This window comes from Pholcus phalangioides, unplaced genomic scaffold (assembly GCF_987345545.1).
Source record: "Pholcus phalangioides strain wild (caught in Gottingen) unplaced genomic scaffold, Ppha-v1.0 ptg000042l_1, whole genome shotgun sequence".
In the NCBI taxonomy this organism is placed as follows: domain Eukaryota; kingdom Metazoa; phylum Arthropoda; class Arachnida; order Araneae; family Pholcidae; genus Pholcus; species Pholcus phalangioides.
The window spans coordinates 1,892,106-2,023,061 of NW_028301628.1; the positions used below are offsets into that span (position 1 = coordinate 1,892,106).

General features: G+C 37.6%; 4 protein-coding genes across 6 annotated transcripts; 3 read left to right on the forward strand and 1 right to left on the reverse strand.

Moving 5' to 3' along the window:
- Nucleotides 1–20,094: 20,094 nt before the first annotated feature.
- aop (ETS variant transcription factor anterior open) lies at nt 20,095–99,415 on the forward strand. 3 transcript variants are annotated; one of them, XM_089254569.1, is made up of 8 exons: nt 20,095–20,392; nt 82,878–83,204; nt 86,450–86,557; nt 87,595–87,762; nt 90,920–91,156; nt 95,064–95,138; nt 97,650–97,899; nt 98,624–99,415. In XM_089254569.1, the coding sequence occupies exons 2-8, from the start codon at nt 83,036–83,038 to the stop codon at nt 98,790–98,792; spliced, it is 1,176 nt and encodes a 391-aa protein (XP_089110695.1). In that variant the 5' UTR covers nt 20,095–20,392; nt 82,878–83,035; the 3' UTR covers nt 98,793–99,415. The 3 variants fall into 3 exon arrangements, with proteins under 3 accessions (XP_089110695.1, XP_089110693.1, XP_089110694.1); XM_089254567.1 differs by having other exon boundaries at nt 20,096–20,392; nt 87,595–87,876; XM_089254568.1 differs by lacking the exon at nt 20,095–20,392 and adding an exon at nt 41,954–42,310 and having other exon boundaries at nt 87,595–87,876.
- Nucleotides 55,098–57,284, reverse strand: LOC149063865 (uncharacterized). Its single transcript, XM_089255427.1, has 2 exons — nt 57,192–57,284; nt 55,098–56,580 (listed from the first exon to the last, which is right to left on the reverse strand). Exon 2 carries the CDS (start codon nt 56,574–56,576, stop codon nt 55,173–55,175), a length of 1,404 nt encoding a protein of 467 aa, XP_089111553.1. The 5' UTR covers nt 56,577–56,580; nt 57,192–57,284; the 3' UTR covers nt 55,098–55,172.
- LOC149063866 (uncharacterized) lies at nt 64,931–68,527 on the forward strand. The gene has a single exon (XM_089255312.1). It carries the CDS (start codon nt 64,931–64,933, stop codon nt 68,525–68,527), a length of 3,597 nt encoding a protein of 1,198 aa, XP_089111438.1.
- A 14,029-nt stretch (nt 99,416–113,444) lies between the features above and the next one.
- Nucleotides 113,445–130,336, forward strand: Ts (Thymidylate synthase). The gene is made up of 8 exons (XM_089254967.1): nt 113,445–113,583; nt 116,310–116,440; nt 120,138–120,268; nt 122,714–122,893; nt 124,564–124,734; nt 125,862–125,962; nt 127,952–128,098; nt 128,210–130,336. The coding sequence occupies exons 2-8, from the start codon at nt 116,328–116,330 to the stop codon at nt 128,345–128,347; spliced, it is 981 nt and encodes a 326-aa protein (XP_089111093.1). The 5' UTR covers nt 113,445–113,583; nt 116,310–116,327; the 3' UTR covers nt 128,348–130,336.
- The last annotated feature ends 620 nt before the right edge of the window (nt 130,337–130,956 follow it).

The following is a 130,956-nucleotide window of genomic DNA, read 5'->3' on the forward strand; positions in this document are numbered from 1 at the left end:
CAACTGAAGAGACTTTCTTTCTCTCAAACCGAGCACAACTCAGGTCTATCACCATCTATGGGCGATTTACTACCTAGTGAGTTGTGCCGGAAGTGTAACCGTGTGTGTACCTTAGAGGAGAAATAAAGTATATTATTATTTATATTTATATTATACTTATATTTCTTCTCAATGGTGTGTACCTAACAGTCTGAGTGCGTATGTAGTGTTGTGTTTGATTTCCCAGTGCTGCCATCTATATTTCAGAAGTGAAGTGAGTGATGTGTTATGATTTAATTACATTTGTATGTCTGTTGCTCTCTGCGGCGAGACTTTTTAAAGGGGAGGTCGGCTCGAATTCGCTCCTTGAAGTTGGGAACCACAGGAAACCAACTTCAGCCAACCACCACTGTGACGACGGTGGGGTTCGAACCCGGAACCTCGCGACGGGAGTTCGCCGCTATGACCACCACAGCGACTAACAATCTGAAGAGACTATAAAAAGACATTGTCACGTTAGCGAAACATGTTGGTGGAGAAGGGCTCGATGATATGGATATAGAAGTCGAATAGCTAATTAATAGCAATTCAGAGGTATTGGTTGAGGAGGAATTAATGCAGTTGACTGCTCCTGAAACTGAAGCGGTACCAGATGAAGAAGTACAAGACAAGTTCACCGTGAGTAACATAGCGGGAGGGCTTCGCAAGCTCAAATCAGCAATAGATTATTTTCATGATATAGATCCCTTTATTTTACGTTCTTCACATGTAGAAAAATTAGTACAGGAAGCCTTGTCATCATATTCCAATATATAAGCTTGTACTTGATGATATGAAGAAGAAACGGCAAACAGAAATAGCTACGTTCTTTCAGAAAACATCACCAACAATCGTTGCACCCTCTTTCACATTCCCTTATAATTCTGCGTCACCCTACTTTTTTCATGATGTTCAATAAAAGAGATATACAAGAAAAAACTATGGTTTCGGTTACTCGTGGATTTCCTGTATTCCCGATCACCCCCGGAACGTAACCCCCGCGAATGCGGGGGGGGGGGGCGACTGTAATTATTATTTCATAAGTTTACTCTTCAGTAAGGTACACGACGACAGGGCTTCAGCCCTGGGACCGAGACAATTACCATAATTTTTTTCATGCTATAAATTCACTATTGAAGAGTCTGTGAAAAAGTCTGGCTTGGGGGCTCACCAAAGATCCCAGTCTAGGTGCCAACTTAGTAACATCTCGTTTAACTCTGTTTACACCAGATGGTGGTAAATAGTAAAATACCGGCTCCATATACCTATATAGAAACTCTAACAGTTTTCCGATTGCAACAGAACTATTTTTTTTTTCAGCTTTTGTCCTCTGGTTACCTCCTCTTAACCAGATCATGGCCCGCTGCTCTGTCTCAATGAAGATATACAAGCAGGTGGTCGAAGAAAACCTGAGCCATGCTGGAAGCTCAGCGTGTATGTGTTGTGAGCCCAACGTGAAGTTTGTTTCTATGTGATGCTTGCTATGGTGCTGCCATCTGCCATCAGTTTTTAAAACTACGTGAAGTGTAATGGTTGAATAATTGTATCGTTGTGGGCTTTCTGCGGCGAGACTTTTTGACGGAAAGATCGGCTCACGTTCGTGCCTCGAAGTTAGGAACCACAGAACCCACCGTCACTTCAGCGGTGAGGTTCGGACACCCAGGTCTTCGCGATGCGAGCCCGTCACTATGACCACTCGACCACCAGTGGCTGACCTAGGGTAACCGAATTCCGAAATTTAGAAATGAGGACACGAGAGAGCGCACTCTTGCTACAACACTTGTTGACTCTTGGGAGGACACGTGAGCGCACGCACCAACCAAAACTGACACATTTAATACGCATAATACAGCTCTGTGTTATTCTTTTTTTTTTTGGGGGGGGGAGTTTTTTTAAGGAGGGTAAGTACATCCCTGGATTTTCTCAAAGAGTGAAAATACTGCATGTGTAGTAACATAGGCGGAGATAGACTTCAAAGCCTGGGGGTGGGGGTTGGGGGTGGCAGGATTATATATACTGTAGGATGCACAGCTAACAGCACGCACCGCAAATTACTGGTGAATCGTTGATCCTAGAGGCATACTTCCAACTAGAAAAAGTATCCAAATAACCAGGGCTGTAGCGTATTTTCTCGCGCCTCCTTGAAAAGGAAAAAATTATTGACAGTAAGTGCAAATTTTTTGTGAGGCCCGCATTCGACTCAGGACCCCAGGGCAGTGCGCCTGTTGCGCCAGCCTAGTGAGGGCCCTCCAAACAACGTTAGGGCCTCATCTAAGTCATTCATATTGCAAGCGGTGGTATAGTTTTATTAAAATAGAAAATTATCTTTTCTTATAGACACCCTGTGCTCAAAAACCCAATTAAAAAGTTGTTGCCCTCTCTCTCCCGAAACCAACGAAAAAAAATTTCCACGTTTCTAAGCACAATACTCACTAAGATATCTGAATTCAAGAAACAGAAAAGTTGGTAAAATACAGGATATGGGGGGGGGGGGGAGATAAACCGTGTTTCACAAGCATTCACCTGTTTTGCGGTGCGTGCTGTTAGCTATGTGCACCCTGCAGGGCCGGTCCTAGAAATTCTGTCGACTGAGGCCAATAATATTTTTCCGCCGTTAAGTTATGACTATCTGAAAAGAGTTTTATTTCTTCACCTTTATTACCTTGGTAAAGTGTTGGTCACGACTCCCTTGGGGGAAGGGAGGGAACGTTGATGATTTAAGATGTCACGAGAGAATTTTTTAAATAAAAAAAAATATGAGAGTAGATATATCAGATCAATATAAAACTCTTCGTTGAAGAGGGAGGCTGGTCCCATAACGGGCGCACCTATCTACATTTTGGAAGAATGTCAGCCCTTCGAAGGATCAATTTAGCTACGTAGCACATCCTATATCATACAACGTATTGAAATTCTGCATAAAATTTACTGAAAATAATCTTATTCTAAGTAAAATCTTATTCAATCAAGTATCACAAATGGGCTTTTGCGCACTTTTATATGAGAAAACATGGAAACTAATAAATTAATATTTATTCTTAATCCAAGGACAAAATTTATTCATTGAAAATCCAAGAATCACTCTCCCTCATTCCCTTGTTTTTGAAATCGTGATTCTCCGCGTTATGTTGCTTATATGTTGTTATGTTGCGTAACATAAAAAGATAAGTTTTTCCTACCTTTTTATTCATATGTTGCTTATATTTATGTTGTTATGTTGCGTAACGTAAAGATGTTTTTCCTACCTTTTTATTCGTATGTTGCTGCGAAATTTTCTAGCGAAGTAGCATCCCCGAGTTCATACGTTTGTGACGCCAGAGACGTACGCAGGAGAGAACATCGGGGGCCCGTGCCCTCCCTAACTACGATCAAAAATCAAAAATATTTTCAAATATGTTAGTAAAAAATTTAAATGTGTGTGTGTGTGTGCGTGTGTGTGTTATCTGTATCCATTTCTGATCATTCAAAAGGCTTTTTGAAGGTTAGTAGCTCACAATTTCTCTGGGAGAGATTCCTTGTGCTCCCCCAAACTTAATGTGCAAGCCCATCTAAAGGTCTATCTTGCGTATGCCAATGCTCGTGGCGGGGGTGCAGGGTATTGTAATGTATTAGGTCTTCTCATGGTACAACTTGGATAACGCAAATTCTACCATCAGTACCGCTTGATCATTTGCACCAATAAAAAACAGACTCCAATCTAGTCCGAAGGTGCATATGCACCCTCGAATGGTTGATGGCACATATCACAGCAAATCCACCGGAAAGATATGGTATTTGTTTTTGGTGAAATGCTGTTGTGCACACTCTAAAAACACCATCTACCACAGGGATTCTTAACCTATAGGTCATGACCCAAACTTGGGTCGCAAGGGCTTCCGAGATGGGTCCTACAAATCCACTTACGGCAGGGATTCGTGAGCTATGGCTCACGACATAAAACTTGCCGTCTTAACGGCACGGCCCGGGGGAGGGCCTCAAAAGAAGAGGTCATACAGACAAGAAAAGAGAAGAGTTCCTTACAGAAATGAAATCTGGTGAGAAATTTTCGAGAGTAAGCATATAAATTTGCCTGGTAGGGCCTCAGAGATATCACTCGCCACGGGAAGTGGGGGAGGGGGACTATGATCCTCTGGCTTCATGGCCCTGTGTACAGGGGCTTCTAAGATGATTCGTACAAATCCGCTTCCAGCCTGGGTTCCTATGGTTCACGACACAAACTTGATTCGCAGGTGCTTCCTATAGATAAGTCATATAATTCCATTTGCAGTTTATTATAAAATTAACTGCATCACTGGTGTCATTAATTTCGAAGAACAAAAAGTCCCATACGTCGCAAAAAAAAGTGATCTTGTTTATTTTGGAACGATTTGGGACTGAAAAAACGTTAATAACCCTCGAATTAGCTCATCCTAGCATATAAAAAAAGATAAAGCTCGGGTTCGAGTACTAACCATTCATCTACCGGGTGACAGCAACAATGTTATTCAACAAATGGATATCTAATTCTCCATCTTGTGTGAAATCTTACAATTCGCTTCTCTGTAGTGTTGAAACATCTGTTGAAGAGCATTCGAATTGACGATTTCACTCTGGTAAGACGCATTCGCGTCTGGCTTCCAAGGAAAGGCCTCTCTTTGAGGTTTAACCGAGACCGAAGTAAGTATAACAGTTTCTTGGGCTTGGGCTTAACATAGTTAAGTAGCTTTGGGAGGATTTCCCAATGTTTCCATTTGACGGGTGTTTTTTTTTTTTTTTTTTGTGGCTTTTTTGTCGTCCCTGTAAGGGTACGTCCATAGTGCACCGCTTCCCGCTTCTCGCTTTATTGCTTAAACCGCGGCAGTTGTAGAAGGCGAGATGATCCCGCGCGATTCTAGCCGGTGGTGGTTATAGTGCACCGCTCGCGGGAGCGTCTGCCTGCATGGGCAGTTGGCATCATGGAACTATCACGTGGGGATCTATTGTGTGTTTTTGTTGACAACAAAAAATATTTATTATAAAATTAAACATGAAAGAATGACGAATGTACATGAAATTAATAGGACTCGCCTTGAAGTTGCAATGGGTTTAGTGTAATCGCTAATTATAGTAAATTAATTAATTGATGATAAATCAGCGATTTCGCTTTTAGTGCCACAACAAATTTTCGATTAGAAAAACGAAAATTAATCGTTACAAAATTCCGTTTGATTAAGTTTTATCGTTAATTAGTTTATATTAATGATAAAACTAAATCATGATCGATAATTAACTAATCAACTAATAACGATAAAACTGAACTGGCCGATAATTAGTTAATTAACTAATTAGTTAATTAACTAATTAACGGCAAAATCCGTTGGATTTCGTTTTATCGTTAATTAGTTTATTAACGATAAAACTAAATCATGATCGATAATTAGTAACGATAAAACGAAATCCAACGGTATTTTGATTAATTAACGATATCGTTTTCATTACGTCAACTAATTAACGATTAGTATTAACAATAATTAGGCGTCATAAAAACTCCGTTGGATTTAGTATGATAATTAATGATCCTTAATTAATTAACGATTTCGCTTATTATGTCATAACTAATTAACGATTAGTATTAGCAACAATTATCCATCACAAAAACTCCGTTGGATTCAGTATAATCGTTAATTAACCTTAATTAATGATTAACCAACGATATGGCTTTTATTATGTCATCTAGTTAACGATTAGTATTAATAATTAATCGTCACAAAAACTCCAATTGGATTCACTATAATTGGTAATTTTCTTTAATTACTTAATGATTAACGATTTCGCTTTTATTATGTCATAATTAATCAACGATTAGTAATAACGATAATTGATCGTTACAAAAACTCCGTCGATTTACTATTCCATTATAAAACGAACACTTAGAGGAAAGTATCCGTTCAAAACTGCAAGCGGTGAGCCGGTCAAGCGACAAAAAGAAATAATAATTCATTCTGGTTAAAGCGGGTAAAAGCAGTTTGAGCCGGTAAAAGCAGGTAGGCGGGCGCACTATGGCCACCCCAATGAGTTTTCACGATCTTTTTTCAGCCGCGATAAAGCGAGTAGCGAGAAGCGGTTCACTATGGACGTACCCTTAGATAGGGTTCAGCTCTGCGGATCAGCGAGGTACCGAGTTTCTTGAACTCCTGGCTGGTTGAGTCGAGAACCCTTTGTGTTCTCGAATATCTCTCGCATCATCGGAGGTCAGTTGCTCAGCCACTTACACTTAACATCGTCGTGGCAATGGTAACACGGGCTATTGTCTTATAGTCACTGTGCCACTTGGTGCCGGGTTTTGAGGTGGTGGGTTTACTGATCCAGAGAGAGAGAGAGAGCTGAGCTCAAATCATTTCATACAAAACTGTACACATTTAAAATACGGGATCTCGTAGCCGATTAAACATCCGCTTGACCATTTAAGCGGTTTATAAAATTTTCCCGGTTCGCATTATAACTGCCACATTGGAAATAAAAGCTCACCTTCATTGCGCGTAATGTAAAATCAAGGCTCTATACCTCTACCACTAGCACGTTATAGTCCCATAACAAAACGCAGTGACAGTGACGTCAACCGCCCGCTGGAACAAAACAACAGTGACGCCCCCCGCAGTTAAAGTGAAAGTTCAGAGCCCGGCATACTTCGGGATCACCGAAATAAAGCAGATCAGGTTTGACGAGATGGGGATTGGATGGCAATCACCCTTACGTAAGGGTTAATGTGCCTATGATACATGGCGGCCCGATTCATTTTCTCGAGAGTGGAAAGCCCGGTCACACACATGACTGATGGGGATATAAACGGGGAAAAACACTAAAACGGTGAATCATTCACGGTCCAGTTTAACTGATGTCAGGGCCCGAAGGTTGAGAGACACTGGTTTAGACGTCCCGTAAGTCCTAATTTGGTCCTTATCTCATCAAGCTGAATGGTTCAAATAATAAAAAAAAGCTTAAAATTTATTAAAAAATCACTTTGTGCGATAATACAGTGTATCACAAAATAAAAAAACTATAAATTTTCAAATGGACACCCTATCCTCAAAAACGCAATACGAATTTTTTTGTCCTGTCTCTTCTGACGCTTTAAAAAACAAAACAAAGAAACATCACTTTTCTCAATATTCGCTGAGATATTCGAATTCAAAAATCAGGGAAAAGTCAGAAGAGAGAGCACCATAACTTACGGACAACGCTTCTTTCTCCCATTTATGCTGTTCTTCCAAACTTTTTACGATTTCCGAACTCAAATATCTCAGTGCATATTGCGCTCAGAAACGTGTTTTTTTTTCTTCTGGAGAGACAGCGACAACTTCCTAACGGATTTTTAGGAGGGGGGGGGGGGGGTGTCCATGTAAAAATTTATATTTTTTTTCTATCTTATGACACATTGTGTTTCACGAAGGTTTTTAACAGTTGGGTGATGTGAAGATGAATTTTAAGAAAGAGAGGTAATTCAACTGCTCTTGAGGGGAATCGATCCTACGTCCTCTCACTTCCCGGGTGAGTGCCCTAGAACTAAAAAATCAACAAATATCTCAATCTTTCATTAGAGCTCAGCTTGTGTGCACTAAAAGAGACCGTACATGGACCGTCGGCCTTAACTTAGGTTAAAGCCCAAAGTTGCTGACACTGCCACCAGATGACCAGTGGGCAACATTCGCCTATTGGATCTTTTTTTCATGGCCCGTCGATCGTTTTCAGAAAAGGGTTGAACACATTGAACAACGATTAATTCTGGAATTGATGAAAGCAATGAAGATTACGTCAGGGTGCTTCAATGCATTTTCCTATGTGTTAACGGTCACTCTCCGTTAGCGGACACTTTTTCCACTCAAGGCTGTTTCATAGATTCTGTTGTATATGAAAATGTGATTTGTAATAGTGACGTTGAATGGTACGATAGCAATCGTTATCTATGTAATTTACAACGAGGGATTCTTGAGCCTTGAGTTTTGAGTGACGACTCAAACTTAATTCGTGGAGGGGGAGGGGGGAGATTCGACAAGGGGCACACAAATCTTCTTACAACCAGGAATTTCTAATCTATATGGTCACAACCCAAACTTGATTCGTAGAAGCTTCCAAGACGAGTCATATAAATCCACTTCAAGTCCTGCTATGAATTCACTTGTAGCGATGCTAGTATCACTAATTTCGAAACAACAAACAGCCCATGGGTCGCGGCAGGAAAAGGTTAAGATCCCCTGCTCTACTGCCTTCGCTATTGTGATTCGACCGCACATTCTATGATCAAAAATGCTTGTTTGGGTGTCTTACACCTATAAGCCGTTTTAGAGTTCTAAGTTCCTCCTTCTTACACCATCACACACGTCATCTTTTAAAGTTTTTCCCATGAATGTAGAATCATTCTGTATTACATGTGAAAAACATCAGTGAACCGGAACCCCTTCCGCCACCTACCCAATAAAACTGTTAAAATTCTTCGATTAAAATTAATGGCCGGATTTTGATATCGGAAGATGAACAAGGAATCCGAACTTGTGCTGGGGGGATTCGACTAAAGAAAGGAAAGTCAATTGGAAAAATGTTGATAAAGAGTGAAAAAAATCCTTAATAGAAAAAAGAAGGAACCCAGTTTTTTGAGGTACCAGCTTCTCTAGAGATAGGTGGCACTTTTTAGAAATGCAAGAAATGATGTTGAGATGAGAATTAAGTATTGAATAGCATTTCAACACTGAAAACTATTGCATTTACCGGCGCTTATTTATCCACTCACACTTTGCGTTTAAAATTATTTCGATGGGCATTTAAACATTTTCGAGTGGAAAGACCGTCATATAATCTGGCATAAAAATGATGCCCCGTAATAATGCCTCTCTAGGCGGCCGCCTCCTCACCTCATGCCTGGCCCTGGCACCCTGCATATATGTTAGATCAGTCGACTCAGTCATTGTCGCTGAAGGGGGGGGGGGGTAGAAAAGGAAAACCAAATGAGAACAATAACACACGTTTCAAAGTGGTTTTTTCTCCTTTCCAGAGAAAAAAACCAATTCGGGAATCCTGAAAATGAGGACAAAAGTAAAAAATTGCATCAGAAATGAAAAAAAAAATTTCCTTATCTTTTATGTTATTTTTAAGCGTCAATGAATGAGATAATTTAGAATTAACGAATGAAATAATTTTCAGAATTAACGAATGAAATAATTTTCAGAATTAACGAATGAAATAATTTTCAGAATTAACGAATGAAATAATTTTCAGAATTAACGAATGAAATAATTTTCAGAATTAACGAATGAAATAATTTTCAGAATTAACGAATGAAATCATTTTCAGAATTAACGAATGAAATCATTTTCAGAATTAACGAATGAAATCATTTTCAGAATTAATCAAAACCATATCCAATAAGAGAAATAATTTTCAAAATTGTTGAAAATTCAAATCCAATGACAGAAATAATTTCAGAACCAATGAAAATTCAGAATTGATGTAAAATGTTTTCTGAATTTATAAAAAATACAAAATTGCTGATTTATAATTTCTGAATTTGTGAAGAATTTAGCATTGATGAAAAATAATTTCCGAATCCATGGAAGAAATGATTTCAGCTTTAATGAAAATTCAGAAATAATTCAGATATTGTGATGAAAATTCAGAAATAATTCAGATATTGTGATGAAAATTCAAAATTGATGAAGGAGATAACCGAAGACAGAAGTTCTGAAATTATTCTCCGTGGAGCCTTTAGGGCTCCGTGCTCACTTCCTGCGGGGCCACTCCAGCACAATAAAATAAATCAGTAACTTCGATGAATAAATAAAAGAGGCCTACGAGGCACCGTCATAGAAATTATAGACTGAAAAAACGAGGCAATAAAAGGTTCAGAGCAGCTGATCTAAGATGCAATGAAAATCCTGAATTAATGAAAGAAATAATTTCAGAATCAGTGGAAATTCAGAATTAAACGAGAGACTTCAATATTTTAGGTTCACTCTCTTTGACTCAGAGAGGGCCCTGATCTCATTGGCCCATACGCTACTGAATAGGACCTTTTCAAATAGGCAGTACATTATCAAGCAATTGCTATTTCAACTAGATTTAGCGGTCAGGAAAAGATCTTTACTTTTTTTATTTTTTTCATTTCTTTTTTATCTCTGCCGCAAACAGGATGCTGTTAGAGCTTCCTCTACATTTATGTGTTTGTGTGCCCATGTCTCGAGAAGTAGAGAAAAAACTACGATGATTCTGTTGTGCAGCAGCAGCAGCATGTCACAACCAAGTGATAAATTACAAAATATGACTTCGCGTTTTTCCAAACTTCAATCTGATTGAAATAAAAATTATGCGCATTCGGATTTGCTGAGAAAAACCTGTTTCCACACCGGACAGACAATAATTGATTTGTCAAAACTTCAATGAGTTATGTAACTGTTGTGAGACAATAAATCGATAATCGATTATTCCACTTCAATTAGGAATCGATTAAAGCAGGGACACCGGAAGTCAAAAATGATTGGTACAAGGATGATGTCACTCTTCCGAGTGTCGGTAACGTGAGCTTTGGCCCGAGTTTGGTCTGGTTGTCCAGTCCATGTATGGCCCCGTTCGGTGCACACGATCTCTATAAGGAAAGAAGATTCGTTGCCTTTGTAGTTAAGATGGCCATGGTTTTCAGGATATATGTATACTTGACTGTACCGTGCCCCCCCCCCCGGTGCTTTCAGGGGGGGCGGGGTTCCTTCGACAAGTCTAACATGATTTATGTCAGTTGCTATTCAAAATACAGTAAAACCTCGATAACCTCGTCACCTCAAGTTATCGGAAAATTATGACGACTTAAGCGGAGTTCCGTCAGTTTTAATGCGCAATGTTATGAAAATCTTATAAATTTAAACTTATATGACATTTATTAAAGTATGAAACAAAATAACAATATTAATAAAATTTATAGATAGCGAAAGACAAAATAATAGCAATTTTTTATCTTTTTTGTCTCTTATTACTTAAATTATTGTGGTGAAATGTACTGTACACTTTGATTTATACTAGTAATTTTTAATTTAGACTAACAGAGCAACTGTTTGAATAAGTAGCTTTTCTTCATAACAGAACTATCTATTGCACATTAATTTTACATAGACATCAAATTTAATTTTAGTGTTTGAATTCTTCATCAGTAGTTCATGATGCAACTACAAAGTAATCTCGAACACTTTTGACTTGGTGGAGGGGCCCTGGACAGGGAAAAGTAAACAAGAAGACCTCAACTTGGGAAAGAATGACTGATTTTTTTCAACAAAGATATTTTGTTTAAATTTCAAGCCCTAAATTAGGAGAGTCCATGCTTTCTATGATTATTTATTATCCGTGCCCGTTGCACTTTGACTTTAACAGCGAAGTGCTTACGTTGCTTCTTGCGACAGAGCTTGGGTGTCTCGCGGTTTGTTCAGTTTCTCCAATGGAGCCCAGGCAGAAATGAGATCTAACTTGAACAGTCCCCACCGTTCCAAAAACTTTAGTCGGCAAATGAGCTTCCCCAGCGCAACTTTCGTTACTTAAACTGTTCCGTTTGTAGTATATAGGATGGTATATAGGATTCCGTTTGGTATATAGGATTTCATGGTGACTTTTAAGCATATGGCAATGCTGTTAACAAGCTCTTTTTTTTTAATGGGAGCCATAAAAATAGTCTGTTCCTCTTTCTCAAACTTTTTCATAGTGACGACTTAACCGAAATCAGTGACGAGTAAACGAGGGTTTAATAACATTGTGGTCTATGAGAGCTGAAAGGGTCTGAAGAAAAATGACGACTTAACCGGAGTGACGACCTAACGAGGTTTTACTGTATACATAATAAGAGTCCATTCTCGGTCCGTGCATGGGCGCGCCCAGAAATCTATTTACAGGGGAGGGGGGGGGTTGCTAAGCAGGGCCACAACTATGGAAGAACAGGCGGGTCTGGTACCCCGGGCGCCGGACCAGAAAATAGGGGCACAAATTTCACCCTTTAATCTCTCCTTCAATATTTCAAGAGGGTACCAAAATGCGTGCTTGCCCTGGCTGACGAAGCACCTAGTTGCGGCCCTGGTGCTAAGCAAAGACGGGAGTACATAGTCAGCCGGGAAGAGCACGAATTTCGGCCAGGACCCGTTCCGTACAAATTTGGGTTCCTAAACAAACATGCATTTCTGGGACCTCCCTTTAACGATCTTGAGAAATTGTTAAAGAGTATTGTTATGCGTGGCTTATGCATAAATGTTAAGGCAAACGTCCAAAACCTAGTCTATTCTCGAAGTGGGCAACAACAGGGCCGTATCAAGAGCATTATGTGCCCGGGATACGTGGTTTTTCTGAGGCTTCTACCTGATTAGAAATGCCTACTAGTTTACACGCTTACTCTCAAAATTTTCAATAAGGTCGCATTTTTCTGAGGCTCTCCCCTCTGTGCACTTGATATGCCCATTCGTTAAGACGGCATTGCTTGAGGCCCCATGTTCATGCTTTGAGATAGCCCTGCATGTGGGTTCACCAAAGATACGTTCTCCATGAAGTGTGGTAGGTTTCTAGGTGAAAGAGCCTTATGATGAGTTTGAAATTTCTGTCAAAGGCTATGACAGTAACCTTCGGGACCTTGGGAACAACACGAGCTCAATGGCAACATTGTTAAAACTCCTGGAAATCGGGGATACGCATCTGTTTACTATTTATATGTACGGAATACGTACATTTAAAATATATTTTAGTATTGTTCGAGAATCTTCCGGTGTTTTAAAAGGGGGAAAAAAAACACGTATTTCCTGTTGCGAAACACTCCTCCAATAGCCATAATATACACCTTCCATGTCCGTTTGCTTGTTTTCGTCATTGAAAACGGTTAATACTTACAGTCGCATTTATATAAGAAAGAAAAAGAAGAAATATATACATAAAAAAAGGGACACCATGGCAGTGGCGTAACGAGGATTCAAAGGAAAGCATCAAGGCATTTAGCGAGTGGCAACCGGAAGCAGTTATTAGGAAGCAACAGCAGTAATGGATAAGTGCCTTCCACGAAAAACTGCACACGTTGCGCTTCTACTGCTGCTGCTGCTGCTGCACACAAGAACAAAAAAAAAGTAATAAAATGAAATAAATAATATATAAGAGGGAAAAACATCCAACAGTTCCGGTAGAATAGTCTCACGATGCGATGATGAGAGAAACACACACACTCATCGCGGACTACATTTGGAGATTATTCGCCGGCCTTGGCCGATGCTACTACAGTATAATACCGGTACCGATGATTGCCGTTATAACAGCATTCAATCATTTTTATTAACTTTTTTTTTTCTAACATGAGTAAAATAAGTTTTTTAGACTAATTTTGAGGTGCTGAATTCAAATATGATTGTAAAAAACACCTCCATCACGTACAGTTTTTCTTTATGCATGATGGTCATTTTTTTGAAATACACGTACACTATTGAAAAGCTTACACATCTTGGAAATGGAAATAATCGGCATATTCCTAACGACAAATTACAATATATTTGACGTGAATGTCGCTCTCCACTTGTTAATACAAGATATACGGAAGACTGGATGTTGTGAAGATATTTATTATTTGAGATGTTAATTTTTTAAGGAAGGAAAAAACTCATCTCTGCATCTACCGGGAGTCGAACCCGGGTCCCTCGATTGCCGGACGAGTGCTCTGACCACTAAGCTACAGAGAAGATAGAGATTTTCCTTCGCTTTCTTCTGTATATCTTGTATTAACAAGTGGAGAGCGACATTCACGTCATATATATAGCCCTCTGGTGGCTCGTCGTCCATGAGCTATTAGCTGATCGGTTTCACCGTCCATTGCACGGTTCCGTTCGGCATATATACGCTCTAGCGAAGGAAAATCTCTATCTCCTCTGTAGCTTAGTGGTCAGAGCACTCGTCCGGCAATCGAGGGACCCGGGTTCGACTCCCGGTAGATGCAGAGATGAGTTTTTTCCTTCCTTAAAAAATTAACATCTCAAATAATAAATATCTTCACAACATCCAGTCTTCTGTATATCTTGTACAATATATTTATTATGATACTTATTTTATGATATCCGTACACGGTTATACAGCAAGAAAAATTGCAGCATGTGATACAGCAAAAAAAATTTTTTTTCCTCATACATATACATGTAATATCCATAGACTGCACATGCACATACACAAAACGAAATTTACACCAATTTTTTCAGTATTTTGTAGAAAATAATTCATTTCCTCCTCTTACAAATACAATACAAATACAACGCCACAACAGGCAAATTGCCCAACGAGGTGGCTGACTTAAGAACATCATGAATCCCCGAGCCATTTTTTTTGGAGGCCCTACCTACTACACCACACATGCACCCCGCGGAACCCCCAACGAATCGGTACATGCGGGAATGTGCGTGTAGTTTAACCTGACGTGAAGTTTTTTTGTTTCTCTGTAATGCTTGTTATGTGTAGTGCTGCCATCTGCCACCAGTTTTTCTAACTATGAGTGAAGTGTTATGATTGAATGATTTATCGTTGTAGGACTGTTGCTCTCTGTGGCGAGACTTTTTAACGGGGAGATTGGCTCGCATTTGCGCCTTGAAGTTGGGAACCACAGAAAACCAACTTCAGCCGACCACCACTGTGGGGTTCGAACCCGGATCCTCGCATCGCGAGTCCGTCACTATAACCACTCGACCACCACAGCGGCAACTTCTTATATATTGCGTTGTCTTCTTTCTGCAAAAAACAACAGTAATCAACTCATCACTGAAGAGCCATACCTTCCTTGATTCAATAAAAATCCCTTCATTACAGATGGATGATTGCCATGCAGCGAACTCTATGTGAAAACAAAATCAATAGTTTTCTTATTTGAGGACTTACAAAAAGAAAGTCTCATTTATTTTCGGAAAAACTTTCTTTTAGGTGCGAAAAACCTAGGGCAGATTTGTCCATAGCCTTCATGTTTTCTATGAGCCCCAGAGCCCAGTAGCGTACGCAGGATCAATTTAGGAGGGGTCACAAAAGGTTTGGGAAGGGTTATATTCACAATGATTTTTTTCCACATAAATTATTAGTTTCAAAAACATTTAAATTAACATAAATTTATTAAAATAGCTGATAAAGTTATTTTATTAGTCTTTCGTTTTTCATTTTTTACAAAAATATTTTTAATTTTTGATCATCTTGGGAGGGGCATAAGCCCTCTTGCCTCCCTGTGTACACCTCTGATCAGCCCAAATTTAATGTGACGTGGTGGCAGCAAAATATATAGCAAATCTTATTTGGAAAATTAATGCATATGCCGCAGAGGCAGATTTAACGGCGGGCGCACCGGGCACGCGGCCGGGGCCCCTGACGTCTAAAGGGCCCCGTAAAACACATACTTTACACTTTTTTCTAATTCAGGGGGGGGGGGGTCCCAATATTTTTTTTTAGCCCGAGGCCCCGACAGACTTTGATCTGCCACTGCATCTGCGACACTGACTTTTAGCTCAATTTTTTTGACTAAAAGGTTGTATATACAGAAACATTAAGCGTGAGTTTCTGTTTCAATTGAAAAAACAGAGAATCCGGTTGCAATTAGAGATAAAATTTAACCAATAAAAACATTAACCAAGTTTTAGATGGCAAAAAATAGAAATATGATTTCTAGCATCATTTCACACATAATATAGCCCAAATATGTAAATTTTGAAAGATATTCAAAATTAAATACCATATAACAAAAAAACTCGACGTGATGGCCATTTTTTAAGGTTACATCTGGAATCAGTGCCGTCTTAACGCATGGGCTCCCCCAGTCAAGGCCCGGGGGGCCTCGAAAGAAGAAGGGCCTCACAAAAATGAGAACTTGTTGCAATTTTTGAGAATTTTCCAGGTAGGGCCTCAGAAAAATCAATAGGCCGGGGGCCCATGATGCTCTTAAGACGGCCTTGTCTAGAATCAGCACCCAAAAATTAATTAAGAACAGCTAAATCTTTCCATGTTAGGGAAACCTTAATCCTCTATTGAAGGCATCTTCAACCTGTTGCTCGCGAGCACCACGGTGCTCTCTGATGCACCTAGAATGCTCGATGCTTGTGTTAGATTCCGTGCTCACGAGCTCTTGATCAACGTTGCAATTAAAAACATAATGCCAAAATTGCTTCTAGGATTGAAATTATCCTGATTTCATGCAATCGTACGTCGAACTAGTCGAGAATGGTGCTTTTCTTTTGATGGTGGATACAGGCAGTGCTCGCGATTAGAAAAAGGTTTAAACCCGTGCTCTATTGAATAAAAGTACAACAAATATTCAACCGCTGGTGCTAAAGAGTATTTTGAAATGATGGTATATTTTTCAAAATTGCTTTCCGGGGCGTATAGAATTCTCAAAAGGTACATTTGAGTACCCCCTAGAACGGAGGTCTTCAACTTTTTTTAGTCGCAAACACTGCCTGTGCCCATCATAAGAAGAAGAGCACCCTTACGGCAAGTTTGACGTACGAATGCATGAAAATATCAGGAAGATTTTTATCCTTGATGTAATTTGTGCGAGGTTTATGCGAGAATTAATAAGAGTATTTGGGTGGGGGGGAGATTAATGAATGAAATTATTTCAGAATGTACAAAAATTCATGAAACATTTTCTGAATTATTGAAAAAAATAATTTCAGAATCAACAAAAAATTAAGGATTATGAAAGGATTTTTTTTTCAGAAATAACGGATATTCTGAATTAATAAATAAGATAACTATTTCAGAATAGATGAAGATTCGTTTTCAATGAAAGAAATAAGATATGAATTAATGAAAGTAATGAAGAAAAAATAATTTCAGATTCAATGAAAATTCAGAATTAATATAAGAAATAATTTCAGAATATGAACAGAAATCCAGAATTAATTAATGTAATTATTAATTTACTATCCATGAATATAATTATTAATTTACTATCCATGAATATAATTATTAATTCACCTTCAATGAACATAATTATTAATTCACCTTCAATGAACATAATTATTAATTCACCTTCAATGAACATAATTATTAATTCACCTTCAATGAACATAATTATTAATTCACCTTCAATGAACATAATTATTAATTCACCTTCAATGAACATAATTATTAATTCACCTTCAATGAACATAATTATTAATTCACCTTCAATGAACATAATTATTAATTCACCTTCAATGAACATAATTATTAATTCACCTTCAATGAATGTAATTATATTAGTTAGAGGAATAAATTAAAGGAATAATTTCAGAATAAATGAAAGAAATAAGTTAAAGACTTTGAAGGTTATCTTCTCATAATCAACGGGATTTCAGAAATAGTGAATGAAATTATTTCTTAATTTATGAAAGTTCAGAATGAATGAATGAAATACCGTATATACTCGTGTATAAGCCGAGTGTTGTTGTGGAAAAATTCGTTCCTCAAGTGGGGGGGGGGGGGGGGTCAGCTTATACTCGGGTCAGTTTTTGATGAGAAAATATCTACCCCCGCAATCAGTAGTCATTTTTCTAGCAGTGTTCGAAAAACCGGCATTATTGGTATGGGATACATGTTCAAACCCCCACAGAACCGATAATATCAAAGCCGAGGCAAAGAAATCAAAAATATCATTGGCGTTGATACCTGGTAGGCTAACATTGTACGGCCTTTAGATGTGAGCATCAATAAGCCTCTCAAAGACTATTTGAGGAATTTATGGATCGAATGGATGAGTTCCGATGATAGAGAAACTACAAAAAAGTGGTGCCGTGAAAAAACCTGATATTGGTCTGGTGTACCAATGGGGACATGAGGCGTGGAATTCTGTTTTCGTCGATCCTTCAAAAAGTGTTGCATCAGCAATGCGATGGACAGAACTGAAGATGATATCCTCTTTGAAAGTGACAATGCAGCCTAGATGAGGATAAAAACGAAGATGCCGCACCTCCTATGATGTAATTTGATGGATTGCGATTGGAGACTCAGAAGAAAGGGATTAAAAATTTGAATCATTTTCTATTGTAAATTTCGGCAAGCTATTCATTTTGCATGAAAATATGAGAATTTTTTTCTCTAAAATGCACGGATATTTTGGGGTCGGCTTATACAAGAGTATATACGGTATGTTTCTGAATAAGAATATATATCTTCAGAAGAACATATATCACATAACTTCATTCAGAAGTAATGAAAGAATTTCAGAATCAATGAAAATTCAGAATCAATGAAAATTCAGAATCAATGAAAATTCAGAATCAATGAAAATTCAGAATTAATTATCAATGGAAATACAAAATTGATGAATTAATTATAATTACGTATTAATTCACTATCAATGAATTTAATTTTTAATTCCCCATCAATAAATTTAACTATTACCTCACTTTCAATTAAAATTCGTCGTTAATAAAAGAAGTATTTTCTCTATAAGGGAGATAAGTTTAGATGAAACGGAAAAAAAAAAGAAATTAAGAAAAGAGGGAGAAGAAAAAAATATAATTAATTAAAAAGGAATAATTTTAGAATAAATGAAAGAAATAGGTAAAGAAATAAGTTACTTATATAGGGGGTCATCTTTTCATAATCAACCTGAATTCAGAATTAGTGAATGAGATTATTTCAGAATTCTTGAAATATATATCTTCAGAAGAACATATACATACTGAGAGGAGGAAATAATGATGGGAAACATGTACTGATGAATTGTAATGAATTGTTACAATTAATACAATTTATTATATATTTCATTTAATAAATTTTTATTCAATGAATTGTTTCATTTAATGAAATATCTCATTAATTTAAATATATTCTGAATCAATGCAAGGAGTAATGAAAGAATTTTGTAATCAATGAATATTCAGAATTAATTTATGTAATTATTAATTCATATCAATGAAAATTAATATCAATGAATGTAATTATTATCAATTAACTATCAATGCAAATTCATCGTTAATAAAAGAGATATTTCAGAATAAATGAAAAAAATTTAAATAAAATTAAAAAAATAAATTAAGAAAGAGAGGAAGAAGAAGAAAAAATTAGAATAAGTTACAGAAATAATTTGAGAATAAATGAAAAAAAAAAGTTAAAAACTTTGGGAGTTATCTTTTCCTAAAATCAACGGAAATTCAGAATTAGTGAATGTAATCGTTTCAGAAATTTACGAAAATTCAGAATTGATGGATAAAATTGTTTCAGAATTCAGGAAAATTCATAACTGATGAATGAAATTACTGTATTTCAGAATCGGTGAATAAATTATTTTAAACTTTACCAAAATTCTAAATTGTTGAATGAAAGTATTTCAGAATTTATGAAAATTCAGATTTAGTGAATGAAATCATTCCAGAATTTATGAAAATTCGGAATTGCTGAATAAAATTATCTCAGAATTTATGAATGAAACTATTTCAGACTTTAGGAAAATTCTGAATTGATGAATGAAATCATTTCAGAATTTACGAAAACTCAGAATTAGTGAATGAAATTAAAAAATAATTTAAAATTAATTAAATTAAAAAAAAATCAATCATTTCAGAATTTAGGAAAGTCAGAATTGATGAATGAAATTATTTTAGAATTTACGGAAATTCAGAATAGATCAACTAAATTATTTCAGAATTCACGAAAATTAAGAGCTGATGAATGAAATTATTTCAAATTTAAAAAAAATTCAGAATTTATGAATAAATATTCTAAATAAACGTCATGAAAGAATTTCAGAATCAACAAAAATTTATAATTAAAAACTAATGAAAATTCACTATCAATGAATGAAATTATTAATTCACTATCAATGAATGAAATTATCAATTCACTATCAATGAAAATTCATCGTTAATAAAAGGAATAATTTCAGAAACATGAAAGAAATAAGTTAAAAACTTAAGAAGAGTTCGAAATCAAGGGAAATCCAGAATTAGTGAATGAAATTATTTCAGAAATGAATTCCTGGATAGTCTCGGGAGACCCTTGTTTATACCGAATTTGAAAAAAAATCACAGATATTGGCGCGTTTGGCTTACATTGGCGATTTCAAGTGAAAGTTGTCTCTCGAAAGTCGGTGTGTTTACAGAAAGCAGATCAGCTGATCATCATTATTATTACAGTACAGCGCTCGCGGTGTGCGTGTTTGTGTGTGTCGGTGTTCGGGTGGAAAGAAATAAAGTGTGTCTGACATAAAACGGACTAACGGCACCCAATTGGCACACTTTTTTTTTTCCCCGCAAAATATACACTCCTACCTCCCTCCTGAATCATTTTTTTGTTGGCAATCTTCCCACTCGACATCATAACGATATTTTAGTGATACTGTGACAAGGAAACGAAAACAAAATAAGTGGAGTTACATACTGAGAGGAAAATAATGATGGGAAACATTTACTGACGAATTGTAAGTGTGCAATTATATTATTAATATTATGGCATAGAAATTGATTATCGACAAATTCAGATTCTTTTATGAATTTTAACCATTCAATATATAATATTTTTTGAAGAACTGAAATAGGTATATTTACGGTGTAGTTTTTTCCCCCCATTCTTCTCATTGAAGTGATCCGAAATATTTCATGAATATCCTATTTTTCTCTACCCTTTCTAATTAATATTATATTTTCTTTGAATCCTAAATACTAGGCAATTTTTTTTATATAGAACAATGTTTTTCAACCTGTGGTCCGCGGACTCCTGGAGGTCCCCGAGTGTGTTTATACGGGGTCCGTGGGGTCATTCCAATTTACTATCAATGAATGAATGAATGAATGATATACTCTCTGCTGCGAAATTGTAATTCATTCAATTATTTATGATACGCAAATTATGAAAAAAAACGATAAATTTTGGATTTTATCAGAGAGCAGCTTCGAAATGGATCTTCTGACGTTGGGGGGGGGGGCGGGAGGGTCCAAGACATCTAAATGGTTGGGAAGGACTGATATAGATAGTTATAATTATGATTGCGATAATTATTGGGAACTATTTGATAAGATCAGGGGTGGCTTAAGCGAGGGTGCAAGTGGTGCCGTGCACCAGCTCGGCAGGTTGCAAGGGGCGGCAGCTTAGGCTTTGTGATTAGACACCAAATTTTTTTAAAACTTCCAATACTAAAAATTCACGTGACAGTTTATGGTTGAGCTGGCCGTGGGCTACTAAAGTTTTTCCACTTTTCTCTCATCCTAGTCTAATTTTCTTGACCCATTTGTTTCTTAAATTTGTCGGGCTATAGTCTGCTCAGCCTGTAAACATGCCTATCTTCCTTAGCTACTTTTTTATGTCTTAACATGGTGCCTTGCTCTCTAGGTCACTCTTTTTGTCGCTCACCGAGCTGGTCCCCTTTTCTTTACCTGGTTATTTTTTTGATCACTCACGTGTTTGCACACGTTGTTTTGGTCACTAACATGCGCACTATATGTCTTTTAGAAACTCCCAGGCTTGCAAACTCTTTAGATCACTCGCCGGCTTGCAAACTCTTTAGATCACTCGCCGACTTGCAAACTCTAGCTCACTCGTTTCGTCACTCGCTAACATGTTCATCACATCTTACTGCAGGTCCTAGACTGGGATCTTTTGTGAGCTCCTAGTCAGATTTTTCACGGGCTCCTCCACAGTGAATTACGAGTGTGAAAAAACAAAAAATGAGAGAGGAAGATTCTTTCAAAAAATGATAAGAATCGTTCCGGGATCATGGGATAGAGCCCTGCCAGCCCCACTCTTGTAGGGGCCATGCTCACCAACCTATTATTTTTTTTATAGCCCTTTGCTCTCTGGGAAGAGGCGAATTTATAGTTTTGCAAATTTTGGTGCCCTTCTCCTGTGTTATACTAATTTTCATGATCACTCATTTCCTCATTTCCCAAATTTGCCACCCATAGCCTATAGCCCGCTAAGCCACACCTCCCCCCCCCCCCCCGTAAATACGCCTCTGTACGTGATATCATTCTTTTGAGGCACACCTTGCCGACACACGTTGAGAAAACTTACGGGAAAAGACAGAGCTTGGGACAGCAATACCTAGCGGAAACAAGAATATGGGGCAAGTGCTGATGCCCTCATCTAGTGATTTTTCTGCCCCTTTAAAAAAATAATTTTTTAAATAAAATTCACCTCATTATACTGTCTCTACAGGATAAGTGCCAATAATGATGACTCAATGATAAATATCAACAGCTATAATGTGAATTGAGAAATTTTGCATAATTAAGAACAGTAAACCAAAAAACCGGGCAATCTTTTCAAAAGCGGGATGTATGCAATGGACGGATCATGTAAATTCTGATTGGCTTTGCACTGCAAAAAATCTAGTTTTTTTTTAAGGGTCCCTTATGGTAAAGCCCTGTCAGCCTACTGGAAAAGTCTTCTCTAGGGGCGCTAGGTGAGGCTTTGCACCCGAGCAGCAGCTAAGCTCAAGCCGCGCATGGATAAGATTTTTAAGATTTTTGTTAGTTCGAATAAAAGACAACGATTGTGATCATTTTTTGATAAATTCCAAAAGACTGGGATTTATCAATATCCTGCTCAGGGTCACAACTGGGGGATGGGGGGGGGCGGGGAGCAGACGGGTCTGGTACCCTGGACCAGAGGGAAGGGAATGAAATTTCAACCATCCATCGAGCGTTGCTGTCAGCCACCGCTCTCCTTATATGGGGGGGGGGGGTAGGCCTTAAAAAAAATCGAATGCCGACTCTTCGCACGGAGGGAGGTGGGTGAATCACCGAGGATGTGAAAAGTGATAGGGGGGGGGGGCGAATGTCCACCCTCGCCTCTTCCGCCAATGCCAATAATACAAGTTTTTTTCACTGAACGTGGAGGGGGAGAATCTCTCCATCGCCCCTCTTCCTGTTACACCTTTAGGGGTGGAGCAGGGCAGCAATTTAAATCGAAAATTTCCTTGGTTAATTTGGAAAAACGGCATCAATTTTACTCACCTTCCCCCCCCCCCCCATCCATAATTCTGAAAACAAGCGGTCAAAGATTCGAAAAAGACGAATCCGGTACCCCCTTCCCCAGACCAAGGGCCCCCCCCGTTCTATAAAAAACAAAAATAATCGGGGGGGGGATGCTTTCAAGCATAATATTCATTTTTTATTTGTTTAATATCATTTTAATTTTTAATATAATTCATAATTAATTTTTTTTATATCATTTAGATTTTCATGAACATTTCCACAATTAAAGCTCTGCCTTTTTGTTTCATGTATGTAAGACCACAGCTGCAAAGGGGGAGGGGGCGTATTTGCAGAGGAGCTTAGCGGGCTGCAGTCCAGGGTGGGGCAAGTTCGGAGGGACGGCAAATTTCAGGAATGATTGGTGAAGAAAATTAGTAGAAAAGGTCGGCAAACTGAGAGAGGCGGTAAAATCGTAGATCCGCATCCTCTGCCTAGTTCAGGCGGAGAAGGTGGTCAGTGTGTGACCAAAATCTATAGTCACTTAGAGATAAAAACACTAGGTGAGCGAGCAACTAAAAGAGTGACCTATAGCAGTGTTTCTCAACCACCGAGCCGTGGCCCAATACCGGGGCCCCAACACTAGTCACATCGTGAGTGATCACACCTCGTGAGTGATTCGCAGTTTCATTTTTCCCATTAATTTCTCGTTAGTTGTGTGTATGACCGGGCCTTTCACCTACGCAAAAGAGATTTACCGGGCAGCGGGCTTCCGAGGGTTTAGAACCACTGACCTAGATTTGAAAGCATGAGAATGACCAAAACAATGTCGTAGAGTGTGTGTAAGCACGGGAATGATCAAAACAGTAACGTTGAGATCGAGAGACAAGCTCAGTGAGTGACCTAGAGATTGTGTGAGCATGAAATTGACCAGAACAGCATATGAGTGACCAAACGAGTATGCAAGCACGTCAGCAACCAAAAAAGTCACCTAAAGAGTAAGGCACCAGGTCAGTGAGCAACCAAAAGAGTGACCTAGAGAGCAAGGCACAAGTCAGTGAGCAACCAAAAGAATCACCTAGAGAGCAACGCACCAGGTCAGTGAGCAACCAAAAGTCACCTAGAGAGCAAGGCACCAGGTCAGTGAGCAACCAAAAGAATCACCTAGAGGATTTGCAAGCATATATGTGAGATATCAAAGAGTGACTTAGAGACAGAAGCCTATTCATAGGGACGGGGGCCAAGTGGGCTACTATTACTTTACCGCAATACCAACTCCGATCGTATATCGCTGTACGGCAATTGGCAATCGCCAGTAAAAATGGTAAATCGAGTGAAATTTAATCAAACTTTCTTTATCAAGACTATTGGTGATTATGCATAACCACCGGTGTATCATTTGTACACTAACATATATTAAAATGTAGAGGATCCTATTGCGACCGAAGCCAAACGTTGTGTAAATATGGAAGTCGTATCGACTAGGTCCCATTGTATATCGTATTTCCCCCATTACCGGACACTCTCTGTTAGCAGACAAAAATTTTGGTCCCGTGGGTGCCCGTTACCGAGAGGATCTACTGTATCATGATTTTCATTAATAAAAAGTGGAAATTGGTTGCCTAATCGGGACCATCACTTGCCAGGAAGCCCATGATGCTTAGGCCTGGTCAGGTCTAGATTACGATGCCATGAATACGTAAGCACACATGTTCAAACCATGACCCGCGGGTCAAATGCGGCTCTTGGAATCACTTGACGTGGCCCGCGACCTCAAACGTAATTTTGCAAAAATGAACCAGGCGGCGCATTCACAGGCAACTCAAGTGACCTGCGACATCCTTAAAGATCATTGAATGAGCTGTGGTACGGTTCCAGACCACTCGAGCGGCTCGCGGTGCAGTTTCGCGTCACTCAAGTTACCCGCTGTACACGTCCACATCACTCAAGTTACCCGCTGTACACGTCCACATCACTCAAGTTACCCGCTGTACACGTCCACATCACTCAAGTTACCCGCTGTACACGTCCACATCACTCAAGTTACCCGCTGTACACGTCCACATCACTCAAGTTACCCGCTGTACACGTCCACATCACTCAAGCTGCCCACGACACATTTTTACATGACTTAAGTGGCTCTCGGCACATTCCCTGATCACTCAAGTCATTCGCGGCACATAATACAAATAATTCGCGTGACCTGCGGGGTACCCACTCCAAAGCAATTAAGCGGCCCACGGTACTGCTCCACACAACTCAAGCGGCTCACTCCACGTGTCCACATGGCACGCGGTACAGTCCCAGATCCCTTGAGTGGCCCAAAACGCGTTTTCAATCCAGTGAAGTGGCCCGCACTCTCCTAAAGGTTGAGCACCCTTGGTGTAAATTAATATGCGTACACATTACTACTACTCGGAAGTGAGAAGACGTCATATTTCTTGAACATTGAAGGGACACAACACACAGCGGAGGGAAAAAAAACCTCCATCTATCAGTTTTATGCATAAAAAAAAGACGCCAACCACATTGTTTGTAGAGGAATTTGTAAAATTTACGACTAAATGTGTGTGAGTGTGTTATATGGTAGGGATAACACACGTCACGCTTCAGCTGCGTGTTTTATACGTACGTCCACGGCCGTAACGTCGTCTTAAATCTCGTCCGTTACCTGACAAATAAGCGATAAAACTATAAACATTAAGCTGTTAATGGGCACGCGTTCCACTTGGAATCTAATCCTAATATTAATGTGGAACATCTACGGCAGCAGCAAAAAGTTGCTCTTCCTGATGGACGCGGATCGTCCCAAAAGGATTTACGGAAAAATCACCGCCAGGAAAATTCGCCAATAACAGTTCTTCACCGAGTGAGCAAGTGAGTGAATGAGTTGGTGAATGTAAGCTAGTGAATGACCGTATTCTCGTGAGGGAGAGACCTCATGAGTGACTCTCTCACTCGCTCGCCAGTGAAGTCTTTACGCATGGGCCCACCCGCACGGCCCTGGGGGTCTCACAAAAATGAGATCTAGTTGGAATTTTCGAGAATTTGCCAGGTAGGGTCTCAAAAAAATTCATTATTCACTTCTCCCGGGGGCCCATGATGCTCTTAAGACGGCCTGCTACTCGTTCACTCACTTAATCACCTTCTCGCTTCACTTAATCACCTTCTCCCTCACTCAATCACCTTCTCCCTCACTCAATCACCTTCTCCCTCACTCAATCACCTTCTCCCTCACTCAATCACCTTCTCCCTCACTCACTTATTTGCTCACTTGCTCATTTACCTGCTTTGCTCAATCCCCTACTCCCTCAGTCACTCACTCACTTGCTAATTTACTCGCTCATTTGATTTGCTCTTATTCACACTCACCTATTTGCTCACTTGCTCACTCACTCGCTCATTCATTCATTCACTTGTTCAGTCACAATATAACTCCTTCATTTACTCACTCACTCACTTATTCATCATTTGATCCTTTTTGTCGGTCATTTTCTGCACACACGAAATTGTAGACATAATTGTGCACATGAAAGACCGGGACCTACAATTTATTGCCGGTTCCGAATGGCAGCCATTTGTTTATATTCACCGAGAGGTTGGTGCGCTAACTCCTCGGTGTGGGACTCCCTGTAGTAGTAATCTTTTTCCTGTAGTCATATCGCCGTTTCTGTTGTACCCCCGCGTCAGAAAAGTTTCTGACGAGGACAAACCGGGTATCGAACTCGCGATACCTCTAAACATCCTTTGGTACTTTATTTAGGCAAGTATCGTACCGACATGGGCTAGCCAACACCACCTATAGACGAACGAAGGCCTCCGCATGAAGCTTGTGATGCCACTGAAGAAGGCCATTACACCTATAGCCATTGGATATGCTGCAAAAAAAGGTAAAAAAATCGCATGCGTCGGCCTTCTATATCCAATGGAAATAAGTGAAATGGCCTTCTTCAGTGACATCACGAACTTCGTGCGGAGACGTTCTTCTATAAGTGGTGTTGAGCTATTTCTCCCTACTCGATTATTCACCCAATCACTTACTCAGTCACTAATTTCCTCACTCACTTAGTCGCTCGCCCATTCACTCACTCATTTGCTTGCCGGCTAACTCACCAACTTCTCTGACTCACTTGATCAATCACTCACTGGCTCACTCGCCTCTTCACTCACTCACTCACTATGTCACTTTTTCGATGAATTGCTTGTCGGTGAATTTCCCTTTCAATGATTTGTGTAGCGCTGAATTGTCGTCGGTGAATTTTCCGCACACGCCCTCACGGAGGACGGCACCCCCAGAAAAAGCTTCCACACTATAGTCCGTTTCAGGTTAACTTTGCAGTGGAGAGAAAGGTAGAGAGTGTGTATTCCTTCGCCGCAAAATAAAGTTCCCATAAATCGTAGTCTTATGATGATCATTTATACAGAATATTTCAATTTTTTTAATGACTTTGAAAAAATAATGAAATTGGTGGTCGGCTGAAGTTGGTTTTCTGTGGTTCCCAACTTCAAGGCGCAAATGCGAGCCGATCTCCCCGTTAAAAAGTCTCGCCACAGAGAGCAACAGTCCTACAACAATAAATCATTCAATCATAACACTTCACTCATAGTTAGAAAAACTAGTGGCAGATGGCAGCACTACACATAACAAGCATTACAGAGAAACAACAAAACTTCACGTCAGGTTTCACTACACGTACACGCACATTCCCGCATGTACCGATTCGTTGGGGGGTTCCGGGGGGGGGGTGTGGGCGGGGCGCATGTGTGGTGTAGTAGTAGTAGGTAGGGCCTCCAAAAAATGGCTCGGGGATCCATGATGTTCTTAAGTCAGCCACCTCGTTGGGCAATTTGCCTGTTGTGGCGTTGTATTTGTATTTGTATATCGTTTTGAACCGATGTTTCTTCGTTTGAAATTTTTAAATTAGAAAAAAATATTTTTTACCATTATCAGAAAATCTATAGCAAGCACGACGACATTTTGGTGCGATATCCTAGAAATCGTCCATACCTTACCGACGGAAATGATCAAAACAGTAACGTTGAAATCGAGAGACAAGCTCAGTGAGTGACCTAGAGATTCTGTGAGCATGAAATTGACCAGAACAGCATATGAGTGACCAAAAGAGTATGCAAGCACGTCAGCAACCAAAAAAGTCACCTAAAGAGCAAGGCACCAGGTCAGTGAGCAACCAAAAGAGTCACCTAGAGAGCAAGGCACAAGTCAGTGAGCAACCAAAAGAATCACCTAGAGAGCAAGGCACCAGGTCAGTGAGCAACCAAAAGTCACCTAGAGAACAAGGCACCAGGTCAGTGAGCAACCAAAAGTCACCTAGAGAGCAAGGCACCAGGTCAGTGAGCAACCAAAAGAATCACCTAGAGGATTTGCAAGCATATATGTGAGTTATCAAAGAGTGACTTAGAGATAAAAGCCTCTTCATAGGGACGGGGGCCAAGTGGGCTACTACTACTTTACCGCAATACCAACTCCGATCGTATATCGCTGTACGGCAATTGGCAATCGCCGGTAAAAATGGTAAATGTAGCGAAATTTAATCAAATTTTCATCGATACATTGGTTAAGTCTTTTGATGCCATAAGCAACGAGTGATGAGGTTCCCTCGTAGCTTCCTCTTCACTGCAAAGTTAACTTGAAACGGACTATAAATAATTCACATTAACCATCATAGCCAGTGAAATTACCAATTAAAAATAAAAATAAAAAATCACATATTTGGAGTTAATTACCTTTAAAACAGAGAAATATTTCCCAGCAGGAAAAAAAATAGAGTATTTTCTTGCCGATATTTTCTTCCTTTCCCTTCCCTTCCCACCACCACCATTTAGAAAGTTCGAAACTTAATGTTAGAGAAACATGGAAATTTTCATTTTTTTTTTCAACACAGGGAAATAAACTTAAAAAAAATGCGTATTTTCTTGGTGTTGGGGAAGAAAAACAAAGTAATTATGGCGGATCATCACGTATAGCAATAAAGATCATCATCTTCCCTTTCATAGTACAAAAAAAAACAAAAAACGTTTTAGTACAGGAAGACATTAAAAAAAAAAATTCTAGAAAATTTTTCATGGAAACAATGAGAAAAATACCGTTATATCTATGAGATAGTATCTCTCTACCAAAAAAAAAATAATAAATGCCCTATTGCATTGCTGGGACATCAGTAATCACACATATTAGGCAAAAATATGTATGGTTATTAGATGCATATTTCGATTTCAGCTTGTTATTGACCTTGGATAGCTCTAATTTCGCGTATGTTACATTATGATAAATAAAGGAAAACAACTTTAATATTTTGTGTTTGGAATAAAATTTATGCGATAGGAATTCGGTGTAAATTTTACGAATTGCTATTGGATGTATCTTAAGGTATCCGACTTCCTTTCTCGTTACTTTCCTTTAAAATGGTACTGGAGTAGACTTACGTACAATAAATAATGTATAATGTGCATGTAACAATGTACAAATCAGAGTCGCCGACATGAAGGAAACATTAGAGTGGGGGGGGGGGGGCGCTGAAAGGGTTGGTCGTCCCGTATGTACGGGACTTAAGCACGTACGCAGGATGAGGAAAGTGCATTGCATTGTTTCCTTCAGAAATTATTGGGGACGGGGCTGAGCCCCCTTTCAAAATTTAATGGGGGGTGTGCTCAAATGGCCTCAGCCCACTAAGTCCCGGTGCCTATGGTACAAATACTATTTTTTTTTGACAGGAAGCGTCTCAAAATTGTGAAAACAATAATAAATTTTCGACTACCCATTTAATTTTTTGTGAAAAAGGCATTTTCATTTCAAATTTTGAGCAAAATTCATATAACATTTGAAACACCATTGCAAAAAATTCTATGAGAGGGAAATGTTTTGTCATTTTCACAGTACATTTCACTTCTAAAATGTTTTTTTTCCCGCTAATTCTGGTGCCGACCAAGAAACGCCGCAGAGCCGACAAACAACTTCGGCTCTGGAAATATTTCGTTGATTAGCTCTGAATCTTAAATTCCGAAAATATGCCTGAAGTTAATTCTGAAATTGCTTAAACTTTAAAAATGTATCTTCTATTAAGCCTGAGAATACTTTTATCATCTATTCTGAATTTTCAACGATTCTGGAAATGCTTCTTTCATCAATTCTGGAAATGCTTCTTTCATCAATTCTGAAAATACTTCTTTCATCAATTCTGAAAATACTTCTTTCATCAATTCTGGAAATGCTTCTTTCATCAATTCTGAAAATACTTCTTTCATCAATTCTGAAAATACTTCTTTCATCAATTCTGAAAATACTTCTTTCATCAATTCTGGAAATGCTTCTTTCATCAATTCTGGAAATGCTTCTTTCATCAATTCTGAATGTTCTTCAATTCTGAAAGTATTTCTGCCATTATTTCTGAATTTTCTTCAATTATGAAAAGAGTTCTTTGATTAGATCTGAATGTTCTTCGATTCCGGAAATATCTTTTTCATTAATTCTGCATTTTCTCCAATTCAAATTTTTTTCTTTCCACTAGTTGGGATCTCTTTCAATTCCGGAAATATTTCTGTCATCAATTCTGAATCTTCTTCTATTAGGGCCGTTCAAGTATTACGTAAGCAAATTTTTTGACATTTTTGACCCCCCCCCCCTTCTCAACAAAACGCCGACCCTCCCCTACCCCCTTGTCAGCAAAATTCTGTCATCAGCTCTGCCCGGGGCCTTCGTGATGTTCGTTTCTCCCTTCTTACCTAAAATAAGAAGGGAAAAATCACGAAGGCCCAGCTCTGCCCCTCTGAATCCTAACGCATATTGGTGGGATCAGAGACGTACACAGAGGGCGGGGGCATAGGGGGGGCGTATGCCCCCCCCCCCGATCAAAAGTTTACTTTTTTAACGCAAAAAAATAATTTTTTGTAATTGAAATTTCTGAAGAAAATACGTTTATATGTTACTATAATCCATTTCTGTTCATTTCAATGCCATTTGAAGGCTATGAACTCAAAATTTATCTTTAATAAATTCATTTACCCTTTAAACCATATAATGATAAATCGCGTAAAGTCCATTGGCCCGCGAACCAAATATGGCCCCGGAGGGTTATCTGATGCGGACTGCCCTCCTAAAACCTAATTTTGTAAAAATGAACTAAGCGGCACATTTACAGATCGCTTGTGTCCCCTGCTACAATGCCAGAAAATTTAAGCTGCCGATGGCATATTTTCAGATCACTTAAATGACCCGGGGCACATTTTGAGAACACTTAAGCGATCCGTGACACATTTAGAGGTCCCATGAGTGACATGTGGCGTAGTTTTAGAGCACCCCGGTGCGGTTCTACATCACTCAAGTTACCCGCGGCACATTCTCAGATTATTTAAGTGATGCGTGGCACAGTTCCAGAGCACTTAAGCAGCCGGGACACATTTCTAGAGCACTTAAGCGGCCCAGACACATTTCCAGATCACTTGGATACGCGAAACATTTAGAGATCACTAAAGTGGCTCTGTGGGGCACTTATCAATAGGGGGGGAGGAATGTTACTTCAAGTCCCCACAAAATATCGAAAGGTTTTTTTTCATTTTTGGCGCACCGAGTAAGATGCCATTAAAAATATTTCATATTTTCATAAAGAGTGGTTGATGACGTAAGCATCATCCAACCCTCCCCCTCGTCATCAAAAGCCAGCAAATCGGAAACCCCCACCATCGATGATGACGTAATACTTGAACGGTCCCCCTTCTAAAAATATTTCTTTCATTAATTCTGATTCTTCACTAATTTTTGTTTAGTGATTTTCTTTTTTTTTGAGATGATTTGTGTGTGTAAGTACTTGTCATCATTTCTGTACATTTTTTCTGGGGCCTGAATTTATTCATGTATACATATAAAATTGATATCCTGTTCTGTGTGTGTGCATATTCTTTATACTAATCTACAATTTCAGACCGATCTTCACCAAATTTGGCATATATACCAAGCGGGATATATGCGAAGTCCGTCATTATTAAATATTAAAAGTTCGTCAGAGCTAGGTTCTTGGACGTCAACAATGACTGGAAATTAATAAATATTCACTAAATATTTTAGAATATTTACTTCAGTTACCTTGGTTCCGGAACAATGCGTTTCAAACACGATTATCCTCTCTACAATGGTTTGTAATTTCTTCAATACTCCTAGTATGTATATGGAAAAAACCAAGACAGCACCGGGTTGTTTTGTCAGTGTTATTACACGTGAACCTCAGGTTTTTTGTCTACCTTTCTTTTAACCCTCTATGGTCCTGTGTGTATTTGAATATACATGGGAAATACATGGTCCAAAAAAAACCCATTATACTATTTCTTTTCTCAGGTTTTTTGGTATTTTTAGTAAGTACATCTTTTAGCGCCATTTCAGTATCAAAATACGGCTATGTAAGTGCAATACTTTTTTTTAATCTAGAAGGAGTTGATGCTATTTTTCTTGAGAGCTACTGAAATTTTACGTGTTCAGCAATTTGTAAAATAAAATTCAAATTAAAAACTATTCAACTTTGCTAAGGCCGAGATTACACTATAAAGTTTTTATTAACGTTCTTTTATAAAACTAGACAAATGCAACCAATAAGCGTATCGATTACATTCGAGCAAATGTAACCGATAAGATTATTGGTTGCATTTTTCACACACACAAGTCTGGCAAATGAACTTTCATAAAACTTTTATAGTGTAACCCCGACCTGAACAAGATTTTGAAGGCAAAGTACATCTGAGCTTCAGAGAATAATAGCCTTAATAGCCTCAAGTAATTATTTCATATAATTAAAAACTACTCTGATTAATTAAATTGCTCTGCTTATATATTGTTTCGATTGAAAATATGCTAAAGTATGCAACCAATTAAATCCGCATTTTCTAAAAAAAAATTGGGGTAGGCTGTGTCATGGATACGGCCGCAAGTTTTAACTTGACGTCAATGTATCTTTTGTGCCTTGAATTGCGTGGCAGGTACTGACATAATGAAATTAATGTCATTATCATCGGCTTTGTGTTTGGAATAGCTAACAAATGATACCAATGTCGTCTATTTCCGTTATGAACTGCTCGAGATATAGCGGGAAACAATTTGTTAAAAATCAGGGCTGTGGGCCTGGTGCCCAGATGGGAAGAGATATTGGAACCGGAGTGATATTATTTGATTTATCTTTGCCATGTGCATCTTTGACGATACCATTGCTTTTGACTTGCGTTGCGTACTTTTTGAGATATGGCGTGAATTAAATTGTCACGAATCAGGGCAGAAGGCGTGTTGCCCAGACTGCAAGAGATATCAAAACCGGAATGATATCATTGAATGCAACTTTGCAATTTTGCATCTGACGATACGATTGCTTTTGACTCTCTTGCGTTGTGTATTTGCTGAGATATGAGTGTTTAAAGAATTTCGTCACGCTACTTCTTGCGAATATTCCCAGCATCGTAGGGCGAATTAAAAGACGCATTCACGTCAAAAATTTCTATACGTCTTCATGGGGGTTAACCATTTAGGGTTAAGTTCGTCAAAACTAGAAATTTTCATTGAATCATTGCCGTTTGCAAGATAGATATTTCTCTCAATACACGGTATACTGCACACAGATAATCTTCTAATTTTCTTCGAATCTCTTTTCCTTCCAAAGTATTGTTTTGTTTTTCAAAGTTCGAGGTCAACACCGAGAACAGTTTCAAGAAAGAAATAAGTCTCCCGTTAATAATCGTATAATATTGTTCAGAAGAAAAATGTGTGATGTAAGGAGAAAAACAGCGTCTGATAAGAGAGGAAACGAGAAAGGATACTTCTCTCAAAGAAGAATTAACACAAACCTCGTTGCGCAAGATCCACTTCCGTTTGACTTGAGTCACCTTGTTATTAGGATATATAAGAAGCATAAAAAAAAAAAAAAAGCGGAAGCAATTATCTGGTAGTCAGTCTCGTCTCTCTTCATGTAACTACAACGGACATGAGAGAATTCCAAGAGAAATGTGCGTGGAAGAGAACGAGAAAACCAGTAACTGGAAGGTCACTATAGAAAAGATCCGCTTCAGTGAAAGTGACCACTGCAATATCTTTGAAGAAATTGCGGTTTTGCTTCCATTTATTACATGTACTATCAATCTAATCAAGCTTTTCAAATCCCAATGAGGTTTATACTTGATTGTATATTTCAACAAGACATCAGTATGGATTTGTTTTTGTTTTTCCTTAACTTTTCAGTCTATACTGATTAAAGACTATAATTATTCCCCGTCTAGACTGTAATTTTTGTTGTTTCGTTGTCTAGTTGAATATGCTGTCCATCGAGAAAGACTTCGGTTATGTTTTGGTATTGATTTTTTTTTTTAAGAAAACATTTTCTACAAATGCTCGGAAATGGATTTCTTTCTGAAAGAGGCAGTAAAAATGACCGACAATTCGGTGACGATCACTCTCACTAACGACTTAATTACTTGCAATGTGTTTTGGAATATCTTTTTAATGATGTGTTTTTCTGCACGTGATTTTATTCCGTGGTAGTGTAAAGAAAATTTGCAAGTACAAAATCTGAAACCGCAACAGGCAAATTGCCCAACAAGGTGGCTGGAAAAAAAGAAAGAATAATAACTATATAAAAATAAATGATATTAGAAAAAGCTCATTAAAAATATGGTTTTCATAGCCTAAATCCTTATAATAAGGAGTCGTTCAAGTATTACGTCAGCAAATTTTTAGCCATTTTCAACTCCCCCCCCCCCTTTGTGAGCAAAACTCTGACCTTCTCCCTCCCCCGTCAGCTCTGCCCCCACCTCCTAGCGCATATTGGTGGGATCAGAGACGTACGGGGGGGGGGCATAGAGGGATCGTGCCGCCACCCCCCCCCCCCGACTATCAGAAATTAATTTTCATAAAATATATACAAAAAATTAAAAGTTTCGAAAGAAAATACTTTTATAATATGTTATTACAATTAATTTCAATGCTATTGCTTGAAGGCTAAGAACTCAAAATTTCTTCTTAAGAAATTCATTGCGACCCATCCTCTAAGCCATATATGGTAAATCTTTGGCCCGCGGATCAAATGTAGCCATGGGGGTTATCTGATAATGCCTGCCCCCAAACCTAATTTTGTAAAAATGAACTAAGCTGCACATTTACAGATCGCTTAAGTGGCGCGTGGCACATTTTAAGATCACTCAAGTAGGCCCATGACACATTCACAGATCACTTAAGTGGCCCGCGACACAGTTCTAGAACAACTAAGTGATCGGTGGCACATTTAGAGATCCTTTGAGTGACATGTGGCACAGTTTTAGAGCACTTAAGCGGCCCGGACATTTCCAGAAATCAACATAACATCATAACAATACTTCATGATCCATCGTATCGATTCCCCCTTGAAAATCTTCAATAATTCAGTTATATCTCCACGGCGCCTACGTTGTTCCAAAGAAAACATATCCAACGAATCAAGTCCCTCTTCATAGCTCAAGCCTTGCATAACCGCAAGTGGTCTCTCAAGTGGCTCTTCTTTGTACTCCTTCAACCAAGTTTATATCTTTCTGAAGATGGTCTCCTAAACCGTATACGGTGTACTCTAAGCCGGGACGAACTAAGCCTCGGAAAAGCGAAGGGAGAACGCGAAGAGACCTTTTTAAGAATAAACCCCCCCCCCCCCCCGAGCATTCTATTCGCTTAATGTTGTGTATTTGCAATAATTGTAATGTTATGATGATTCTGGTGATTAAATCGACTGACCTTCTTGCTTGATATTTTTGGTCGGATTCCGTAATTTCTTTAATTACCCGCGTATAAAACCGGAATTACTCTATAAAAAAAGTTTTATAAAAATTCTTTTATAAAACTTTTAATTAAACTTTTATAAAATATTGGATAAGGAGGCTAACTTTGATTTTAAAAAAAAACTTGGACAAAGCTCGTCTTTTATAAAAAATTTGACCAAATTTATAAAAGACGATATTTCATTTTTATAGACCACATTTCTTTGTCAACCTTACTTTATAAAAGATTTTTGTCAGAGAACTTTTAAAGTGTAATACCGGTCTAATCCATAAATGCAAATATTACTACTTTGAGAAAAAATATACCATAGTGTATACAGGGTGATTCAAAACTCAACGTACAAACTTTTAGGGGAGATAGAAAACACAAAAACAAAACAGAATCACATAGGAATGCATGACTGGAAACCTAAACCTGATCAACTGGAGGATAAACGAAAGTGCAGAAATGACAAGCCAATACGGGAGGTAAACCCTTTATTTAGCGATACTTTACACGAGGACAGTAAATGTGCACGTTAAGTATCACAACAAGTGCTCAAATTTCTTACCATTCATGGGGGTGGAGAGTTTTTCTCCACCCATTATTGGGTTGTCATTTCTGCAACTTCGTTAATCCTCCACCTGGATTAACGACCTCCACTCCAGGTTGGAGTTTCCGGACATATTTACATATGTGATTCTGTTTTTGTGTGTTTTCTACCTTCTCTTAAAATTTGTACGTTGAGTTTTGAATCACCCTGCTTATGTAGTTCACAGCGGCGTATAAATCCGCTTATGAAAATTTCATTCATCGATAATGAAACCTTAAGGAATATAAGGGGTTGCTCGTTACGTTTTTTTTTTCTTTTTTTGGACAAAATGTCGATTTTTCTAATTATATCTGTACGTCATATATAAATTTCTGAGAAATATATATTTTTTCTTCAAATATCTATTTACATTCCAACCAGGGTTCGCCAATACGCATGAAAATTCAATTTCCATTCTTTAATGGCTCCCTCTGCAGATTTTTCATGCTTTTTCGACTGCGTTCATCGTGATTCGACCCGATATGAAAGTCAACCTGTAATAATAGGCCTACTTTTACTTAAGAAGTACTTATCTTCATCTGTTACGTTATAATACCGTGCATTATATTTTTCCCCCAACTTAAATTGGGCCGGGATTACACTATAAAAGTTCGATAAAAGTCCTTTTATAAAACTTAGGGAAAAAACAACCAATACTCTTATCAATTACATTCTCTCCAATGTAACCAATGCGCTTATTGGTGGCATTTCGCAAGTTTTATAAAAGAACCTTTATCAAACTTTTATAGTGTAATCTCAACCTTAGACAAAGGGAAGTGAAGGAAAAAATATCTAATCAGAAAGCCATTTCTTTTTCCCGTTTTCAAAATATGGCAAAAGATTTTACACTCGAAAACTTTCTGCAGTTGTTAATAAATGGAATAGCTTACCCGAAGAGGTAGTAAATTGTAACACAATTGACACGTTTAAAAAGAAATACGATAAACATGTTGGGGTAAATCGAGAAACTATCCCTTCTTAGAATAAGACAACCATAAGTATTCCTTATGGGCATTGTGCATAATATTTTACCACGTGTATATATTGTTTATAATTTGTGTTAATTGCATTTTTAATTGGGTTACTGTATTTTTGAAATATATGACAACCATATTTTTATGGGCATCTTTTTATCAGCCACCTCGTTGGGCATTTTGCCTGTTGTGGCGTTGTATTTGTCTTTGTATTTGAAGAAGGAGTTTTAAATTTCATTCACACACAGCAGATTGGATGAGATCTCATGCCCTAGCTTGCGATGTGTTAACTTGTTTTTATTTTCGCCATTTCATCAGCCGTTGTGCCATGTGTGCTCTTGAAATACCTCCTTCAACCTTCTATAGGAGGTGTTGGTGTACTGCACCCGAATTATATGAAATACTTGGGTTTGCTTTGATGGACTCGATGAGCAAGCATCACGTGAGTTAGACGTGGCCCAGTTTCTTCCCGTGTACAAATAAGTTATATGTTGAGTACGCATTTTCTTCCAACTCAATGTGATTCCAGCATTGAAAAATTGAGTAATTTCTCTCAATTTTCAGTATCGATCGTGGGTGCCATTTTTCCATCATATTTTGATAGTTCGTGTCACCTTCATTTGTTTCCCATCTTATCTACTCAATCCATCATTTATTGAAAAAATGGCCGTTTTTTTTCACTTCATTTTACCTTGTGTTTGGCCGCTGTTTTTTTCCCCTCTTTTTTCTAAATTGGATATTTCTTTCGTAATTTATTGCAGATATTCGTGTGAGCGATTTTTTTTTCGTGATAATGTTTTCCCCGTTTCAATCAGTTGAACTTCCTCCGTCTGTGAAGATGCCAAGGACAATTTCTTGAGGAATCTTCCTCGTCTTCCTCGAGAAGAAACGTCCAAATTAACGTCTTCCAAGAGTTTGGAAATAACGTCTTTCCTGTCGCTTAAACACGTTACGGACTTTGCGTTCATTTTTCCTTGAAGGAAGTTATCGAAGATCCGAATGGTTATTGCATTATCCGGAAATTTTTCCTCGAAAAATCAATTCCAGGTGTTTTGTTCATCTTCGCGTTCGTTTAAAAATATCAGAGATGAAGGTTGTTCAAGCCAATTAATTTTTTTAGATTTATTTCATTTTGTTAATTTAAACGTTTGAAATGAAGTTTGAAAAATCAATCATTTAGAAGCACTCTATAATGAATCCTTAGTTGAGAAAGTTTTGTATTGGGTAAAAAGACTATTTGAGTATTGAGTGTTTGCAATAATGAAATGTCAATCAGTTTGCTTGCCTTTTCGTGCAACCTTTTTCTCACTTTCGATATATGCAATATGTTTCCTCTCACATTTTTGTGAATATCCATTTTACTTGCTGCCATTTATTCTAGCATCTGCGTTTTTCTTCAAAGCTTGGTGTACTACTTGTGTCTCCCCCCCCCCCCACCCCACGGTACCGTAAATATGTTCTCTTCCCACTTTCCAGCTTAGCTCCAAAATGGTGGGAGGGCTATGCTGCTATATTCCCCACTGCTTATGGCCCCCACATGGGCGAGGCTGACAGGGTTCCACACTTGGTGCCCCGGGACAAAAACCAATTTTCGTTTTTTCATGATGTAAGTTCGCTATTGAAAAGCCCGGGAAAAGTTTTGCTTGTGTGGGGGTCACCAAAGGGATATGCACATTTATGTATTAATTTTTCTTAAAACCACCATGACACGTTCATGTCTCTTTCTTTTTTTTTTTGAAGAAGCCCAGAAGTCCTGGTCATGTTTTAGTGCGTACAAATGTACGAATACGTCTTCGGAGCTGGCCCTAGGATGCTCAGGCTTGTAATACTGCTCCGTGTTCCGTAAGTATGGCTGTTAGTGAACTTGGGAGTTGTGAGTAAGGCCGTGCACATAGTGTGGTGACCAAGAGGTACGACGATGTAGAATAGAGATTAGCGACGAAAACAGTTGTATTGTTTTGTTATACGTCGCACATACTCGTGTAGTGAGACAAAGGAGAGAAAGAAGAAATTCCACGAGGTGCGTGATTTGAACAAACAAGTTTGTTTTCGCTTCCAAACTCTATCTGCTGATTGGTCCTTTTTCCCCATTTTTTTCTCTGTCTCTCTTTAAAAAAAAGAAGAGCTTCTGTGGAGGGATCATCATCATCAAACCCATAGACCGATCGTCCACTGGAAGTAACTACATGCGGCAAGCTACGCGAGTGGCAATCAACGAAATTGAGTCCGCCGTCGTTCACTAAAAGCAAAGCCGCTCTTAACCGCTTTCCCCAGACGCGATTGGCGAGAAATTCGAATGATTTCTGCTTAACGAATCCGCGATAAATATGATACAAGTTTTGATAACCTTATTCCAATCTAACTTGATTTCATGTTAGAAAAAAGGAAGGGAAAAAAAGTAGAAAAGTAAGGAGAAAAAAACAGATAAAAGGAAAACAGTATATTACTATACTCTCTCTTATCTGTAATACTTACAGATAAATATATAGTAGGTATAAAGTATATTTCTCTTTTCACCCTCACCAACCTGTTTTCTTTCCCCTCGTATGTACGTGTATATACGTACATGCGAGTATATACATTTAGTACAACCTATTTAACCTTAGAATAGAAGTTTTCCCTCCTCATCACAGAAATGAAAAGAACTACTTTTTTCTATAGGGTTGCAACAAAATTCTGTGGTGCTGAGGAGAAAGGAAAGGAAACAGATAGACTTGTTTGAGTTTATTCCACTGGCGTTTGGACGCAATATTACGTCCTTGATCGCAAAGGGGTTAATGTGGCTTTAACTGAAAGTGACTTCTTCGCTACTCAGTTCACAACTGCACTCCATGCTTAAGTCCATACTTAATGAGATATCTGACACAAACTAGGAGAAAGTGGTCTTGTAGTAAGTTAAATGAATAAATAATTGTATTTAATCGATTACTATTTACCATCCCAACCCATAAACAGCAATTATCAAATTTTGAGCTTTCATGCAGACGCGGACAAGGAGAGAGGTGAGACTCGCAGATAATACAAGAAGCGTATATTCCCACTGTGAGCGGAGTCATCGCGATTCCTCGCTCGTCTGCAAATGTCGCTCGCTCAAGATCGTTTGCAGTGGATGACGTTCTCTTACTTTCTGTGCAGGGACGCCGGAAGTCGAAAATGTTTGGTATTTCTCGAGTAATGGACAGAATGTTCACTTGAGTATGTATGAAGACCATGCATCACACATTCAACAAAAATGTCCCGTTTTTGGTAAATCTCCCATCGCCCGAACTGAGGGGGGAAATGAGCTATATTTGAATGATGATTGGTGGTGCTGAGCAATACCATTCAAATGATTGGTGTTGCTTTAGCAACATGAGTATATATGTTCGGGCGTCCCTGTTTCTGTGCAATGAAATCAGTCTTGTGAATACCGACAACTGCGCGCAACTGGTTTATCGCTTGAAATCGCTGCCAGTGGACGACCGGCCTTTCATTTCAGAACCCCCCCCCCGTTTATTTTCCCTATCCCCCTCCCATATGCGGACACATCCCTTCCTCCACCTTTATGCGTTTTTTCCTTCCTAATCGCAATTGCCGCACCTCGTTCCTTTTCGTCCTAGTATGTGTGCAGTACTATTTGGTTGCTACTGCTACTAAACCATACATGCACCTCATCCATATTCCTCTGTGAAACTTGTAATGAATTAACACATGTTAGAATGTGCGTGTACGTGACACGCACACACTTGTCAACCTAACGTGAGGTTTGTTTCTATGTAATGTTCGTTACAGTATTGTCATCTGCCATCTGTTTTTCAACCTATGAGTGAAGTATAATGATTGAAGATTTGTACCGTTGCAGGCCTGTTACTCTCTGTGGCGAGACTTTTCAACTGCGACATCGGCTCGCATTCTCGCCTCGAAGATAGGAACCACAGAAAACCAATTTCAGTCGACCGTGGTGGTGCCGGCGGGCTTTGCGAACGTTTCCGACACAGAAGATATCGAAGAAAAAAGATTCCGGTAAAAAAATCATGTGATTTGCTTTTGTTCAGCGCCCTCCATAAGGGGCCGTTCAAGTATTACGTCATCATCGATGGGGGGGGGGGGGGGGGGTTCCGATTTGCTGAGTTTTGATGACAAGGGGGAGGGGGGTTTGGATAATGCTTACGTAATCAACCACCCCTTATGAAAATATGAGTTAGGATTCAGAGGAGCAGAGCTGATGACGAAATTTTGCTGACAAGGGGGGGGGGGTCAAAAATGGCTAAAAATTTGCTTACGTAATACTTGAACCGCCCTTAAACAAAAAACTTGATCCAATTTTTTTTCCTGTGTACCAAAAAAAGAAAAAAAACCCCTTCACATGAGAATAACTTTAACTGCATTAAAATGTACCAATTCAATTATTACGGAATTTTAAAGAATTTGCGAATTCATGGAACACCCTGTATATTTATTGTCAGTGAAAAAAGTTATATGTAATTTATAGCTGTGGACGTGGTGGGTAAGGTATTTCCACCATTGTTTCCATAGCACACAGATAGTTCTCTACAAACTTTTTTCTTTCTCTCATCGTTATTATTATTCCAAGAAAACAAGACCGATTCGTTCAAGAGGAAGGTCACTCATTTAAAATAATATCTTCCCAAGTTTTTTCCTTAAGGGAATTAAAATGAAAGACCGCAGCAGAAAAATAAGAAATAACGCACGGCCTTTTCCTTATCCTTCACCTTGCTGTTTAGCTCGTCCAGTTACACACTTGGATATATTACACGCTACTAGACATTCTCTTTTCCCTCTTGGTTGTTATCATTATTACGTACTTCGATTAAAAGTCTTAAAGGAAAAACAAAAGAAAAAAGAGCTGGACAATAGGGCTTATGCGTGAATCCCTTTAGGAAATCGATCTAGAAAGTTCCTTTAAGAAAGACACAAACACAAAACTGTCCGACGCGCAAGAATACTAAAATTTCCTACGCACGTTGTTTTTCCGGCAGGAAATATTCTTCCCCCCCATACTTGCCCACGCAAGAAAAACATTTTTTTTTATTATATATTGGATTCTTGAGTGTCGGCTGCGCTTTGAAGAGGATTTTTTCGGATCCCCCTGGTGAGTTTTGAAAAATTCTTGGAATTCTAATATTTTATGGGGAATCTGTTCTGATTTGAAAACTTGTTTCGGTGTCAAATCATTTAAGAGAAAAATGTTGTTGTTTTCTTTCTGCAGAAAATTGACTTTAGAAATTTTTATACCTCAATGTTTAACCCTTTAATTGACAAACAATTGAAATAGCCAGAAGAAAACATTGTTTTTGAGGAGATATATTAAGCATGCATGAGTTACCCTGAATGCTATTACATGACAAAAAAAAAATTATTGTCAGTACTTGAAAAAAATATGGGATGTTGCAACATACTGTATTTATATGATTTATATAGATTAGTAGCATGAAAATGCCATTTATTGTTTGCCAACTTGATTTTCTGTCATTGTTTAAGAATACAGAGAGGAATATCTCTCTTTCGCACATGGTGTTTCATTCCAAAAATGCTAGGGTTAACAGTCGTCATTGCTTGGCTTGTCAATAAATAGGGCGTATATGCGTGAATCGCTTTAGGAAATAGATCTAGAAAGTTCCTTTCAGCAGAACCTTCCGACGCGCAAACATACTAAAATTTTTCACGCACGTTGTTTTTACGGCAGGAAATGTTCTTGCCTATAACTTGTCCACGAAAGAAATAAAAATATTTTTTTTATGTATTAGATTCTTGAGTGTCCGCTACACTTTGGATTGTTCGGTGAGATTTTGGAAATTCTAGAATTCTACCATTTTATAAGGAGAAATCCATTCTGTTCTGATTTCAATATTTGTTTCTGTGTTAAGGGTAGTCACGACCCCCTAAAGTCGATTTTGAGTGACTGAAAAATACCCCATTGTGAAGCAAATGAAATACAAAAAATTTCGTATCAATATGTTAATTTTGCTTCTAAAACCGAAAAGAAATGAATTATAGTGTGTAAATGTACACAAGAAAAAACACTATGAACGCAATTTTCTCAGATTGCAGTTTTTGAGCTTGTCCGTAAGAGACTAAAAACAAACATCAATACAGACACATCAATATTTCTGAAATTTTGTAGCAATAATTATACGACACGTATCAGTAAAATGAACCTCAAATGTGAAAGCTTGACCATTCGTTAGGATTTTATGAATTTTAAAAATTTGAAGAAAAGAAAAATTTCATTTATATATAAATTATATATAAACATTTTAAAAAAAATAATACTTCCCATTGATGAATCGGAGGTTCTCATTTTAAACACACACCGAGTAAACATTTCTACACAATTTCAGAATTTTTTTGTGCAGTAATTTTTTTTAAATCTTATAGATGGAGACAGATGCAAAAAACATCAGAAATTAGATCTCAGAAAAATGTGTTTGAAGAGTTTCTTTTTGAATACTTTTACATTTTTACTCATTACTTCGTTCTTTTGAAAGAACCAATTAACCGATTAAGAAACGAAGTTTTTTGCATTTGATTAGCAATTTAGTGATTTCTTTTTTTCGTGAGTTCATTTTTGAAAAATTTACATTTTGAAATCTCAGAGGTCGTGGACACCCCTCAAGTCATCTGAGAGAAAAGTCTTCTCTGAAGAAATTGCTTTTAAAAATGTTTTTGGTTTTGCTCTTAATCCAGGACATGTCTTGAAATTGCGCAATGTGCCACTCTATATTTGAAGGCGTCGCTGCAGAAAAGGCTAAACGGTTTCTTTCCCCCTCTCTGACTTGTGGAGCACTTCGAACTGAAATTACAGTAATTCTTGGTGAATGGGGATAGAAAGAGCGTTTTTTAATTACCTTCATTCTTACCCAATGTGTTCAAAGAAAAAAAACGTGTTCTTTAAATTACTTAATGGGAAAAAGTAGTAGAGGACGCCTAATATGTACCCCAAACCAGGGCCGTCTTAAGAGCATCATGGGGGGCCCCCAGGCCAAGTGGTCTTTCTGAGGCCCTACCAGGCAAATTCTCGGAAATTTCAACCAGATCTCATTTTTGTGAGGCCCCTTTTCCCTTGAGGCTCCCGGGCCGTGCCAGGGTGGGCCCATGCCTTAAGACGGCACTGCCCCAAACACGTATTTAGTATGGAAGAGTAAATAATCCGTAATAATTAAGGTATTTAATATTAATTTGCATTTTTGGTTTATAAATTTTTTTTTGTTGTGTAATGAAAATTAATTTCTTTGTTTGATTACTACTAGAGCCCGGAGGTTCAGGCAAAATGCCATAAATGCCTTTTTTGCCTATTTTCAAATTTGTTTTGTATAAATGCCTTTCTTCAATTTTTCCTGCCGTAAATTCTTATTTCGATATTGTTATATGTATATTCGGCATTTTTAGTGGCCATATTGTGTAGAACTTTAGATGTTTTCAGCATTAAGATATTGTGTTTAGCATAACTTCAAAATATTTTTGTATTGATTTTTCAATCCTTAGGGGTCATTTAAGTATTACGTCAGCATCGATGGGGGGGGGGAGTGGGTTTCCGATTTGCTGACTTTTGATGACAAGTGGGGGAGGGGGTTTGGATAATGCTTACGTCATCAACCACCCTTTATGAAAATATGAAATATTTTTAATTGCATCTTACTCGGTGCGCCAAAACCGAGAAAAACTCTTTCGATAGTTTGTGGGCATTTGAAGTAACATTCCCCCTTATTGATAAGTGCCCTACAGAACCAATTTAGTGATCTCTAAATGTTTCGCGGATCCAAGTGATCTGGAAATGTGTCCGGGCAGCTTAAGTGCTCTGGAACTGTGTCACGCATCACTTTGCGTAATTATATGCCGCGGATGACTTAAATAATCTGAGAATGTGCCGCGGGTAACTTGAGTGATGTAGAACCGCACTAGGGACCACTTAACTGCTCTAAAACTACGTCACATGTCACTCAAGAGATCTCTAAATATGGCACGGATCGCTTAAGTGTTCTGGAACTGTGTCCCGGGTCATCATTTAAGTGATCTGAAAATGTGCCACGGGCCGCTTAAATGCTCTGGAATTGTACTACGGGGCACTTAAGCGATCTGTAAATGTGCCGCTTAGTTCATTTTTACAAAATTAGGTTTGAGGAGGGCAGGCCGCATCAAATAACCCCCAGGGTCATATTTGGTCCACGGGCCAAGGGCCTTTATGCGATTTATCATTATATGGCTAAGAGGGTGAGTCGCAATGAATTTATTAAAGATACATTTTGAGTTCATAGCTTTAAAATAGCATTGAAATTAACAGAAATTGATTAAAATAACATATAAAGTTGTTTTCTTCCGAAATTTCCATTAAAAAAATATTTTTTGGCATTGAAAAAAAATTTTTTTTGATCGTCGAGGGGGGGGGGGGGGGAGCACAAGTCCTCTATGGCCCCCCCCCCACCTGTATACGTCTGTGATCCCACCAATATCCGTTAGGTTTCAGAGGGGCAGAGCTGATGACGAAATTTTTCTGACAAGGGGGAGGGGGTCAGAATTTTGCTTACTTTTGCTAACAAGGGAGGGTCAAAAATGACTAAAAATTTGTTTACGTAATACTTGAACGGCCCCTTAGTATTAATGGGCTCAGTCGATTGCCCTCCAGACGGAAGTAGTTGAATTTTGAAGGTGTTCCCGCAACAAGTCGATTGCCCTCAGTCTGATTTTCGTCATTGCAGGTGATGGAATTGGAGGAATTCCGAAACTTCTAAAATTGTTAAGCAACCAGTAATCGTACGCAAAATTTATCAGCAATTTGGTTAAGAAATTAAAAAAGTGATTAAAAAAATGTGTTGATTCACCCACCTGAAGGAAACGTGTTTTTACTAGCGTCCTCTGCTGCTGACTTGAAACACTAATTTCTGAATTAATAAATATTATAAAAGAATATGTTTATCTCTTGCTTTAAAGAAATTAGTTTTTTGATTTATTATTTAAATAAAAATTTATTTCAGTTAAACTCAATTAAGAAAAATTTTATGCGGTTAAATATCGGTTAATATAAGTTTTCCTTTTTATTTTGGTCAGTGGATAAATTTTGTTTTCAGTCAGCTCACGTTTCGATTTAATTTTCGCCTAAATAAATTGGTTTAGTTTTGTAGCATGTACACACACATGAAATCGTTATTCATTGTGAATAATAAAATGGTTGAGTTCATTCTATTTGTGTTCAGTCCCTAAAATGGCAAATTTCGAGTCAACGTAGTGATATGTTGCTAAAACAGTGACATATTATATATTTAATATCTCGACAAAAATTACATTTAAAATATGAAAAAACACTTGCAAAATGAATTTTCAGCGGGTACTACACTTCAATAATTAGAACACAGGGGCTGCAAATTTTTTCAGAATTCTAGAATTGATGAAAATTCAGAATAAATGAAAGAAATTACTTCTGAATTGATGAAAGCTCAGAATTCCAGAATTATTTCTTTCTAGATGAAAATGCAGATTTTTAGAATTGGTGAAAATGCGGATTGACGGAATTGATTACAATTCAGATTTAAGGAATTGATTACAATTCAGATTTAAGGAATTGATTACAATTCAGATTTAAGGAATTGATTACAATTCAGATTTAAGGAATTGATTACAATTCAGATTTAAGGAATTGATTACAATTCAGATTTAAGGAATTGATTACAATTCAGATTTAAGGAATTGATTACAATTCAGATTTAAGGAATTGATTAAAATGCAGGTTTACAAAACTGATGAAAATACAGAGATTCATAGAATTGATGAAAATATGGATTTACAGAATTGGTGAAATGCGGGGCGTCCACACAAAACGCGGGGTCCTTTCCTCCCCAAGAACGGCTCTGTTTCAAACAAATTTTGATATCTTAAATGTCTGTATGCCATTTGAAATTTTTTGTAATTGAAATTGAATTGAATTCTTTTTTGTAATTGAAATTGAATTGAATTCTTTTTTGTAATTGAAATTGAATTGAATTCTTTTTTGTAATTGAAATTGAATTGAATTCTTTTTTGTAATTGAAATTGAATTGAATTCTTTTTTGTAATTGAAGTTATGTGTTTCTAAATTCAAGAGATATCTTGATATATATATATTCTAAGAGATATCTTCTGTGCGAACAATTTGAAACAGCTTTCATGAATTAAAATGGCCAACCATTCCGATGATGATGTTCTTTATCTAGGAATGAGGCACGGCGATTTTCACATAGAATTTATTACGTAATTATAATCGATCTCCACCAGAGAGATCTATGGATCAGTTTATTCAATAAATATCGTCCACCCCCCCTTCTTGAATGCAAATTTCGATTCATTTCGCCGTAAGCTAGGCTATAATACGGCTATGAAAAATGAAGTTGAATGTTGGTCAGTTTGTATAGTTTCATCATCTGTCCTGAAGGGGTTTTTTTGTTTCTGGTTGCATGGTAATCGTTAAACACAATAAATTATCTAAGGTTTCGAAACTTATGTTCTTGTTTTCGCTTTTGAGAGAGGATGGTTATATACTTGTTACGAAGAGATTAATCGTTTTGTTCCTGAGATTAACTGGTTGGAAATTTGGAATTGTTATTCGCCGTTACTGAAGGTACATAAATGTGACAGTTCTCTCTCTGGAATATTCGCTAAAGGAAACGGATGTATAGATAGATGTAGGTGCAGAGCCAGAGAAGAGGAGGCGGTTGTGTGTTAGGTCACCACTTCCTTTCTCGAAATGGCACTTCCTGTCAAACCATAAGATGAGATATTTCGAGTCCCGACATCAACTGCCACGTGCATACACAAAAAAAAAAAAAAGCGAAAATTCCAAATTCTGATAGTAACCATGACTATCTCCGAACGGAATCGTGCTCTCAAATGTTCGTCACACATAATTAGTGTGGCCAGACGTCCCGGTTTTCGGCTAGTTGAATGCATTCCTATCCCTTTTTTTTTTTTTTCGTTGCGTTGTCAAAGATTTAATAAATTCTAATAATAATTTTTAAAATATAGTGATACCTCGGCTAATGAATTTTTCGCGATATTTCTATGTTAGATAACGAGCATTTTAATTGACATGGATGCACGCGCTCTCACATAACAGCAGCCTTATCAGCTGAATTCTCGCGTCAGTCATCATTCGATTTCTCTCTGATGCTCTCTCATTTCTTTTCAGCTCCAATAATTTATGTGTCTGTCCTCTTCGGGATTTATTTCCAGGTGTATTCTCACTTCTCTTCCGGAACGCTTTTGAATTATTTCATGTAAAATGATTAACAGAACCGAACTAACTGGAAATGCATTTGAAGAAGTGGGGGCGGGGAGAGCATAGACATGGATATTTCCAGTGCATGGCACTCCCACCCCGGCGTCAATGATGGAGCCAACTATTCTAATGACATGCATACATATATATATATATACATGAATTCGCATCAACATCATCATCCTGCCCCCCCCCCTAGCACTTCGTGTCTATCTCCACCTATGCTTTTACATCTGCATATACGTGGTTTATTGAAAAAGTATCCGACAAAAAATTTGACGTGCGTGAACCAGTGAACTTAGGCAGAGCCGTAACCGGGGGAGGGGGACGCAGTGGAGACAACTGCCCCGGGCGGAAAAATCTAGGGGTGGCTATTTTAGGTGGGAACAAAGAGCATCGTTATAAAATTATCAAATTTTAAAGTTATGGGGCGGCAAAAATCCTAGTTACGGCCCTGACTTAGGAAAGCGTGGTGTTGTGAACGTATATAAGCAATCCTAGTCCACATGCTTGAATTTTTTCCTGCAAACAGAAGCTACCAGTCGCCGGCAGACCGCCGTTAAGTGAGGAGGTGTAAATGAGCACCGTGTGTAACATTTTCGTTTTTGACTAAATGGCAGGAAAAGCTTGAACAACCCTAATCCATTAATCGTGATGCAGCTGCTCTTGGCAAAACACCTTGGTGATGGTTGTGCCATGTGGTGCAGACTCGTAATGAACTACTCCACTGGAGTCAAAGACGGGCAGCGTTTCTGCTGTGTGCATGTGAAGACCAAATCATCAGTCGCAACAGAATGAACTGATTCCATTCCAATGCTTGCGGTGTACGCCAGGTTTACATTGGCACCCGAGAATGAATATCGAACCACAATTTCATGGTCATGGAAAAAAAAAACATTCGGCAATAAGTGTGGACGATAGTTCGCTGCCCAACGAAAAAATTGCAAATGTACCCTCAGACACTAGAAACTTGGGGGCTGTTGGGGCAAGAATCCCGATTACCTGCCCAGGGCCGCAACTAGATACTCATTCAGCCGAGCGAGCAAACATTATGCCTCATGTAATTTTGAATAATTTTTAAAGACGAATTCAGCGACCTCTACTAATCCGGGGCCCTAGATTCCTACATCCTTCTTTTGGCTTGAAGGGGCGGGGGTTCTGGAAAAGCTCTAAGCCGGAGGGAGTTCGATGTCTGGATTTGAGATGTCTGGGACAAAATTTTAAGCTATTTGCTTATAAATTCACTACATTGGGGCCCGTGAAACATCTGACAAGGAAGCCCGTCATAGATCCCAGCCTAGGGGGCCCCCTGTTGCAGGATGTGAGGGCCATGGTCAAAACATTACGTCAAACGTTACAAACATCGAAGTCAAAAAGGAATCAAAGTATTTTTATCCCGTTTTGTGGCCCCTCCCCCTAAAATTTAGCGGCCGCATCTTTCACACCTGCCTCAGTCCTGCCCTGATCATAAAAAATTCATTATGTTCATATTATAATTCTAATTACGTATCTCTTATATGAAATCCCTTAGTTCTCATTTTTTTAAAACACAGTCACACTGCAGCAAAAAAAAAAAAAAAAAAAAACCAAATTCAGGAAGGATGGATGCATCATCGTTCACCGACGCCACCATTATAGAATTTTCTAGAATTCCATTGTTTTGACGCCCTTTATAACCGCTGAAACAACCTCACGCTCATTCTCTCTCTCTCTCGGCTGGTTCTCAACTTACTCATCTCTCATTTCCTTTTCATACCCTTTTTGGCGGCCTCATACTTCCTGATTCCGGCCATCAGGACGACCAACTTCCTGCCTAAAAACACACACACACACACACACACACAAAAAGACAAACCTCCCTTCCACGTATTATAACACACAACACACATATACACTGCCCAATTCCAACGTAAGATAGATGATATAGAAAAAGATGTACTCGGAAACTCGGGCGTTAATCGGGGCTTTTACTAGTAATTTCCCCCCCCCTTTCTCTCTTATATAACATCAAACGCTATTTCCTCCTCCACCTATAACAACAAATTTTCACGAGAGAATAACAGTAATTATCATTTAAAAAAGTGATAATAATGGAAGTCAAGAAAACCGGCATGTTCTTGTTCCGTTCTCACTGTTCTTGCCCTTCTGTTTATACAATGGAACCTCGTTTATACGACGTTCAAGAGGCCGGGTCAAAACGTCGTATAAATGCATTGATCTCACAACTCTGCGACTTCTTTAGCAAAATGACCTCATCGCCCCAACAAGCACACAAAAATATTATAAAAAAATGCATTGTCTTCAATTGCATCTCTAATTCTGTTATAAAAAATCATTCCAGTCATACCTGGGGGGGAATTGAATTTTAAAATTCTGCAACCAGCACCTTGGTCTTTGATTTTTTTTTTTTTTACCTCAGGGACTTAAACCCCGACTTAAAGGATTGTTTAATTTTCGAATTAGAAAAGCAGTATGTGTTGAATATGAACTTTGGAAGCATTCATCAGAGGGCAGCACTTGAAGTTGAACTTCTAGGGGTTTTCTAAGATTGATTGCTTCCGGGAAAAATGTGATTTATTACGTAAAATATAAGAATAAAATTCTGGAAAAATTGTATGTTAAAAAGAATATACCCTGCATCATCTTGGCTGAAAAAATTTGAACGAAATGAATTATATCTTCAAAAAATAAATAAATAAGTGAAAATTTGAAAAACAAATTGAAAAAATGAAGAATTTTTCTGACATTTATGCTTTTAATCCATTTTTTTGAGTATCGAAAATTCGAAAACATTTTGAAAATTTCAAAAAATGAATGCTCGGATCTGAAAGGGTCAAGTCATATACGTTTGCTTCATATACCTGTATTATCTAATCAGAGTGAACTTTGCCACAAAAAAATGTCTGTTGTGTCTTATCAAATCCTTTAAAACCAGTTTCCTCTATTTCTTCTCCACTTAGTTGCAGAGCTCTAAGCACATAAGGGGCCATTCAAGTATTACGTAAGCAGATTTTTAGCCATTTTTGACCCCCCCCCCTTGCCAGCAAAAGTCAGCAAAACACTAACCCCCCCCCTCCACCCCCCACCCCCTTGTCAGCAAAAGTCAGCAAATCCGAAACCCCCCCCCCCTCGATGCTGACGTAATACTTGAATGACCCCTAACGTTTCTTAACAAAAATTTTTCAAACAGAAACAAGATGAAAATTTGAAGCCTATGAGAAAGCATCTTAATTAACTAGAGGTCCTGTGAAGAAATGAATATACCCATCATCTTGGCTGCAAAAATTTCAACGAAATGAATTATTTCTTTACAAAAAAAAATAAATGACGCCGAGGACCGGAGTCATTTGACGTGGCCCGTGAAAGTGGTCCATTCCAGATCATTTGAGCTGCCAACGGCACATTTCCAAATTATTTAAGCGTAATTATTGAACAAACAGCACAATTGACAAAACAGACAAAAAAAAAAAAAAAAAAATTAAACAAACACTTTTCGACCCAAAGGGATATAAGAAACCTTCCATGGGTCGTATTGATACATTACATAAAGAATTTCTGGCAACATACATAGATATATTTTACTACAATTGCTGCATTCAAGTCACACCAACTATATTACCTTAAAAGTTAAACTATAGTCTGATATGTCGAAATACAGATATATTTTCTTACACAACAAAAATATAAACAAATTTTATTCCTTATATCATTTGCAATTGCATTAACTATCGAACGAAACGAACCGCTCCATATCTGCTATTTCCAGTATACGATCCTTTATAGTCTTTTTAAACATATAAAATGATTGCTGTTGTCTAATAATATCATCAAATTCTCTACATATTCTTGGAGCAAGAAAACATATTGATTTTTTGAAAATTGTTTTTTTAGGTAATGGTATTTGATATAAATATTGTGATCTCATAGTTCTTTGTATATTCACTCTGGGATACCAATCAGGATTCTTATAGATGTATACTAAAACTTTATACAGATAAAGTTGCCGTATATTAAATTGGATCAATGATACTTTATTTTGTGCAGAACTGTTAGTTTGTATAATGTCTCCCGATACAAGAGCCGTATGACGTCACCATTCGATTCGGAACGTAGCCGCCAAACCACCCCTCCCCGAGAGTGGTCTCGTCTCGCAACTACTGCTGCCACCTGGATTTCGCTGTCGAAGTGGGCGTTTCACCGCTTGTATTTAAGTGTCGCTACCCATGGACTTTCACGATGCAGGATCGACATTTCGTCAAAAAAAATGTTATATTCAAGTCTATTTTTACAGATTTTCTTGGTGATAAACCTGCGGGAACCATCGACTCTACTCTACTGTACACTTCTGGGAGGAAAAAATACTCGTCATGCCGTCTCTGGGTTTTTCTCCGCCATCTCCTCCCGATACAAGAGCCGTATGACGTCACCATTCGATTCGGAACGTAGCCGCCAAACCACCCCTCCCCAAGAATGGTCTCGTCTCGCAGCCGTCTCTGGGTTTTTCTCCGCCATCTCCTCCCGATACAAGAGCCGTATGACGTCACCATTCGATTCGGAACGTAGCCGCCAAACCACCCCTCCCCGAGAGTGGTCTCGTCTCGCAACTACTGCTGCCACCTGGATTTCGCTGTCGAAGTGGGCGTTTCACCGCTTGTATTTAAGTGTCGCTACCCATGGACTTTCACGATGCAGGATCGACATTTCGTCAAAAAAAATGTTATATTCAAGTCTATTTTTACAGGTTAGTTCGCTTCACATTTTCATACCAACTTATTTAATCTTTATAAATTTAATATTCTTTGTGTCGATCCTGCATCCGACGTTTAAAATTATTATGTACTGTGTGTTTCTATTTTTTGCTCAACCATCAATTTTTTACTTAAAATATATGTGTGCTTTAAAGAAAAACCCTTTTCGCTCCGGTCCTTGTTACCACCATTCAAAATTGCTCCATTCAAAACCTCTTCCCTTTTTCCCTCTTGTCCTTTTTACCCACTTGGCTAGCTTGCTTCTACTGGCGGGAGATATCGAATCCAACCCTGGGCCTAGGGTCAGCCACTCCCCAACACGCTCTCAAAATAGATCAAATCCTTCATCTGAATCTTCGACTCTTTCGGATAACTCATCCATTCTCCGTAATATTCAAGACACCCAAGTAGCCATTCTTGACAAACTTACCCTCCTCACCCAAAAACAGGACTCATTCAGTCATCAGCTAAGTGATCTATCCCACCGTCTTAGTGCAGTTGAGGAAAAACTTTCCCCAGTAGAGGAACTCCAAAGCCAAGTCTACGACCTCTCCTCTAATCTCTCTGAACTCCAATCCTCCCTTACCAATAAAGTCATCGATCTTGAGGATCGTTCTCGACGGGATAACTTGATTTTCCGAAACATTCCTGAAGAATCTGACTTCGAGTCCTCCTCCACCCTCGAATCCAAAATCATCCAATGCTGTTCTGATCACCTTGACGTAAATATTACACCTAGTGAGATAGACCGCTGTCACAGATTAGGTTCCAAAAAGACCCACGGATCCAGACTTACCATAATAAAATTCAACAAATTTAAAATAAAAAGTGAGATTCTAAAAAATGCCTCAGTAGGGTGATTTTAGCGGTTTTGGTGCACAATAGGACTGCGCATTTGCTGCGCATCAAACAATAGGGCTCCCCACTTGCTGCGCATCAAACAATAGGGCTCCCCACTTGCTGCGCATCAAACAAATGGGTGCTTCGCACTTGTTGAGGCTCGCTAGATGGCGCTTCCTATGACGTCATTCCTAAATTATCGTTCTTGCCTATGACGTCATTCCCAAATTATCGTTTTTCAGGGGGGTCATTCCTAAATTAAACTTTATTTCCCAAGTGATGATTTTTTTCAGGGAACATTCCTAAATTAAACTTTTGAATTCATTTTCTGACTTAGAAAAAATTTGCTCCTAAATTAAACTTTATTTCCTGACTTGTTTTTTTTTTTTTGGAGGGATGCTCCTAAATTTTTTTTTTCCATCCCAAGTGATGAGATTATTTCAAAGAGGGGTCATTCCTAAATTAATCTTTTCTTCCACAAATTATTGTTTTTTTACTGACTTAGTTATTTTTCTAATGATTTTTTTTTTTCATTCCTAAATTAAACTTTTGAATTCATTTTCTGACTTAGAAAAAATTTGCTCCTAAATTAAACTTTATTTTCTGACTTGGTTTTTTTTTTTTTCTCAACACCCTGGGAAATTTAAAGTTCATTACCGTTCTTTCAACTCTTTCCCAAATTATCGTTTATTTTCTGACTTCCCAAGTGATGAGATTATTTCAAAGAGGGGTCATTCCTAAATTAAACTTTATTTTCTGACTTTGTTATTTTTTGGAGGGATGCATTTTCTAACTTAATTTTTTTCTATCCCAAGATTTTCCCATAACGTCACTTCGAAGATATCACCAAAGAGAAGGATCTTTCCCAAATTATCGTTTAATTTCAGACTTTTTTTTTTTTTCTAACTTGGGGATCTTTCCTACATTAAACTTTATTTTCTGATGATTTTTTCATTCCTAAATTAAACTTTATTTTCTAAACTAAACAAAGATGAATCGTTTCATTAATTTTAAAATAAAATTTTTTTCAAGTCACAAATAAACTTTTGTATGTCCAAGCTGAAAAGTAAAAATAAACCAAAGGAGCAATAAAATACAAAGTCATTTTATATGATTTTCATTTATTTCAAATAAATTTCTTCTATCTTAGATTTCAAAACATCAAAATCAATCGCATTAAAACATTTTTCCGCTACATCGTAATTTTCCGCCAGAGTTTTAGCGACTTCGCGAAAGTCAATCAGGGTTAAAGCATGATCAAAATATTTATAAAACATTAAATTATCATTCAACTGCAGACATTCATGACCCAACTGATTAGCATATCCCATGGAACACCCATGGCAGTCAACAATTTTTTCGATGCTAGCAAAAAGTTTTTCACTCACCAATTTAGCCAAAATGTCGGTGATATCCATAGAACTCGTTCCTTTAGTTTGGTTTTCGCGCACACACACTTTCAGATAGTCCAAGCAGAGCGTTTTCTGCACGAGCTCACTGATCACGGTATGAAGTGGTTTATCATCCTCGCTCCAGAAGAGTGCCTCGATTGCCTGGAAAGTCATTTTGAGGGGGTTTTCGGAGCACTTGAAAATTTTGTTGTCCCCGCGATGTAGAGTTTGAATTAGCACATCATCACCGCTGTAGTCCACGATCAGGTTCTCCGACACTAGGAAAGTTCTATCAACGCGTTGCAGCATAGTACGACGAGAGAATTCGGTTCTCAAACATTCCCACACGTACGGCGAAAGAGTCACTCCATTTTTAGCTGGGTGCATGAGTCCATCGCGTTCGAAAAATTCTCGAATATGTACGCGCACTTCACCACTGAAGATCACGACGCTGACGAAAAAGTTCTCCTTCACGTGAAAGATGTTGGGAGGCGGCGCTTCCTTATTGAATCCACTGCTGCGAGATCTCTTAGCCGATGGTGGTTGAGTGTTCGGTGATGGGCGCTTGTTACTCGAAACCATTTTCCGGAACGTCAGGCTGAGTCGGACGTCTTTTACTTTTGGGTCTTTAGGTATCGCGTGACGCCACAGCTGGTTGGTTGGAGGTAGCATCGTCAGCAGGCTGTTGTGTTCCAGGATTCGGTCCACGGATTGGTGCCCCCGTCGAGAGAACACGAGCTTTCTTTCAGCGCCCAGGGAGAGGCAAGCGATGGGGTAATCTTTGACGAGCTGTGATTCGTCATCGGAATGCGGGGAGATGCTCTTGGTTCCATCAGAGTATCGGTTGACGACAACAAAGTTGTAGTCATGGCCTGAGATGCTCTCGACCACGGCTTTCAAATCCAAGAGGAGAGGTGTCCACGGTTGGGCCTGGAGGGTCATTCCGGAAAAGGTGTAGTGTAGGCCAGCGTCACCATACCCAGCATGCTGTCTGGGCATCGGATAAGTCTTGTCGCCAAACTTGAAGACGCATTCCTCTGCTGGACGGTACACGATTTCAGATTCGAGCTGGTGTAGTATCGCAACGGAAGTATCCAGTACGTTCCGAGCGTATTCATAGCGGAGGCTTTCCATCTGTCTAAATGAAAACAACGCATACAGTCTCTCTCCGCAACTCTCAAGATGAAAAAAAAAAAAAATTGCGAAATATATATTTTAACAGAAGTTTTTTTTTTTTTTAAGTTTTTTAAATTTTTATTATTATTATTATTTTACAAAATTAAATTTTTATGCATCTAACCATTCAGCGCATGCTACGACCTTGCTTCTTGCGCAATGCCCTTTTTGCAGAGGGTGAAACCCGCAAGAAGTCAAGGATTTTGGGAAGTTTAAGACTTTCACTGTCTCCAGGTTGAATCGTTGCTCTAGAAATTTTTTTTTTTGCCTGCAGTTCACATAAATGCAACTATATCTGTTATTAACAGTGGTGAGATGAATTTTCATTAAATTATAATCGAAAAGCCCTTCCCCCCATCTAATATTAAGAAGATTTCTGCTAACCCAGAGCATTTGTGGGAAATCTTCTTCGGATAGCTCCTTGCTAGAGAATGGCGGCTTGTAGAGAGAGTGATATACTCTCCCTGTGCTTAAATCAAAGCAAGCCATTTCCTTAACAACATATATCCCACTTTTAAGCAAGAATCCCTCAAAATCTAACACGCAAGAAGCCATAGAAAAAAAAAATCTTACCAAGTTGCGGAGAGAGAAGTGTATCCAAGCGAGCGAGAGAACTAAGTTAAGGAATTGTGTCTGTCCCGCAGTTTATATACTGCAGTTGCAGTTGATAAGCATAAGTATAGGAATATACTGTGAATCTCAAAGTGCACCCAGTAGCATCACTATCTCATTCACGTGAATCACTAATACAATATATTCATGTGAGCATGCATCACTGATACAGTACCAATATCTAATGATACACTATCCAATGTTACATGAATCACTGATAATGATGTGAGTAGCATCACTATCTCATTCACGTGAATCACTGATACAATATATTCATGTGAGCATGCATCACTGATACAGTACCAATATCTAACGATACACTATCCAATGTTACATAAATCACTGATAATGATATTGACGTGAGTATGCATCACTCGCGTTGCTTCGATTATTCTGCACGCGACACTGATAACTATATGAGTACTGTCTGCCCGAGTAATGACGCATAGCACACGAGACTCGTTATCGCTTCCTAACCCTTTATCTCATTAAAAGTATCATCTTCTTTGCAGATCCTCTCACTTCGTTTTTGAGTTTTGTCCAGACAGCATCAAGTTTTTTAGCTTTCGCTTCGTACGTTCGCGCAATGGCTAGTTTTATCGATTTCGGTATAAGTAAAGAAGAATTAGTTAGATTGTTGGAAAATGACGATAATTTCGTCAATGAATGTCTCAACGAGGATTTAGTTAGTGATCGCGATATAAAATTAATGATTGAGGATGAGGAGAATTTCATCCAGCAATGCCTGAAGCGTCCTGCGCCAGTAGAAGCTGGACCAAGTGGATATGCTCCGTCAGAGAAGAAGAAGAAAGAGGTTAGTTGTTTTTTTAAATTATCGCGCGTTAAATTTTATTCCAAATTAATTTTCAGGAGTAAATTTTATTTCGAGTTGAATTTATTTCATGTAAGGTATTTAAACTCATTTATTTAATGGTAGAGCTGCGAAACATCTGGGAATTTCATTACAAGTTAAATTTTATTTCGAGTTAAATTTAATTTCAAATCAAATTTATTTATGTCGCGAGTTAAATTTTCATTCATCGAAAAAAAAAATTATTCAGTTGTATTTCATGTCGCGAAACAATTTCTCAGGCGTAAATTTATTTCAAGTTAAATTTATTTCATGTAAGGTATTTAAACTTTATTTAATGGTAGAGCTGCGAAACATCTGGGAATTTCATGTCGCGAAACAATTTCAAAACGACACAAGAATTCAAATAGAAATTTTTTTATTCAATTGTACATCAGCAGACTCGTGAATCAATTTATACATTTGCGCATTAGTTAGATTAACAGCTTTCGTAGTAGGCGCATTTCCGTTGAAATAACGTATATCATATGTTTTATTACAATACGTGAGAAAAATATTTCCTCCCAGCGGAAGAGAGGAATTACATCTTTCATAGTTCATTTGGGTTTTATATGTGAACGTAGCAATTGATGTGAATAATACAAACAGCAGGAGTATGATTATCGTATAAATTCTCTTGTGTCTTATCACTTGGCTCTCCAAGGACCAGCAGCTAGGTAGATCGAATGACGGAACATCAGCCTTGTTTTCTTCTGTAGCCATTTTTCAAAGCTCTAACCAATTATGTTTCAAGAATGGATTTTTTATATAATCTCTCGGAGCTCCGGTTTCTTCTAGCGCTTTCAGGAAAATCTCTTGACCCACCACGGGTGATTTTCTCCGACCGAGCACACTTGATATCAACTCACGAATGTCGCTTCCTTTGACGAGCCTGCTCTTATAAACGATCGAGCCGTTAGAATTAATCTTTAATATGTTCGGATGCTTATTTATATGTGTGATAATTTTTTCCGAGTGTCCCCTTTGCGATTTCGGGACAGAAATCAGAGCTATCGGTGATTCGTCAACTTTCTTCTCTTCTTGAATTGCCGGTGGATTATTCTCGGCTACGTTGATTCTCTTGTTCAGCAGATTCTGATAGAGTTTAATTTTTATAGCTTCGGGCTCCTTGCTTCGAAGTATTTTCAACATCTCGTTGTCCAACTCAGAAAGCTGCTCTTTTGTGGTGACGTGACGCGATAACAAATTTTCTGGGATCAAAGCGTATTTTCGAGCGTATTCCATTATTTCATGAACAAAGTTGCGAGGGTTTGTATAGCGGCAGGGATTAACTGGAACAAGAAACCTCCTTTCTGAATGAGCACGCGCTTTTTCTCGTACAGCGGCGTCTTTTTGCAGGCAAGTTTGCGAAGTGTATTTTTATGTCTTTTCAGTTTATTTTTCTGTTTCGGGGATAACGGAATGACACCCTTCAAAATATTGAGCGAGCACTCGCAGACCGTCTTTAACGCCGATTTCGGTAATTTCTTCAACAAGTCTTTGCGTTTATTCCTCGGACAGGCAGAGAGTAGACGGAGTACTTGTTGCTTCTCCAATGCCATACTTTAAAATAACGATGTTTTTATTCCAACCATGTGCTATATGCTATAGCCTTCTTCAGCGCGCAGTGCTTTATCATGTTTTCGTGGAGAAAACAGTTCGCGCTCACTTCTGGCAAGTCCACAATGTTGGGGCAGAGAATCGCATCTAGATTATAAACTTTTAACCCGTACTGCTGCAGTAGCATCCGACACTTGTCGTGGCCCTTAGTATACAATACGACTTTTGATAATCGCTGCAAATGCCGCTCCAGCATTTCAAAAGGTACATCACCAGCCGACCACGATATTTCGTGTATGTTGTTGGTGACGTAGAGGCACTGGTGTCTATCTCTAGGAGATAATTCCGAAAACTTTTTGGGCGGTTTATATACATAGTGAAAATTTTCTCTCGAATGCATGAAACACCATGCCAACTCCTTGATTATGAATGTTCTATCCGACAGCTGGAAACCCTCGACCTCTATCACAGCCGTCATGTTCGAAAATGGAAAGTTTCATTTCCTGGGTTTATAGATATATTGCGTCTGCCCCGGTAACACGTTAGTGCGCAGGCGCATTTCCTCCTCCGTCTCGGGTCGTAAATCAACCATTAAATACGAATACGGTTTTTTCGTGCTATCCTCGAACACCTCGTTGAAAAATTTGATTTTATTGGGAAACAGCTGACGTCCCAGGTGGGTCACCTGACTGACATCTCTTCTATTTTTGAATAGAAACATATATTGCGCGTTCAGAGAAACGTTTCTCATTTCCCGCCCCTGGTGAAACACGTTCTGCACTATGAAAATCACGGTCAATTTTCTGTGGTGACTGTACTTTGTGAAAAGGTTTGCTAATTTTTTCTCGCCCGATAGCTCGTTCATGAGGTCATCTAAAATCACCAAGCTGTCTTCTTCCACGCTTTCGAAATTGCTTCCCTCTCGAAATTCCACGTGGTCCTCCATGTCTTCGAACAAAGTCTGATATTCGCCGTAAAACCATATAACTCGTTTCGGACGAGGCTCTCGAAACATTTCGTTTCTGTGTTTTAATAGTTCTCTGAGAAAATATGTTTTTCCCGAACCGGTGGGTCCGGCAATGAGCACGGTGCTCGGATGTGTCAGCTTGAAAGGTTCCATAGTAAATGACAAATGAATGAATTTTTTTTCTCTTTTATTTAACAGAAAAATTTTTCTTTACAAAGCTTGCAACGCGCATATCGTTTTGCATATTAAAACGCGATACAATGTTATTCATACTTTCGCCGATACATCGAGAATAGATAAAAAAAATCACGTAGTGTCCGCACACGGTTGTCTTATCTGATTGCAGCATGACGTCATTGTAGTCGACGCGTGAGTAGCGGCGTAGAAATCTGTTTATGTCCCCCTTCTTGAAGTAAGTGGGTGGGTTCCCGTAAGAGTCAAAGAAATCAGCTCTCGCTTCGTTTTCGATGTAAATAGCCAACCAATGCGTTCCGGGTTCGTTCTCTCTGTCTGTATTCACAACCAGTGCAGCGGGATACTTGATCACGTTTTCGGGTAAGTTATCGCTCGCAAAAACACCTAGGAAAGCCTTTCGAGTGTGGGGGTGTGTCGAGAGGGCTCGCTCTATCTGTTTAGTGTTCATCCCGCAAAGTCACACAAGACGCTTCTGGACTTTGTTATTTCCACCAGCGATTCGAATTCGGCGAATATGATAACCGACACGGTCTTGATCAAGGCTGAGGAGAACTTGAGTTCCACTCGCAGATTGCCCTGCTTTTGTAGGTGCACGTGTCCGCAGTCGCTCATGTCGGGTATCAGGTTGAAGGCGAAGAGGCAGTAACCGCCGGTTTCGTATTCTACTCTGCTCACGTCGCATCCCTTATCTTCACCGGGTCTACCGGTGCCTACGAAGAGCGTGTTGTAGGCTCTGATGACGTGCTTGTTCCTAAAGTCGGGTTGAAGTGGTGTATGGGGTACTGGTCTTCCATCGATAGAAACACAGACAAAGTTGACGTTGTTGTGCTTGAAGTCGAAGGGGTTCAAATTGAACGTTCCGTTGAATGCTTCCGTGTCCACCATGCCCATAACCAATCTCTTGGGCATGACCCCGAGAAATACGCTATCTTGAACGAAACTCATACTCCCCATGGATATCGAATAAACCTTGCATATCACGCGGTTAATGCAATATTTGGCTGTTGTTTTCTCGAGCGCCATGGCATGCGCTACAGCCACAGCCGGGTTCATTCTTACTTTACGCATAAAAATACTCGCTTGCTCGATCACCACGTCGCAACCCTCAGCAGCTGTGATCAGAAAGAACTCGGGTTTCGAGCGAACCAGTCTCATCTTCAAGTCCACCAGAGAGAGCATCAGCTTCGGTTGATAGAATATGTCGACGTGAGGTACGCCCATCATTTCGAAAGAGTTTTCCAAGAGTTTAGCTCTTTTCTTGGCCCCCTCGTTCTTGGTTAGGTCAGACATGTGACCTGCAGTGTCCTTGTAGTAGCCCTCGGCTGTCAGGGGTCCTTTCTTTGCATCCGATCCGTAGTTAAGCAGCGTTTCCAGGTAAGCTCGATACGGATAAGTGTGTGATGAGTTTGTGAGCGTTCTTCCATTCAACGTGACGTCAATCTGAGAGAAAAGGGTATGCAAGAAATTATTCGCCGTCGAGACCGCTTCGGCGGTTTCTGGTTTTGTCACCTTTACTCTGACATACAGCTGAGTGGCGGAAAGGTCTACGTATTCTTCCGCACTTCCGGCCACGTGAAATTCGATGGGGGCCCCCGAATCGCGCACTTGAGATATCGGATGGTACTGGACCCATTCGGCTGATTCTATAGAGGTTTCCGTGGGCGGCACCGTGAACAGGTCGGCTTCGCTTTTCAAACACTCATGAGAATTTTCGTGGATTAAAAAAACCATCGCTGAATATATCGGGTGTCGACAGCTTTCTAGCTTTCTTCTTACTGACGGTTTTCTTGACGAGTCTCTTCCTTTTATTCTTTCCTCCGAGCATGGACTTGATTTTATTGGCCCCCTTATCCGTGAGGGACCTTCCGGCTTCCTTGGCACGATCGCGAGCTGCGATCTTTGCGTCTTTTCCTTGAACTATGTCGTTGGCGAAATCCACACCAGAGCGCAACAGTTGAGAACCGACTGCCTTGGCACCGCGTTTCAACAGGGGCACGGCCGATCTGAAGAGAGAGCTGAATATAGATCCGAGACCATACCCCCTCTGCAGGGCGCTACCCTGATAATATCCGAGTCCGTTTCCAGCCTGAGCGAGATAATAATCGTTGATGCTGTGTGCACAGCTCCGGTACGGTTTATAATGCATGTCGCAGTCTAAAGTGTAGTTTCACTATCACCTTTCCACGTTGAAATGTGAAAAACTTGCCCATGTGCGTCCTTAAATACATGTGAACGATGTCGAAACTCTTTCTGGCCAGCGGCACGTAATGGGCGCGTTCGAAAGACACGCTGACGATATCCCCGTCCTGACCGCTAGTTTTCACGATTCTCAGTAGCGGGGCGTAGGTGTTACCCACGACCTGAGGTTCGACCAGGTTGCAGTACACGTACAAGAGATGAAAGTCTAATTTAGGATCGGCTGTGAAAGGACCCTCGACTATGGTCGGACCCTCTATCAGGCCGGGTTCGAAACCCAGGTTTTCGGCTATACCGTGTCTGAGACTGAGCTTGGTGTCTTTCTTGAGGTTCACCTTAACTTTTTTCGTGATTTTATTGTACGTCACACCAATCTTGTCTTGAAAATTTTGAGTGGATATGGCTTTGATCAGTTCGGGGGTCGTCTCGTAGAAACCCGGGGCTATGCGACCGGTCTTCATTATCTTGTTTCCGACATCGAATTCGAAAGTGTTTGTCTCTTGAGTGATGTTGTGGAATGAATGGGGATAAATTATCTCCGACAGTGCGACTTCCATCTCGGATTCGAATTCCAGGGTGTTTGGAAGTTTAACCACGAAACTCGAGAGCGTGTTGTCGGGAAAAAAGTCTCTGGAAGCATCGCTGGGTAGAGTGAGATAGAAAGAAGCCATCTCTGAAATGACAGATGCGCGCACTGTTTCCGGGTTTTTATAGGACCACCCACGCGTTGAATTTTTTCGGATACCCCCGAAATTTCACGAGGTATTGAATAATTCCTTTTCTTCTCCTCTTCTTTAAAACTTTTTCAATCGGAAATTTTTCTCCCATCTTTACACCTACCATCTCTTCAGCGTAGAATGTGCCCTTGATTTCTTCCCCCATCAGGTCCTCGAGCTTGTAAACGGGAATTTCCCTTTTCACGCACTCGGTCACCACGAATATCTCTTCGGTGAAATTAGAATCGTACCCCCTCTCGAAGGTGTGTTTTGATCTTGTGATGCGCACGTGATCACCCACTTTAAACTTGCAATCTTGTTTCTTGGGTGTATCCCCATAGAGATTGTTCCACACCTCCGGCTCGTTTCCGGGGTTCACGTCCACGGGCCTCATTTTTATAGACCTGTGATACCTGTGATTGTAACTCCACACGAGGTCTTCGATCATGTCGATGTAGCGATACGTGTTCTTGGCAGTGAAGTACTTGTACATCCAGTTTCTGAGAGACCTGTTCCATCTTTCCACCACGCTGGCCTTTATCTGTTCGTTCTCCGTAGTGAAAAACTTTACACCTTGACGCTTGAGGTAGCGCTGGACTGGTGACGCTATAAATTCGCGCCCCTTATCGCTCTGTAGCGCCACTGGTTGACGTTGTTGAAAGATGCTTTCTAAAGCTTTGGCCACGCTGTCACCGGTTTTCCTTTTGAGAGGCACGACGAAACCGTACTTGGAAAAGACGTCGATGCACGTGAGAAGATAGTTGTAGCCCTCGTTGTGAGGTGCCAGATTACGCATGTCCACCAAATCGACTTGAAATTGACTGTTTAGACCAGCCACTATTGTTTTGTTGCGGGGAAATACTTTTTTAATTGGTTTGTGCAACGTGTACGCTCTCTCGCCAGCCAACCAATCACTAATTTCTTTTTTAGGTTTATTTAACACGCGTTTGAGGGCGGATACGCCACCGAAACTAGCGGGAAGACGTGGGTTTCTATACCTCTCCTCCATTTCTTCATGTGTTAGACTTACGTGTCCTACATTCCCTTTTTATTTGTTTTTCAGGAGCGTCATCTATGCGAGACGTGCGGCAAGGAGTTTTCCTTGCGTAGGAATCTGAATCAGCACAGGCTAACGCATGGCGAGCGTCGCCACAAGTGTTTGGTGTGCGATGCAGCGTTTCACCGCAAGAGCGATTTGATGCGCCACCAGCGTGCCATGGGGCATGGTGCGCCACCCCAGCATGGTGTGCCCCCACAGTGGGCACAAGGAGCACCACCACAGAGGCCATCACCGAGCCATCACCGAGCAGGACCACCCCAGCATGATGCATCCCCACAGTGGGCGCAAGGAGGAGCACCACCACAGCGGCCATCACCGAGCCATGGGGCACAGCAGCAGCTTGGAGCACCCCAAGGAGGAGCACAGCTAGGAGGAGGAGGGCAAGTCAGGCGCGCACTCGACATGTTGTCGACGCACGAATTGATCCCCACCCCAGACACCGAAATGGATATGACCACCTTCCTCGACAGCGTCAGAGAGGAGTTGACGCGGCTGTTGAGGGAGGATATGGCCACACATCGGTCATTGAAATGGAACATCGTCGCGACTGCTGTATTTTCCAGGAAAGGAAGTGACGGTGAGGACGAGTTCTGCAACGGGTATCTTCGGAGTAAGATGCTCACCACACTAACCGTTGACCAAATTGACGAGTACCTTCAAATAGCCTTCGTAAAGGTTAAACAGGCTACAGAGGATTTTGAAGGCAGCGGAAGTGGTTGGGTGCTCGAGCGCGTGCTCTCGCTCGAGCTCAACACGGCGCAATACCAACCACTAGCGGCCGCCACTTATATTCCGCTGCCAAAGGGGGTAGCCAGCAGAAGAGCAGTGGTAAATGTAAAGAACGATGATGAGAAATGCTTTCTCTGGTGCGTACTGGCTGCCCTACACCCGGTGAAACAAAACCCCGAAAGGGTGTTCAACTATATTCAGTATGAGAATGAATTGAATACCAGTGAATTAGTATACCCGGTGACACTTAAACAAATCCCACGGTTCGAAGCTGCGAATTCAGTGCGCATTAACGTCTTTGGGTTGGAGGGAGGAGAGGTGTTTCCTCTCAGGATTAGTGAGGTGGTGTCTGGTACACCAATCAACCTCTTGTTCATCAGCAACGAGACAACGTCGCACTACTGCCTCATCCAAAACATGTCTCGTTTGCTTTCCTACACGACCAAGTATGAAGGTGCATCCCACTTTTGCAATTATTGCTTGCAACGCTTCTCCTCCCTCGAGCAGCTGAATGCGCACGAACCACTTTGCCAGACACACGGTCTGCAACGAGTGACGTATCCCGGTGTAGACGACAACGTGATGTTCTTCAAGAACAACCATTACCAGCTGCACGTTCCATACGTCATATATGCGGACTTTGAGGCGATCTTGGAGAAGGTGGACAGCTGTAAGCCGAACCCGTCTCTCTCTAGCACAACCCAGAAGAGCCTTCACCGCCCCTGTGGATTCGCGTATACGGTCGTGGGGCCCGATGGTGTATACGTGAAAGAGCCCACAGTGTACAGGGGTGAAGATTGCGTGGACGTCTTCTTCCGGTGTCTCGTCGAAGAAGAACGAGTGGTTATGGGCAAGCTCGACAACCCGGTGCCTCTGCAGATGACAGCTGAAGATGAAGAGAGATTCGGGAATGCGACCACTTGTATGGTGTGCGACCGCCCACTCGGTGACGACAGGGTTCGTGACCACTGTCACATCACCGGTGGTTTTAGAGCGGCGCTGCATCAGAAGTGCAATCTCCAGCTCAGGTTAAGACGTCACATCCCGGTTATATTTCACAATTTACAAAACTACGACGCTCATTTCCTGATGCAAGGACTTTCCCGGTACCCCGATCGCAGGATCCAGGTGATCGGGAGGAATATGGAGAAATTTATCTCCTTTTCTCTCGGTCGCCTGCGATTCCTGGATTCCAACCAGTTCTTGGCGGCGTCGTTGGATTCGCTCGTGCAAGCGATGAACCCCGGTGACTTCAACAACATGAAGAAATGTTTTGGAGCTACGAGTCATCTTCTTCAACGTAAAGGATGTTATCCGTACGAGTACGTTGACTCGTTTGAGAAGTTCGAAGATCCGGTGCTGCCCCCACGAGAGGCCTTTTACACCTCTCTGGGGGATCAACATATAACCAGTGACGAGTATACATATGCGCATACCGTTTGGAGAGAATTCCGGTGTTCCAACCTCGGTGATTACCACAACCTCTACGTGAAGACTGACGTGCTGCTTCTCGGGGATGTGTTCGAGAGTTTTAGAAAACTCTGCGAAGAAAACTACAAGATCGACCCGGTGCATACGTTCACATCCCCGGGATTGGCCTGGAACGCATGTCTGCGAATGACCGGTGTCAAGCTCGAATTGATAACAGATCCGGACATGCATCTCTTCATGGAGAAAGGTATCCGAGGTGGGGTCTCAGTGATCTCCAAGCGGTATGCGCGAGCCAACAACCCGTTAATACCCGGTTATAACCCCAGTGAACCTACATCATATATCATGTACTATGATGTGAACAACTTATACGGAAAGTGTATGATGGAGCCCCTCCCGGTGAGAGACTTTAGATGGTTGTCCCCCAGTGAACTCGAGAGCATCGATTTTCTCAACATCGATGACAACGCCGTCAAGGGGTATATTTTAGAAGTGGACATGGAATACCCGGTGAAGTTGCACGACGAGCACAATTGTTTCCCCTTGGCGGCAGAAAACATTGAAATTACTGGTGACATGCTCTCTCCATTCATCAGAAGACCCGGTGATAAACCATCCAAAAAGCTCTCACCAAATCTGATGAACAAAACTTCCTACGTCATCCATTACCGGTGCCTGAAGTTATACACGTCGCTGGGGATGAAGCTGACGGGTGTTCGGCGTGCAGTCGAATTCACACAAGAGCCTTGGATACGCCCGTACATAGCGTTCAACACCGAAAAGAGGAAAAATGCCCGGTGCGAATTCGAAAAGGACTTCTATAAGCTCCTCAATAACGCTGTGTACGGGAAATCGCTAGAAAATTTGAGGAAGCACGTCGACATCCGTCTCGCCAACAATCAGAAGAGCTTGAGGAAGCTAATATCATCCCCGGCATTCGAATGCTTCAGGATAATCACCGGTGAGTTAGCCGTCATCAAGATGTTGAAGACGAAAATCCATCTGGACAGGCCCATATATACCGGTGTCACGATTTTGGACCTGTCCAAACACTTGATGGCGGACTTCCATTATAATTTTATGAAGAAAAAGTACGGACCCGGTGTGGAAGTTTTGTTCACAGACACAGATTCATTCCTCTACGAGATAAAAACCGGTGACATTTACAAAGACATGAGGGAGGAGCTACACAGGTTCGACACGTCAAACTATCCCGGTGATCATCCTCTGTTTAGCCTGCACAACAAAAAAGTGGTGGGCGTCATGAAGGACGAGAACGGCGGCGAACCCGTTGTGGAATTCGTCGGATTAAGATCAAAAATGTACAGCATGATTACAGCAGTCGCGGAGAAGAAGACCGCCAAAGGGGTCGTTCGTGCGGTCGTCAAAAAGCATCTCAAACATCAAGACTACCTGACTTGCCTCCGCAACAACTCCTCGATCAAAAACACCATGCTAAAAATCTCCTCCAGTAACCACAAACTTCAAACGGTCGCCCTCCGCAAAACGTCGCTGTGCCCTCGCGACGATAAACGCTATATTCTCGGTGATGGCATTAAAACATATGCGTATGGCCACTATGCCATTCGATGAACAGTGCTACATGGACACTGATGTACATATTTTTTCCCATTTATTTTAACATATTTTTCCATTTATTTTGTATATATTTTTTTCCATTTATTTTGTATATATTTTTTTCCATTTATTTTGTATATATATTTTTTCCATTTATTCTTGTATATATATTTTTTCTCATTTATTTTGTGTATCATTAAAATTTAATTTTCTTTATCATCAATGCTTCTGTCATTAATTGAGTTACGTGTGATTTTTTTTTTTCAGCTTGAGTATGATGAAAAGTCAATAACATTTCTTTTTGAGGGAATTTTATTTTACAGCTTGATATGTGAAAAAAAAAAAGTTTAATTTAGGAATGAAAAAAAAAAATCATTAGAAAAATAACTAAGTCAGTAAAAAAACAATAATTTGTGGAAGAAAAGATTAATTTAGGAATGACCCCTCTTTGAAATAATCTCATCACTTGGGATGGAAAAAAAAAATTTAGGAGCATCCCTCCAAAAAAAAAAAAACAAGTCAGGAAATAAAGTTTAATTTAGGAGCAAATTTTTTCTAAGTCAGAAAATGAATTCAAAAGTTTAATTTAGGAATGTTCCCTGAAAAAAATCATCACTTGGGAAATAAAGTTTAATTTAGGAATGACCCCCCTGAAAAACGATAATTTGGGAATGACGTCATAGGCAAGAACGATAATTTAGGAATGACGTCATAGGAAGCGCCATCTAGCGAGCCTCAACAAGTGCGAAGCACCCATTTGTTTGATGCGCAGCAAGTGGGGAGCCCTATTGTTTGATGCGCAGCAAGTGGGGAGCCCTATTGTTTGATGCGCAGCAAATGCGCAGTCCTATTGTGCACCAAAACCGCTAAAATCACCCTACTTGCCTCGAAACTTAAAAACAGCAACATATCTATCTCAGAAGATTTCTCTTTCGATACACGCAAACTTCGTGGTCAAATTTGGAGAGCCAGTCAAAAATACCGTGACGAAGGCATTAAAGTAAAACTTATCCACAATTTTGCACTCATAAATAATACCAAATATGTCTGGGATCCCGATATTAATGATATCCGCCCCATCTTCCCCGCTCATACTGCTTCGAACCTTTCTATGCCCTCCCTCTCCTCCCATATTTCCTCGGTACCCCCTTTAGGCTACTCCCCCCGAGCAACCCTTCCGTCTACACAACCTCCAAATTAAAAAATACCTACCAGTTGGGAACTATTAACACTCGCAGCCTGAAAAACAAAACTGATTTTCTAGAATCATTCTTACTCATCCATAATCCCCATTTTCTTGGTGTTACAGAGTCATGGCTAAATAATACAATCTCTAATTCCGAAATTTTGCCACCCGATTACAATGCTTTTCGAAAGGATAGAAACTCTCGGGGGGGCGGGGTCTTACTTATTTTCAAAAAATCTATCCCTTTAACTGAAATTCTATTAGATTCCGAACTCGAAATTGTTGGAGCCGAATGGCTTCAACCCAACTGTCCCCCACTTGCCATCTTTTCTGTCTATTTCCCTCCCTCTCCTGATTTCCACCTTTTTGAACAACTGGAAATTATTCTTGAAAAATTTTATAAAACACATTCTATTCTTATCTCCGGAGACTGGAATCTTCCCGGCATTGACTGGAAAAATATGGAATCCCTGTCCGGCAATCACGGAATTAATAACAAAGTCCTAGATATCTTCCTTAAATTTAACTTGGTCCAATCCATTTTTGAACCCACAAGAACCACCCTCTACTCCAGCTCTACCTTAGATCTCATTGCTACCTCCAATCGAATTTCAGTCCTTTCCACCTCCATCTTTGAGGGTTGCTCCGACCATAATATCCCACTCATTAACTTTTCCCTCCGCCACTCTATCCCATCCTACAAACTCGCCCCTAAACGTAATTTCAACAAGGCAAATTATCCACTTATGCAAAATATTTTTCGCTCTCACTTCAATGATTTCTTATCCATATCCTCTTCTAACAATATCCACACCCTCTGGACCTCTTTTAAATGTATTATAGACAAATGCTTAACTACAGTTCCAATTAAAAATGTTTCTCCTAAGTCTTTTTTTAATCCATGGATCACCAGAGATATTATTCATTTAAAGAGGAAAATCCGCCGAATCGCCTTCAAATATAAAACTAACAAATCCAATTCACTCAAATCCATAATTTCAGCCTCCACCCGAGACCTCAGAAACCTCATTTCCGTCCAAAAGTCCAGATACCTCTCTCATTCTCTACCCCATTACTTAAAAACCAATCCAACAAAATTCTGGAGTTATCTTAGACCTAAATCTGTTGGTCCCACTTCCCTGAGAAGTTCAAATAAATATACATTTTCTCCTTCAGAGATGGCTACCGAATTCAATTTAGCTTTCTGCTCGGTTTTCTCAATAGACCCCTCTCCTCCCCAATACTCTTTTTTTGATTCTATCCACAACTCACCCCCTATATCCTTCTCCAAACAAGGTATCCTAAAACTTTTGAAAAAACTGAAACCCCATTCTGTTGGCCCTGACGACATCCCAAATTCTATTCTTAAATTCTGTGCTGATGAAGTCGCCGACTATCTTTTAATCCTGTTCAATGTTTCACTAAATTCTGCTACCCTCCCGAACGACTGGAAAATCAATAAAATTATTCCTATCCACAAAACGGGTTCACTTTCCAATCCCCTTAACTTCAGGCCAATAGCAATCACTTCCTCCTGCTGTAAAATCTTCGAGCATATTGTAGCAAAAGAAATCCGTATCCACTTAGACTCCATCAGCTTCTTTTTCCCCAACCAACACGGCTTTAGACAATCTCTCTCTACTACCTCTCAACTGGCCCTCTTCATCCACGACCTCTCTGAAGCCATTGATAAAAACCTACAAACTGATGTCGTATTCCTAGATTTCTCTAAAGCCTTTGATAAAGTTCCCCACGATAAACTTCTTCTCAAACTCTCCCGCCTTGGCCTTAACGTTCAATTACTTAATTGGGTGGAGGCTTTCCTAAAACACCGTAAACAGTTTGTTCATTTTAATGATCATAACTCGTCATCCGCCTCCGTAAAGTCTGGGACCCCTCAAGGATCGGTCCTCTCCCCGTTACTTTTCCTAATTTATATCAATGACCTTCCTCAATCCCTCAACTGCACCACTAGACTTTTTGCTGATGACTGTGTAATTTACCGTATCATTCTCCATCAATCTGATCAAGAACTTCTCCAACATAACCTGGCTTCCATCGCCGACTGGTGTTCCGTATGGCAAATGCCAATGAATATCTCAAAAACGGTTCACATGAAAGTTACCCGTAAACTTCTTCCTCTTGAATACTCCTACTCCATCAATCATTTACCGTTATCCCAAGTTTCACATATCAAATACCTTGGTGTCATTATTTCAGCCGACCTACGTTGGAACAAACACATCGACTACATTTACCAGAAGTGTCTTAACAAACTTTTCTTCCTCCGCCGCAATCTTAAACACTCTACTCGGGATATCAGACTTCTCTGTTACCAAACTTATATATCCCCCGTCCTCTCCTACGCCGCTGAAATCTGGGACCCTTACACCTCCAGTAATATAGACAAACTTGAATCTATTCAAAATAAATCCGCCCGATTTGTTCACGACTGCTGGTCATCTTTCATTTCTGTGTCCGAACTTAAAAATGAACTTCATCTCCTCCCTCTCTCTACTCTTCGTTTCATCTCTCGATTAACATTGCTTTATAAAATTTTCCATGGTCAGTTCAACATGGATACTTCTGGTATCTTAGCCAAACCATCCTACATCTCTAGAAGACTCGACCATTCCCTTAAAATAAAACCTATTTTTGCTTCCACTGACTGCTTTAAATACAGCTTCTTTCCTCATACCATTGGTGAATGGAACAAACTCCCAAGCTCTATTGTTGAATCTCCCTCTATCACTAGTTTTTTATCCAACATCAAACAATATCTTTGTCATTCTCAATCGCATCCTCTTGTATAGGCCCAAGGGCCAACAATATTGTATAAATAAATAAATAAATAAATAAATAAATGTCACGTCGCAAACAGTCATAAAGATTATCAATAGTATGGATTGAATTTTTATATGTTCCCCCCCAAACTTGTAGTCCATATAAAATATGTGGGAACACCCATGCAAAAAATACTTCTTTCAAACTTTGGTGTGAGATGATAGCCTTTAATTTATACGTCATTGCTGTGATTGCTCGTAATTTATTAACAACTTGATCAGTATGATCTTTCCATTTTAGGTTAGATGAAATAATGATTCCAAGATATTTATAATGCTGTACTCTTTCAATGTATGAACAGTTACATATAGTATTTGAAAGAAAGTCGTTAAGCACGTATTAAGCATCTAAGTGATTATTTTCGATATGTCAACAATCACCTTAGCATGTATAATTTTTGCTGTGACAAGATGCAAGAACTATTTCAGCAATATTATCATTGTCTACAAAAATTACACATATTTGATGGATGGATATATATGACCAGCGCCGTCTTAACGCATAAGCCCACCCGGGCACGGCCCGGGGGCCTCAAGAGAAGAGGGGCCGCAGAAAAACGAGAAGTAGTTGAATGTTTCGAGAAGTTATCAGCTAGGGCCTCAAAAAAACCACTTGGCCCGGGGGCCCATGATGCTCTTAAGACGGCCCTGTATATGACGGATTTTTTTCACATTTGGAGTTCGAGTAGAAGTGAAAACGTTGAATAATTCAGGTTTTTTTTAACGCCGAGCAAATGAATCATCTCAACATTCAACGAATATCGAAACCAATTGCGACAGAAACCAAACGTCGCGTCGGATAGATGTGAAAGTCGTATAACTGAGCGACGTATGAATGCGATTCCACTGTAATAACAACGAGAAACCCTTGGGCAGTGTCATGCCTCCATTTTTCTTACTTTGTTTTCTAGGCTAAAGTGTTTTGTTCTTTTTAAGTTTTTTTTTTTTTTCTTTCTCGCCATTTAACTTTGCCCGAAGTATTCACTGATATTCACTGGTGAGCTGCGACGAAACTGGTAGGTAAGGTAGGCGGTCGAATCTAGTTCTCTGTAGTTTTTCTCTTTCGCTTTTAATGTGCGTTGTGTGTAGTGCCGTTGTTGGTCTAGATTCCGCGGAGCGACCTGCACGTGTCATTACTTCCGGTAAGACCTTTGAAATCTGGAATCTGTGTTTTCTTCTCTTTTTTGTGTAATATAATAATACAAGGGAGAACTTGTCCCTGTTACCGCTTTTTTTTTTTTTCTTCTTCTTTTCTTATTGCTTTATTCACCGGAAGAAGAAAGGAAACGTGCGATGATTCTGAAAGCGAATCGCTCTCATTATTTTTGCGTTTCGAGGTCTCTATGCTCCGTCGTGCTCGGCATCTTAAATCATTCCGTGAAGAAATACAAAATTTCACTGAATTCATTGAGAAAGAGAAAAGAAAATCGTGCCTAGGAACGGAAAAACTCCTCAAATACAGCACTCGCCACTCATAAAATCCCCGGTTAAATAACATTAGCCGCTTTGTAAAATCAAATTCCAACAACGAAATCAAATCAATACCAATCACATTATCAAATTTTAATCAAGCCGCCGCTTTTGAAAATCAAAAACATTTTTGAAATTAACCCCCCAGTAGCACACTATATCTTTAGTATATCGTACTGGGTCCGATATATGATTACTAACGATATAGTGTACTACTGTGGTAGTTTTTTCTACTAAAAAACAGAGTGGAACTCGAAAGGAAGAGAGGAAATTTTAAATCTTGTGAAGGGATAGAGACAGTGCCGTAACTAGCCATTTCTCTACCCTGAGCAAGAATTTGCATTGAGGTCCCTTCTGGCCTATTCTTGAGCCCAGACAGAGAGAGTGGCCCATTTAGGACCTCACTTCCAAGTGGGCCCTGTGCGGATGCACCTGGGGCACCTGCCTAGTTACGGCACTGGGTAGAGAGGAAATGTCCTAAGACTGGTTATACTTGGAGATGGTGATTTTAGGATTTAAATTCAACTTTGCCTCCACGGGGACTCGAACCCCAGTCTCACGTTTGCCAGACGAGTGCTCTATCTGTAAGCCATGGAAACAGGAAAAAATTTTTCTTCCTTGGAGAGCGTATATATATATATTGAACGGCTCCGTACATGGACGGCGGCAGCAATCAACTAATAACTCATGAATGACAGGCCACCAAATGGCGGCAATGTAGAGAAACATGTCCTCTCCTGCCGCCGTCCATGTACTTAGCCGTTCAACATATATATACTCTCCAAGGAAGAAAAATTCTGTTTCCATCTCTCAGGGGGTAGAGCACAGAGTAATAACCATAGCTTTATTATTATTACGATCCTGAATATTATCAGCTACGTAATGAAACGTTGCAGAGCAATGTGTGGATTATTTATTGCAATGAACCGCGCATCCTGGATTTTACTGAACATTATCCAAGGCATAGTTTGCAAAGCTCATAGAATTTCCTACATGTTATGTACGGCAGGCCGCAAATGTGATGCGCATACGTTGTCATATGCTTTTTGTGCATATGTTCGCCCGACTCTGGAGTTCTGCTCATAAGTATGGAGCCCTTACAAAATTAGGGATATAAAGCTCCTCTAGGTGCTTTACCTAACGAATATCTGGCATGAGCGGCTGTTCTTATTACGAAAGGCGTCAATTTCTGGGTTTGAACTCTCTGGAATGGCGTGGAATCGCTGCAGACCTGAAGGCGTGCTACAAACTAGCCCAACAAATGGTTTGTCTGCCATCGGGAGAACATTTCTTCGAGATCATGGACAGACGCGAGCCAACCTTCACTTCCAAATAAAAATACCAATGGCCAGAAGAAGTTGCTAAATTGCTTTTTTCCACGGGTACAGATGCCGTACGGTGAGAATATGGAACGGTCTGTCTTCAAAACTCGTATGCGCCATCTAAGCAAAGTTTTGCTTCCGATATTAAAAATTTCGATGTTTTTTCCGTATGCGAAATGTTTTTTTCCTTTTACTCACTATTTATTATTATTTTTTTCATTATTATCATTATTTTATTTTTATTTATTAATTTTCCACTGTAAGCGCATTGCATGCCTTCTGGATTGTTGTAAATAAATAAATAAATCATGCCAAAATGTTCGTGTCCAATCGGTTAATTTGTTCTTTCAAAATAAAAAAAAAGGAGTAATGGAAGTTTCTGAGCTGTTTATTTGACATGTGTTAGTAAAATGAACCTCGAACTTGGATATCTAACTATTTTTCCATTGGTCAATTGCAAAATTGGAGGTTCATTTTACTAACACGTGTCGAATAAACATTTCTGCAAAATTGGTGCGTGTAATATTTGTTTTTTTTTTTAATTTTACGGTTGAGTTTTCAAAAACTGAAATCTGAAAAAAATCGTGTTTTCAAATCGTTTATTTTTCTTTTATACATTTACGCAGTATAGTTTACTACATCTTTTTCTTACTTTTGAAGGAAATGAAATTTTTGGCATTAGAGTTGCAATTGAATGTAATATTTTTTTAATGTAATTCTTCTAAAATCGACTTCAGTTGTCGTGACACCCCCCCCCCCCTAATTACTTGGTCTTATTTTTTGGCATCGGGAATTAATTTGCTAATATAGTCAAACCCCGCCAAAATTTTTCAGCGAACAAATCTTCCGTAAAAAGGGATTGCAAAAGTTAATTTGTGATTCGATATAACGCCACACTCATTATAGCTCCAGAAATCTGCCAGACAAAAATGGTGGCATTAAATCGGGGTTCGACCGTATTTTCAAATTTCAGTAAAACGAAAAAACGAGGGGTGGGGGTTCACGAAGTTAGAGAAGTGACAAAACAAACGAAGAACTTAAAAATGGAGGGTTTATGCCTCATTAATGCTGCTCTTTTCAACTTTTCTCTGATTTTTGAATTCAAATCTCAGTGAATATTGTAGTTAAAAACGTGGAATGTTTTTTTGTTGGGATAAAAAAAATAGGGCAACAATTTTCTAATTGGAAATGGGAATCATTGGGAATCAATATTCAATGGGAATCATATAGAATTTTAGATTTTTTTTGTTTTGTGAAACACTGTGTTTTCATTCTTATAACTGGTACAGGCTCACTTCGAACACATTTTAACCATTTTTTAATTTAGAACCATACCTCTACGACGAACGGTTGATGAGATAAAGCTCGCATTAGAACATACAGGACAACCCCAGAGCTGCCCTTAGGGAGTAAGCGACAGGTGCGGTAGCACTGGGTCCCGCTGTTTGTGAGGCTCCGCACTCATAGTAAATTATTGGGGACTTTCACTAGTTCTTAAGTTATTTCTTGCATTAAATCTGCATTTCCATCAGTTCAGATTTTCTTTCCCATTACTTCTGAATTTTCGTCAATTGCGGAATTATTAATTTCACTGATTCGCAATTTCTCTCAATTCTGGAATTACGGTATTTCTTTCATTAATTCTCAGTTTTCATCAATTCTGAATTTTTCATCAATATCCTGGAATTTTTTCTTCCGTTAATTCTGCATCTTCATTACTTCTAGAATTTTTTCCTCATTTAATTCTGAATTTTCATTATTTTTAGAAATTTCCCTTCCGTTAATTCTAAATTTTCATAGCTTCTAGAATTTTTCATTCCATTAATTCTGAATTTCCATTACTTATAGAATTTTTCTTCCGTTAATTCTGAATTTTTATCACTTCTAGAACTTTTTCCTTCGTTAATTAGGACGTACCTGGCCCCGCGTTTGGTAAGGGCGGCCCTGGACACTTTATGTCGACTTTATGTATATAACAGTGGAATTTTTTCCCATTAAATCCACTGTCCGTAGAATCGAGCTATGTTAAATCGAAGTTTTTCTGTACGTGTAAATAACGGATTGTAATACTTCCGGGAAATCATTATTTTAAACAGACAGGGTGTATGTTTCGAAACTTCGGTCGTTCGTTGCTGGCGTAATATTTTCTCTTTGGTGCAATTTCTTCCCAGAATTCCTTCACAGATTTTATGTGTGTGAGAAATATTTTGTTTTCTCTCGTGAACGATTGTTCTTATATTGTTTTATAAGACAGAAATTATAAATTGTGGTGGGATCCGGGCGTAGGTCTTGCGGAACGGTGAATTCCCCGTAATACAGAGTATGAGAAACAACCGTATTTAACAGGCTATTAGATGAGGTTTTAAAATTCACCCTAAAAATTAGGCAGCCGTTTTAAGGAATTCGGGGAGGGAGGAGCAGTGTATGTTTGAGAGCCTTTTTCAACTTCTACGAAAAAAAGAAAAGAAAAATCTTTTTAGTGATAACAGAGCCACCCTTAGGGGTGTGCGACAGGTGCATTCGTACCGGGCCCTGCACCCACTAGAATATCCCGGGAGGGACAGAGCGTGGGTCGTGTCTGGTCTGTCGGGCCCTGCACCCACGGTAAAATATTGGAGGCTTTCACTAATTATTAACTAATTTTTTTTCATTAGTTTTGAATTTTCTTAAATTCTGGAATTTTTTCTTCCGTTAATTCTGAATTTTTATCAATTCTGGAATTTCACTTCCGAATGGAAGTGATAAAAAGATAAATGGGATTAAAACCTGTTGGATAGATATACGTGGAGCTTAGGCGACTATAGATAAGGATTCATCGGCCTCCCTTATTCTAGTGGCTGTACATGGAGCGTCAGAAGTTGCGTAACGCTACTGGTGTGAACCCGGCTTTACGTGCAAGAACGTGTTGTGTGTGTGTGTGTGTGAAAATTCGTGGCCCTAATGTATTTATGCTGTCGGATTCGTGTTCTTGCTGGTGCTGCTGCTATCTGTCTTCCATGCTTTAAAGTGAAAATAAATGCTTGAATTTCCATGTTATGTAAGTAGTATCATGTTGAAGGTCTGCCTGCTCTCTGCGGGGAGACCGGCACGCATTCGCGCTTTAAAGTTTTAAAACCGCAGGAATACCAACGTTTTGCGAAGTCTGCGACCGACCAATCGTATAATGCCCTGGTTTTCCAAAAAGCGTCAGTATCTTCATCAAGCCACCGAGACCAGATGATCCGATTGCACCGAAAGTAGTAAGTCCAAAAATCAATTCCGAGTATTTACTTTGTCTTGTACATAATTTTACCCCTGCCGGGAAATTTCAGAACTAAACAGTTCATAGCTATTGCAAAAATCACTGGAAATCGATTTTCCCGAGCCTTATCTCTTATCAGTTAACCTCAAGGATGAGAAAATATTTTGAAAACAAACTTATTAATAATTAACGTCAATGAACGATGCCTTCCCTTCATGGACAATAACAATAATAATACAAAGGGATAAATATTCATAATAAATAATATACCAATTGCATATAAAATTTTCCTCGTGATGTGTTTGTATCTAAACCAGTTGGAAACAGCTCAATCTATCGATTGTTGGGATAGTCTTAAACTCAACGGATGTCTCTGGGATAGTCTCAAGGTCCTTTCCCGTTATTTCAGCTAATTTTCCTTACAGGAAACTTCCACGTTAAAATGTCTTCGGGGAAAAAATGCACTTCCTCTTATTATATTTGTGTGTGTCTTTTAATATAATAATAATAATGATAATTTTCTTTCTGGAAAATATCGAAGAGAAGAGAAAAACGCTATTTCTCATATACACGCACGCGTGGACTGTCGTCTCATTAGCATTATAGGTTGTCGCGTTACGACCTTGTGATGGGGAAGGAGGGAAATAAGATAGAGCTATTACATATTAGATAAAATTTTCACGTAAGACCGTTTACCTTTGGCTTGTGCGTAGTTCCATAGGAGTATATGAGAGAGGAAATGTACAATATGTTCTGTCAATTCGGGAATAGTTTAAAAATTCATAAAACTTAAGGAGATTGGTATTTATGAATGCTGTTTATGAAAGAGTTATTCTCACGAAAAAGGGCGCTAAGAGGGGAATGATTGAACCTGAACATTTCTTCAGTCTATTCTGTGTCCGGAACGTTCGTACAGCTTCAGCCGATTATTCGGGGCTGAGGTAAAACAAATTAACTAATAGTGAAAGCTTTATTCACCAATGTCAACATCACAGTGAAAAACCTTATTTAAGCGCCAATGACAGGAAAATTCAGAAATGAACTGTTAATCGCACTTCCTACATTTGATAGGACTCTGATTTGCGTATTTACAGTGAGTTGCTTTCGTGCAGCCCCTCTAACGGTAAAAATTTGAACTACTGTATTTTTTCTGTACCGTAAACCCTCTTCGTGAGAACAACTTTTTCACAAACCGCATTCAAGTACACCAATGACTAATTTTTGTGAATTTTTAAACTATTTGACGAATTTATGGAGTGTCACGACAGTTCAGCGCGAGTCACCTCTTAATTCAGCATCGACGATTCAGCGTAAGACCCTTCGGCTCAGTGATTGTGTTTTGTAAATAACAACTCCCTTCCCCCCTTTTTACCGACTTAGGACTAATCGAAGATGCACTGCTCTAATTTAATTTCTGGTAGCTTTTCTCGTTTTTCTGTACAGCCGTTACGAATTTCCAAGTTTCCAACTATTAGGATGATGGACTTCAAATAGTGCTACTGAACAAATTATGCCAGCCTTCAATCTTGTTATTGGTTTTTTGCAAAGCCGTCAATAGTGGCGTCAAACTAATACCATAGTTCTGTAGAAAATTTTGGATCTATCTTACGATTTCCTCATGTTGGCCTTCCAAACCAAATGTCTTCGAAATGCTTTTCAATATCATGTAAATCTTCTTCACACATTTTGTCTCTGTAGTATCCTTCGTGAATGCTTCGATACATTTTTTTATGACGACGACATATTTGTGTCAGAAATTCTAACACACCTTATTTTATCCAAAGTCTGGAAATAGTGGGAAGAGAATTGTTATTCATAAAACACAATCACTGCGCTGAATCGTTCGGCGTTGAATTGTCACTGCGCTAAATTGTCTCGCACTGCATTGTCACCAAGCTGAATTGTCGTAGATTCATTTATGGGACACCCTGTATTTACGCTGCTTCTACTTTACACGTACTTACGTTATTTTTAGATTGCTTTTATCCTTTCCCCTCCCTTTTGAAATCGATTGTTTGTTCAATACCACGGTCATAAAATCTCGCAGTGATCCCCTCTTATATAAAAACAAAAAAATTTCATATAAAGTTTTTCAATAATTTACGATACGATCGTCATACAATCTAGAAGCGATCTTCTCACATCCAGAAAACTTTGTGCGACCATTATTAGGGTCATAGAATGTGTGGAAACGATCTTCTTTCATCCAGAAAACTTGGTTCAATCATAGAATCTGAATACAATATTTTTCCATCCCAAACCTTTGTTTGATCATTATAGCTCGATCATAGAATGTGGAAGCGATCTGCTTTCACCCAGAAAATGTGGTTATACTATCCTAAAATCAGGCAACAACCTTCTTACATCCACAAAATTTGGCTGGATCATTACCACGACTATAGAATCTTGCTGTGGCCTCCTCTTACCAAAAAAAGCAGCTTGGTTTTTCCCATATAAGATGGTTCGATCATTATTTCGATCATAGGATCTAGAAGCGATCTTCTCGCATCCAAAAAAATTTGTTCAATCATTATTGGGATCATAGAATGTGGAAGCGATCTAATTTCATTCCGAAAATGTAGTTTAATCATTACGATTTTAGGGTCAGGAAGTGATTTTCTTTCATCCAGGAAACTTGGTTCGATCATAGAATCAGGGGGGATCCTCTTCCATCCACAAACCTTTGTTTGATCACTAGCTCGATCATAGAATATAGAAGCAATCTGCTTTCATCCAAAATATGTGGTTACTATCCTAGAATCAGGCAGCAATCTTCTTACATCCACAAAATTTAGTTCGATCATTATAACGATTATTATCGAGTCTGGCAGCAATCTTCTGGCATCCAGAATTTGAATTAAACTGATTGCTCAATCAGACTAACAAGTAAAGTGCCCCAAGGTGTCGTCCCAAAAAATTATGAAAAAATTCAAGTACATTCATCTCCCCAAAATCACATAGAAACCAAGGGTGCGGTAGCTCAAGTCTATAAGATACTCTCCTAAAGTACCAAAGGATGTTTAGAGGTGTCGCGAGTTCGATACCCGGTTCGTCCTTGTCAGAAAACTTTCCTGACATAGGAGTACAACAGAAACGGTGACATGACCGCAGAAAAAATTGCTACCGCAGGGAGTCCCCCCATTGAGGGGTTAGAGCACCAACCCCTCAATGAGTATAAAAAGCAAGCCTGCCGTTCGGAATCGACAATAAACTGTAGGTCATTGATCATTTTTGTCTTTATAAAAAAATCATATTTCCGATCATTAAAGTCGCACCACGGTCATTTTCTGCACACGAGGTCTGATTAGACCGGGTCCTACAATTTATTGCCGATTCCGAACGGCAGGCTTGTTTTTTATACTCGTCGAGAGAGGTTGGTGCGCTAACCCCTCTCGATGGGGGACTCAGTGTGGTAGCAATTTTTTCTGCGGTCATGTCACCGTTTCTGTTGTACTCCTATGTCAGGAAAGTTTTCTGACAAGGACGAACCGGGTATCGAACTCGCGACACCTCTAAACATCCTTTGGTACTTTAGACGAGTCTCTTATCGACCTGGGCTACTGCGTCCCCTGTAGGTCCCGATCTAATTAGCCCTCATGTGCAGAAAATGACCGTGATGCGACAAAAATGATCAAATGATCATAAAAACCAAAAGATTAGTGGCTACTCATCACCTCTTGCGCTTCTTGGCGATATCTATAAAAATTCTTTTCACTTTCTTCTTCCTTTGTTCCCTCTAGCTTCTATAATGTTCTAGAAACTAGTAATTTCTCTTTTTTCCCCCTCTCTTTCTTTGTCTGTGGAATGGGATCATGTGTTGTTTGAATGGCGTCACTCTAATACTCTAGGATTGCTGGATTTTAACGCTCACTCTTGGCCTCTATTGGCGTGCACCAGATTTTTTTTTATATTTTTGTGCATATTTAAATGAGTGGAATCAATGGTAAATGTTTCCAAATCTTTTTGATGACCTTGGAACCCTTTTTCTAAAGATCATTGCTTAAATACTTGGTTGAACAGCATTGCCTGAATATTTGATTGAAAATATTTGTTACCTAAAGCATTGTTTAAACTCATTCTAGCCAAATTTATTGATTGAAAGAGCCATTGGACCCTAAATTACAATTTAGTCTTCAATGGCTTCGACAAATCGTTTTCTAACAGTAATCATTGTTCGAAAACGATTTGTCGCATAAAACCTCGTATACATACATTTAATAATTTATTGTGATGTTGGCCTAACATTTTATGTTCTTCTGTTTATGGGTGTGAAATATTAATTTTGACTTAATTTACCTTACAGGATACCGCAGACCAAGATCCACAGCGAGAAAGAACTTCCGATTACACCACAACATTGTATAGTTGCGATCATGTTCACGTAAATTTTCATCTGTCGACGGGCTCAATCCCCGAAGTAGAAATTTTTTGCTACTTATCGTTCAATGGATAATCGCTCAAATGGACTGTTCCCCAACGCCAGAACCGCCTCATCTGAACATACCGGACTGGCGATGCATGCCTGTTTACGCCTTGCCTTACATGAACTGCCGAAATCCAGCAGCCATGATGGCCGATACCTCGATACCTCCTCCAATAGACGCTCGGACTCTGCTTCCGACGAACATTCGTAAGCCGATGATGAATAAAAAAACATACATTTGATATTATAGCAAAATGATATACTTGATTACCATTATATACAGGCTGTCCCGAATTGTTTGCACAACCGATATCTCCACAACCGTTGACTTAGGACATAGCCCCCACTAGGGTAGAGCCAGATAGAGCTCCAGCCCTGGGGGCCCGGGACGATTCTCATAATTTTTTTGTTTTTTCACTATAAATTCATCATAAAGGGGCCCGTGGAAGTCTGGTCTGTGGGGGAGCGCAAAGGATCCCAGCCTAGGGGCCCTGCTCCAGGATGAGGAGGCCATGACTTGGGAACATACTTTCAATTTAAATTACAGAAACATTTCAAATGGAGTGCAGTTACTCTAAATCTCAAAATTTGTTTGAGAGGGTATAGAAAAATAAAGAAATTATCCTTTAATAGAGCCCCCCCCCCCCACGTTCTTTTTTATGGAGGTATTAAAATATTTCTAAACTCATCGTATTTTGGCAACTTATGACTGTGTTGGCAAATTTTCATTGGCTCAAAAGCTGTCATTTTTAGGGCATAATATGAGTAGGGCATGTATGTAAATAGAATTAGTGTACAAATGTAAACTGAAACATTTTATTTTTTTTATACACAATAAATAACGATTACATTTTTCGACAATTATTTTTAGGACTACAGAATTTTACAACCTTGAGTTTAATTTATTTGCGTAATTTGTGAACCACTCTCAGTAGTTAGTGACAAACCTCGGAAGTCAAATATCTCCGTTAATATTGCATTTGAAAATATGAAGTTTTTTGTATATAACTTCTCAGAGCCGCATTTACATTTCACAAACTGGACGTTTTAGCACACAGAGTCTACAAAAAATGTTAAATTTTCTATTTTTTTAGGAATACGACCCCTTGGGAAATTTAAGACATTTTAAGTTATACCACGCCGCGCACGTCATTTGATAACTTTCCGTAACTGAAAGTTTGTTTCTAAAGTCAACGGTTGCAGAGATATCCATTGTGCTAACAATTTGGGACAGACCGTATTGTCTGAATCGGGTTCAACAATTTAATTGCTTTTTGAGATTGTAAAAACGTTTGTGCAACATTGTTTAAAACATTTATTTTGATCTCAATTTTCGTAATCCCATTTTCTGTGTATTCGTATAAAGTATATTTTAAGCTGCAAATGGTGTAACAGAAACCTCCGTGCCAATAAAATGAAGGAAACGGACCTTTTTACAGAATGATATTCATTATGTTTTACTTTTGAAATAAGTTAATTTTCTCATCCAAGACCACGGAATTGAAATTTCGGACGTCGGAAGTGAATGCTCGGTTCAGATTAACGGGTGGGCAAACGGGTCACGAGTCAAATAAGGATCCCAAAATTATCGAAGGCATAATTTTTTCATTAATAAGAATTTTTTTATAATTCAAAATTTTTCTTAGGTTTAAAATTATTTCATCCGTTTATTACGAATTTGATTAATTCTGGAATTATTTCTTTCACAATTTAACATTTTTCATTTCTTCTTCAATTATTTGGCGATTGATTTTGAATCTGCTATTCTGAAAATATTTCTTTCATTGGTTATGAATTTCTTTTGATTCTGAGAAAATATATCTTTCCCTTTAATTCTGAATCATCTTCAATTCTGAAAATACGCACGTCTTTCGTCAATTCTGAAAACACGGACTTCTTTCATTATAATTCCGAATTATCTTTAATTCAGAAAGTACTTCTTCAATTAATTCAGAAAGTACTTCTTCAATTAATTCAGAAAGTACTTCTTCAATTAATTCAGAAAAAGTATTTCTTCAATTAATTCTGAATCTTCTTCAATTTTGAAAATACATCTTTCATAAATTCAGAAACTTCTTCCATTCAGAAAATATTTCTTACAATTATGAAACTTTTTCGATTCAAGAAATATTTGTTTCCTTTTTCTGAATCTTGTTCCAATCTGAATACATTTCTTTCATCAATTCTGAAAATACTATATTTCTTTCAGCATTCAAAGAATATTTCTTTCCTTAATTCTGAATCTTCTTCCATTTTGAAAATATAGCTTTCATTAATTTAGAATCTTCGTCCGTTCAGAAAGTATTTTTTACATTAATTCTGAAACTTCACCATTCAAGAAATATTTCTTGCATTAATTCTGAATCTTTTTCGATTCAACAAATAATTCTTTCCTTAACTCTGAATCTCATTCAATTCTGAAAATATTTCTTTCATTAATCGTAAATCTTCATTTCAAGAAATATTTTTTCATTAGTTGCAAATATTCTTCAATTCTGAAAATACGTATTTCTTTAATTTATTCTAAATTATCATAATTTCTAAATGTCTTTAATTATAATTCAGAATCTTCTTCAATTTTGAAAATATAGCTTTCATTAATTTAGAGTTTTCTATTATTGGCAAAATATTTCTTCCATTAGTTCTGAATCTTCTAAAATTCTGAAAACATTTCTTTCATCAATTCTAAATATTATCTCCAATATTAAGAAAATATTATATCCAATATTCAGAAAATATTATATCCAATATTCAGAAAATATTATCTCCAATATTCAGAAAATATTTCTTCAATTCTGAATCTTCCTCAATTTTGAAAACACATCTTTCATTAATTTAGAATCTCCCATTCGGAAAACATGTTTCACATTAATTCTGAAACTTCAATTCAGTAAATATTTCTTTCCTTGATACTGAATCTTCAACTCTCCAAAATGGTTTTTTTTTCTTCATTATTTAATAAACTTTCAATAATTTTTGTTGGGGTTTTTATTTATTTGGGGACAGTTATTTCTCATCATTTCTGTAACTATGCATGGGTTTTTTTGGAATTTTGTCGATTGGATTCAATCATAAAATATATAAAGTCAGGGCTCACACGGGAGCACCAAAAAATATTTAGGCCCGTGTCTCCTAATTCATGAAGATGTGTTTGAGCTTTGTGTAAGAGAATTTAATTTCTGAATTCATTTTGTAGAATTCTTCACATCAATTCATGTTGATTGGTCGATGCTCTAAATTTCCAGAATGCGCGACATGTTTGATTAATATCGCAATGCCCTTGAAGAATAGAATGTTGACTGTGCTTTTACAACGTTTTCAATTTGATACGTGCGTAAAATGACAATAATGCTGTGGTCTTGTTATCGCTTTGAATTAAATGTTAATTAAGAAGGATAATGTATACATGCATGCACCAAAATTACATTGTCGTTTGGTTCTTCTTTTGTCAGCTCTTGACCCTAAAACATGGTCGAGGCAACAGGTTCACGTTTGGCTAGAATGGTGCGTTGACAGTCTCTGCTTACCGCCGATGGACGTGGAACAGTTTTGCACGAATGGTTCGTATTACTCTGTAGTCTTTTATTCTATCTCAGGAGAACACCTATCCATCGTCATGTCTGTGAATTTTTGCTTGTTTATGCCAGTCGTGACCAGGCCATATATTAACAAAACCTTACATTGATACGAACACGAGAGAAATTAGCGTCCCGTGATTGCTTGCGATGAGTGACGAAGGAGTCACTGCGTCACATTCAGCAGAGTTCTTGGTGAAGTTCGTAATAAAGGTAAAAAGACTGGTGTCTTAAATATTTTTCTCTTTTTTGCTTTCTTCTCTTCATTAAAAGAAAATAAAAAGAACTGCAGACAAAAATGAAAATTAAATCATCATTCTATATATTTTCGTTTCCAACCTCGCCAAGAACACTGCCAATGTCGACGAATTACTTAGTTTAAAACAAGAATCTAAGTTTCCTCCTTTCTCATAAGTGTAAAGTTTTTCGAATAATGGAGGAAAGTTGGGGGGAAATCGCGTGAAATGTGGGGTAAAACGGTTTTTCCGCATTTAGAGCTGTTTCCCCCCCCCCCCAAAAAAAAATTTCTTCCGTTTTTAGAATTCAAATATCTCAGTGAATATGGCACGTAGAAACATGGAATTTTTTGTTGGCATCAAGAGAAACAGGGCAACAACTTTCTAACTAGGTTTTGGGGCACATGGGGACTGTATAAAAAAGTTATTATTTTTTAATAACTATACAATCCCTTGAAACATGAATGACATATCTGAGCACTACACATTATTTGGAAATTTTTTCGAATTGGAAGCAGGGCCGCAACTAGATGCTTGGTCACCCAGGGCAAGTGCGTATTTTGGCACCCCCTTGTAATGTTGAAGGTAAGGTTTGAGAATAAAATTTGCGCCCCTTCTGGTCCAGCGCCCTGGGCACGAGACCCGCCTGCTCCCCTCTAGTTGCGGCCCTGATTGAAAATATACCTCTAGGATCAGCGATTCGCCAGTAAAATGCCATGCCCCCCGTTTGCTATGCACCCCTGTATATTTTTTAATTTACGTAATTGTTTTTATTGTGTGTTGCAGGTCGTGGCCTATGTCTACTTACAAAGAGTGATTGGAGGGATCGAGCACCTCGGTCCGGGGACATTCTATACAATGCTCTTCAGGTTCTTCTGTTGCAAAAACAAGGAGGCAGCTATAACGGAAGCGGCAATGTCGTCAGCAGCAGCAGCGGCGGCAACAACAACAACGGTAATAATAATAACAATTACCATCACACAAATAACTGCTCACCCACCGAAAACATTTCCGCTGCTCTGCTGCACCAAGCCGCTTTCTTGCATCACGCGGCCATGCACGAAAAAAGTAAGTAGGCACAAATAGAGTGCCACAAAAATGACCGCACGGTCATTATGGTGAATAACAAAAACAAATTGCGATAGAAATGCACTGTTTTCTACGTTTTTATGACGGAACCGGTGAAATTCTCGCACTTAAACAAAAAAAAGAATTAGTAAGAAATTATTTTGTAGATAGATGGAACTAAGATCTGAGGAATTTTCAATCACAGTCGACGCCGTTTATTACGGGTGCCATCATTCGTGCATTGTTATCACTTTCATTAAGCGCGGAGCAGACCAACATAATAACATGGGAAAAATTCTTTTATACTTATCTGGACTTTGGTTTCTGTTACCTTTTCTTGTCGTTTTTTCTTTTTGCATATTTTGAAGCTGTTTGATCCAGACCATTTTTCCCACCTTTAAATTCTCGTTATCAGTCTACAAGACTATGTAGAAGGTCAGAAGGATCCCTTATTGACAAAAATTTCAGTACTCAGCTCACAATGTCCTAATCGGGCCGCAACAGCCGTTATGAATGTGTATGGCACTTCTTTTGCAATTTCTTTTCTATAGTGAAGGCACGTGTAAGGCAAATAAAAATTGTCACTTTCTTCAGTTCTTGATCAGTTCCTCAGCCGGGAGACATTCACAAGGGGAATCTATAGAAAGTACCGTAATTTGTAACCAGGGCCGTCTTAAAAAGCATCATGGGAGACCGGGTCAAGTGATTTTTCCAAGGCCTACCTGTAACATTCTCAAAAAATTCAACTACTTCTCTCGTTCTTCTGAGGGCCTCCCCTCCTGGCCGTGCCCGGGTGAGCCCATGCGTTACGACAGCACTGTTCGTAACACATCAGACCGGTGATTCCCAACGTGGGGCCCACGCCCCACAAAGGACAATTTGATTTTTGAGGGGGACAATTTGAGTTTTTCTATGAAGACTTGGGACCTTCCGAACTCACTTCATTTTTTTTTTTATATCAGTTCAAATTTTTAATTTTAAACAATTTCTTGATTTCTTTCTTTAATTTTTCTCTTTCGGTGGAAGGGATTTGACTGAGGGTTCTTGGCGTTTTGCGTTCCTCGGAACATTTGTGCCAGTAAGATAAAGCCCACGGATCCCCCGTCCCAACAAAATGAAGGTCATGAACTCCTTTAAAAATTGATATTCTGCGTATAGCAATGTAAAAACAATGAGTTAATTGTTTTCTCATCCAAGTTCACGGACCCACCCCACGAAGTCTCTCCGAGGACCCCTGATTAAGAACCCCTGGCTTTTAATTACGTAATTAAAAGTACACAGAAATTTGGGGACAAAGAACCCCTTCTCCCCCCCCCCCACCCCCCACCGATTTAAAATTCAAGGTGGCAAAGCAAAAAATAATGATTCTTACATTTGGGGGGGGGGGGGGACTTTGTTATGGAACATGAAGTTTCACCGGGGGAGGGGGTACCCCTTTACAACAGTATGGGGGGGGGGGGAAGACATAAGGATTTCAGAGATGCTTTGGTGGAGCATGGCCTGAAAAAGGTTTGGAACCACTGCATTAGACAGTTTCATTTTAACTCGCAATTTCTGAATGTAAAAAAGGGGATTTTGGCTTAAAGGAGGAAAAAATCTTGTTTTAGAGAAATGCAACAAAAAGCACAATTTAACATTCTGAAACCTGTTATATGGGAAAGGAAAACGGAGTTATTGTTCCGTTTCCATTCTTCTACCCAAACGGTATGGATGATTATCGTACTTGCAATTAGGATATAGTTATCAATTGGTTATTGTTGTCAGAAACCCCCGAGTCCCGATCTGATCACATTAAGCGGTGCGCACTATAACATTTCCGATAAACCCACTATTTGCAGTCACATAACAAAATTCACGGATGCCTGTGATAGTGTCTCGACACACATTGAATGGCTATGCATGTGCTTTTTTTCGCATTTCACGCTCCAGTACTGCAATTAGTGATTTGTGTCTTAACTGATGGGCCAACGAGGCAGAGGGCCTCAAGTCGAACAGGCACCCTTCAAATTATTGGAAATTTTCTTTACTTCTGAAATAATATTCATCGATTATAAAATCATTTCTTTTACGCATTATGAATTTCTATTAGCCTAATTCGAAATTGCTTCTTTCATTAATGCTGAAAATATTTTTGTCTCATTGACTCTGAAAGTATTTTTTTCATTGATTCTGAAAATATCGTGTTTTCATTGATTCTGAAAATATCGTGTTTTCATTGATTATGAAAATATTTCTTTCATCGATCCTATAAATATTTCATTCATTAATCCTGAAACGTTTTATCAATTCTGGATTTTTGATTTACACTGAAAATACGGTTTTCACTAATTCGGAATTTTTATTGATTCTGAAAATCTTTTTCCATTTTTTCCGAATTTTTATTGATTCTAAATTTCAATTGGTTTTGTTTTGTCAATTGGTTAATGTTTCTTCCATAACTTCTTTCGGGAAATTACAGTGAAAGTTCCCGATGACGGACACCCTTGAGATCCGCAAACGGGAAGCGTCCGTTGATAGGAAAATACATTGAGGCCCGTTAACTAATTCAAAAAAGCGTCCGCTAATGGGCAATGTTCGTTATACATACTTCATTCATTCTGAATTTCCGTAGATTCTGAAATAATTTCATTCATTTCGAATTTTAGTTGATTCAGTACATTTCATAATTCTATGTGGGCTTGTTTGGATGCCGAACTCTTCCCCCCACCCCCCACAAATATATATAATTGCACCTTGGAGAGGAATAAAATGTTGGGCCCCTGGGCCCCGAATTCGTTGAGATACCCTGTCCGCAATAATTAGTAAACTTTGGTGAAAGATCTGACCTCTTGATACGATTCAAAATTCACTGGCTCCCTTCTAAAACTGCAGCAAAAAAGTGCATTTCCATCACAAATCTTTATCATTCGCTTGTCATTTTTAGGAAACCCTGTAATTTGACTGAAATAGATTATCAATCATTTGATTCATTAATTTCCGATGGCTGCCATCTTTCATACTGCGTATTAATGTGACTCAGCCATTTTTTTTTTTAATCTTTCAGGTATTTCGCAGCACTTACCGGGCAACATGTGGCAGCGCTCAGTGAGCAGCGACTACCACAGCATGGGCCACGTCGTCCAAGAGAACGAACCGGCCAATGGTACAAACGCCGCTAACGGTGGTAGTGATGACACGGATAGTATGACCGTGGGTAGCCCGGCTCAGACCCCGAGCCCCACGGGTAACCAAGAAGAATTCACACTGAAGAGCTCGCACGCTGAGAATGGCTCCCTCAAGGGTGAGGACATACAGAAAATTTCAACATAATTTCAATGAAATGACGTACAGTTACGCGGGGCAAGAAGCGAAAATAATTTCGGGGGCTCCTCAGCCTCGATTTTATATATTTCGACCGGGGGAGGTCGGATTCATGCATTTTATGGCAATGCTGAAAAATATCTACTCATTAATGAAAATTCAGAATTAATGAAAGAAAAAGCCCGAAATTCTGATGAAATTGCAGTATTAATAACAGAAAAATCTCAGAGTGATGATAATTTAGTAGTAATGAGACTAAAATCCCAGAATTGTTGAAAATTCAGTTTTAATGCGAGAAAAAATCCAAGAGGTGATGATAATTCAGAATCCATGAGAGAAAAATCCCAAAAAATTCATGAAAATCCTGAATTAAGATTACGTAGATGTTTTCATCCTTGGCTTCTCGCCACTGATACAGGTCAAAGCTTCCTCTTGAGCCTTTCTCTTCCAGATCCTCTCCATCTCCCCGACAATTGGATCTTCCCATCTTGTTGGATGCTCTATAGCATGTTGAGCAGAACTTCAGGCTTTCCTCTTACTTTTTTGTTGGATTCCATGTTTCAGCTCCATAAGTTATTGAAGGGAGAATATGACTATTGAAAACACTTGATCTATTCTTCATTTCAATTTTTGAATCTATCAGTGTGAAGAAGCTTAAGAATTCAACATATCTATATATATAAAATTGATTTTCTGTCTGTCTGTGTATGTTCTCTATACAAATCTACAATTTTTGATCGATCGTCGCCAAATTTTGCATGTATACCAAATGAGACCCGACTTGAACGCTAGCCTACTTTGAAATTTCGTCAAAGCAGGGCAAATGCCCCAAATGGGCAAAAAAACTGTCGGGCAACAATGGTTTTTGGGCCTCAACAATCACTTTCGAACGTTTACTTTGGTTACCGTGGTTCCCTAGCAATTCGTTTCAGACGCGTATATACCTTTAGAATGGTTTGTCACTTCTGTAATCGTGTTACTATATCTATAACTAGCTATAATACCCGGCGTAGCCCGGGATTTCTTCAATGAGGCTATTTGGATCATGCGATATCTCCCTCTTTCTTTGATGGACATGCAAACCGTGTCTAAGTTAACCAATATGGCGACTTCCTACGCGACTCATGAAATAAAGAAATCTAGATTTAAAGAAACGTAGAAGTGGATATATATATTTTCCCTCTTTTTTAAGGGTCGCTCAGTATTTCGATCCCCCCCCCCCCCGAACTTCAAGTTATCCATCTGCCAGTTTCATCTCCAAAAATGCTTAATTAAAGCTGTGGAATTTCTTCGATGTACTTTACCGACCCATAATTGATTTTAAAACAACCTGAACTATATCAATTTATGCAGTTGAATATCCAAAGACTTCACGGAGAACGTAATTTTCATGTTTGAGAAGATATAAATAAAAAGTTGAAATCAATGTTATTGCATGGATATCCAACTCAAAAGTAGGTCCGGCTAATTACTTCATATTAAATCTCCTGGGCTTCGTATATCTCAAAGAGAACTGAATACATATTTCAAAAATCGAGAATTCAATACAATTTTTAAAATTGTTGATGTGACAGAAAACCCCAACAAAAATTTCCGCATTTCTACATTAAAAGCGGCAATTTTAACACTGATTTCTATGAGGAAAACCACCCTTTTCCTGACCCTCAAAGCGATGCTGATGATGATTATGACGTCTATTCAAAAAGCCTCATTACTGAGAGTATTGAAAATGTGGCCAACCATTATAAAGGCATAAACTATTATACAGTAACAGGATTAGAGAAGTGACAAACCATTCTAAAGGCATATACACGTCTGAAACGCATTACTAGGGAATCACGGTAACCAAAGTAAACGTTCGGAAAGTGATTGTTGAGGCCCAAAAACCATTGTTGCCCTACGGTTTTTTGCCCTGCTCTGACAAAATTTTAAAGTAGCCTATCGTTCAAGTCGGGTCCCATTTGGTATATATGCAAACTTTGGCGACGATCGATCTAAAATTGTAGATTTGTATAGAGAACATACATATATACACACACACACAGAAAATCAATTTTATATATATACAGTGAAGCCTCGTTAAGTCGTCACCCTAATAAGTCGTCATAAGTCGGCATTTTTCTTCAGACCCTTCTACCTCTCATAGACAACAATGTTATTAAACCCTCGTTCACTCGTCGCTAATTTCGGTTAACTCGTCACTATGAAAAAATTTGAGAAAGTGGAACAGACTATTTTTATGGCTCCCATTAAAAAAAGAGCATTGCCATATGCTTAAAAGTTACCATAAAATCCTATATACCCAAATGGAACAGTTTAAGTAACGAAAGCTACGCTGGGGAGTTCATTTGCCGACTAAGGTTTTTGGAACGTTGGGGACCGTTCAAGGTAGATCTCATTTCTGCATGGGCTCTACTGGAGAAACCGCGAGACACCCAGGCTCTGTCGCAAGAAGCAACGTAAGCACTTCGCCCCCCCCCCCCCAGGGCATCTCCGGCAAAACCAAAATTTATTGATACGTCAAAGATTACACATAGTGCAAGGAAATCAAAAATTATGTAAATCGAAGAATCAAATTAATCAAGTCAAAGTGCAACGGGCACGGATAATAAATAATCATAGAAAGCATGGGCTCTACTAATTTAGGGCTTGAAATTTAAACAAAATATCTTTGTTGAAAAAAAATTGGCATTCTTTCCCAAGTTGTGGTCTTCTGTTTACTTTTTCCTGCCCAGGGCCCCTCCACCAAGTCAAAAGTGTTTGAGATTACTTTGTAGTAATCGTATCATGAACTACTGATGAAGAATTAATATACTAAAATTAAATTTGATGTCTATGTAAAATTAATGTGCAATAGAGAGTTCTATTATGAAGAAATCTACTTATAGCTTTAGACTAATAATTGCTTTGTTAGTCTAAATTAAAAATTGCTAGTATAAATCAAAGTGTACAGTACATTTTACCACAATAATTTAAGTAATAAGAGATAAAAAGAAAAAAAAATTGCTACTTTTTCTTCTTTCGCAATCTATAAGTTTCATTAATATTGTTATTTTGATTCATACTTTAATAAATTTCATATTACTTTACATTCATACGATTTTCACAACATTGCACATTGAAACTGACGGTACTCCGCTTAACTCGTCATAATTTTTCGATAACTTGAGATGACGACTTATCGAGGTTTTACTGTAGATAGTTCATGCCTTTGTAATGGTTTGCCACTTTTGTAATAGATGCCATAATCATCATCAGCATCACTTTGAGGGTCAGGCAAAGGATGGCCCCATTGAAATCCGTGTTAAAATTGCCGATTTTACTGTGGAAATACGAAAATTTAGAGGGGTTTTCCACAAAATCAATAATTTTGAAAACTGTATAGAATTATCGATTTTTGAAATATTGAGTTCGCTTACGAAGCTCAGGAGATTAAATATGAAGTAATTAGCCGAACCTACTTTTGAGTTGGATATCCATGCAATAACATTGATTTCAACTTTTTATTTACATCTTCTCAAGCATGAAAACTCCACAGCTTTAATTAAGCATTTTTGAAAGCTGAAACACGCAGATAGATAACTTCAAGTTCAGGGGGGAGGGGAACGAAATACCTTGCGCCCCTTAAAAAAGGTTAAAAAAATTCATTTCTACGTTTCTTTAAATCTAGATTTGTTTATTTCATGAATCACGCAGGAAGTCGCTATATTGGTCAACTTAGACACGGTTTCTATGTCCCTCAAAGAAAGAGGGAGATATCACGTGATCCAAAAAGCTTCATTGAAGAAAATCCGGGCAATGCCGGGTATAGTTAGCTAGTACATATATAAAATAAGATTTAAATTTTTTTTACATTTTAAAGCAAGATTTAATTGATTTTTTCCCAGATACAGCAATGGCAGCTTCACAACTAACACCTCAGTTCACAAATGGCATCCCAGAAAATGGAGTCGAGAAAATCAGTAAGTCAAGACACAAAATGTTTTTGCAATATTGCGCAAAGTGAATATCACAGTAAACACATACATCATCCACAGTAAAAAAAATGTCTGAAACTCAATTTTTTTGCGGTTGGTTTGTTACACCATCCATTGGATATCGATGACATCAGATGCTGTAATATGAAATGCCATCTATATAAGCCCCATAATATGTACATTGTATTGTTTGCATTACATTGTAAGTTACTGCAGTTTATTTGCCCCTACATGTCTTACTCTATTGATATAAGCAATGATGAAAAGCTGCCATCAAGTTTTATTTCAAAACGAGAATTCTAGATCATTGGTTACAATTTAATAAAGGGGATAGTCTATGTAACTGTGCTACATTGTACTACTACTGCTAACCATACATGCACCTTGTACACATTCCTTCTTGCTGGTGCTGCCATCTCTCTTCCACCTTTTGAGGTAAAGATGGTGAATGCTTGAATTTTTTCATATTGTGGGAGTCAGGGCTGCACAAATCCCAGGCGCCAGGTTGCCATGGTGACTAAGAAATTGGTATTGTTACTTAAAATTTTCTTTATCTAGCTACCAAAGTGCAGGCTGAGAGCAGCATAAAATGTTGGAATTTATAGCAGCATATCTGACAACATGAAAGAGAGGCACTTACCTTTTTAGGGCACACTATGCCTCGAAAGAAGTTTGGATGAACCTTTTCCTTCAGGAAAAAAATTTTTGGTGCCTAAAAATGTGTGTTTTCTGGCACCTAGATTTTTTTGCAATTTGTCCAGCCCTGATAAAAGTATCATGTTATAGGTCTGTCTGCTCTCTGCAGAGAAAATTTATCAAATGGGAGACAAGCTTTCATTCGTGATATGAAGGTGTTCAAGTTTAACACAATCAATTTCCCATTCTGAATAAAAAATTTGATGTCAAGTTTTCCTATCCATCATTTTAAAAAAATGACGAAATAAAAAAGAATCTTGAGAAAACTAAATGGCCAATTACTATGGAATACAAACAGCATCATGCACATTTTCAGGGGCTTACATGATATTTTATAGGTATCTAGTGTCATCAATGATTAAGAGATGACACATTAAAAGATCACAAAAAACTGTGCAGGAACTTTTTGTACAGATGGTCCATAGTATAAGATTACCAATAACTTATTGTTTGAAGCTATAATGTAGATAAAATATTATGAATCTGCATCTAAAACAGAAAACCTCAATAAGGTTGCTCACTGCAGTGCTCACATACCAAGAGAGCTAAGTACTTGGCGACTGATAGTACTTGTGCTAAATATTTGAATTTCCTTACCAAACTTCATCTTCATGTCCACTTGGTATCCAGTCTTTTGTATGAATAGCAGAGAGTGACATGGTGTGTTTCTTTCTACATGTTTTCATGTGGGGGCTATTATCATTAAGAGCTATTAGCTAAGCTAGGAGGCTGCTTATGTGCTGTCCAGAGCTATAGCGTGCCTTTCCAGGACCCCCAGGGCAGGCATTTTCTTGAGTGGGGGGGGGGGGGGGCTTATTGAAAGAGAAAAAAATTATGCATTAAATAAGTGTAAATTATCTGTGATCTGTGAGGCCCCCCCCCCCCAATTCGGCTCAGAGCCCCGGTTACCCCAGCCTAGTTATGGCCCTGGCGCAATTCCCCAAGGGAAGAAAATGACCATCCTCTGTAGCTTAATGCTAAAGCAATCGCCGGGACTGTGAGAAGTTGGGGTTTGATTTCCTGCAGAGGCATGTGAATTTTATATCCACTTGGTATTCGATCTTTCATACTTAATGTTAACTTCACAATCCCCTCAGGTATCGATTGACCATCCAATCAAAAACTCCATTCTATTTTTAAAGTTGCGTTGCAAGATAGTATATGTTATCTGTGAGATAGTATATCAGTTATTGCGTTGTAATAACTGATTTTTTTTACTCATTAACTCATAGTTTCTCTATAAGAGTTGCCATGCAAGGGATCTTTCAATAATTGGCATAGATGGTACTCATGACTCAATGAAAGTTGAAGACACTTGATCTCATACGATTATGGAAAGGGAAAGGAATGAAATAGGCATTTTAGAAAGCGTTTGTCACTAATTTTAGACTGTAAAATGTTTGCAATTGGAGACATGATCATATCAGTAATATTTAAATTTCCAAAGTTTGTTTTACATGTAACACAAACTAAAACTGATAATATTATGAATGATCTGGAAAAGGGTCTTCAACCTCCTCAAGTTGCTAGCACCATTTACACTTAGTATCAAGAAAATAGCCCCTATAACAAATTTTTTTTTTTTATATCAGACTAGCATGATTTAAATTTTTTGGATGTGTTTTAAATGAGGTTTTTAAATAGTGTCAATGGATAATTGAAAATTGGGCACAAAAATCTATTCTTCTTGGGTGCTTTAATGAGCACCAAGATGCTCATAAACACTAGGTTGAAGATGATATATGACTGATATAAACACTGTAAAGACCTAGTCTAAAACATATTTTTATGATATTGCAGATGTCCGTCTCTTGTGGGATTTCCTGCAGCAGCTTTTAAACGACCAGCAGCAGAGGTATACCTCTTGCATAGTATGGAAGGACAAGTCGAGGGGTGTCTTCAAGATCACAGATCCCCATCGATTGGCTGGACTCTGGGGTAAGCAAAAGAACCACCTGAACATGAACTTTGACAAGATGTCAAGAGCTCTCCGTTATTACTATCGGGTCAGGATACTCCAAAAAGAACCTGGTGAGAAACATTGCTACAGGTGAGTAAAAAATTTACAATTTTGATGTCTCATTATTATAAGAATTTGCCTGATAATTTGATCATCAATTTATGCATATGTCATGGTTACAGTCCAAAAATAACCAGTTTGTGAACTGGTGGGCCATTTAACACACTGGCCGAGAGATCTGGCCAAAGTCTGACAATTAATGTCTTTTTTTTGTCCAGTAGGCAGCACATCTATCACTTCTGGTTTGACGGTGGCATGCATGTGGTAACAAAAAATGTGCCAAAGCCCAAAACCAAGAAAGATTGGACATTGACTGGTCAATTTAATATCAATTCTTTTGTCTTGCTCTTCAAGATGTGTACTATCAGGCTACCAGATGCATGGGTTTAAGGGAGGGTCATGTCCCAACTGCAAGAGTAGGGAACAGCCACAGCTCTGATTATAGTGATTATCTTTATATTGATTCACACAAGAAACAAATCATACCACATTCAAGATTTGTGTCTTATGTGAATCAATATAAAGATAATCACTATAGTGAGAAATGTTGGTACTCCTCATGGCCGTGGCCCTACCATGGTACCCCGGTCTCGCCACGTTCAGCCAAATTAGAAAAAAACACTAAATGTCAGACTTTGGCCAGACCTCTCAGCCAGTTAGTGAAATGGGTGGCAAATTCTCAAACTGGCTGGACTTCAGACTTTGGCCACAACACATATATTAATACTGACACGAATTAATTTTTTTTCTGCAGATTTCTACGTCACCCAAACGAGCTACGCCACTGTAAGCAAAGATCTCTTCTGCCTAAAGAGAATGGCGCACCAAATTCTCACGCATCACAATTGGAATGCAGCGACATCGAAGCAGTACTTGACATGAGCATCAAGGAGGAAGGATCCTTACCTGGTGATCCTGGTTGAATCTGTACATGTGAGAAAAACTTTGAATACGGATTAATACGAAGCTACAAAAAGGAAACCGAACCAAAGGCTAAATTAAACAATTAAATATAGATAATATATATTCAGTATATCCCACAAATGAACACTACACTTCTTATCAACACTTGAAATATTTATTTTAGATCTAAATTTATGTTCATGTATCGATATTTTACATATGTGTATGGCCGTAAAGTTTGCGTTTCATAAAAGTCAAAATGTAATTATTTAAGGCTAATTTAAAAAATTGATAACAAATGCTTCATATACAAAAAACATTTCTGCAGCTAAGCTTCATAAATTGGATATTTTATCAGAAAAAAAAATGGTTGTAACGAAAAAAAAGTGTACAATGAATGTATTTGTCAATTTTTAAATGAATTGTTATATAAATATATGTGTAAAATTTTTGTATACATCATATATGTACATACAGTGGTCATGTATACACACACGTGTGAATAGGAAATCACTTATAATGCCGTGAATATACACAATATATTACTAGAATTTGTACGTGCATATTTTTGTACTCAAATATTGAATGACCATTGTAAATGAAAATTATGGTGAATAAACTTTTTGTTTTTGTTATACATTCATTGTAGATCTGGTTCTCAATTGAATATTGTATCTTAATCATTATCTGAAGACGATGCTTTATCACATCCATTATACAGGGTGCATAGGAAAGTCCCTTTATCCTGGAATAACTTGTGAACCATTGATCCTAGAAGCATGCTTCCGATTGGGAAAAATACCCAAATAATGTGTATACCTCAGATATGTCATTCGCATTGCAAGGGTTATTGAAAGATGTAGCATAAAATATACTCTTCGCTATCAAAATATTTTTAAAAAAATCAAAGTTTGAATTATTCACCCTACCCTTAACAAAACTCAATTATAAAGTTGTTGCTCTGTTTTTCCTGAGCCCAAAAAAAAAGAAAAAAATTCACATGGATAACTGAAAATTGGGCACAGAAATCTATTGTTCTTGGGTGCTTTAATGAGCACCAAAATGCTCACGAATACTAGGTTGAAGATGATACATGTCCGATATAAACACCGGAAAGAAGACCAAAACACTGAAATGTTTTTATGGTATTGCACAGATGTCCGTCTCTTGTGGAATTTCCTGCACCAGCTTTTAACCGCCCAGCAGCAGAGCTATATGCTGTGATCATCTGGTAATATTTGTGTCGATATTTGAATTCAAAAATGACTGAAAAGAAAAGAACTGCATAAACCAGTGTTTCTCAAAATGTGTGTTGCAGCTCTTAGGGGCATCGCTAACCTCTGTCAAGAGCGTCGCAGCAAGCTGGAGATATTTGAGTGTCTATTTATGCTTTGAAGTGGTCTTTTTAGGTTCTTTAATAAGTGAAAACATCCACTAAACTATTCAGGGGAGCCATGGATGAACAATGAATTTGGTAAGGATGCCCCAGGTGAAAAAAGTTTGAGAGCCACTGGCATAAGCTAATGAGACACGAAGTCAAAAGGTAGATTATAGGGAATGGGCCATGGTTCACTATGGTATGACAGCCTCAAGTGAATTAACGCTAGAGTAAAAACAACCATAGGTGAATGGACAGAAGGACATCATTTTACCCTTCATACATGCTGTTCTTCCCTCATTTTCACTGATTTTTTAATTCAAATATCTGTAAACATTGCACTCAAAACATGGGAATTTTTTCTTTGGGTGGGGGGTCAGTAGAGATGGAGCAACAACTTTCTCTAATTGGGTTTTTAGAACAGTTTGGCAAAATGAAAAGTTTTTATTTTATTTTAATAACTATATATACAACCCTTTGCAATATGAATGAACCTATCTGAGGTCTACACATTATTAAGACACTTCCTCCAATTTGAAGTATGCTTCTAGAATCAGTGGTTCAAGAGTTATTCCAGGATAAAAAGACTTTCCTATAGACGCAAATACTGTATCACAGTGGTGTCACAGCCGTGGTACTGAGCACCCACAGAAATTTTTAAAACAGGTTTGAGCACACCACACAATGAAATCACAAATGAAAATTTCCTGCATAAGCTCAATCTAAGCACCCACAGGTCTGAAACATTTCCGACACCTATGATCACATATATTTGTTTTTTTTTATTCCTCGCAAAAAAATATCTTTCTACCGACAAGTGTTATTAGCTGATGGTTTTACAATTTGTTTTTAAATTGCCACTTCTACTAATTATTTTTCTTCGATGGGATAAATTCAATACTTTTTGGAGAGGCCTTCAAATAAGGCTTCGGGTCGTTTATATAGTTCCTTGTTTCATCCTGCAAAACTTTTCTTTCAACTGTTTCTTCGCAAAAGAAAAATTCAATGGATGATTAAGGCTAATTCAAATGGGGTGCTAAGGATGACGGTAGCACATCTGATTCCGTATCAATGAGATATAGTTTGAGATACATGATATTTAATTATGAGGTTATAAAAAAGATATTTACGGGTACACGTTTACATTAGAAAGAGAAAGATGACATGGATGCATCTCGAGCTGGAGCTGATCGGGTGTTCTCACACACATGGCCATTCGGAGGGGCATCCGGTCATGTGATCATCTCGTGTTTCAGTACAGAATGTACTGAGATTCTTTCACATGACCAGAGCATGCTTGGTAAGAGAGCCAATGGGCAAAGTATAATAATAATATACATAAGAATATTGAGGCTCTACAGGGGTAATAAATAATGTTCCCTAGAAATGTACAGTTACAAAGAATTTGAATAATTCTTCTCAGAAAGGAAATTAACACTTTTCCAACCTCTTCAATGTAAAAATATATGATTTTAAAAGGGCATCATTTGTTTCCTCCAAAATTTGCCATGCCCTCGTGATTAGGGTTACCAGATCCGAAAACTGAGAAAGGAGGACACGTGCATGCTTAGGGATGTCACTTTCCCCAATTTTCACAACAAACGAAACCACAATTCTGACTGATAAAACTGGCCACAATAATAATTTTTCCCAACTAAAACAGAACCGCAAAAAAAAAAATTTCGACAGCTATTGGTCAATGTAAAAAAAACCACTCATGTTAATTAAGCTATATGTTTCAAAGTGGGAAACCAAAATTTTCTAAGAAAAAAAAAGAGGAAAATAATTCCGGAAACCCGAAAATGTAGACAAAAGGGCAAATCTTCTGAAACATAAGAGGACACTTGAAATACCATCAGAAAGAAGGACATCTGGTAACCCAACTCAAAATTTCTGTCCTGCCCAACTGCCCACCCACCCCCCCCCCAAACTTCTAGTACCTGCCTAAAAACAGTATAACACTGAAAAACAAATTTTGACAAAGCTTCTGCGTCAAACAAAATAGTCAATTCTTATGTAATTTGGTGCGCTGAACACAAATTTGACCATAAAAAAGGCTGGGCATATTTTAATAAACATATTATAAATAATACAACACACTGAAACATAACAAATATATAGAAAAAAAATTAACATATGGAAAAAAACAATACAAATATATATATAAACACAACTAAAATACATAGAAACACTAATGTATTACAGCAGGGCCAAACAAATCCCATGTGCCAGATCACCATAGCAACAAAAAATTGGTGCCCAAAATTGTTTGCACAATTACTAAATTGCAGGCTGAGAGCAGCACAAAATGTTTGGAATTCATAGAAGCATATCTGGGTCATTCCATGTCAAATCACCCAGCCATGACACCCATAGTCTCAGATTTCAATGATTTTTTTTTTATTTGTTGCATTTACCATCCTTATTAACCGTGTGAAATATTATTTGCATATCTCTAAAACTTTTTGAGAAAAAAAATTTTGAAATTTATCAAAAACTGATGCAGATGACTTTTCCGAGGCTCAATTTTTAAGCGGTATTGTTTGAGAAAATAAATCATAACTTTTTCAATTTTCAATATATTCAAGTGAAATTTTCACTAAAGTGTTCACAAAAACATACAGAATATGAATAAAAATAATTCATACACTTACATTTGAAATTTACATGCAAAAAAATTATGTAAACTTTGTTTTTGTGGAATTTTTCATTAGAAAAAATACAATTTTTCAAACGTATTTTTAGACCAGAGGCACAGCAGTTAGCAAAACAACTTTTATTTTAAATTTCTTCTAAATATATGAAGTAAAATACTGGAGAAAAAAAATAATGGTTTTTAGACCGTTAATATGTTTATTCTGGCTCGCAACGCAAAATTCATCGAAATAAGACTGGATCGTTCCGATTTCAAATCATTCAACTAGATACTGAAATGCAACCCATCATCCCAGATTCCAATTATTATTTTTTATTTATTGCTTCTACCATGCTTGTTGACCATGCAAAGTTTAATGTACATATCTCAAAAACTTTTTTAGAAAAAAAAAATTTTCTAACCTCACGAATGACGTCTCTTAGGCTAACCCCATTCAAGCAATATTATTTGTGAAAATATATCATAACTTCGCAGATTTTCAATATATTCAAATGAAATTTCCACTAAAATGCTCACAAAAAAATGTAGATTATGACTAGGAAAGAAAATTTAAACCTTTGCATTAAAAAATTAGATTGCAAAAAAATCGTTGAAATTTAATTTAACACTGGTGTGGTAAAATAACTTTATAATTAATCATGTTAAAAAACTTGAAAAATTAATCTATATATATGATTAATATTATCTGGATTTATCAAATACAAAATAATTCTTTATGCAAAAATATATCAGATTGCAAAAGTTTGTCTTTGTTGCATCATAAGAAATATTTATAGATCAATTAAAAGTGAAATTATTTGGAATTTGAACACTTCTAAGAATCTGAATATGAAGGTTTAATTTGAAAAATTATTTTATTCACTCAAAACCTTTCTTTTTACCAACTCCCATTTGACACATTACATTAACATTTCTAATTATTTCATGAATTCATTTAATCCTAGAATTTTAAAATTTATTAATTGTTTTGAATTATTGCATTAACTACTCATGAAACTTAATTTAATGAATACTGTAATAAATGTATAAGCGTACATGAAAAATAAAATAATGCTTCATGCTTAGTAATAATGAAATAAATTTCTTTTTACTAAGCATGAATCATTATATTAAGTCAAAATGTAACAAATATAATTAATGTAGTCATATAAGTACAATTGTTTTGTTACTCAAATGTATTAACTGTCAAAATAATGTTTACTTTTCTAATCTTCTTAATATATTAATAGGATTAAATTTAAATAAAATTGAAAATTCATGCTGTGCATCCAAAAAAAAGTGTTTAAAAATTGTGTCAAAAATAATAATAAAAAAAAATTTAAATGACTTTTTCCCTCTAAGGTTTACATTTTTTCTATTCATAATCTGCATTTTTTTGTGAGCATTTTAGTGGAAATTTCATTTGAATATATTGAAAATCTGCGAAGTTATGATATATTTTCACAAATAATATTGCTTGAATGGGGTTAGCCTAAGAGACGTCATTCGTGAGGTTAGAAAATTTTTTTTTTCTAAAAAAGTTTTTGAGATATGTACATTAAACTTTGCATGGTCAACAAGCATGGTAGAAGCAATAAATAAAAAATAATAATTGGAATCTGGGATGATGGGTTGCATTTCAGTATCTAGTTGAATGATTTGAAATCGGAACGATCCAGTCTTATTTCGATGAATTTTGTGTTGCGAGCCAGAATAAACATATTAACGGTCAAAAAACCATTATTTTTTTTCTCCAGTATTTTACTTCATATATTTAGAAGAAATTTAAAATAAAAGTTGTTTTGGTAACTGCTGTGCCTCTGGTCTAAAAATACGTTTGAAAAATTGTATTTTTTCTAACAAAAAATTCCACAAAAACAAAGTTTACATAATTTTTTTGCATGTAAATTTCAAATGTAAGTGTATGAATTATTTTTATTCATATTCTGTATGTTTTTGTGAACACTTTAGTGAAAATTTCACTTGAATATATTGAAAATTGAAAAAGTTATGATTTATTTTCTCAAACAATGCCGCTTAAAAATTGAGCCTCGGAAAAGTCATCTGCATCAGTTTTTGATAAATTTCAACATTTTTTTTCTCAAAAAGTTTTAGAGATATGCAAATAATATTTCACACGGTTAATAAGGATGGTAAATGCAACAAATAAAAAAAAATCATTGAAATCTGAGACTATGGGTGTCATTTTGGCATTTTGCCGGGTGATTTGAAATGGAATGACCCATCTGCCAACATGAAAAAAGGTCACTATGCCCTGAAAAAGTCAAAAGTAACATTATTTTGGACCTTTTTCTTCAGGTAAAAAATTTTTCGTGCCTAAAAAAATTGTTCTGGCGCACAAATTTTTTTTAAGATTTGTCCAGCGCTGTATTACAGCATAATAGTTCACGTATTGATGCCTGACACACTTTCTCACGCACACATCTCTTACAATTGTCCAACAACAGTCAGCCAGCATCGAGATTGACCATTTTTCTGGTAATATTGTTCTATGGCCCTTACCATTTTTCACCATACAATAACACTTGTAAAGCACTATTAACTGTTAACATGGTAGTATCTCAAAAACAAAAGCAAATAAAACTCTTTCCAGGTAATATTTGTGTTCAGCAGGTCAAAATCATTCGAAATTGAATATTTTCATGCAGGACACAATTTCATTGTGACCCAGTGTTACTGAATGATAATATTGAAAAAAAAAACCACATGAACGTAAACATATATATAATATTTGTATAAATTAAACTTTGTAAATAAAAATTTGTATAAAGAGAAAGCAAAATTATTCTTTATTGTAAAATTCATTAAATTTTTGCCTTCAATTTTATTCATATTTGAAGATAAGTCTTGCATGAATAATGTCCTTTTTTTTTACGATTGCTAATACAGTATTTTGAGGGATTCGACAAGACCAGACGTGCAACAAATGATTTGCAAGCACAGATAACTAAGCCCATTGTCACTGGTCAGTGTTTACAAAAGAAACTTGTGTAGAAGGCAAAGCTGAGTTAAACATAAGTGTAGTCAATGGGAAAAATTGATCGCCAATAAACATCGCTATTGACAGAGGGGTGAATTACGGAGTTGTGTGGATGGTGCTCTTTTATCTTGATTTGCTAATAATTTTTCTTATCTTGCAATGTGGTTACTCACTGTTTAATCTTATTTTTAATTTTATAGTTTTCTTTCACTCACTCTTCATTCTCATTGCAGGTCATTTCCTATGCTAGTTCACAAATGAATCATCAGATGGCGTTGCTATCAATTCATCATCTTTTAAGCATTGAGTGCCCATGCTTACTCTTAACTCAGCTTTGGTAGAGGGGGAAAGAGGAGAAAAAAATTCTTATATTTATGTATGCCACACCTTTAATTCCTCACTTGGAGGATGATTGCAATTTTTTTTTAAAAATTCCTTTTATACCCTAAAACTTTGACTTAATAAAACAATTTTAACACTAAAATAATATTGAAGGTTCTGGAGTTTAAGTTATCAGAATTTGCCTTATCGAGAATTGACTTTAATATGGAAAAAGTTTGTCTGTCTAGTAAAATACAGGACAATAATTCCACTAACATAAACAATAAATCGCCCCTCATAACACATTACCCTGGATCTGCATCAACATGACTAGGCCTGTAAGACAGGTAAAAGTTAGTGGTGTAAATCAATATTCCCATTTTGAGAAAAAGAAGGTTTTAATAGAATTGCTATACAACAATAATTGAGTTCCATGTTAAAATTTTTGTGATTTCATAATTTAGTAGCAAACTATTGAAGCTACTTTACTGCACACCAACTCCGGTCATATATTTGCCATATAGCAATTTCCAACCAGTGGAGTTGGGAGGGAAATGAAGGCACCATCTATCTGTGGTCGCCCTAGGCTTGGTAGGTAAAGAACTTGTTTCTGATGTTCTTGCCCGGATTCAAACCTTGATGGTAACCTTCATAGTGGAAGAGGCGAGCATCTTACCACTGCGCTACTCAGGTGCAAAAACTATTGAAGTTGTAACTCAGTTCATTATTTCTTCCACCAGTTTAGCACTTATAGATTACATTTCTGGACTTGGAATTGTTGTAGATGTGACTTACACCACTGTAATTTCAACCTGTCCAATTATGAGGGAGTGCAGAAAAGGCATCTTACATATGTGATTGACTGTTAACACTTGAAGATTCAATTTACCATCATATTCAACAACATGCAAAAGACTTGAATTATTTTCTTAGACATTAATTTCAACAGATTTCTTTTATATTAACAAAAATATCACATTCTGTTTTTTCATCAGATAACTGTTTAAATTGACGAGTTGAACATAAGATATTGCCAGGTATCAATATGTTTATCAACAGAGTGAAGCTAATCTTCAAGAAATTACAATGGTGCATATTTCTCTAAATCAGTGTTTTTCAACCTATGGTTGGTGGGGATGAGACAGTTGGCTCACTGGCAGAATTGAAAATTTAATTTCTCATTGAAAGGAAAATGCCATTAAAGTTATATTCACATAAGTTGAAATAAATAAGAGATTGGACCTATATGCTGTAATTTCATCGCCTGTCAAATCTGATTGTTAGAGACGTTTCACTAGTAACTGGGTTCAAGATAGGTTGAGAAATGCTGCTCTACATAATATCTGAAAATATTCACAGTTAGGACTAACCTATATGCTAATTTACAAATCACAAACTATAGAAAAATTGAGCGAGATCAAATAAAGTAGATTACAGAGTCGTTCATTGATGCTACATATTTAGATAATAGTTTACATCATCCCCATTTAACATCAATGCAGTCTTTTTATGAAGCTACAAAAATGTATCACTGGTTGCATAATGGTTTGTTTGAAGTTCAAACAAGTTACAGTAGACACTGATTAGAGAATCACAGGTAATGTTCATCGGGTATTGCTATCACTTTTACAACTTGCAGAACAGACCAACATCTCCATGGGAGCTAATTCATTTATAGTTATCAAAATGTTGGTTTGTTACTTTTTTTTTTTTTTTTTTGCATAATTTGAAGATGAGGTTAACCAGATTAATTTTTTTCCCAAATTAGTTATCGTTATCAACAACCTGCAAAACTATGTAGGCTTTCAGAATGTGAGCTCTGTTCACCCCCCCCCCCAAAAAAAATCAATTTTAGCTCAAGGAAAAATATCCCATTTGTTAAATGTTATATGTATATATTTGTTATATTGATCATCACTGCAAGATGGCACTTATATCACCGCACAGCCATTGCGTGAAAAAAGTTTGTATTTAGTTTTAGTTCGATTTCTACGTCCAAGAATAAAGGATCTAAGTTGGATAGCTAGCGTCTTCTAGTAGTGTTGTCTTTTTGATGTATTTTTCACTGTTTCAGAATAATATGAAAAGGGCAGCTTCAACATTTTGAAACCAGTTATATTGGAAAAAAAGGACAGTTATCCTGTGTCCATGCATCCATTTGACCAAATGGGACACACAGTCATCGTACTTACTGTCTTGACTTTTTTTCGGAGATATAGTTATCAATTGGTTATTATTAAAAGTACACGACATTCACACTCAAAGAACCCGTCATATGAACCAACAAGAGAAGTAGCGCAGATACCTAATAAAAAGTATAATTTATGGCCAAGAAGACTTTCTTCTTCCAAAAATGTCTTTCATACATGTATATATAAAATAATGTTGTTTGATATTTTTACATAAATTAATATATTTCCGGATACACTCATCCTTCAGGAATGCTTCAATATCTCTCTGAGATGGGAAGCACCATGTGTCCGATCCTCTAATGTTCAACTGGTTATTATCAGAAACAGAGTCCCTGTGTGATCATTCACTTTAACCAGCATGCACCGTTATAATTTTTCCTTTGCATGCACTGAACTTTTAAAAAACAAACCTTTCCCAACATTATACAAACATGGTAATAACTTAAAACATATACTACAACCAGATACCACAAATATAAGCACACAACACACATAATTTCATCAATATTTTGAGACAATAGGGGGGGGCCTACACACAAATATGAACAGATTTCTGGTCCTGTCCCAATTTTTTTTCAACCCCCTGCTTATATCCCTTCTTTGAGATGGGGAGGGCCGCCATGATCTGGTCAGAGGGAGCAGATTCCTGTTTCCCAAGGATGTGTGTTTATTTTTTATTTTTTCTGACATAAGACGAATTCCTGGTCTTTTGTTAAAACTTTTGTTAAAACAGGTAACAACAGAGTTTGACTATGATTGTACCTGTACCTATGTTACCTGGCCCATAGCCAGAAATTTCGTTTGGGGGACCAAAGTGATAGAACAATAGATTGGGCCATCTTTTCCCTTTCTTCGGTTATTTTCTTATATTTTAGGGGACCAGACCCTCAAGTCTCCTCTCCTCGCTACGGCCTTGCCTTGGACTGCAATAGCCAGGGCACAATAAATACAAAAATAAATTTACACATTATCCCAACTATCTATGGGCCAAACACTAATTCTTCTCAAGCAAAACAGTCCCAAATAATGTGGCAGTTTTTTCATGTAACTACGTCTTTTAAATCATCAAATGGTAGTGAGAGCATTCACACAAAATTGTGGGATATTCTTTAAACAGCCATATATCAGGAGGTATTAAAAATGCATAATTTTTTTTATGTCCGCAGGTAGATCTTGTTAAGGCGAATCTAACAATAAAACTCTGAATATCTCTTCTGGGCACCACGTGGCTAACTTTCACAATAAAATTGTTTTACGATAATCTTAAGCGGTTCACAATGCAATTAAAAACCAATGTTGCTATATGATGCCGTTTTTAGACAAATCTATTGATGCCACTCTGGTTTTAATATCTCCTCTAATCTGGGCACCAGGCTCGCAGCTCGCTTGCGTAGCAAAATTGTTTTACACTATATCTCGAGAGGTTCGGAAAGCAAATAGAAGCCAATGGTATCTTCTGTCAAATATTTCAAAGACGAATCCAATGATAAATTTGATTTACTAAAATCCAATGAGAAATACTAATTTCATTATGTCAGAACCTACCATGCGATTCAAGGCACAAAGAGCGTATTCATGTCAAAACTTGCGGCTATGCCTACAACAAAGTCTACCCCAAATTTGTGTTTTTTTACTTTACTGAGACTTATGCCCACTTCCCATGATGTTGAGAGAGACACAAAGCTCAATTCACGCTATACAAAAAAAAAAAAGTTTAAAAATTAGTACAAATAGGAGTAGGCAAGGTTCTGGATATTAAAATAGTATAAATCAGAGAATTTAACATGTGATTCTACCATATTGTCCAACAGGACTTGACAAATCCCAGTTTTGCCAGGTCGCCATGGCAAATAGAAAATCTGCGCCTATATGTGATTGCTAAATGAGAGAGCCCAAAGATGACACAAAATTTGCTGAATTCATTATATAACTCCCTCCTTTAGAAAGACGTAATCAAAAGTCACGGGAAAAGTATAAAAATATTATTTAGGAGTTTTTCCTGAACAAAAACTATGGTTGGCTCCAAAACAAAATTTTGCTGGCACATAAATATTCTTTTGATTTCTCAAGCCCTGTTGCCCAAAACCTCCACCTCATAACCGTATGGCATGAAGTTAGTAGGCTATACTGTGAAATTTAAAAGAAATGTTAAGCAATGGAAAAATTCGTTGGTTTGTTTTGCCCATTTGAATATGCTTATGGTAAGCCACTCGAAATGTTCAAAGCTTATATCAACCAAGGCAGTTGAAACAGGTCACTTGTATCAGTTTTTCACTTGCTAAAAGATCAATTTTCACTTGTTAAAAGAAGAAAACAATTAAAAGTATCACATCGATTTTTAAACCATTTCAATAGTTTTGGCCACTTTTGGCCAGTTAAAACCATTTCAGGCCAGCCAAAATTACAACCCTGAACTGGCATGTGAGCAAATAAAGAAAAAAAAAACATAAGATTAATTTCCCATAAGTGTGATCAGCGCCAATGTGGCTACATTCATTTTTATTTTTTTTCCATCCCAAGCAATCGCTGGTGGTGAATTCAAGATGGCCGACAAAGAGTACATACAATTACACAAAAAAATTCAATTCATTATATGGAATCAATCTAATACAGTAAAATCTGTTTATAACAATACTTTAAGGCAGCAGCTCTTAACTTGTTTTCACTCATGGAGCCCTATCCAGTATATAATTTTTATGGCAGATCCCTATTTGACTTGAGAAGTCCTTTTTTGTAAGCCTACATCATTTTTACGGCAGAACCTGTAGGCCTCTTATTTATTTACCTATCAAATTTACTGTTTTATATTATTTTCCTCAAGTCACAGCAGAGCCCCTGGGAGGAGCACCGTTGAGAAAAACTGCTCTAAGGATCAGGAAAAAATATTATTATAGACAGGTTATCATTGTAGACAGTTTGAGCATTTTGGGCTACTTTCTATTGAATAGAAATTCTGCCAGGAGCAAAGAAAATATTGTAGTCAGGTTTATTATTGTATACAACTTCAGAGGCACTTACATGAACAAAAAAATAGGCGGGCTGAAAGTTGCTGGCCATCCTGTATAAACGGAACTCAAGCACATACCCAAAAAAAAGAAAGGTGCATTGCATTGCTTTTTCAGAAATTGAGATGGGGACACTCAAATGGCCTCAGCTTCTAGGTTCCAGCACCTATGCAGAGGTTTCTCTACATCACAATTATTTGTAATAGAAACATGAGGAGGAAATGCAGAAAACTATGAAAAAATTACACAAAAAATTCAATTAACAAAATATGTGGTTGATAAAGAGCTACCAAAACAAGCAAATACCAATGTGGCTTTCTCTCAGAGTTGCCAATTTTGGTACGAAAAAAAAGTTGCCATTGGCACTGACCCTGCTTATGGGAAAATTAACCGAATTTTGGAGCAAACCAAATGTTTTAAGAGTATTTCTTAGTTATTAATTACGCATAGAAAATTTTAGTCGCCATGATGACCTAGGATTTGTCAAGAACCAAATAGTTTGTTAGTAATAAACAAGTTACTAAATTAATAAAAGAGCTGATAGTTTAGCCAATGAAATCATAATGCAACAAATTTGGCAAATCAACATATAAGCCTGATAAATTGATCATTGGTCTTGCATAGATTCACGATTTCATAAGTGAAATTCTATTAAAAATTCATAGAGTAGTAATGCATATAATGGTTCATACATCCCAGTTTTCTTCTTCTTCTGGCAAATGGAATCTAGTGACTTTCTTCTCTTGCTTGGTACCAGGACGAGAATTAGCACATGCTTCTTTAGGCGACAAACTTTGCCAATTCTCTTCGGTTTTTTCTGTTCCTGAACGATGAGATCTAGCTACTTTCTTCCCTTGCTTTGTACCAGAACGAGAATCAAAATATGCTTCCTTAGGCGATAAACTCTGTCGATTCTCTACAGCTTTTTCTGTTCCTGGCAAACGGAATCTAGGAACTTTCTTCCCTTGCTTAATACCAGGACAGGAATAATCGGCATATGCTTCGTTAGGCAACAAACTTTGCTGATTCTCTTCGGGTTTTTGTGGTCCTTGTTTGGCATCAATTGAAGAGTTTGAGAACGCCTCCTCGAGAGACACAAGCTCCGATTGTATCTCTGAAGCATTAACCTCCGAAACTAACAAGATACGATGTCTGTAAGTCGTATTGTCCAGATTTAAAACGGCATCAAGAGCATGTTTTTCAGATTCTACGAGCACATAAGCTGCAGTGACGATGCCTTCATCTGGAAGATTCTGTGTAACCAAGACATCCATCGGGTTATAGTCTTCGAATAAGTTGTACAGTTCTGATTCAGTTACCCCATAGGGGAAGTTTGTGACATACAGAAGGCCATATGACTCTTCGTCGTTGGAACTGTTTTCAGGGCAAGTAACAAGGAATTCTTCGTGATTGTTTTTGAAATGAGAAGACTCTGAAACCTGAAAGTTTGGTGATGATCTTCCGTGGTTTTCTCTCCAATGAGGATCATGGCGAAACTGCGAATGATTTCCATGGGGTATATTTCTTGGGTCCTTGGCCTCATTTGGAGAAATTCTTGGGGGAGATTCCCTAGAATTTCTAGTGTTATTTTTAACAACTAGGTTTCGCCCGCGTACCATTTGGCCGTTTTTATAATTGACAATATCCGAAACAGTTTGATTATCATCACACTTTAAAAAACAAAATTTTTTTATATCTTTCGTAACAATTTTATGTACTTCCGCGTTTGGAAATTCTTTGAATAGATCAACTATTTCTTCATCGGTCATATTATTCGGTAAATTTCCAACGTAGATTTCACTCCAAGATTTCATAGACTCCGCCATCGATGCTTAGAGACTATAGAAAAAACACCGCTATGGACGCAAGCAAAACTTACTAGCTTGACATAGGACGGCTTTGGCATGAGCAAATAATACGTTGATATTCTGTGACCATATTTTTAAGAAAACGGGACATTTCATGGAAGCACAAATCGCAATAATTCGTGAATTTACAATTGAGAATTTTTGAAGTGAGTAAGATTTTTAATGCTGTTTTTTATTTTCAGAATTATTAAATATTTAATTTATCTGATTTGCTGAATTTTTCATGAAAAATACATAAAATATTAGTTTCAGTTTGAAGTCAAGAACGTACCGTTTCCGGATCCTAACCAAATCCGCGGTTTGCCTGCAAATGTTTTCCCGCCAAATTGTCGAAGCTAATATATACAGGTTCCAATTAGTTTGAAAAAGTTATAAATTGGCGGCATTTGGCGTTAAGAAAATAAGATTTTTGTGAGTAATTATTTATTTCGTATCCATCGTATTAAAGTAGATTGTATCTCCGGAATTTTCTTGAAAAACCTTTTTAAAATGTCAATGCTATTAAGTTACATAATTGAAAATGCTTTTCGCTGCATTGTGTGCTTTGGCGACATTGGAAAACAAGTTTTTTCTATGGACATATGCGTGTCCATAAATTTAGATTGGCTAATTGCTCTTCATTTTGGCTAATGAATCATTTTTAGGTAAATTCCCAATATACCGCTGTTTGGCGACAATTTTTTCTTTTATCGCCAGACCACCTGATCTGGTGCTATTTGATAGGGTTAAAGCAAAAAGTAGGTCTCCCAAAATAGGCAATAATATAACTTAACATAGGATCCCATGGTTCATTTGAGTTGGAGGGGAGGAAATGAGGAAAAAAATGGGAAGAACGATGGAGCAAAAAATTTGGGAAACTAGAGGTTAAAGGCAGAAGCATATTTCAGTTTTTCGGGGCCCTTCAGAAGTTGGGGCCAATGTGCTTGCCATTATAAATCCGCCTCTGGTTATAGGGAAGACATCACACCCAAAATATTAATGTTTTAATGCCACAAAGAACAGTAACAACATATCTCTTTTTGGTGTAGTATATAACTTTTTGTACTGCAAAATATGGGAGGATCCTACAAAGTTACACAGTTAGTCGCCCCTCCTTATACACATCATCCTGGATCCGCGCTTGACGTGAAGGTTGAAATTTTATTGGCAGCATCCAATGCTGCTGCTGCATGGTCGTGCTGGACTCTTATCGCGGGGATCCATGTTCAAACGCTGTTTGCGGCAAAGTGGGGGTCATCTGAGAAGTTAGTTTTTCTAATTCAAGGTGCAAATGAGAGCCGGTCTACCATCTGAAAAGCTCTCTCTGCAGAGAGCACATAGACCCTCAACACGATGCTTACATAACATGAAAATTTAAGCATTTACCATCACATCACTTCAAAATGTGGAAGACAGATAGTAGCACCGCAAGAAACATGAAACCCTAGCACAAATACATTAGGGGGCCCACACGCATTCAAACATGTTCCTGCTATTCATTAGAAATTCTGCAGAGGAATGTGTATGGGTCATTCCCAAAAAAAGGTGTATAAACTGTTTCTGAGACTTTATAACTTTTTTTACAAAATTTCAGAGCACTCTGGCAGTAATTTAATTTTTTTATAGTTTTCATTTAATTCTTTGTCATATTTCATTTCTTAATTTGCTTCAGAGGGTATCTAATTTTTTTAATCATTGTTTGTAGCAAAACGTCAAAATCTGGCTGTCCCAGCTTCAAAAAAAGTGTCGAATAAAGAAACTTGGTGCAAATTTCTCCAGAATTTTTTTCATAAAACTTGCAATCATATGTTTTATATATGTGCAATAGATGAATAAAACTGACAGTAAAATTTTTGAAAAGAAAAAAATTCTTTCTTATAAGAAACTATTTTTTTCTCCATGTCCCAAAATTTTTCCCATTTTAAAATGTCCACTCTGTTACTGTCATTTGGGAAATATATTTTTATACCAGATTAAATCTGATAACACTTTTGAACCCATTGAAAGGTTCACTTTTAATGATTGATCAACTTTTTTAGATTTGACTTCTGTAAAACAACTTAATATTCACATTATGTCTTTAGTACCAGATTTTTCTCTGTCGGATGTCCACTCTGTTACGTCATTATCATAAATAATTAAGATTTTTTTTCATCTATATCAACATCAAGTGTTAGTGCATGGAGATATGCTTCAAAATATTATAAAAGTTTACATCAATCATTTAAATTTTTAATGAAAAAAATAATTTAGACTAATGTGGGTGGTATGCAGTTTAGACCCCTTCAGAAAGTTGCCAACTGTGACACCTCGGAAACTTTGTTTGTTTTCATAACAGAATAGACGAAATCCATGAATTTGTCATAAAACCCAAAAAATAAAATATTATTACAAAATAAAGGTGTAAAATATTTATGAAATATTAAAGTTCAAGTCATTGGCTATAATTTGAGATCAATTTTATTTTGAAAACTCAACTTTGAATTTTTCATTTCAAAAATGTGGAATGTACTTTTTTGGAATGACAAAATGTGTATATGGTTAAGTATAGTAGCTTCTAAAGCTGATGCTGTGCTGTTGTGAGGATATCATCATGGATTTGAATAGCAAGAGTCCAATATCCCTGCAGAAATAAATTTTTGCTAGGGCTTTGCACTGAGCATTGCTTAGGCCTAACCAAATAAATGATGTAGTTGTAGGTTAGCGCCAGTGTCGTCTTGGTCTCTCCCGAGCTTAGTCCAGGGGCCTCACAAAAATTAGATCCAATTCAAATTTCTGAGACTAAGGATGTAAATTTGTAGACAAGCATTTTTTGCTTCGTAAGACCTCAAAGAACTCACTTGGCCCAGGGATGTGATGCTCTTTAGTGGCCCTAGTGAGTGCAAAACGAAAACTTGAGCAGTTTTTAACAGGATTTTTGACACCAGCTCATGGTGCAAACTTTTCCACCATATGCACCCATTTCCAAATTACTGTAATATCTGAAACTGCTGATACCATTGCCCCAACTGTATATCAATGTCATTTGATTACACTGTGTTCAATGCAAATACTAAAGGTCAGACTTGTATGACCTATTGTTATTTTGTGATTTCTCTGTATAAAGGTAATTCTCTTAGATTGTAAATTCATAAGATTTTACTCTCTTTTCTTTTTAGTATTCATCCTCTGGAAAAATGATGAATATCACAAATTCTCCAGGTGATATGAGCAACGGGTCAAATCAGCTTTCTCTGCCTATCAATCTTTGCAGCAAGAATCGTTCAGAGGCAGAGAAGCCAATCCAAAGGTAATTTTTAACCATGCACAAATTTATCATAAAACCAAGAAAAGAGACTTTTTCCCTGGATGTCATGCAGAGAAAGAAAAGTCTTGTGGTTCCTTCCAGGGTTGTTTGGTTTAAACCACGTTGGTTTAAACCATGGTTTAAACCTTGGTTTTAACCAACTGGTTTTTTTAAAAAAATCAGATAAAAGTGGCCTAAATATCATTTTTTCCTTGAAAAATATCATATTTGTTCATTATTAGCCAAAATGTTTCATTTTTACCTCATTTTATATACAAATACAAATACAACGCCACAACAGGCAAATTGCCCAACGAGGTGGCTGACTTAAGAACATCATGGATCCCCGAGCCCCTACCTACTACTGCTACACCCCCCCCCCCCCCCGCGGAACCCCCCAACGAATCGGTACATGCTTGAATGTGCGTGTACGTGTAGTGCAGCCTGACGTGAAGTTTTTTGTTTCTGTGTAATGCTTGTTATGTGTAGTGCTGTCATCTGCCCCCAGTTTTACTAACTATGAGTGAAGTGTTATGGTTGAATGATTTACCGTTGTTGGACTGTTGCTCTCTGTGGCGAGACTTTTTAACGGGGAGATCGGCTCGCATTTGCGCCTTGAAGTTGGGAACCACAGAAAACCAGCTTCAGCCGACCACCACTGTGGGGTTCGAACCCGGATCCTCGCATCACGAGTCCGGCACTATAACCACTCGACCACCACAGCGGCTATCCTTGGGGTACATTCTGACGGTATATCTTTAAATAACATAAGATTTTATAAGTGGTTTTTTTCAAAAAGTCTCATAAAAGTGGCCAGAATATATATATATTTTTCATATGAAGTATCTTAGTCATTTAAAGTTATATATAAAAGCCAAAACTTCTCATTCTTACAACATTTTCTAACCTTTGGCTACATTATGATGCTCTATCTTTAGCAAATTCATGAATAAGGATTGCATCACACATCTAAATGTAGTGGTGTATTACATATCTCACAGGCTTTCTTTTTCCCTTCACAAAGAAGCAGCTACAGTAGTGACACCATCATGGTAGGGGCAGGTGGTCCTATAATCCAATAAAGACACCAGCTGTCCTTAAAGGACAAAGACCAGTGTACTAGTTGTTACATTACCTCACATACATTTTCATTCCCATAAGAAGTAACACATCTCCTACTGTATATCTCCCAGTCTTAATATTCAATAGTTGTTTTTTTATACTTTCACACACACACACACACTGTTAAGCCCAGTTAATCAAGGTTCTACTGTATAGTAGTAACAGATTTATAAAAAATAATCAGCTATATAAAGGGTGATTATAATTTAAGTTTTGATTCCAAAACTATACAATAAGTACTGATCGGAATGACCTGAAAATTTGCATGGATACTCCTGAAGCAATGGACGTTTCTTTCGCAAAAGAAAAAAGTGCAAAATGTGCAAGTAAATTATGCTGTACTTGGCCAGCAGTATAATCTATTTTGTGCAACCACATTATTTCGGCACTTCCACAGCGTCAGTGTGTGGATAGAACTTCTATCAAGATGCACATTGCAATACCAGCAAAGCAGCTGCTGAAGACCCATTTTGACAGGACGCACCTTAACCCTTGCAACTACTGGCTGTGGGGGTACCTCAAAATGTTATAAACAGTGGTCAGATTGCAAACTTTGATGAATTGTAATCTCCAGCACATTCCCTATATGTTAGAAGTTCCTCATTTCTCAGGAATATGAACGGGGGAAAGGGGGCGCGCTTGGTTTAATAAAGCTGAATTGCAAGCACATCCACATTATGACCATGGCATATTCCGATTCTGCTGTTGAACAAGAATTTTTGTGCTTTCAACCTCATAGCCAGAACACGCAATGGACAACATATTTAACATTTTTTGAGTAAGTTGTAGTTATTTGTTCAATTACTTCATTTTTTTTGTGATGTTTCCGTGAATTATGGACTCGCGCAATGCTATAATTAAGTTATAATTTTGCCTTGACTGGCTATCGTTTCCATTCTGCGAGCAAATTTCCCACATGTTGGATGATGTCATTAATTTTACATTTTTAAGTATTTTTTCCCCTTTATCAAATAAAATTGAATTTTTTCAGGAATATTCATATCAATTTTCAAGTCATTCTGACAATCTCTCTTTTTTAGTGTTTTGAAATCAGAACCTTAGTTATAATCACCCTGTATATCGTAAATCATTGTTAATTAATCTGCATTATTTATGCATCATTAAATGCATTATATTCACCTAATTTTTATTACTTTTTGCAAAATAGCTTCGTAATTAAGTATACTGAAAGTAACTGGAGAAAAACCTTTATATATTATATGATTAATAATAACATTAAAAGAATTTTCAATTACACAGTAATCCATTGATTTAAGCAAAAAATAATTAAATGGCAAAAGTTGGTTTTTGCTACAGTTTAATAAATATTTATTGATCAATTAGCATGGGAATAGTGTTAATTACATTAATAAACATTTTATTTTCGTTAATTATTGGAAGTTTGAATGATTTTTCAGAAATTTCATTGTTTTTAATGTTAATACTATTTAAAACAAAAAAACCCGGTTTTTTGGTTTTTTTTCAAAAAAAACGGTTTTTTTACCAACCCTGGTTTCTTCTGAGACTTGTACCTCTCTTGCAGTCTGGGCAAGTATATTATCATATTCAGTCGACGTTTGATATAACAACCCCCTTTGTCCCGTTAAAAACTGACATTATGTTGGGTTATTATATCATTATATTGAAAGTAAAGCATATACAATAGTCATTCTTTGAAAACATTTGGGACTTATCCTACTGGTCGTCGTTATGGAATGGTTATTATAATGTGGGGTCGTTATAACAAGCGTCGATTGTACCACTAGAGACCTGACCTTCCTTCATCACCTCGAGGCCATTTGCTCTAGTTTAGAGAGGCTACAAAGTCTCTACTTCAGCGCATTGTGTCATGATTGCATGAAATAAGAAAGCAAGGTCGGGTTTTTAGTTGTGTTTATGAGGAATGATGCATTTGATGCTTGAATGGGGTTAAACCAGTATTTCTCAACCTACGGTCCACAGACTACCTCTGGTGCACAATGATGACATAAGTGGTCCACAGGCAGACTTGATAATTAAGTTCTAACTAAATGAGAAATTATTCTTACTATGACTTCTTTTCATGGTCCTAACTCTAATTCTCATTAAGATTTTCTGTTTAAAGTGTTTTCATGATGGTTTTTAAGGAATGTAATAAGCTAGATTCACACTGTATCCATATGGGTTTAAATAACCTTCATGCATCGGAGATCATACACACAGGATCAAGTATTTCAGAATAATAAATATTATTCCCAACCCTTTTTTTTTATATCCCACCCTATGCACAAACCAGTTGCGGTCACATCTTTCCATAACACGAGAAAATTGTTTTCACGACATAATCAATCCATGCTGATATAATACTTGAATAACCCTTTATAAACTCACCAGAAGCATCCCTCTATCTCCTTCAACATTTTGATTTGACCACATTGTTCTATGATTTGAAAAAATAATTCTTCAGGTTTGCTCTGTCGCTACTCAATGTTTGAATCTAGTTTTGAGTTACCCTGTATTTTAATCATCAACCAGTATATGGCTAACGATCCCCTTTTTTTCTTAAATTAATGGCCATAAAATTTTTTTTCTTCCTCAGCGAGCACGATGAATATCAATACCTGAATCAGTTGAAACTCATACTAGAAAAGGGTCATGTGAAGAAAGATAGAACTGGCACTGGTACCATTTCATACTTTGGGACCCAAGCTCGTTACAGCTTGAGAAATGGTAAAGAAAAAACATTTTCTTTTCAATTTTATATTTCTAATGCAGATGTAGTTTAACTTCTATAAATCAAATTTTGGATATCAAAGTAATTTTATAATCTCTTGTGCAATACACAGTGAAACCTCTCTTTTATGGACACCGGCGGGACAAAATAATTTGTCTGTAAAAGAGCCGTGACCATTAATCAACGGTTTAAAATTCATACATTTATTATACAAGGGAAAATTATTATTTGGCTGTAATAGAGGAGTGACCGCATATGAAGGGTGTCCATTAAGAGGGGTTTTATTTATTGTCCTACAAATCTTCGCTCAATAACTGGAAGTTTTGTGTTTCAAGTTCCAGATGCACTTTGAGATATTAAAGTTTTTATGTATTCTTATGTTAACAAAAATGCTTCCCCCACCCACCCTGTTATTAAGGTTTTTTAAACTTTGAAATCACACAGACACCCATATTACATCAGATTTCATTGGGACTAGAGATGGGATAAATATTCGGTATTCTGCTCTTTTGACAAACTTTCGGTTCGGCACAATATCTATGTGTATCAATTTATCAATTTTGAAAAATTATATTAATGGAATTTTTCACGTGAATTAAAAATTTACTGATTATATTTCATTATGGCGTATATCTCTGTCGTGAAAGAGATTATGTCAGGGTGAATTTTAAGGCTAAAACGAAATATAAAACTGAAAATAGAATTCTACTGCAATAAGGTAAAAGTGAGCATGAATTACACAAGTCAAGTTCATTACTGAAGGATGTATCTAGGCAAGATACCACGTATATTTTCTATTATGCTTATGCATTTTTCAGCTAACAAAGATTTTTTTTCAATGTTTTTCTGCCTCAGCTAAAGAATGTGGATTCAGCTAATGAACATTTTAGTTGATATTGATGCATCAGGCACTTGTAAAACAGCTGCATCAGGGATTCTGGGGAGCAGCGGCTGTGACAAAGGGTTTTTGAAGAGATTCTTCGTTAAACTGCTCTGGGAAGTTGCGGATAAACATTGATTAGGGTAAAGTTCACTGTGGGTGGAAAAAGTTTGAGAACCCCTTCTGCAATATATTGTTGAATTTGATTCTCAGTGTCAGAGAATTAAAAATTATATAATTAAAATATAATTTCAATTATTTAAAATTTATTATAATTTTTTTAAATTATAAACACTAATTCCATTTATTGTAATTATTAATTGTGGTGAATTTTAAGAAAATTGATATTCGGCTACCAAATATTTGATGTTCGGCCAAAACATTAACTGAATATTCTGCCAAATCACTATTCATCACATCCTTAATCTCTATATATAAAATAACATGTCCTGACTGCATTTTTAAATTCATTAAAGCTATTGGTTTTCACAACAAATTACAGTTTACAATCCATGTCATTGTTTTACGTTTCACATTGCTTTTTATCACGCACAGTTTTATTTTCTTGACGTGACAAAGGGACAATTTTTCTTATTTTTATATAGTCAGATGTTTTGACGTAGTTTGACCAAATTGGTCCTTGCGCCAATAAATCGAATCCAACATGTCCTGACTAATGACTGATTCATCATCGCCGTGCCAAAGTTGCTCTGGAGCTATATTTATGAAATTTGGTCAGTTTTATTTCATGGCATTAAGACTCACTAAGAAGGGGTTTTCCAAAATTTTACCCCTAAGGGGGTCATAAGGTGGTTCAAAAATTATATGGAGCAATTATCGCTGAAGTTATAAATATGAAATTTTGGTCGGTAGTTTTATTTTTTAAAGTAAATAAAAACTAACTAACGAGGGATTTTTCAAAATTCATACTGTAAGGGGGTTCAGAAGTTATATGGGGCAATCATTGCTGAGCCCAAAGCACTGGAAGCTATAAATATGAAATTCATTCAGTATTATATTTTGTAATATAGAGACTTGCCAAGGTGGGATTTCTGGAAATGCAACGCCCCACGGTAGGTTCATAAGAAATTCAAATGTTATTAAAAGGAATCATCGTCAAACTATTTTCAGATTACCAAATCCATGCAAGCAATGCCGTGTGTAACAGCTAGTTAAGACTAAAGTAGGAAATCCAGTCTTTTTTTTTTTTTTTGCCTATTGCTATAATCAAACTAAAGTGAATTCAAGGTCGAAAATTGACATTTGACCAGCCTATTCGTTTATTGAATTCTTAGTCTCTCATTGTTTTGAGTTTTCAATGTTGAGTATTTCATTTCATTGTATAATTTTAACTTGTTTACCATTGAAAAATGATAGAAAAATTAACTATAATAATTTTACTTTTGTGTTAAATTATTAAATTAGAAATCATTTGAGGTAGGTATATGGTCAAATTAGCTGACCAGATTTTTGTTGCTAAACCCTGTGTATTACTGTTTCTGCTTCTGTTTGTGTTCATATGATATTTTCCTTCAAAATTTTTTCTTTCCTTCAATACCAGGCACTTTCCCCCTGCTAACGACGAAAAAGGTTTTCTGGCGTGGTATATGCGAAGAGTTGCTATGGTTCATCTCTGGAAGTACTAATGCCAATGTGCTGAAGAAGAAAAATGTTCACATTTGGGATGGCCATAGTTCGAAAGAATATATGGAGTCTATCGGCCTAAACTATCCCGAAGAAGGTAAATGCTGTTTCAAACGAAATAATTTTATTGTGGGGCATAAACTGTGCAAAAAAATTCTAGAGAATTGTCTCAACAAATCAGAAGAGGAAGGTTCCATTGAATTAGAGTATTCCAAACTTATTGGTCCTATTGCCTAACAGTCTCCAAGTCCTAGAAAAGTCATGAAATGAGAAAAAAATTTAATGGAAGTTAACCCTTTAAGTGGCAATAATGAGATATCTCGCCTTTTATATTTTAGCACTGACAAAGCCAGATATTTTGTTAAGTTGATTTTTCAATAGAAAAATTTCCCCTATACCTTTTAGTTTGCGCCTGCTGAAAATTGGCAGTAAGCCTACTCAATTAAAAAAGATATGGCATCTTGAAGAGAGTTTAGTGATTTTTAATTGCTGCTCAATGGGTTGAGAAAAAAGGTCACAGGCTTTTCTATGAATTCATTTTCAGATTTTTCCCAGCAAGTTTCTGTGCTTGATTTTATCACAGAAAACCATGGTCTTTTATCAATCTTACCGTTATGAAAGCCTGATGAATATCCACAACCGTGCAAACAAGCGCAAATGTGAATCGGTTTCTGTTTTTAAAAAAATTCACAGTTAACAACTGAAACAATCTGAGTTTCTATTGTTGATTGTCATTGAACAAAATCTCGATAAAATGTTTATTTTGTCAAATAAAGAGTGTTAACTGTCAATGTCACCAAATAACTCAAGTGAGTCACCTAATTTTCCATTTGGTATTTTGTATATATCTTGGTTAAGGAGCTTTGAGCTAACAGTAGCCAGGGTGTGATTGGATCTGTGAATCATGTCATGCACTGAAAATGCATAAACGATAGGTGTTTACCTCTTTCTAATCATTAATGAGTTTGGTTTTTCTATAGTGATTCTCCACACTTTTGTCACCTGTGACTTGCCTTGCCTTCATTAATCTATGGCTCCCTCAGAATAGTATTACTTCAAAACACTAAAGCAAGCATGCATCAGTATTGCCAGCTGTAGCAATGCCCTTGATAAAGGTGGTTATATTTCCCCTTCCCCAGAAGTTGTGTATGAAATTTTTTGTCATTTATACACACAAGCTGCAATCAGAATAGTTGTCTATAGTTATATAGTCATCACAGACAGCAGAAAGACCTTCAACAGACGATACTTACATAGTACGAAAATCAGGCATATACTACTTTCACTTCAATAATTGAAGACACATAGTAGCACTGGTAGACATGAAACACTCATAATTCTTGTAACATTAGAGCCCTACATACATACACACGCAACATGTTCTGGCATACAATGGTGGGTGTGATAGGGCTCTAGCTCCGGGGGGGGGGGGGGGGCAAGACAATTCCTAATTTTTTTCACACTAAAAATTACTATCATGAGGCCTGCCAAATATCCTAGGTCAGGGACCATGCCGGAATGCACTGAATTGTTAGAAATCCCTCAGGGGAATGTGTATATGAGGTGCATAGATACAGTTTGGTAGTTATATTGTCAACTCTGAATAACTTTCGAATTCTTCCATCATTAAACTAAGGTCTGATCAATGTACTTACTACACTTTTGTCATGTGTCTGTGGCTTTTTTGGTACTGTGTTCTTGTATTGCGACATGCTTTACCTCATGAAATAAAATCTATAAAACCTGGAAGTCGTTTGTTTCCAATAGGTGATCTCGGCCCTGTATATGGTTTCCAGTGGAGACATTTTGGAGCAGAATATACTCATATGGATGCTGATTATCAAGGCAAAGGTGTGGATCAAATTGAAAAATTGATTAAAACAATTAAGGAGAATCCTGAAGACAGAAGAATGATTTTGTGTGCTTGGAATCCTCCTGGTAATATAACGTTTTCTTTAGTTACTTTTTTTTCATGGAGTGTGTGAAATTATTACTATAGTTTATTATAGTTTTTGTTGTTGCAGGGCTTGTCAAATCCTAGGTATCTGGTCACTATAGCTACTAATTAGTCAGCGACCCCCCCCCCCTCCCCCACAACCTAGGCCTGGATGACCCGTATAGGTTGTTTTTCCATAGACAGATGCTGCAAATCCTAACAGTGCAGATCTGGCTCTGCCATTGAGCATACCTGTGGCCACCATCCTGCACTTTAGCCTCAATGCTCCTTGTTAATTATAACTATAGCTACTAAAAAAATTATATTTGGGACTAAAATTTATTATGTATGATTGCTAAATCAGTCTGATGAGGTCAGTCAATCTTTTCTTTCCAAAGATTTGTTTCCGCACAACATCCAGAAAATCCTATTTCTTAGCATATTTTGGACCGAAAAACCACCATAAAAAAACGCTTAACTCATAGTAAGCTAGTGGCTAAATTTTAATCTATATGTCAAGCCCTGCCCATGATGCTCTCAAGTTGTTTTTGAGCTCATGATTGGAATATAGATTGCTAAACATTGATTACCAGGGCTTGACAAATCCCAGGTTGTCGTGGCGACTAAAAATTGATATCTAAAACTTTCTGTGTGCGTTTACCAGCTCGGGCAAAATATACTTGGGTCCTAAAATATTTGGTTGGCACCTCTAGATATTTTTTCTCAATTTGTCAAGCCCCGTTGAACACCATGGCCACCTTGCATTCCTCACATACCAGTTCATAAAATACTGCAATGAATTTCATTGATAAATGATGATCTAATCAACTTTCAAAAATCTAATCCATTTCTCCATATACAGATACTATAGATCCAATTTTTTTTGTGTGTGTTCTCAATTTTAGATTGATCTTATATAATTTTGGATGAATCAAATCTACCAAATTTTGTATGTAAGCAAACAAGACCTGACATTAATGATAGGCTATTGTGTAAAAGTTAGTCGATGGCCCACGTTTGCCTTTAATGCCCTTTTTGTAATGGAGGGGAGGTCATTATTTATCTTTCTTAAGTTACTGTCACAATTTTTTTCAAGTCATTCATGTTATTTTTTTTTTTTTTTTTAAAGATGTTCCAAAGATGGCACTTCCACCATGCCACTGTCTCGCTCAGTTTTATGTATGTGATGGTGAACTTTCTTGTCAACTCTACCAAAGATCGGCTGACATGGTTATTGCTTTTCTTTTTTTTTTTGTATTTGGTTGTCACATGATTTTAGCAAGAAATGAACTGATGCATAATAATGAGTGCAATTATTTTGACTTAATAAATTTGCTCTTATGATAAGCTTATAAAAAAATCAAAGGATTTGTGCAAGTGAAATATTTGTTAAGAAAGTTATTGTTTGTGCGTTAAAATTTTTCAATCGAAATTAAGAAAATCATACCTTGAAAATCATACCTTAAAAAAATCATCAATCGTACCTTGGCTAACGAATGCCTTGGGTTACAAAATTTTTGGCTTACAAAGATTTTTTTAAACATTTTTTTGCCTCAACTAAGAAATATTTTAGTTGATATGGATATGCATGTGCTAACATAAAACAGCCGCATTGTTAGCAAAATTTTCATGCCAATCAAAATGAATCTAATGAGTAGTGGTTAGTTGAGCCTGATTGATCTATTTCTACCTCAGAATACCCTTTCAGATGTACACCTCTCTTCCTCATTTTGAGTCATTTTATGTAAAATAAATCTAAATGCTAAGAGAAAATGTATTTTATATATATATATATAGAGAGAGAGAGAGAGAGAAAAGAAGGCTCAGAATTCTTGAATGGTTTGAGTGTATACTACTACTAAACCAGACATGCACTTCATCCATATTCCTCTGCGGAACCTAACAAATTGGTACATGTTGGAATGTGGGTGTATGTATAGTGAACCTTCCGTGAAGTTTGTTTCTGTGTAATGCTTGTTATGTGTAGTGCTGCCATCTGCAATCAATTTTTTAAACTATGGGTTTTTTCCTCAACTGATAGAGTGTGAAGTGTAATGAATGAGTAATTATAACGTTGTAGGCCTGTTGCTCTTGAGTGTATACTGTAAAACTCTTAATACCAAACTGAAAAATCTAGTCATTCTAGAAACTTGCAGAGAAATGAGCTGACTATATATTATGAGCTGACTATATCACATAAACACTCCACCATACACATTTCTTTTCCAACTATGTCTCTTGAACCAGTGCCGTCTTAATGCCTGGATCCTCAAGGGAAAAAGGAGACCCTCACAAAAATGAGATCTGGTTGAAAATTTTCGAAAATAAGCATGTAAATGTAATTTGCCTGGTAGAGCACCTGAGTAAAGTCACTGCCTGTGGGCCCATGATTCTGTTAAGACAGCCCTGTCATGAACCCGACTGCGAGAATTTATACATAGTATAAAATAAAGCATATGTTCAATTTTTCATCTTCCTTTAAATTTTCCATTGTCCAATTTTGAAGTAGTTTATCTCAGTCTTCGTCTTTTTCACAGTGCTTCTTAGTGTTTCAGGAAAGTTACCTTGAAATTGTGAGCAGTTCCTAGAACTAATTAAACAATTTTCTATAAAAGCGTATGTGAAATCATGTTTTGGCTAACAAATGTGATTCCGGAATTAATTATCTTCGTTAGCCAAAGTATTGTTGTATTAAGCTAAGTGGTACTACTACTAAACAACACATGCGGTATGTAAACATTTTTCTGAGTAATTTCCAACTAACTGATGCATGCCAGAAAGTGTTAGGATTGAATGTGTATATCATTAATGCATTTTTGATGCTTGAGGTGTGCAAAGGGTGACCATTTATCTTTCAAAATTGTAAATGAACCTGGCTGATGCTTGAAGTTTGTGTTTTTCAAGTATTGTGCTTCCTGTAGAGAGATTTTTTTGAATGGAAGACTGTCTCACTAAGTTTAAATAACAGACTTCAATTCTCAATTCTAAGGCTTCAATGACAGACTTCAATTCTCAATTCTAAGGCTTCAATGACAGACAGATTTCTGCTAAGATTTTAATTATCTATTAGAAAATTATGTATTCTCATGTGTAATTATTCTAATGAAATTTTTTCCTTTGTGTAATTATTCTAATAATGGTTTTTCCTTTGTGTAATTATTCTAATAACGGTTTTTCCTTTGTGTAATTATTCTAATAAATGGTTTTTTTTTCAATCAGGGTCTTGGAGTTCCTTTCAATATTGCAAGCTACTCTTTATTAACACACATGATTGCTCATGTGACAGGACTGAAAGCTGGGGATTTCGTGCATACCATGGGTGACGCTCACATCTACTTGGATCATGTAGATGCTTTGAAAGAGCAGGTAATTTCTAAATTATTCGATATGAGATATTACCATCAATAATATTGGGCATAATTTGTAATGAAAGCATGTTTTCATCTTTTCGCTCCTTTTGTTCTTTTTTTCCATCAGTTGAAACGAGAACCTCGTCCATTCCCAAGGATAGAAATTTCACCTGATGTGACAATGATCGATAACTTCAAGTTTGAAGATTTCAAGTTGGTTGGGTATGATCCTCATCCGGTTATAAAAATGAATATGTCTGTATGATTTATAGTTTTTGCTCACTATATATGGATAAAGGTTTGGAAAATTTTATTTCTCATTATTCCTATCTGATTTCTTCATTGTTTCAATACATTCACAAATTTTAGAAAAAGTCTACCCTTAAAACTATCTTTATGTTAACTTTTTCATATGATCATTTATAACAGTGGTATAAATTATATTTTGTTTTCGCAAGACGTATTGCATCATGAAATCTTATATCCTTGTATCCCAAATTGAATTTTTCTTATTTTTATGCAGAATCGAAATGGTTTTGCTCACAAGTAAATACAGAAAAAAAGCAGTATAATCCCAATAACGCTGTCAGATTTGACTTATTTGAAAGCATTTAGGCTTTCATGGTGTTGAATGAGTTCTTCAGGACCTTTTCTCATATGTTTCATGCTTTTTTATTGAGTATTTGCTTGCAAGTTAGTGAATTTTTGGAATGCATTATTCCTCTCAAGTGAGCCATACCACTGTTCCTTTATCTTTATGTATATACAATGTTGTCTTCTTTTTTTTAAAGAGCAAATTTTTTTTGTGATATGCAGAGTGTTCATAAACTGTTTAGAAAAAATTGGAGGGATGACGATATATCCACCATCAAGACAGATGATATGGAACCTATAGTTTCAATCCCCTCTGATAGTCAGAAAAGCCAAACTTAGAAATACATCCTAAAAATCACAAGTCCTCACGCTCTGCCAAAAAAGCAGCACTTCTCCAGAACATAACCTTCAATTGTTAGAGCCCCAGCACACTTTAGCAATGCTGCCCGACATGTTCTGAATGCAAATATGGAGCACATGAAAGCATTGGTGTACGAGACACCACTTGTAGTCTCTGTGAAAGATCATATTGCAAGAATCCTTGTTGCAGCATACAAGATCAATACAACACCAGGGGTCTTTAGCTCCCTGGTGTGAACTGTGCAACAGCATCCCTGAACGTCACTTTGAGCATCTCCTTTGAGTCTTTCGCTGATCTGCATAGGATTATGCATTATATGATTTTGTTTTCTCTTTTTTTTTCCACTGTTTCAGTCTGATTTTGATGTTACTCCTACCATTTGATGTCATGTAGAAATTTTTGTCTGTGTGTACATACATGATGATTTTTGTATATTGCTCTGTGCAAGTGGATCTGATTATTTGATGCGCTAAATATACAGTGTCCTATGAGTCCTAATTCAGCCTTTATCTTATCACGCGTTTGTCACAGAGAGGTAGGGTTTCAATTTGAAAAATGCTCAAAAGGTTTTTTTTTTTTTAGGAATCACACTCTACACCAGTTTCAAGAGTTAAAATACAGTGTGTCATAGAATAAAAAATCTAAATTTTTATGTGGTCCTCCCTGTTCTTTAATGTCCAATAAAAAAGTTGTTGCCCAGTCTCTTCTTAGACCAACAAAAAAAATTCCATGTTTCTATATGAAATACTTACTGAGGTATTTTTGAATTCCAAAATTAGAGAAAAGTTGGAAAAGAATATAAACTAACAGAAAAAATGCTTCTTTTTCCTCCATTTATGCTGTTCTTTCTCAGCTATTTTCCGATTTTTGAATGATCTCGGCAAGTATTAAACTTAGGAAACATCAATTTTTTGTTTTGTAGGTTTTGGGAGAGGCAGGAAAACAACTTTCTTATTGGAAATTAGGACAGGGGGGGGGGGGTGGGCTATAAGTTAGTGGTTTTTTTTTTTCATGACACGCTGTGTTTTCAGTCTCAAAAACTGGTACAAAAGAATTTTTCAACACATTTTGATTATTTCAATTAGATCCATACCTCTACAGCAAACTTTGGATGAGATTGAGGCTGAATTAGGACTTGCAGCAAAAAACCCTGTATAGCTAGTGAATTCTGATTTTGAAGTTATTTTGCCTTTTTTAGAACTTTCCTTTTTTTCTCTTAAAAATATTTGAAAATTTTATTGAAGAAATTGAAAGTTATACAAAGTTAATAAAAAGAATAAATTTTTTACGCTTATTGTTAAAAATTGTTTTTATTGACGTCTTTGAAAAAAAATTTGCTGGCTGATCTATCAATATACACTCAAACTTTTATTGTCAGATGTAATTGGGACTAGTCCATGTCTGTAAAATCAAAATTTCCAGATAAACAAACGTATAAATTTAAAGTTCCAGTATCTCATTTGTGCTAATTATAATCAAATGCAACAGGCGCAGAGACTATTTTGTCAGACTTTTGCTTTGAGGTTTATTGCAAAGTTTTTCTAGCTCTATTATACAGTAGAAGTCCGTTATAATGGCAGCTCACAATCATGGAAAATTGTTGTTATAATGGACTTCTCGCTATAAGTAGATGTTTTTTGTAACATTAACTCGTTGACAATCATCTGCAACTCACTCAATATATTGAGATTGTCATAGTAAGCCATACTTGATATAACAGACTTTTACTGTATTGGATTAGCCTCACAAAGTTACTTGAACCTATCAATTCCTCAAAAGCATCGTTGTTTTTTATTCATCTTCACATTGACATTTATTTTCAAGTAGGGGAATTTTTTATTTTGGAGATGGGCAATATCACCCACCGACCAGAGAGAAAAATTTAGTGTGGCCCCAGGTACTTAAAGGTTGAGAATAAC

Bases quoted from the DNA above. Each gene is read 5' to 3' on its own strand.
- LOC149063865 (XM_089255427.1), bottom strand. From the start codon at position 56,576: ATGGAAAGCCTCCGCTATGAATACGCTCGGAACGTACTGGATACTTCC.
- LOC149063866 (XM_089255312.1), top strand. From the start codon at position 64,931: ATGGGGCATGGTGCGCCACCCCAGCATGGTGTGCCCCCACAGTGGGCA.
- aop (XM_089254567.1), top strand. From the start codon at position 83,036: ATGGACTGTTCCCCAACGCCAGAACCGCCTCATCTGAACATACCGGAC. The intron at 87,877-90,919 runs GTAAGTAGGCAC...TTAATCTTTCAG, and splicing joins CGCGGCCATGCACGAAAAAA to GTATTTCGCAGCACTTACCG. The intron at 97,900-98,623 runs GTGAGTAAAAAA...TTTTTTCTGCAG, and splicing joins GGTGAGAAACATTGCTACAG to ATTTCTACGTCACCCAAACG.
- Ts (XM_089254967.1), top strand. From the start codon at position 116,328: ATGATGAATATCACAAATTCTCCAGGTGATATGAGCAACGGGTCAAAT. The intron at 120,269-122,713 runs GTAAAGAAAAAA...CTTCAATACCAG, and splicing joins TCGTTACAGCTTGAGAAATG to GCACTTTCCCCCTGCTAACG. The intron at 122,894-124,563 runs GTAAATGCTGTT...TGTTTCCAATAG, and splicing joins CCTAAACTATCCCGAAGAAG to GTGATCTCGGCCCTGTATAT.